Below are 121,896 nucleotides of genomic sequence, written 5' to 3' on the forward strand. Positions count from 1 at the left end.
AAAGTGCAGAAGCAATACATAGAAAAAAATAATGAGGACAAGTCATAAAGCACACGACAGTTTGTTCTGTACTTTATGAGAAAGCATCAATTACAGAAGGGAAGGCAGCTGTACAACATAGGAACAGACTGATGCTTTGCACATACCACAGTGAGCAATGCGACCAACAGCCCAGACGGGGCACAGGGAAGAGATTTCTCAGAAAAGTTCCCACTTTCATTTCAGTTGGATCTACCTTTCATCATGGCTGCTCCACACTCACCACTTAGGACAGCACATCCAATGCATTCTTACAGTGCATTGTACTATTCAGAGATGGAAAAGTGTTCACTCACATAGTTCACTATAGGCTTTGTGCTGAAACAGTCACACTACCTAGAGGTTCGTCCAAGCACATCCTACAACCTCTTGCCAATGGATGGCTGACATTTCCCTTGCAGCAGCTGTGTCAGGTGTCTTCCATTCTTCTCTACAGACCCTACACCCGTCTTCCCGTTACAATGAAAACAGTGGCTCCTTCACAGTAAATCTGAGACGAGATTTTTAACTTTAAAATAATAGCAAGTCTGCCTCCAGTTTCAACAGTACAGCTACTTGCTTACACTCTCTAACCAGCTTTAATTACTCATTTTTCCTGCCCATTTGCTTGTTTTTAGCTTTCAATGACATATCTTTCTAACCAATTCCCAGATACATTTTCTAGTTCCTACATTCTTCTCCAAAACCCTCTATTTCACAGAATCACACAGAATCACAGAATGTTAGGGATTGGAAGGGACCTCGAAAGATCATCTAGTCCAATCCCCCTGCCGGAGCAGGATTACCTAGACCATATCACACAGGAACGCGTCCAGGCGGGTTTTGAATGTCTCCAGAGAAGGAGACTCCACAACCTCTCTGGGCAGCCTGTTCCAGTGTTCAGTCACCCTCACCGTAAAGAAGTTTTTCCTCATATCTATGTGGAACCTCCTGTGTTCTAGCTTGCACCCATTGCCCCTTGTCCTGTCAATGGATGTCACTGAGAAGAGCCTGGCTCCATCCTCATGACACTTGCCCTTTACATATTTATAAACATTAATGAGGTCACCCCTCAGTCTCCTCTTCTCTAAGCTAAAGAGACCCAGCTCCCTCAGCCTCTCCTCATAAGGGAGATGTTCCACTCCCTTAATCATCTTCGTGGCTCTGCGCTGGACTCTCTCTAGCAGTTCCTTGTCCTTCTTGAACTGAGGGGCCCAGAACTGGACACAATACTCCAGATGCGGCCTCACCAGGGCAGAGTAGAGGGGGAGGAGAACCTCTCTTGACCTGCTAACCACACCCCTTCTAATACACCCCAAGATGCCATTGGCCTTCTTGGCCACAAGGGCACACTGCTGGCTCATGGTCATCCTGCTGTCCACTAGGACCCCCAGGTTCCTTTCCCCTACGCTGCTCTCCAACAGGTCTGTCCCCAACTTGTACTGGTACATAGGGTTGTTCTTGCCCAGACGCAGGACTCTACACTTGCCCTTGTTATATTTCATTAAATTTCTCCCCGCCCAACTCTCCAGCCTGTCCAGGTCTCTCTGAATGGCTGCGCAGCCTTCCGGTGTGTCAGCCACTCCTCCCAGTTTGGTGTCATCAGCGAACTTGCTGACAGTGCACTCTATTCACTCATCCAAGTCATTAATGAATATATTGAATAGAACTGGTCACAGTACCGACCCTTGAGGGACTCCGCTAGACACAGGCCTCCAACTGGACTCTGTCCCATTGATCACCACTCTCTGGCTTCTTTCCTTCAGCCAGTTCACAATCCACCTCACTACCCGATCATCCAGACCACACTTCCTCAGTTTAGCTGCAAGGATGCTGTGGGAGACCGTGTCAAACGCTTTACTGAAATCGAGATAGACCACATCCACAGCTTTACCATCATCTATCCACCGGGTAACATCCTCATAAAAGGGTATCAAGTTGGTTAAGCATGACTTCCCCTTGATGAAGCCATGCTGAGTGCCCCTAATGATCCCCCTATCCTTGATGTGCCTAGAGACAGCACCAAGGACAAGTTGTTCCATTACCTTTCGGGGGATGGAGGTGAGGCTGACCGGTCTATAGTTACCCGGGTCCTCCTTCTTGCCCTTTTTGAAGACTGGAGTGACATTTGCTTTCCTCCAGTCCTCAGGCATCTCTCCCGTTGCCCACAACTTAGCAAAGATGATGGAGAGTGGCCTAGCAATGACTTCCGCCAGCTCCCTCAGCACCCGCAGGTGCATCCCATCAGGGCCCATGGATTTATGGATGTCCAGATTGCTTAATTGGTCCCTGACCCAGCCCTTATCAACCAAGACAGATTCCTCCTCTATCCTGACTTCCTCTGGGGCCTCAGGGGTCCGGAGCTCCTCAGGACAGCCTCCAGCAGTATAGACAGAGGCAAAGAAGGCATTCAGTAACTCCGCCTTCTTTTTATCCTCTGTCTCCAGGACCCCCACCTCATTCATCAGTGGGCCTACATTGCGTCTAGTGTTGGCTTTACCTGCAATGTATTTGAAGAAGCCCTTCCTGTTGTCCTTGACCTCTCTTGCAAGGTTTAATTCCAAGGAGGCCTTAGCTTTCCTAGTTGCCTCCCTATACCCTCTGACAACAGACTTATATTCCTCCCAAGTGGCCAGCCCCTCCTTCCATGATCTGTACACTCTCTTCTTCCACTTGAGTTTGCCCAGCAGTTCCCTGTTTAACCATGCAGGTCTCCTGGTACCCTTCCTTGACTTCCTACCTGCTGGGATGCTCTGATCTTGAGCTCGGAAGAAGCAGTCCTTGAATGCTAACCAACTATCTTGGGCCCCCTTACCTTCTAGTACCCTGTCCCATGGGATTTCCCCTAGCAATTGCTTGAAAAGGCCAAAGTTGGCCCTACTGAAGTCCAGGGTTGTGATTCTGCTAGCTATTCTGTTCCTGCCACATGAGATCCTGAACTCCACAATCTCATGGTCACTACAACCAAGGCTGCCCTCAACCTTCACCGCTTCAACCAGACCCTCCTTGTTAGCGAGAATAAGATCCAGCAACGCTCCTCTCCTAGTTGGCTCATCCACCATTTGCATCAGAAAGTTATCATCAATGCACTGGAGGAACCTCCTGGACTGAGGATGGCTGGCTGAGTAGGCCTCCCAGCAAATATCAGGGTAGTTGAAATCCCCCATGACAACCAGGCCCTGTAATTGAGAGACTGCTCTCAGCTGCCTGTAGAAGGCCTCATCACCCTCCTCATCCTGATCCCGTGGCCTCTAATAGACACCCACAACAGTATCACCCCTGCCAGCCTGCCCCTTAATTCGCACCCACAAACTCTCAACTCGCTCCTGATCCGCCCCTGGACAGAACTCAATACATTCTAGCTGCTCACTCACATAAAGAGCAACTCCACCACCTCTCCTTAGTGGCCTGTCTTTCCTGAACAGGACATAGCCATCCATGACCACATTCCAGTCATGCGAGGTGTCCCACCAAGTCTCTGTAATTGCCACTAGATCACAGCCCCCCGACCGAACATGGATTTCTTACTCCTCTTGTTTATTCCCCATGCTGCGTGCATTGGTGTACAGGCACTTCAGGGAGCGAGCTGAGCACACCGATTTCACCCTAGGGGGATGGGAGGCCTCCTGGTCTACCTCAACACTAGAGCATTGCCCCAGTGGTGCAAGCCCAGCTACTACCCCATCCCCCTTCGAATCTAGTTTAAAGCTCTCTGAATGAGCCCTGCTAATTCCTGTCCCAGAACCCTTTTGCCCTTACGAAATAAACCTTTCCCATGTATTACTGTCACGCCTGGTGTCTTATAAAACCAGCCATTATCAAAGAACCCAAAGCCCTGCCTGTAGCACCAGTCTCGTAGCCAGGCATTTATAGAGAGAATCCTACTATTCCATCCCATGTCATCACCTGAAAATGGAAGGAGGGAGGAGAAAACAACTTGTGCCCCAGACTCTTTCACCAGCTGTCCTAGGGCCTTGTACTCTTTCTTCATCCCCCTCAGACTACAGGATGCAGCTTCTTCCCCACCTGTCTGGAAGATCAGGAAGGGGTTGTAGTCTGTGGCCTTCACCAGGTTGGGGAGTTTCCTGGTGATATCCCTGATTCGGGCTCCAGGCAGACTGCAGACCCCCCTGTGATGGGGGTCAGCTCTGCCTATTGGGCCCTCAATTTTATTTGTCACCAAGTCTCACAGCGCACTGGCCAGGACAGAATACTGCCATACAGAAGTGCTTACACAAGACCCACACACAAACATGTCTACATCCCTCATATATTAAATGGCAGTTTTGTACCTTAATCTCACTTTCAGATCCTCCTTGGCACGCACTCCTCATCTTCTACAGAGGAAAGCGCTAGGGATGTGCACAGGCTGGAAGAGTGGAAAGGCTGGGGCTCTTCACCCAAGAGCACCAACTGATGGCTGTAAAAAACATACTACAGAAAATATAAATGGGAAGGATCTGCTCCACTGTCAGCGCACAGCAAATACTCAATGGATCACAGCCTAGACCCTCAGAAGCTGTAAAAAGCAGATGCTTTTTTCCATCCAATCTTACCTTTTACCAAAGATAACTGAAGACAGATATAGAATCAGACACAACTCCCAGTGAGCTGAAAACCAGGAATTAGGTGCCTGCTGTTACCACAACTCCTGAATAAGTTTCTTTAAGATGCCATGTGATTCCCATTCCGTAAGCAGTTATGACTTTGGGGCTTTCTGCTTTCCTTTAAGACCAGGGCTCTAGATCCAGGATTTGTCACCCAATACTTGAATGTCTCAACTGGAAGCAATGTTTTTCCATTGGTTTGGTACAGAAATAAGATATGTCTTCTAAGCAGTCCCTTTGGCAAAAGCACCTGGCTCTCAAAATATTTCAGAAATGATCATCTGCTCTATGAAGTGCAAAGCATCTGGCTTCTAAGTCAGCAGGTTCTGTGGCAATAAACTGACAAAACAAGTCATCTCCAGGGTCAGCAGTGCTGGTGCCTTTCTGCAGAGATTAGCTGTGCATGCCTGACAGTGACATAACTGAGGACAATTAGTGAGTTTACAGCAGCCTTCAGCATGTTGGCCTGAAGATACAAGTGCATGAGTCACAAACACAGGCTCTTTTAGGAAAACATCAGTACAAACTTCTGCTCTCTATAGAAAAAGCACTACTGTTTAAAGGTTTAAGGTGATGATATGCACCTTAAGAAGTGATAAAATGCTGCATTGAGGGTGTACTGTAAGAAATAGAAGAGATACTCTGCAAACCTTTGTGCTGAAACATTAAAAAAATCAAAGGAAAATCCAACAAAAGCAGGACCGTGTCATGCTGGTTCCATAAACAAATTATTAAAGAGAATTAAGTGCTATACATGTTTGGAGAGACTTGATTTATTAGAAATCTTTGTTCCAGGTTAGTGATGTAGCCTGAAAAATTCATCTCCACTTCTCTCACAGATGGTAGGATCCAGCATGAAAGCAAACACTGTTCTTGAAGCAAACAGGTGACATGCTGAATTGCACTGAGAATAAACAGCTTCCTCCAGCCAGCAGTCAAGGGTACAGTACAGTTACTGATTCAACCGCACAGGTTTTCAGCACCTGTGCAGAAGGTAAGGTGCTGCCCAGACTGAGGCAGCATCCAGAGGCTCCTCTCAGGCTCTGGCCTTTGTTATGCCACAGAAGTTGTTCACACACGAAAACCTTCAGCAGCGATTTTTCTAAACCAGGTGAAATAAATGGGTAACAAACAATAAGTAAAGGGAGAAGAAACACTGAAAACAAGAGATATGTGATTGCAGGGTCTTACTGTGTATAAGGCAATAGCAGCTCCAGATTGGACTTAAAACACACACATTGAGCCTGTAGCTGCTGCTCAGTCTGGCCATTAGCCTAAATTCTCATGGATATCACAGAAAAATGTTACTGTAAATCTCTGCATTCAGATTCATTACAAGGACCCAAACCTCCCACTGCAATGCCCACATCAGTGCCCATACATGATCCTTTGTCATTCAAGTGACAAAAGACTTTTCCTTTCAGTTTAATTACATCAAGTATTTTCAGGCTTGTACTTGGCACTGCTATAGCCTGCAGTTGCCAAAATCACACTATGTGCACACGCAAAGTACTTACGCATCCACACAGCTCTGCAGGTGCACAGCAGTACATTCAAACACCTCGTCCTAGGCATCTCATCAGGGATCTCCCCTTTACTGGGGTGGGGGGAGAGGGACCTGCCTGTGCCAGCTGAAAGACCGTTGCCAGAAGGTCGAGGCAGATGATCCTTCCCCTCTACTCAGCACCACTGAGTCCTCTGGAGTACTTGGTCCAGTTCTGGGCTCCCCAGTACAAAAGGGACGTGGACATACTGGTGCGGCTCCAGAGAAGAGTCATGAAGATGGCTACATGGACTGGAGCATTTGCCACACGAGGAGAGGCTGAGAGCTCAGCCTGAAGACCAGGAGGCTCAGGGGTGATCTTATCAAAGTGTGTAAATACCTGATGAGAGGGTGTAAACAAAATCGAACCAGACTCTTCTCAGTGGTGTTTAATGAAAGGACAGGAAACAAAGGGCACAAACTGAAATACAGGAAATTCCATTTAAACATAAGAAAAAGCTTTTTTTTATTGTAAAGGTGGCCAAAAAATGGAACAGATTACCTGGGGAGGTTTGCTGTCTCTGTCGGTGGAGATATTGAACACCCAACTGGGCATGGTCCTGAGCAACCTGTTTTGAGCAGGAGGTTGAATGACACAATCTCCAGAGGACGCTTCCAACCTCATCCACTCTGTGATTCTGTGACATGCTGGTTCTAAGTGTCTGTTGTTAGCCTAACATTCAAACAAGCAAGCAGAGCCTAAGTCACAGAGAGTAAGCACATAAACGGATATGCAAGCTAAATCAATTTATCACAAACGTTTTTTCTTTAGCTTTTTTTTTTTTCTTTTCATAGCATGTGCACATCATACATCTGTCTAGCACACGCTTGTGACAGTTGTGAGGTCTGCTTTGGCATGCCCCGAGTTGTTCACATCATCTTGGGGAACATTAAATTAAAATGTCAGCTTTCAGATTAGATACATTTGAATGCCTTTCTGTATCTCTGTCATCAGCAGAGTTAGGAGACGAAGACCTTAGATGCAAACGGGCTTTGCCCCAACATTTACTGACTCCTGGAGAAGAGTAACTGAGTTGAGTCACAGCACAAAAAAGAAGTTAATGCAAGCACATGCACACACACACACTTGTTTTTCAATCATCATCCCCAAGAGGCTGCACTTATTTCACACAGCAATACTTTGAGAAAGTATGAGGATGCAAACCCCTCCTTCTGCAAGCAAATCAACAACTACAAACATCGTTTCCAACCCGCATTTTACACGCTTGTTATAGAAAAAATTTTAAAGGCGTCAGCATCAGGAGAAATTGAATCTCAGACAAACAGTGTAGGTGAATCATGGATCCAGGTGGCAAGCTAAAGGCCCAATGCTGTCATGAGAATGTTCTGCATCCTTTAAGTGACCTGTTAAAGAAAGTAAGGTTTGAATAGACACCTGGACACAAACAGAGAAGCCTTCTGTGCTGCTAGCTAGCATATGAAGTTATGCAGCCCTGTAAAGTTGCACTCAAAGGAAAAATACCCAAAAGACATGCAGTGGGGTCAAGGGATTCAGTGCAGAGGAAGACAAGATTAAGCAAGACAAGATGCACAAATTGCAGACTTAAAAATCAGACTGCTCCTGCATGGGGCAGAATGTTCCTTGGCATGGAAAAAACTGCACAGTTGATGTGAACTGATCCATCAACTTCATCTGATGAGGATGCTGAAACTTATCCAAAATATGTCCATGTCAGTGGTCCATTAAGTTCCACTTTCACAGAGAGCAAACTCTCAGAAATCTGCCCCAAATTAAACAGTAGCTTCGCGTTTCCTTTTTCCCTTTGATTTTACATGCATTTCTTCAAATGCTTGGCTTATCGCAAAAGATCTTTTTTCACACTGTGTAATAATGCAGACCTCCTCTCCATGCCTGATGAAAGCTGTCCTATGTCAACACATATCACATGGTAACAGTCAGATCAGTAGTAATTTTAGAGAAGGAGACTTTCAGCCCTAAACATGATGCCCTCTGTCTCCCACTCCAAACACATTTTTCTTCCTGTTTTCCATTAATGGCATATAAATTTCCATCACTGTTTCAGTTAAACTTTTTTAAAGACTATAAGAAACTTTATAAGAATAGCATTTCAGCTTTAGTTCCCATGAAGAAACACTAGATAACTAACAAAAAGCCACCAAATTTACACAACACATTACCCAGATACATCTATACTAGACCTACATCTTTCCTATATATTCAGGAGAAATTAGTTTTAATATTTTCCAGGAAACGACAAAGTCTTTCTTGTGCATATGTGATTTGGGAATTACTACAGGAGACATATGTTAATACTGTAGCCTAAAAGAAAACACACATGCGTTCATCCATACTGTTCCACTCTGGGTCAGCAACACAACACATTACCATTCCTGTGCAGAAATCAAAACACTCCCAACACCTTTATCCTCAACCAAACTTACACATCCTAGGTCACCACATTGATTTAAACAGCAGAAGAACAGAAGCTAGCTAGGCATTAGACCTCCTCATCACACAGGAGTCGCAAGGCTTTGAGTACACAGCAGGGGAAACAGTGACGCTGGTCCAAGTTCACCAAAGACAGCTGTTTCAGTCCACCTCCACTCAACAAAGCATTTAGACACAGACTTAAGCACTTTCTTGATGTAAAATCTTTCTGATGAGGTTCAGAAACAGAGAGCTGGAAGACATGAGAGGGATTAGTCTATACCTGTGGTGGACTTAGGGCAGTGGCACATACTCTTAACTAAACTCAGAACGGTTTCTAGGGTCACATCAGATGACTAAAAACTCTTCCAAGAGAAACGCTACCCTGATTGCATGGATGCAGTGAACAGAAGAATGCTCATTGTCAAGACTGTCTCAACAAGCAAACTGTGAGAGAAGGGATACTTTGGGTTCTATTTACTCAGTTTAATCAGTGCAAAGAGTGAGGTGGGTTTCTTTACCTTCTCCTGGTTCAGGATTCCCCCTTGACCTTTGACTTTCAGGCTTCCTGAGAAAGAGGCTAATAGCAAAAATTCAGTATGAGCTAATTGTCTGAAACATTCTACAAATTTGATCTCTTCTGGAACGCTTGGCACATCGCTCTGTTTAAAAAACAAGTCTGCTTGCATCATACTCTGTGTACTATTCTTTTTTTAATACTACTCCTACCAGGGACAGCTGAACAAAAGCAGGAGGTGTGTTTCTCAGCAGTTCACCTCCTTCTGATGCTTATTCCTCCACCTGAAGGCAACTGTGACAAGATCATCGTAACCACCTTTGCTACAGGTACACCAAACAAGCACAGCAGATGCGGAATCAACAGCACAAGACAACCTGCATAGAAAGAGATCCTGTTTTCATCATTAGATACCATTTGTAAAAAAAAAGAAGAGGTATAAAAACAGCAGATAGGATTTTGGTAACCCTCTCTCGAGGGACAAAGTCAGTCCCACTTTGAAGCAGATTTTTTGGGAGGCGAGGGGCTCCCATATGAATACTGATGTAAATGCAGCTTCCTGCCCAGCCCAATGACAATTTACCAGCGGGCAGTGTGGTATCTGGCAATTCTTCCCCCATGGCAGATTAGACATATAGGCAGTATACTCTAAATAGAATGTTTCCCAACAGGATGAGACATCCGTGGGTGTTTTCAGCCTTGTATCCAAACAGAGCTCAGTATCTTACTAATCATATACCCATAACATTCTGGCCACAAAACACAATTACTGCTTGCAGCAATGCATTTGACAACTAGTTAAGGACAACAGACCTCTGTATAAAATAAATTAAAATGCTTTAAAACTTATTTAGATATGTACTGAACAAGACTTTACAATTGATAAAGCCTTTGCTGAAGTCATCCTTGCAGGCAGAACCTATTACTTTCAGTGCTGCATGACTCTGCAAACGTCAAGCTGCCTTTGGTACAGAGCAAGTCACGTGTGCAGCTTCCAATGAAAAGAAGCTTCACCACTTTTTAAGCTTCCTAGGGCTGGAACTGCAGAGACACCTCGACTGCATGCAGTTAACCTAGGTCTCCTTTCCTTACCATCTGCAAAAGAGAGATTCTGACCCAGGTTTCTACCTTTTAATTTACCCAATTTGAGGTACTCCAAGTTCACATATTTTTTCTCGATGAAACCAACCTACCTAATAATGATAGCTTAAGGCAAAGTGATATATTTTTTTAAAAATTACAAAAGATAGAGCCAAGCAGTACAGAAAAAGTGTTATCCAGCCCATCTTCCACCCCATAGTAGTTATATATACCTATGTCATTCCTGCCAGGCAGTTGCCTTATCTCACTACAGTACTGGAGGCTTCAAGCCTCCCTAAGCCATACATTCCCATGCTTAACTATGCTGAATTAGAATGTTTCTTTCCCTAATATCTAACCTTAATTTCCTTTGCTGTAAAAATCAACTCATTAATCCCCAAAGGGCAGAAGTAGTAATAACTCCATTTTGTCCATCTCTGTTCTAGACTTTTACCTCTTTGAAGAATTAAAACCCACCCTTCCTTTACCCAAGTCTTTTTTCTACCTTGTAGATTCTGGTTTGTAGACCTTTGACTTTCTCATACTCCCCCCTGAACTGTCTCTGATGAGTTTTTATTCTTCCTTCATGTGTGATGTCCAAGTCTGGAAAAAGCACTTCAGCCAAGAAAAAGGGTATTCCCATTATTTTACTGAAAAGACAGATAGTAGCACTGAGGTGACTGGAGATGGTTTAAGTCTCCAAAAATCCCATCTTCTCCTATTGATTTACTCTGAAGTTGCTTGGCATTTAACTTGCTAAAGCTAGCTTATCCTGGTTTTGAGGCTACTAAGATAATCACTTCATGGTCAAATGACATGATTTCACATATTCTTTAGAAATGACCCAATCTTGCACAGCAACTTATGCAAATGAAACTGAGTTACCATGCTAAGTTTTATCAAAACAATGGAAAAAGCAAAGATACTAAACAGTGGCTGACAATTCATGGATCATTCCAGAATTAACATAGCTCTTCTAATGGCACAGTTGAACCACTTATTCACAAACCCCCTCAGAAAAGACATGAGTGAATGAAATGAAAGTTGGGAAGCAGCAGTCCTATAGGAATCTAAATGCAAACACCAGAATGCATACAGGTATGCATACACGTACAGGATAGTTTCGCCTGTCCTGAATACTGGACAGACATGTGGCAGAAGGGGAGCTTGCAAGCGTTTTATAAAAACAAGATTTGTTTCAGTGAAAAGTGCCACCTCTTAGTAGCACACTATGATTATATCGTTACTTTGTCAAGCCTGTGCCTAGAGCCAATCCCCCAGCACTTTAAGCTTACATGACATTTACCTGACCATAAGCTTGGAAGCTTAACAAGAACTGAGGATACTGATTTTATAATGAACAACCATGGGTACAAAGATGCTGGTCATATATTTATATGCCCATAACTTGTTTCTCCTCACCACGCTTGTTCCTGAAAAAGCAATAAACATTACTAGAGCAAATTCATTCTTCTGAATACTGGAAGTTCTGATTTAGTAATGTATCTCTACCCACCTATCTATCTAAAGACTGATCCTTTCTGTGGAGCTTTTCAAACTTCAAAATGAAGTTAGTAGGTGACAGGTACTACTGCTGGCATGGCACCTAAAAAGAGGGGACATTCCAAAACAAATCACACCACTTGAGGATTTTAAACTGAAAGTGAACCCACAGAGAGTAATGAAAAGATTACATTTTCTCTAATTAAATTAGAGACATCAACCATTCAAGGGCCTGACAGTACTTCTGTAGTAGCACTAACCTAACATTAAACAAAAGCTGATTGCTTCCTGCTTAAGTCAGCCCAGGATTGCTCTGATCTATGGTGGTAGGTCACCTTCAGCAAATGAAGAAATGCATTTCAGAACAATTTGAACAAAGTATAAATTCTAGGTTGAGGTAGCCATCATTTGATAATCTGAATTGCTTAATCAGCAAGTGCTCCACTGAAGCACGGGAAGTTTTTTCACACATCTAAGAGGTCAGAGGGATAGATTTACCATGTATACATAGGAACAATCAAACTTGCGTTCTCGCCTATGACTAGGGTGAGACAAGACAATTCTGTCACCTTACTATTGAGCTACTTATCTGATGACACATTAAAAAAAGAAATGAATAGACTTATGAATCATGAAATGATACTAACTGCAGCGGATGATGAAATTCATGACTCAGGCTACTAAGATTACCATGTTCCAAATTATACTACTTGCATTTCTTTTATGTATTGCTTTGCAGCTAGTATAATTCATAGTTACCATCAATTAAATGACACTCATAAATGGAACTTCTAAAAGATAAAAAATGAATCATGATTTTGAGCCAAAAAGCAAATAAAAATGTCAAAAGATTAACTTCATAAATGCCCTGAGGCATAGTATAAAGGTATTAACACAACATGCCAGTGTGTCAGTACGGTCTGACTAGAAAATGTTTTACATTTTCAATAAACCAAGTTCAGCATTTTGGCCCATCTAACAGCACTAACAGGTTGTCTCCTGCCTCTGTGTTCTTGCAAAGGACTAAAGTGGTAACTTGTTGTAGAGTTAAGACCAGCAGGAAATAATACTGCCACCTGCTCTTTGAAATAGCGTATGGGTGCTATGTATAGACACTATCAAGTACTCTTCAGATGTACTGCTTAGAACAAGTTTCAGTGCTCATTTCTTAAGCTTCCTATCAAAACTTGTCTTATTTTAGAGAGACTTTCACTGAAACAGAAATACCGAGGAAGGAAAAAGTGGTGTTCAAAAACCAAGTCATTGGCATCCAGTACCTCCCTGAGTTCCCCACACCATTTCTGTCTCCAGCAGCAGGAGCAGATGACTATAAATAAGAGTGAGGTTTTTGATTCTATCTATCTTCAAAGATTAGCTGCCTCCCTAGTAAAAGAGTGGGACAAGACGCAGCGCACATCCAGATGCCGCTGGAAGCCTATTATTAAGTTGGAGGAAAAAAGGCTGCTCCATGACAAATCACTACAGCATACCCAAATGATCAGTCTCACAGTTTATACACATTACCAGTCATGTTACTTGCAAATGGCACCATGAAGTAAATAACAGTGCCTCCAAGGAAACACCAGCACCAAGCCATTCTCGCCCTCTACAATAGCGATGTTTGTAGAGACAATATAAGGAATCAAGTACTGAAATACAAAGGCTGTTGAGTCATACTGACTGAACTATGAGGCTCTGACAGCAAAAGATGTCCCAAGAATTTAACAGCTTTGCAGATACATCACTGTAATACAACAAAATCAATCTCTGGTTAACAAAATATTTCGAAAGAGCATAAGGAAAAGTCCATTAATGTAAACATACCATCATCCAACAACAACTTTGAGATGTTTCTTTCTTTCATGTGATGTGAATGCCAATGGCATCCTGGCCTCTATTAGGAATAGTGTAGCCAGCTGGTCTAGGGAAGTGATCGTCCCTCTGTACTCAGCACTGGTGAGGCCGCATCTTGAGTACTGTGTCCAGTTCTGGGCCCCGCACTTCAAGAAAGATGTTGAGGTGTTGGAGCGAGTCCAGAGGAGGGCGACCAAGCTGGTGAAGGCTCTGGAGGGTATGACCTACGAGGAACGGCTGAGGGAGCTGGGGTTGTTTAGCCTGGAGAAGAGGAGGCTCAGAGGTCACCTTATTGCAGTCTACAACTACCTGAAGGGAGGTTGTAGTGAAGTGGGAGTTGGCCTCTTCTCCCGGGCAACTAGCAATAGGACAAGAGGGCAAAGCCTCAGGCTTCGCCAGGGAAGGTTCAGGTTGGACATTAGGAAGAATTTCTTTTCAGAAAGGGTTATTAGACATTGGAATGGGCTGCCCAGGGAGGTGGTGGAGTCACCATCTCTGGATGTGTTTAAGAAAAGACTGGACATGGCACTTAGTGTCATGGTCTAGCTGACAGGGTGGTGTAGGGGCAGCGGTTGGACTCGATGATCCCTGAGGTCTCTTCCAACCTGGCTGATTCTGTGATTCTGTGTTGGAAATTTGCAGGCACAGCTAGGGCCGCAGTCACGCATGTTTTCTGCTGCTCCTTGAGCATCCCACACAACCAGATACAAATGGCAGAGCCTGCCCAAACAAGCCTCTATTCTTCATGGCTCTCCAGTATCAAAAGAAGGAGGAGCCTCTGGGAAGGTAATGACTCTGCATGCCCTTGCCAGAGGAGAGGTTCACAGACCACCCTACTGAAAAAACTTGCGCTATGTTCTGTGTGAAAACACTGGAAAAAAAATGGTGCACAAGAACTGTTAGAGGCTTGCCTCTCCCCCACTCCCTTGACAGAAGTTCTTACTATCAAGAATACATATGCATGGATATGTATATGCAAGCATACACACGGATAACAGCTGGGAGACCTGAGCATTCCAGGGGGTACTAGTGGATGAAAGCTGGACGTGAGCCAGCAATGTGCGCTCACAGCCCAGAAAGCCAACTGTATCCTGGGCTGCATAAGCAGCATGGCCAACAGGTTGAGGGAGGTGATTCTGCCCCTCTGCTCTGCTCTGGTGAGACCCCACCTAAAGTACTGTGTTCAGCTCTGGAGTCCTCAGCACAGGAAAGACATGGAGCTGTTGGATCGGGTCCAGAGGAGGGTCACAAAAATGATAGGAGGGATGGAACACCTCTCCTTATAAGGAAAGGCTGAGAGTTGGGGTTGTTCAGCCTGGAGAAGAGAGGGCTCTGGGGAGACCTTATTGTGGCCTTTCATTACCTAAAGGGGGCCTATAAAAAAGATTGGACCATATTTTTTATAGGGCCTGTAACGATAGGAGAAGAGATAATAGTTTTAAACTAAAAGAGGGTAGATTCAGACTAGATACAAGGAAGAAATTTTTTACAATGAGGGTGGTGAAACCCTGGAACAGGCTGCCTAGAGAGGTGGTAAATACCTCCTCCCTGGAAACATTCAAGATCAGCTTGGATGGGGCTCTGAGCAACCTGATCTAGTTGAAGATGCCCCTGCTCATTGCAGGGGGGTTGGACTAGATGACCTTTAAAGGTCCCTTCCAACCCAAACCACTCTATGACTCCATGATAACTTGAAATGTATCCAGATGCTACAAAATTCAATATGCAAGTACAAGAATTGATTATTTCACCCAAAAATTTACACAAAGGTGCAGAGAAAACAGGTAGCCACAGTAGCCAATCCTTGGGCCAAGGAAGAATTTAAACACAGACAAACAAAAGGTTCCAACTACATTTAAAAAAAAAAAAAGAAAGAAAGAAACCCCCAACTTTACAGAGGAAAGGTGACAGCTGGTAGAACAAATGAACAACAGCTCCACCTCTTGCTGGCAAGTACAGAGGATAAAAATTACAGGCAGATTGATGAGCTTACGACGAGTGCACACCAGTAACATGAACATTGGCAACAACCAGACTTCAAAGAGGTTGGCATTGCTTTTGTGGAATCATCATTTTGACAGTTATCTTAAATTAGGAGAAGGAAGAAAAGTTGGTATGGAACAGAACTGCATTTCCCAACAGCAGACTTCAACTTTAAACAAAGTCCTATGAGGAAAAAAAAATGTTTTTCAAATAAAACCACTTCCAATTCCAGCAGCCTCCACCTGCATCTCCTGATATCGAGGTCAGCATGCTTTTACTTTGGAGTATTCATCCAGCTTTCATCACAGTAGCTGGGCCAGAGCATCTTCAATCTATTCGTTCCAAAGGAATTCTGGTTTTGCTCCTGAGGGAGACTGAATTGATTCTGTAAACTGAAAGTGAGATACTTGTACATGAAGAAATCCTCTGAGTTGTGCTGGCTATACACACGTACATTGTACGTGACTTACACGCTGCACAAGGCTTCCTATGTGTCTATTCAGTGTTTCAGCTGGTAGGGCTTGCACAGCTTGCAATTTACCACAGTTCATGCAAACACAGCATAAAAATGTGAAGTGTGCTAATTGCCACTTAAAATCCTTCTACTGAACCTCAAGACACTCAAAAGACCGTCTACTGGGTACATAACTCTCATATTGTCCTTCAAGAACTGCCTCTGTGTCTACTCCACTCCTATCTTAGCAGGGCAAGGTGGGGGAGCAGGCAATAACTTAACCCACCACAGGGTACATCACAGAATCATAGAACGGTTTGGGCTGGAAGGGACCTTAAAGATTATCTAGTTCCAACCCCCCTGCCACGGGCAGGGACACCCTTCCACTAGACCAGGTTGCTCAAAGCCCCATCCAACCTGGCCTTGAACACTTCCAGGGAGGGGGCATCCACAACCTCTCTGGGCAACCTGTTTCAGGGTCTCACCACCCCAGAAGGGTGCCTTACATAAGGCAACACTATTAAGAACTTGCATTTCACGGATTTTCAGGTTCCAGTAACACCACAACTGACTGTCTTTGAGAGCAACATATAAACCTTATTACCAGAGTGAGGACAGAAAAGCTCTCAAGAAGCTACAGTATGGAAGACTTGGTAAGTGATGGAGAGGACATTATAAACTTTTCCTCAGCCCTTTGAACTAACTATATGCAACCATGTACTGATTGCAAGGCCATAACATGCACTTTAACAGCACAGGAATCCTAGGCCACATCTGGGAGAACATAAATCCCAAGACACACCTGGTAAGTGCAAAACCTGTTGTTAAGTCATCTACAGGAATAATACCTTGCATCTCAAAGCCTCAAGGCTCACATGCACCATCTTCTTCCACTTCAAACAAGGACTCTTTCTCCAGAGCTGCCAAGTCTGCCAGCATCCAGTATACGAATGCCAGGCAGTACAGCTCTTGGCTTTGCTGGAACACCAGGCCACGGAGTTCAAAAAGGAGATCATAAAGAAGCCAGAGGGCTGCTAAATTGACAATTAAACTCATAATACCATACTTAGGATAATAAAAACTTCTGGTCCACACTGGTACTGTTGAGATGAGACAGAACAGATCCAGTCTGCTTGACCACGCTACCAATCATTAAGATTGCAAGAAAGTTGAATAGCTGGAAGTTTGCAAGTGAAGAAACACGTGTCAGAGTTCTGGCAAGCTTTCCCAGCTCTGCTGTACAGCAAGTAGAAGGGGGTCCCACCGTCAGGCAGCTAACTAGCTACTAGCAATGCAGGGGGGTAACAAACACAAACCAACATCATCTCTTCACACAGCAGGGCAAATCTTGTTTCTCCCCACCTACTGGTAACATACCTTGCAGCTGTTAACACTTACACAGATACCAGACAAAAAAAAAAAATGTTGAAAAAAACATTCCAATTCAAATGGTTTTAACTTATGAAGATGCTTCTACATGGTGTGATCTTGATGTATTGCAGCCCCTGAATCCAAAGCTGCCAAAACCCAATTCCAACATCCACAGCCATGTGCCCGCACCACAGTGCAGGCTGGCACTAACAGAACAGAATTCCATGTCGTAACAGCAGACCTGTCCACAACCCTAAAGGACAGGACAATTTGACAACTGTTTTCCGTCTATCTAGCCCCAGCGTGGCTGCTGTGAAAAACGCACGTTTCAAGACAACTGCTGCGGGAGCTGCAAGCAGTGTGGCATGGCGCATAATCTTAGTGCCTGTCAACACATATCCAGAAATCTGAGGAAAGTTTTCACCAGTGTTTTAAATTATATGAATGAAGATCTGGCTCTCCCAACATCCACCATGGTCTAGAAAGCCATCAATTTGCAAGTCTAATGTCTAATCTGCATCTACCCTCTTTCAGTTTCAAACCATTACTCCTCGTCCTATCACTACTTGCCCTTGTAAAAAGTCCCTCTCCAGCCTTCCTGTAGGCCCCCTCTTCAGGTACTGGAAGGCTGCTATAAGGTCTCCCCAGAGCCTTCTCTTCTCCAGGCTGAACAATCCAAACTCTCTCAGCCTGTCTTCATAGGAGAGGTGCTCCAGCCCTATGATCATCTTCATGGGCCTCCTCTGGACTCGCTCCAACAGGTCCATGTCCTTCTTCTGTTGGGGGTCCCAGAACTGGACACAGTACTCCAGGTGGGGCCTCACAAGAGCAGAGTAGAGGGGGAGAATCACCTCCCTCGACCTGCTGGTCATGCTTAGGATGAGCATGAAGATTAATAGGCAGTGAACAGAACAGTAGGAGTGTCCAGAAGTGACAGGAGGTGCAACATTCAGAAAGGAGGAGTAGTTCCCACCGCTCCGCCCAAACCATGGAGATAAATGTTGATGTTCTGCCAATCTGCTGAAAGAACGCCTCTTCCCAAAGAAAACTAGCCCTAGCCCAGGTCTGCAGGCTAGGTTAGGTAGAGCCAGAGGAAGTGGTTGTTTGCAGGTGCCTGAAGAAAGCATTTCCTCTTAGCTGACTTTGGTACCAGATCTACGGCCTAGAAGGCAATTGTAGTAGCTGACTTGGGTATGATGTCCTGAGCAAAAGCCAAGACTGATACCAACACACGACTGGTGGACACCAAGGTAAGGAGTGCAGAGGGAACACAAATCACAGAATCAATCAGGTTGGAAGAGACCTCAGGGATCATCGAGTCCAACCATTGCCCTGACACCACCCTGTCAACCAGACCATGGCACTAAGTGCCATGTCCAGGCTTTTCTTAAACACATCCAGAGATGGTGACTCCATTACCTCCCTGGGCAGCCCATTCCAATGTCTAATGACCCTTTCTGAAAAGAAATTCTTCCTCATGTCCAACCTGAACCTTCCCTGGCGAAGCTTGAGGCTGTGCCCTCTTGTCCTATTGCTAGTTGCCTGGGAGAAGAGGCCAACTCCCACTTCACTACAACCTCCCTTCAGGTAGCTGTAGACTGCAATAAGGTCACCTCTGAGCCTCCTCTTCTCCAGGCTAAACAACCCCAGCTCCCTCAGCCGTTCCTCATAGGTCAGACCCTCCAGACCCTTCACCAGCTTGGTCGCCCTCCTCTGGACTCGCTCCAACACCTCAACGTCTTTCTTGAAGTGCGGGGCCCAGAACTGGACACAGTACTCAAGATGTGGCCTCACCAGTGCCGAGTACAGAGGGACGATCACTTCCCTAGACCGGCTGGCTACATTATTCCTAATAGAGGCCAGGATGCCATTGGCCTTCTTGGCCACCTGGGCACACTGCTGGCTCATGTTTAGCCGGCTGTCGATCAGCACCCCCAGGTCTCTTTCCACCGGGCCGCTTTCTAACCACTCTTCCCCCAGCCTGTAGAGCTGCATGGGGTTGTTGTGGCCGAAGTGTAAGACCCGGCACTTGTTCTTGTTGAACCTCATGCCATTGGTCTCAGCCTGTCTATCTAACCTGTCCAGATCCCTCTGTAGGGCCTTCCTACCCTCCAGCAGATCGACACTCCCACCCAGCTTGGCGTCATCTGCAAATTTACTGAGGGTGCACTCAATCCCTATGTCTAGATCATCTATAAAGATATTGAACAGCACCGGCCCCAGAACTGAGCCCTGGGGAACACCGCTAGTGACCAGCCGCCAGCTGGACTTTGCCCCATTCACCACCACTCTCTGGGCTCGGCCATCCAGCCAGTTTTGAACCCATTTAAGAGTCCACCCACCCAAGCCCCGGGCAGCCAGTTTGTCCAGGAGGATGCTGTGGGAGACAGTGTCGAATGCCTTACTGAAGTCTAGATAGACTACATCCACAGCCCTGCCCTCATCTACTAAGCGGGTCACTTGGTCATAGAAGGAGACCACGTTGGTCGAGCAGGACCTGCCTTTCATGAATCCATGTTGGCTGGCCCCGATGCCCTGATTGTCCTGGATGTGCCGTGTAATGGCACTCAGGATGATCTGTTCCATCACCTTGCCTGGCACCAAGGTCAGGCTGACAGGCCTATAGTTCCCTGGATCATCCTTCCGACCCTTCTTGTAGATGGGTGTTACATTCGCTAACTTCCAGTCAGCTGGAACTTCTCCAGTTAACCAGGACTGCCAGCATATAATAGAGAGTGGTTTGGCAAGTTCATTTGCCAGTTCCTTCATTACTCTGGGGTGAATCCCATCCGGGCCCATAGCCTTGTGGGTGTCCAACTGGCACAGCAGGTCACTAACCGTCTCCTCCTGGATTACGGGGGGTTCACACAGCCCCCAGTCCCTAACTTCAGGCTCTGGGTGCCGAGTCTCCTGAGGACAACCAGTCCTGACATTAAAGACCGAGGCAAAGAAGGCATTGAGCACCTCTGCCTTTTCCTCATCCCCTGACACTACACTACCCTCCTCATTCAGCAAGTGGTGGAGGCTCTCCTTGACCCTCCTTTTGCTGTTGATGTATTTGTAAAAGCTTTTTTTGTTATCTTTGACCGTAGCAGCCAAATCAAGCTCTAATTGAGCTTTGGCCCTTCTAATCTTCTCCCTACACGACCTGGCCACATCCCTATAGACCTCCCAAGTTACCCGACCCTTCTTCCAGAGCAAGTAGGCTCTCTTTTTTTCCTTAAGTTCTAGCCTAAGTTCTCTGTTTAACCAGGCCAGTCTTTTTCCCCGACGGCTTGTCTTCCTACAGACTGGGACAGCCTGCTCCTGAATATTTAGCAATTCCCTTTTGAAGCATGTCCAGCCTTCCTGGACTCCTTTGCCCTTCAGGACCGACTCCCAAGGGACTCGGTCCACCAGCCTCTTAAACAGGCTAAAGTCTGCCCGCCAGAAATCTAAGGCAGGAGTTCTGCTCTTGCCCCTCCTTACTTCCCCCACTATCGAAAACTCTAACACTTCATGGTCGCTGTTCCCAAGACGGCCACCGACCCTCACATCTCCCACTAGTCCTTCTCTGTTCACAAACAACAGGTCAAGCAGGGCCCCTCCTCTAGTGGGCTCATTTACCACTTGCATGAGGAAGTTGTCCTCCACACATTCGAGGAACCTCCTAGATTGCTTCCTCTCTGCCATGTTGTATTTCCAGCACACATCCAGCAAGTTGAAGTCGCCCACGAGTACAAGGGCCGGCGACCAGGCGGCTTCTGACAGCCGCTTGTAAAACGCCTCGTCCGCCTGCTCATCCTGGTTGGGTGGTCTATAACAGACTCCCACCGTAATGTCCGCCCTGCCGACCTTCCCTCTGATCTTTACCCATAGACATTCAACCTTGTCATCCTCGCCATCTTCCTCAATTTCAACACAGTCCAAGCACTCCCTAACATACAGCGCTACCCCACCGCCTCTCCTGCTTCGCCTGTCCCTCTTAAAGAGCTTATAGCCATCCATAGCTGCACTCCAGTCACGAGAGTCATCCCACCACGTTTCTGTGATGGCAACCACATCATAACCTTCCTGCTGCACAGTGGCTTCTAGCTCTTCCTGTTTGTTGCCCATACTGCGTGCATTGGTGTAAATGCACTTCAGCTGGGCTAGCGGCCTTGCCCCTGACGCAGGCCTGTCACCCCTAGGTTCATTTGTGGCTGCCCTGGTCTTATCCCCCTCCCCCATCGAACCTAGTTTAAAGACCTCTTGATCAGCCCTGCCAACTTCTGGGCCATAACCCTTTTCCCCTTCTGATTCAGCTGTTCCCCATCCGGCATAAGCAGGCCCAGTGCCATGAAAGCTGCCCCCTGGCCAACAAACCCAAAATCCCACCTACAGCACCAGTCTCTTAGCCACATATTAATCTGTTGTACTTTCATAGTCCTTTCCCTATTTTCACCAAATACCAAAGGAATTGAAGAGAATATAACCTGTGCACCTACCCCCTTTACCAAACGCCCCAGGGCCCTGAAGTCCCTTTTGATAGCCCTGGGACTTCTCTCTTCAATCTCATCCCTACCCACCTGGAATACTAATAGTGGGTAGTAGTCAGAGGGCCTCACCAGTTCAGGAATCCTCCTGGCAACATCCCTTACCCAAGCCTCAGGGAGACAGTAGACTTCCCTGTGAGTCGGGTCTGGCCTGCATATGGGGCCCTCCGTTCCCCTTAGCAGGGAGTCGCCTATAACAATTACTTTTCTCCTTTTTGGAGCTGGTTGCAACCCTCTTACTTGGTTGCTTCTGTTTACGTAGCCCCGTAGAGGGTCTTTCACCTAGATTCCTGTCTTCCTGACGCTCAAGAAGACGCTCAGGCTCCAGCACCTCATACCTATTTTTCAGGGGGACACAGGGAGGGGAGGAAGGTCTTGATGGGATTCGCCTGCCACCCTGAGCAGGGACCTGCCTCCATTCCCCCCCATCCCCTAGGTCTCCTCCTGCTCCTTGTGGAGGACGAAGAGGATCCTCCACTACCCAGGGAGCATTAGGCCCGTCCGTTTTCCCCAGGACAGGCAGGGAACAGCACTGCCCACCAACCTCTTCCTGGGATGCTCTTGTACTCCTTAACCTTTCCACCTCCTCCTTGAGTTGGGCCACCAAGGAGATCAGGTCGTTGACCTGTTCGCACCTCACACAGGTGAGGTCTCCGTCACCCCCGAGTGCCAGGGCCAGGCTCTGGCACTCCCTGCAGCCTGCCACCTGCACCTCCGCATGCTTCTGCGGCAGGTCCGTTTGGGTTGCCATGTCTTTTCTGGCACCCGCAGAGGACTTAGGGCCCCGCCGAGTGGAAACCATACCTTCCTGCCCGCCTACTCTGCTCGCCCTGCCTGCGCGAACTGCCGCGCAAACTGCCGCGCCCGTTTGCGCGCTCCTGCTTGCGCGCTCTGGGTCGCTCGCCCTCCCCAGGGGCCCTTCAAATCTCCCACGGTGCCTCTGGCTCCGCCCCCTCCTCGCCTGATTCGTTGCCGGGAACTTCCGGGTCAGACGGGACTCGGGGCTGCTGCTCGGGGGGCCCTGAGTACGGAACCCGCCCGGTACAGCCCGATCTCACCCTCGCCCGCACTCACCTCAGTTGCTGTCGCTGCTGCCGCCGCTGCTGCCAACTGACCAAATCGGAACAAGTAACAGAGGTAACAGTCCTCCTGAAAGGAAGCTGTTGGCAGCAAGATCTGGAACTGCATGCTTACCATTAAGGATGTAAGAAGATATGTCTTGGGCCCATGACAGCAATTGAACTCCTTGCTTCCCAGTGAAGCAAAATACTCAGGCCCTGAAGGTCCCCCACCGACCTGGTCTGTGCAAGGACACTGCTGAAAGCTGCAGAATGCCGATACCAAGGAAGAGGGAAGTAAGTTCTATTTGGGCTTCTCAGAGGAAGCAGCAAGTGAGTAAAGAAACAGAATATTCCTACAGGGTCATTTCAGCCTCCCTTCTTTATCCTCCAAGTACCCATCTTCTATCCAGAAGAGATGCAGTTGAAAAAGGTGTGTCTCAAACTCAACAGCAGGCAGTCCAGTATTCAGCTTTGGCAGGAGAGCTGTGCAACATGACCCTGAACCAATCTATTTTTCTTAAGGCCTCTGGCAAGGAAGAAAGGAAAAGAAAGCCAGAGCTACAAAATTACCATAGAAAAGTTCAAAGCAGAAACAAACAGAAGTGGTGACACAGAGATTGTAACCAACATTTAATTCAAATGGAAAGGCTGTCTCATACACTCGTGACACTCCAAGAAGAGCATCAAGAGGTTTCAAAAGTTTTATTGCAGTTTAAAAAAGAAAAAAAAAAAATCTCTCTCATATGCTAGGTTCCACATGTAAAAGTCATATTACTTACAGCTGGTGAAGAGATTTTGAAGAGACTGCAATTTTTTTAATCAAGCATACACAGAGACTTCTGGTTTCAGAAAACCAAGAAGGCTGGAAATTTGGGGATTTAAGAAGTACACTTCAGATTGCATGGACTATGGAGGAAAACGGCAAAAATTTATTCTAATATACATGACACAGCATGACACAAACCATCAGGTTAGTGTTCTAACCTCTATTCAGTGTTTAACATTAATTTTAATTAAAGTTAACCTCTTATTAACAGTAAAAGACTGCAATCAGTATTTGGAAAGTATCCCATAAAATTGCTGAACTGTTTATTTTCATTGACAAAAAACAAGGCATTATTCTTCTGTGATTTCTGTAATGAAAATATTTACCACACTAACCAAAATTCTACATAAAAAATATTTTTAACAGAAGTTTTGCTATCATTGGTTATACATACATTACAGAAATTAAAAAATCATTATCATTTAATGAAAAAAGGATGAAGCATCTTACATGCTATTCTATACAAAAAACTAACTGGTTTAAGAATGGAAAACCAAGTCTAGTATCAGAGGTGGATTTGCCAAGGTGGTATCTTCTATCCACTGTGAACTGTACTATTGTACCTGAGGGCTCCCCAATTCCCCTGGTGCTGCTTCTTGCCCATTACATACTGCATTTTTACATTCTTCATCCGACAACATGCAGCTTCAACAATTCCTCTACAAAATACTAGTCTGCACTGTCCAAGAGCAACACCCAGAGGCTAAATATATTGCTACAGCAACTCTGCACGTTTTGACCTATTTCTTTCTGAGAAGGAAGGAAGACCTTCATGAAGACAAGCAACAATCTCCTGTAAAAATGAAGAGCTGACAAAACTCTTTCAACGATAACATTAACGGCAAAGCATTGTAGGCAAACCAACCCACTCATGAAAATCGCACCTTTAAAGCTATTGCAAACGTTTTCAGAACAGATTATATAGACACAGACTTATGTACAGCAAATAAGCAGTAGTTTTTGCAAATCCATGTGTATAGTATTTTGGTTGGCAGCAGCACTGCAAAGCAGCAACTAGAAGGATGCCTGCTCTCCAGAAAGCCAATTGCATTTTTCAAATGCAGAAAGACAGAAAAGAGGCAGGCTGCTCTCCATTTCCCTTACCAGATGTCAAAGTAGTACTTTTTTTTTTTCCTTAAATCTTGAAGGCAGTTGCTGCAGGAACAACTTGTCTATGTTGTTCATAGACAACATCATATCCAATAACAAAAAACCTCCAGCAAAACTGTAATAGCCTAGAGCATATTTAAGAGGAACATGTTACCTGGAATCACAGCAAGAAGAGGGATAGAAAGCTGGATACAAAAACAAGTCACTACAGCTTAATCTTAAATATCTCTGGCATCTAACAAGACTACTCTCTGTAAATCTAAAGCCTACATAATGGACAAACTAAGAACACAATCAGTAACACCACACTTAAACCCCTGAACACTTTTTTAGAATAAAATGTACTTAAAAGAAAATGCAGCGAAGATTGTGTAATCACCAAACACGACTGCACCTACCAAACCTTTTATATTTTGAGATTTCAAATCAGGACAACAATTTCAAAACCAAACAAAACCAGAAGTCTCAATCAAACACCTGATGGAAAAGTTCCTCATCTATTGAGTAGGGTTTGCTCCATTCTCCTCAGTTAACCACATTTTTTTTTCATCTGTCTCCTCAAAATCATGTTCTTCACGTGGATCATGGCCTTCACCTCGTTGTGGTAAAACTGGAATCACATCAACTACAAGGAAGCAATCATCCCTCAGCACCTGCTCAGCTGTCAGTCTGTTACAGCAGAACAAATTCAGGAGAAGAGATTTAACTTTATCATCCTACAAACAGAGGGAGAAGGATTTCATCAGTAAGCAAAACAAATAACAACCAAGTATTTGATGAACACATCTTGTCAGTGCTTAGGGCCCAAAGCCCTCACAAAAGGTTGTACCATAACATTCCCAATGGTCAGCAACACTTGATAGTCATAGTGCTCATTAACAACAAAATAAAAGCAAGCGTTCGGCACCAGCTCTGTCAACCTGGTGCCAGCAGATTTCACAGAAGAGCGTGAGTTATTATATTTTAAAATATCAATTCACTGAACTACTATAAGTTAGAGAAATACTGAAGTTGGTCTTTCTACTGAGAAGGAAGAGAACAGGTGTCACTCACCCTCCACAACTTAATCTTTTAACTTTTGTCATATTGCTTTATCTCTCTACAAGAGCACGCACAAAGAAAGAACACCAAATTAATGGGCTCTAAATCAACAGCAGCTATTTTGCTATTAACCCATCACTTATACTTAGGCTCTTTGGATTTATCAGAAGGGATATGTGCCCAAATGTTTAGCACATTAACAGTGCTAGACTCCATACACAAAACTTTAATAAAAACACAGCTGCTACACATATGCATAAGTATCAGCAGTTGAGGGAGGAAAAGCACACACTGCATTTGGACAAGAGGACTGCAAGACAGACAATCTCAAATGCTGATCTAGAGATCTAGATTAACAAAACTCAATGGGAACAGAATCTTTCCATAAGAAGGCTTGCTTGTGCACAGTCTCGAAGCCAGCAACACCTCTGACCAGGGTCAATAAAGCAGCAAAGCACAAGATACCTGTACACCTCTCACGTATCCCCATTTCACCCACACAGAAGAATCACTGTGAGGCAAAGGAATGTACACAAGTAGTCAAAAACTTGAAGACAGAAACAAGCAGACAATTTCCAACTCTTCAACTAATTATCAGAGTGACTCTGGAGAATTAGACACTCCCCAAATTATGTGAAATCTGGGTGAAAAGATGAGATCTGAAAACTGTTGATTTTACACCATAAAGGATTGTTAAATGTTTATAGAACATTTAAAATGCTCAAAGGAAAATCTCTAGTTAAGAAGATCCAAACATGCGCAATGAAATACAGGAGTGAACCATGACTACACACTTCCTCTGCAAAATTAAAAGTGAAGCAAGTCTGAGCATTTAAAGAGCTTGAAAAGCTTTGTACTTCTATATTTTCATTTCACTATACTATCAAATGTCTGTCAACAACAAATATCCCCTTCTCACCATCTTCTTGCAATAAGGAAACTGAAAATTGATTCCATAAGGAATACTGCTGTGGGACAACATTTCATAGTGTTTACACCATTTCATTGTGTTTGCTCTTACTTACTTTTTTTTTAAAAAATACGCAAAACTGGATGCAGAAACACACTGAACACTGAAGCCTGGCATGGCTCAATGAGTGGCTACAAGACCTTATCTCTAAACTTTGCTTTTCCTCAACAGTTACCTAACATTAACATCCCTGTTTTAAAGCTTAACGTTATTTTCCTGTGGCAATTTTACATTTGCTGATAACAATAAAAATTTTACTAGTTGCAAGTATGCAACTCCTCCAGGCAGGAGAGTGAGATGGAAGGGAAATTACCAGCCTGTCAAGAGCCTGCAGATGGGCATGGAGATTAATTCTGAATAAGCTGATTATAGATAAAGCACTTAAAAGCAAAACAGATTTTTCCCCAAGAACTGGGACAAGGATTAACAGCCAGAGGTCTAAAAGATTCCCCAAGAAACAGCTGAAAGATATCTATTAGTATTACATTTCTTAGTAAAACTCTCATGTGTGCTCCTGTGCGCTGCAGGCAGCACAGATTGCTTTCCAGTGGACTTTGGTGGCTGGTGCACACGCAAGTACATGCATCCAGGATGAATCCTTAAAAACTGCCAACAATGATATATTGATTAGGATTGTATCACCTTACAAGGTCAAAATCAAATGCTATTTCTTCTCATCAGGGAAAAAAGTTAAAGAAACTTGCTCTTATTAAAAGCTGTAAAATTAATTAATCCCTGCTAAGAACAATAATGGCTAAATTCACTAATTGTCCTTGAGATAAAGGCAGCTGTTTGCACTTTGGAATGTACCTGCTACAGAAGAACACAGAAGTATAAAACCCTGAAACTGGCCATTTAAACTTTGATTTGTATACTTCAGACCTTATTTGTAGAACATCACAGCAGAAATTTTATGGAAAACAGAAGCTAACCAACTCCTATTTTTAATGTCCCAAGAAATATTTTCTACTTTCTTGAACAATTAAGTTTCCCTTACGCATGAAAGAAAGTTAGGTTTTTCGGTATCTAAGGATTAATATGCATAATCCTGAATGATGCACTGAGCAGACAGTTCTGTACAAGTTTTGTGGAATACATTTTAAACCCCCTAGTTAGCCCTGATAGTGAATCATAAAGTAACGAATCTTCTTTCCTATAGTATTGTGTGTTTCATGAGATTCACTTGATTTTTAATAAGAAACCAAGCAATTAAAATGCACGATAAGAAACACTATTTACAGGATCACCTCCCTGCTCAAATGCTGCATGTTTTATTCTTTTATTTTCCATGGTAGTGTCACACTGGAAATAATTTTGCAGAGGGATTTGGTAGACAGTCCTGTGCTTTATCAGTAATGCTTTCATCACCAGAGAACACTGTTGAAATGAAGTTATTAAAAGACATACTGTACAGGATAAGAGTCATCTAATAAAACAAGATCATTTACAGTACTGTGTTATGCAGTGATACACAAGCTACCCTGCCTGGACACTGGAACCAATACAACTGTGTTAGGCTGGTACTGTATCATGACAGTTTCTTAACCTAAACACAGTAAACAGGATACACTAAGCTCATAGTGAACACAACTCGAGTAATTTAGCCCCATGCTTTAACAGTTATATCTGCAAAGCAGACAAATTATTAATACACAAGTATTACCAATAAAGAGGGATTTATTATTTGGGTTTCTTTTTCCCTTGACAAAACAACCCAAATTTAGCTGACCAACAGCAACTCCACTGCTTTGTCTTCTACTTTTCCATTTAAAGTATTTTTCTACTTTTCTGGCAAATATTGGGATTAACCTCTAACTCCTCCCTATATTCCTGAGAAAATTCTATCCCTAACCTAAGGCTTCACTTAAAGGCTGAACAGAGTCACCTGCTTGCAGGTTTTTTAGTAACAGCATAAGGTTCAATCTAAGGAGTTTCATGGCCTTCTCAAATCTAGATAAAGCAGTAAACTCTCACTTAAAGTAAGATCAACAGAATAAGGATGATATGAGAAGTAGTCCATACAGATTAAAAAACACAAGGGCAATCCACTCAAGGGAGATGGGAGGGACACAGGACAAGAGCAAAGCACCCAATAAGTCTACAGGCAGAAGTACAGCAAAAAGTATGAAGCTGAAACTAGTCTGGAAAGGCTAATGATTTGAAAAAGTTAATTTCTTTAAACTATATGTGGTGGTATGTCTTTTGTTATTCCAATTTTCATAAGGAGGAAAAGGAACTCTCTGTAGCAAAGGTAGAAGAGGTTGAAAGCAGGCAAGAAAAAGGTCTTAACAACTCCTGGCCCAAGGAAAGACAAGCACTCAGGTAACTAAGGCATACAGAGAGGCAGCCATAAGATTATCTGCTTATGATTACCATCCAAGAGACAGATAAGTTAGCAAAGGATCAGCTTCAAAGTTGGAGACCTAAGTTGGGAAACATGAAGGCATGCAGGTCTGCTTTGCATTCTCAAAGAGTCACTGAGATACTGGGCAATGATAAGTTTCAAAAAAGGGACTGAAAATAGAGTTCAAGGTGACAACAGTTGCTGGCATACAATAGACAGAGAACAACAGTTGAGAGTAGAAAGAATGAAAGCAGCAACACAAATTTGTATCATGCAGGGTCCGCTTATATCTGTACATTTGTTTCAGAGGCATAGAAAGTTTGTTTCACACAAAATCCCACAAACCAAAGAATATAGGGCACAATACACTTTTACAACTGCATTTAAGTGATTACCATGGAATTTGTCTGTTTTATTAACGCTCAAGCACTGTGCTATCATTATGGAGGAAGACAGATGAACAAAGTCAACTTCCCTGACTTCAAAAAAAGGTAGGTTCCTAATTCAAATACCTCCTTTGAGGCTGTATCTCAATGACTTATTCCCCAAGTCTGTAACTTGGTGTCATTCAATTAATAGTTACCTGTAAAGAAGCTGCTCCTCCTTAGGTCAGAGTTAAATATTAAGAAAACTCTGAGGTGTTCTACCTTCTCAGACATCATTTTATTTGTGCACGTTATTTAGAATTACCCAAATAGTCAGTTAAGAAAATTTTCTCAACCCAGCACTTACAATGAAATGTCTGGCTTTAAAAAAAAGTATCTATTAACCACTTCTAAACAAGAGCAATCTAAACTTCCTCTTCTGACAATTAACATACCATGACAACCACGTCCATCTCAGGTGTTCCATCTTCTTTTATGCCAAACTCCTGGTTTTGAACACAAAGCTGTAAATGAAAAGATACATAATGCATAACACTGGTGGTTTTTTTCCCTTTAGTTTAACAAAACCAAACATCAGTGAAGGAGACTGGAGGTTTCAAGTGAAAATGGAGTGTTATGGGAAAATGGCAGAGAAAGGCTTTTTTCCTAAGCTCGCAGTAGGGTAAAACATGCAAGGGGCTCAAGTTCCCCTTTCACAGAAACAAGGGGAAAAAAATAGTATCAGAAGAAACTTTCAGAGGTCAAAATGAAGAGACTTGTAAAAACATGACTCAAAGCCCATGCCCAAGCTTTACGTTTAGTTATACAATCTCCTTTAAGAAATGCTGAGGGGTAAGTGCACTCTAACAGACAAACGTGAACCCTGTACCCATAAACAAAGTAAAATTTCCCATCTTTACTATTGCCTAGAACCATACCTGAGCACAGCATTGTTTAAAACCCTGCCTGCAGGTTAAGCTGAAAATACCTCTATTCTGAACAACTACATAGGCAGCAAAAGGAAGTATGTGTTTAGTCAGTGCCGGGCTCTTGTGACACAGATCAGCAGAGAACTCAGAAAACCACTGTCTCAATTTTTAGAAGTGGCACTGCTGTTTAACGAGGGAAAACACAATTTCAGATGCCCAACATGAAACTGGAAACTGCTGAACATAATACTAACCCTTGAGCTAGAATTTTCCATAAAATGATCAACAGAACACCAAGTCTGAGCTGAAGATTAGTTACATGTGGATTAATCTGAAATTCAGCTGCAAACTTGGATGAGGTTTCAGAAGAATGCCGATCTTGCTGCATCCCAGATATTCTTTTCAAGCAGAGCTAGCCATTTGTGAACCCTTTTTTTTTTATCTCACTTCTACTTTTAAAAAGTAGAGTAGTGGTACTGAAAGTGTTCTAACCAAATCATACTATGTTAATAAATTATAAACATCTATGATATTAAGCTACACTTTAGTTCATCAGTTTCAGTAGAAAAACTATTTAATTTTAAGCAACTGCTTCCTAAAATGGGAATAAAACATAATGAAGAGTGCATTTTATATGAACAAGCTTCATCTTCTCAGCACAGATAACTGACAGTGGCTACCTATCAACTTGCGGTTTTTGTCCCCGTTAGGAAGTGGTTTTAAGACGCTACAGCACAGAAGGGATTACTGAGGCCATCACTGTGCAGCTGATGGAACTGCCAGTGTTTCCCAGGAAGACCCCCATGTATCTGGAGCTCCAACTGGTACTCAGTGAACCAGTTCCAATATATCAAGCGCTCGTGCAAAATCAATGCCTGGGAACATCAGCAGTTGCTGGGTAGATTGTGGCTTTTCAAGTCTGGGAGATTTGAAATTTTCCCATTCAGAACACATGGCACTGACACCCTGAGTTGGGGAGGCAGAATACAGTGCCAGAAGACAAAAAGGAGATGGAGATGCTGTGCAACATACCACCTAACAGAGGAAAGTAGATTGCTTTCTCCTCCCTGGCATAACATGCACTAAGAAACAAAACACCTATCTAAGCACTGTTGCCAGCAAAAAAGCATATGACAGTCCCATCCTTGCCTTCATCTTCCCTCTCTTTTGATTTGGGTAATCCCTCGGGGGCACGGTCACAAAAAAAAGAAGAAAAAAAGGCTCACAAGGAGTTAACAGGAAGTGCAGTAAGAACTGACAATCCACAGCACAAGGAACAAGAGCGTAATTTTTGTTCATATTACTATACCAATTCATTGTATATTTTACAGAAAAATGCAGTCTTCTGCCTATAATTGTAACTCCCATTCATTTCACATCTACCACTCAGCTGAAAATATGAACACTTATTTCACCAAAATAGCTCAAAGCATAAGTTGGAGATAATATTTATTGTTCTTTATAAGCCTGCTGCAGTTCCATAATATTACTAGAAACTCTCCTAGAAGCCATAACATACCCAGAACAGAAGGCAGCCATAAGCATACATGTCAGAGGCTGGAGAAGCTGGCTGCCCCATTTTCAGTTCAGGGGAAACTAAGCTCAGGGTACTGACAACCATAGTGTTTGCAGCAGCACGTTGCTCCTAAGGGAAAAAAAAAATTGTACCTGTGATTTCAAGCAAGACCAACAGCACATTGAAGCAGATGTATCTCCCTCTCCCTTTTAATGCGTCAGACAACTTTACCACAGAGTTCTGTGCTGACTAACATTGAAATGCAAAATCTTCCTTTATTGATCAAAGTACAGTGTAAAGGAAAAAAGAGATAATGTCACACAGCTATCATCTGTAACTGTAATAGAAGAATAAGGATGGCAGGTTTTACTCCATACTAGAACTATTAAAACTCATAAGGCAGTAAAGAATACAAATTGCAAAACTTCTCAAATTAGTAAAAAATCACAACTATTAAAAGGCATTCATCACTATTTTAGAGGACTTTAGTTCTTAAGTTCAGTTCTGCCAGCCTTCCTATTTTTTCTTCTCTGCCTTTCTGGTCTAGCTGCCTCCTCCCTCCTCTTTCCAGCATATTTTAGGACTGTCTAATGTCAAAATAAAAGCTAGCTAGACCCTGACTTTCTATCCCCCTTCAAGACAGCAGCCAGCACCAGCTACAGCCACACTGAAGAGTAGTCTCCAGATTGCCAAGAGTACTCGCTAATGCATCAGTTACCAGCTCCACTCATGCATCTGTGATCATGCAGAAAGTACAAGCACTGAGCAGTACTGACACCCCTATAGATAAGACACAAACTGGATCCAGGCTGTGAACCATGGGTGGAGCTTTCCTGTTCTATCACACATGAGCTGCTCATTTCAGCACAGCTCATACCTGCAGGAAGGAGTAAAGAGAAGGAAAGTCTTCCTCAGCTCTTGCAATTTTCACAATGATACTTTCTATACTGAGTATGACCTTTCAGAATATTCAGCTGTCAAAGATTTTTTAAAGTATCTCTCTTTAGCATATTGAAAATCGAAATTTATTACTAGGGAAGCACACCTTGATGTCCAAATATTTGACACTTTTCATGAGATTAACAGATAATGCATTTCTAAAGCTGAAATAAAAGTAAGTTTCATTGAGAACACTTATTTATATTAATTATATTAATAATACATAGTATTATAATATATATTACTATTAAAAAATGAAATAAGGATGAAGCAGACCTCTAGCACAAAAATGTTTTAGCTCAAACAACTTGAGTTTAGAAAGTCAAAAGGTGACTACAAAAGAGATACCATTATTGGAGATTTTGCTATGCAAACACAACGAACAGTAAGAAAATAGCTTGCATTCTTAAAGAATATTAGATTTTCTCCAAGAATAACTATGAAATTCTTTAGTACAGAAATTGAGGAGTAAATCAGAAGTACATATAAGTAGAGGTATATGTAGGCAATATGTAAAATCCTGTTAATTTACCAAATACCATGACAGATTAAAACACACACTAGAACCGCATTACTCATCAAACAGAACGGCAAAGACTTCAGAACAGCTTGACTAGCCCTTCTTCAAACAGGAGTTCTTACTCTCACCTCTGATGATACTGGTTACTATTAAATATACAAAACAGACAGCCAACAAACAACTACTGCAATTTCTCTTTTTTGTTCCACTGTTTTGCTTAACCAGAGCCCACATTCAGTAATTTTTTTTCCCCTCCAAGATTAGATTGGGTTTACAAAAATTTCAACAAGACTCATACTGCCCAACCCTATTCAGAATACGAAACAGAAGTCTCACTGCTAAGCATAATGTTTATCAGTAGATCTTTTAAATTGCAAACACAGTTGTCTGTTTTGATACATAATTCTGACTGAAAGTCACTAAAAGTTTTTTTTTACCCCTGATTTCGTGAAATCAAAGTCTCCAAGGATTCCTTGTTTTCAATTCACAGCAAAAATATTATTTCCATGCAGAGATCCATGTACTACATTAGCTCCACGCAATGTTTGTAGACCTTGGGCCACTCCTTTCATCACTTTTAATGCCTCCTAATTATTTAATTTGGGTGGTTATTACAAAGATAGATACAGAAAACACAAAGCACAGTTATCACGTAGGTTTCTATCCAGAACTAAGACTTTTTTTTTTTTTAACATTTTTACACATTCAAAGCTCATGCCAATTCCATTTTACAAAGTATGGATTAATTCCAAGTAAGATTATTATCACTTGCACAGCCAGGCAGAAAAAAAAAAATGCAGTCACCAATTAACAAATCACTAACATGAAAAAGTGGGGGGGGGGGGGCAGGGAGGGAACACAACAAACAAAAAAACATGCAACTTGGACCTTTACAAGTAGGTCCAAGTCAGCAAACAGAAGCTTCAAGTCATCAAACAGAACTAGAGACAAGACTGTATTGGCTTCTAGCTATTGCTTCTTTGAGAAAGGATGACTATCCAAACTGCCTATAGGCTGTATGGGGAGGAGGGAAAGGAAAAGGAGGGGGATGAGCTGAGGGAGGAGAGTACAAAAAAAAAAAATTACACACACAGGAGTCCTCTAAAACTTCAATACAGAAATGGCTGTGCCTGAACATCTAACATGTTCAACTCCAGTACTTAAAAAATGTACTAGTAATACAGCTGAGGCATTAATTTCAATAAAACAAAAAAAGTGTATCCAAGCAAAATCTCTTTTAGAAAGTTATAAACTACTGCCTGACCAGATGCTAAGAATGCCAGTCAAGCTACCCTGTGCAACTCTGTACAGTCACTATCAGCCACCAAAGGAAGTACACTGGTGAAACACCATCAGCACCATAAGATACAGCAAAACAATTAAGAGTTCAGTTCAAAAACATACAAAATAAAATACTGATAGTCTAAGCAGTTATACTTACTTCTAAAGTTAAAAGTGTATCAGCCTGTAAAGCTGTCAGACTTGCTCCTGGGTAGTACGGAACCATTAAATATACTAAAGGATCAGACTTCAACAACAACAAAAAAAAGGAAAAAAAGATTGTTTCAAATACTAGGAATATTGGGAAGTTAACATGCACTAGATGCGTGATAAATCAATTCATTATGTTTACTAAGTGGACAGTTTATCTAAACTGTCCAATTTAAAATCTGTTAAAGCTTTAAGGTCCAACGGCAAGTCTTTCATCTTAAACCAGAAATCAGGATCATCAATTTGAATCTTGCCTTGCAGAAAAGAAGGAACAACAGTTGTAACAGTCCAGATTTCTCCTTCTGCTGATCCCAAGCTCTGTGATACTTGGCAACTCTTTCTATCACTTTTACTTCTGAGCTTACACCTACAGAGTATCCCTTAAAAACAAAACAGATACCCAAGCTATTACTCCTAATGCCTGTAACATTATTGTATTATTTTTTTAATTAAAGAAATGCATACTGTTCGATGCCAAATAACTTACTCTTCTACTTAACACAAAACTCAATTCCAACTGTCAGACTGTTCCCACATTTTCTTATTAACTCTTAGAAAGTCTGTACCAACAAAACACAGAGCGAATCTCTAATCTGAGATTTAAATAAGCTAAGTCAAAAGCAAGAAGAATATTTACAACTCTGCCTCTCATAATACTACGTCCCCTGGTTTCCGAATTGTTAGCAGATTGGCAGAGAAGCAGAGCAAGGGAAAAGCAGCAGTTCCCGAAATTTCTCAGTGAAATCATCAGGAAGAAAAACCAGCATCTGCAAAGAGACAGGATTAATGAACAGGAAAAAGGTCCACCAGACACCAGAAAGGACAGACAGTAAAGAGGAAGCACTGTTCACTACAGCAGTCCTCAAAGAAGTGAAAAAAAGTAGTAAGCAACACAGAAGCAATCCAGAAGGAAAATAATGCTTCATGTTCTACAGGCCCCCCCAAAAAAATCTGCCATCATAGAAGGGCTGTTAAACACAGAGATATAAAGGAAACAGCAGAGTTCATTCAGAATCAGCACGTTAATAAGCCAAGGTCTCATCTGCAGTGCTAACTGAAAGCCAGTGCCAACATTACCTTTAAAAGAACCTTCTGGCCCTGAATTTCTGAACACACTAAAGGTCGCTTCATGCTCAGTTCCTTCATGGGCCCAGCATCCAAAAGGTCTCGCTCCAGGCTGCGTGTCAGAAGTCCACCAGAGTTCTGAAGCACATGCACATGCAGATATCCGGGGTAAGCACACAGCATTTAACAGCTGGTAAGATTCAGAAGCTTCTACTACCTCTCCTCTTCCTCAATCAACTTAGCAAAGCACAAAACCAGCTGGGACATGTTAAAAAGTTACAGCATCTGTTACCAAGGCTGGCCATGATGAGGCAGCTAATGAAATGCATTCCTTGAACATCCCCCCCCCATGAGCGGGAGAAAGAAGACCACCACACCAAACAATGCTCAGGGTATATGTCTCCCAAATGGACAGAGACTGCGTAGAGCATTGTTGGTGCAGAGCCTTGATAGTGCCCAAAACAATAAATGACAGTGCATTCAAATACAGTCTCTGCTTACCATATAGTTTAGAATTCCTGCTTCTGGATAAAGAAGTGGTAACTCAGGGAACCATTTCTGTACCAAATACGTAAGCTTTTCCTAAATGAAGGAAACAAGGCCCACAGCTTCAGGTCACTAGTTTCAGACATATATAAATATACACAGATATTTGCAATGTATACGCAGGACATTCACATGTACATTAACCATGACTGTACCTCCTTCAACATCATTCAAAGTAACACTATTTTTTTTTTAAAAAAAAAAAAAAAAAAAAAAGACAAACCAACACACACAACATGAATATAGCAGTTCAATACGGATAGATTTTTGAAAGCTCTGAGGGTGGGTAGTGTTAAGGCCCCAAACACCCCAGGCACTATCACAGAAAGCATTTCATCTTTTCTACAAGAGGTTTGAGTAGGCCCAAACAAAGGAAAACAACTTCACTACAGGTAAGTGATGGAAGATAAAAATCAAGTAGTAACAGACCAGGCCAGCATCTCATGCTTCTCCAGACCCCGCAGAGCTGTAATGTTGCAAGGTAACTGTTACACACAAATGCTACGCCTGCAGAAGTAAGTATATCCCTACCACAAATCCTGGTGCCCTTTTACTCACTCATAAGGCAATGGTTTCTGATTCTTACCTCCATATAGAGGACTTAGAGAAAGTGTGATCTTCTTCACTTCAGAGTAAAAGCCTGTTTTAACTCAGTCATAAGGAAACAGTTCTCCTTCTTGCAAGAAATACAGTCTTTCTTCAGCAACTGTGCTTACCCTTTCACCTGCAGCTCTTCTTGGTTAAGAACTACAGCTCACATTTTTTCTCACCTCACCCCCTTATGGAGGGGGGAAGGGGGGCAAGGTCTGAAGAAATTAACGTTCAAAAAGAGATAAAATTGTTCAGCCTCCATGCCTTCTCCCATAGGTTTCACCAAAAAAGGGCCATCTTAACATTCAACACTATAAAAATCACACTTCTTATTTTACCCAGAGCACACATTAAAGTAACTGAAATGCAGATGTGCCTCATACAGGTTTTAGTTGCCTAAGTAGTTTAATACTTACATATTCTTCTTGTTCCTTGTATATTTCCTGAAGAACCCTATTTCGCAGATCAGCAATTTCCTCTTTTATTCGCGTCATTTCAAACTCACTGTAGTCATCAGACTGCATTAGGAATAACAAAGTTAGTGTATAATTCTCATTCTGCTATTATACCAAACAACGGCAACCTACTATACCTGGATTAAAAAACAGCTTCCATATCACAGTTCTGGAGTTGAACATATTCTCAAATGCATATTTTACTCAGTCTCCTTCCTGGAAACCCAAGAGAATCTCTTAAAACCTAATCACTGAGAAAGTGTTCCCTTTATTTACATGACAGACCAAATGTTCTAGCCCTTTGCCTACTTGTTTCCTAAGTCAAAGAGCATTTTTTTTTAATTAGTTGATCACATATAATCGTAACAGCAACATCCTTCACCTCCCAGCAATGGCAGGTTCCGTAATTCATTCACATTTTTCTCCCATAAGGAGGTATTTTCCTCATGTCATCTCATTATTCAAGAATCCTTTTCCCAATGGGTTTCATTAGTGTGTCTCATTTTAAATCCCCCTTGGAATCTTACTGCCCCTTTACAATGCTTACGGAGAGACACACACAGGTTCTTTTTTTCCTTAAGCATCACCAGAATAATTAAGGTACGATCAAACAGCACGAAGCTGGGGTAATATTTACATCCTTTGTACTTCTCTGAGGGGTAGTGGGAACCCTGAAAACTAGAACAGACATTGACTCCCGTCACCAAAGGGAGTTACATTATTAATAAAGTAAACAACTTTATTAATAATGCATTATTAATAAAGTAAAACTTAAAAGTAATCACACAACCAGTACAGTAAAAAGAGCTGGACAAAAGTGTTCATGCTGTGAACAGCGACTGTCACCAGAGGGACTTAGTCAAAAGCACAGTGCCATAGCTATGTACTTTTTTTTTTTTCCTCAAGCCATTCAGGCTTAGTCTCAGGGGGCTGATCCTTCCACAGTTAAAGGTAAAATTAAGATCAGAAACCACAAACTATATAGTTACCACTTACTTGGAACAGACAAAATTAATGTTTCTAAACCAATTTAAAAAAAACAACAGACAAAGCCACCAACATTGTAACATTTTCATACTTCCTCAAAGTTGTTTTTTTCAACCAGCTTCCACCTTAACTGGGCCTTTAAGCTTTTCACAGTTTTCTTAATTGATAATAAGTTGTTAATATCAGGTCTTCTATTCAGCCATTCCCCAGCCTGTTCTTTGAACTAGGAGGAAAAGGGAAAAAAAAGAAAAAGAATCAGAAAGTGTTCAAGCGTTCTATTTTAATATGCTTTAGTCCAATGCATTAGAGAAACTGCCTGAAGCCTGTATGAATTCAGCTTTTGAGGGTCTTTCCCCACATAAGAGGGTTTTTATTGTGCTTCATTTTAATTACACTAACAACCTTCTGGAAAACCAACATTCTACTTAAAGCTCAATCCCCTTAAGTTACATTTGTAATGTATTTGTAATTAATCCAAAGATTCCAGCTTCCACTGCTTTATTTTTTAAAAAAGTATCTTTGTATTTAACTGAAGTATTGGCTGAGGTAATTTACAACTGCAGTTCTCAAGCTTTAACCCAACCAATCTCATCACCAATATACTCCTAGAATTTCCTTATAAAAAGATAAGAGGACATTTTTCAAAAAGAAATTATGTCAGAAAGGGTTACTAGCATACATCAGTGTGACAGAAATAAATAACACATAAACTCACCTCAACACTGGCCAAGTATCTGTTCTGTATGACAGTGATCATACTTTGCTCCTGACGAATTTTATGTATAACTTTACTGTAAGCATTCATAATTATTCCCTTCTCTACTTCATCATGCTCCTGGATTGAATTACACAGATGGAGATTAAAGACTGAGAGTCGTTCTTCATTTATACATACCAATGTTTAAGATGTAAAACCTTTACTGAGAAATTCCATTGTTAGTGGAAAAAAATCATTTATCAGATTTTTCTCCCTTTCTTAACAAGATTCTAAAAGGGAAGTTAGCAAGTCTAAGAGTTCATCCAATAGTTTCAATAGAATAAAACTGATTGGCATGTCTATGCAGAAGTCCAACTTCATATTCTACATGCTATGAAATAATTTTTTTTAAGGATAACACAGTTAAATAGATACGAAGCATTAAAGCATGCAACCATTCTTCTAAAAGAGAGTCACTGGTTCTATAACAGAGAGCAGTCATAAGCAGACTAAACTACTGGTTTGTTGTTAGAATGATGCTACATTAGAGGACAAGTTCAACGTTTGCTGACATGAACATTCTCTAGCACAGGAGGGACTGTCATTGCAGAGGCAATGCAAGTACCTCAAAGAGTTAGCAAAAGAGAACGGAGGAAATGCTTACCAGAAAAGGTAAATAACCGGGAAGAAGGCTGACACAAGCATAGAAAAAGATTACCAGTAAGGCAAGAACACTTGTTCCATAAAAATGGAAGTGATTAATAACTATTCCTTGATACACATTCACCTAGAGAGGCAATCCATTATTTTAAACAGAAACTTACTCTCCATCACCTGTATTTTCAATACAAGCACCAAAACTCAGTACAGCTCACAGCAATCTTCTCTGCACACAGAGAGGGAAGAACCAGTTTTCCCAGTATTTCTTAGTTAAGCCAGTCATACATACAGCTAAGTTCCTGTAACCCAAAGCTGTCCTTTGCCTGTTGCCTGGAAAACACATTCTCTTCTCTCTGGGGAGCAACCTGACTGACCTTCTATCACATTTCCACAAAAAAAGGTGCTGCCTTGTAGCAAATAAACTCATCTGATACATTAAGAAAAGCTTTAAACTGAAATCAAAGATGTATAAAATATATAGAAGTCATGACACAGTAGGCATGATTAGAACTTACATTTAAGCCAGTATCCAGTTCTGCACAAATAGTCGACTCAACCTTTTTGAGAATTTCATCTGCATTGCCAACCACTTCCTCTAATTCTGAAGACGCTTCTGACATCAGGTCAAAACATTTCAAAGGAAAAAAAAAGTCTGCCTTGTAATTGAAAGCAAGAAGTCAGCAAGCAGATAGCAAAACCAAGCAAGAAATACAAAGAGTTAGCACTACTGGAAACCTAATCAGGATTTGTGTCAGATCTCACCTCTAACTGCCTCACACTTAAGTGATATAACAGTTACTAGAACCACCAGAATTAAGATTCACCAGGCAAGAAGAAAGTTGATTCTTGCCTGGATCAAGTTTTATTCTCCTAATCTCATTTTGATTTTTACCAAAAATGAAACAGTAGAAGAATCCCAATCCTTCTCCTATTGAGTTTCACCTCAAAAATCACCATGTGTGCCGCCCACACAGTGATACACAAGATGCTCAATATGGCAGTTGCACTATAGAGGGGGTTTGCCATTCCTATATAGTACTACCTGAGATAAAGACCCATCCTGGGATCTATTTCACAGTTTATCAAGTGTAAAATAAGGTTAAAGATTTCAGCAGGAAACTCTTAGGTTTTCATAGGATTCAGAAATAACTTAGCTTCAAGATATAAGATACAGAAAGTGTCAGAGAAAAACCAGTAAGATCAGCTTATAGTTACACTGAATGTTGTTTTCAGCAAAGTTTTGTTACTCATATCTCCAGAAGAAGAGATATTACACTGGCAACCAGAACTAAAATGAAAATACAGTCCTGCATTTAATATGCAAGATACACAGTCATAACAGAAACCTGCAAACTCTACTTCGTTCATTTACCTATCACACATGTGTATTCCACTAAAGATTGTGAAAACACTTTATTGCCTTAACCTTAAAGAAACTAAAAATAAAAACTTGAACAGTGGAAGTTCAAACAGTACGTTGCCCCCCAAAGCCTGGAGTTGCATACTGGTAAGGAGCCGTCCAATCTCTGAAAATTTCCTTGTCTGTCATTGACTCATTTCCTATTGTAGATTCTGATCAATGCTACATGAGATTAATTTGCATTCAGAAAGAGGAAGAGGAGTATCTATTTAAAAATAAGGGAAAGGGAAACACTTCAAAGAAGTATTTTTTCTACACAATTGCTCACACTTTTTTCAAAAAAGGAGCTAGAAGTTAAATTGCAACAGAATAATTGTATATCAAAGCTGAAATGATTAAGATGGATAAATGAAAACTTCTTCCTTGGCCTACCTACCAGTGCTTTACCAACCCACACCAAAACTCAGTGCATTTCCTCTGTCTCTGAACGGTTTGTGGAAAAGTTCAGATTTTAAACAGGTAAATAGAAGTTGATCACTACACTAACAAACTTCAGTCACTTTCATATATGCAGAATAGCACTCTGAATTGCACCCAGCAATCACAGAAACCCATCTGCAGGTTTGTTTGTCCCCTCTAAGAACTGACATAATTATAAACATCTGCAAGTAATTATATTCATTAACATTATACTGCACATGACATGCACTAAGTCTACACCGCTGCTGAACAGCATTTATTGTCAGGTCAAGGAACACTGTTATTCATAACAGCATCTGTCCACAGTAAACGCTCTGGGTACAATGAAATGAAGGGCAGAAAACCTATTCGCTATGAAAAGGCACGACCCTTCTGGATTATGTACAGTTCACATGGGCAGAAAGGTTATGCTGACACAAACTGAGAACATTTACACACAAGTGCAACAAGACGGAGGTCAAGGAAGCTGGGCCTGCAAGAATGGAGGGAGAGCAGCTTACAGTCTTCCCAGGAAGTTTAAGAGTCCTAAACTGAGCAAGAACATACATATTAAGCACAGAGACTTCCCTACGTTGCACTTTCTTTACAAGCAAAACTCAATGGATGGTAACCCACTTCCACCATCCATCTCCTTTTAAGACTAATAACATGCACTCAACTTCAATGCTCCAAACCTCCTCAGACTGAGAGGGACAGAGCATCAGAATGATATTCCAGAAAATATTGCAGGATATGCAAATACGAGTGGACAATTTACTTGCATAAATTCTCCACACTCAGAATTTCAATGAGGAAAAAAATTCTATTATATATTTGTCTGCAACCTGTATCTAGATCTTGTCAAGTCAGACTGGCTGCTTCTTTGCAGTGATCTTTCATCGCCTCTTTCAGCAGCATTTATGAACTAGAACCTTTTAAAATCTGAAGTCTTTCTATCCAAAGGCCACTTGAAAGGACTAATTAAAGCATTTCAGTCACACAATGAACAGATAGAGCACACCCATACAAAAGTTATATTTGCATAAAAGTACTGATCTTTATGCAAAAGATGTCCTTTCATAAGAAAGCATAAATTCTGGCTCACCACAAAGGTACACTAAGAATAAAGGTAAATTAACACTCTCTTCCTCAACACATTACCTTTCCCTCTGTATTAGGGCACTGTCATTTAGTGCCACTACTCATACGCACAATATCCCTGCCATAGGTAGTTGTCCCTACTAATGCCTACTCCTCACAAGCTTAGACAGTGTCATACTTCATCTTTTCACCAACAGGAAAGATTGACTTTTCGTCTTACCTTTAAGATGCCTCTGAACCAGTCAGCAAGAATTTGCAGAGCTGTGTCCATATCATTTCTTATGCAAATTAATTTCTTCATTTTAACACTCTTCCACTTAAAGAACTGTTGAAATACCTCTTCAGAGTCATCTGCTTCAGAACTTTCACTATACACCATCTCCAGAGAAGCAGACAGTTCCTGTGCATCAAGTGAATCAAGCAAAAAAAACAGGTTTGCAAACCAGAAGAATTTTGTGACAGTATACTACCTACAAAAATCAAGACACTTAACACAGAAAAAGTTAGCACTACCTGCTGGCATAAAATTATTTCTACTATAAAGGTCTCTTTCTATATCCAGTGAAATATATTTTATATTCCACTTTCCTCTCAGATCTAGTGGCAGTATGCGTACCAGAAAATGCAATGCAGAAAAGGATATCACACAGAGATCATAGAGTCTGATTTTTCCCTTCAAAACATGGAAGGAAAAGACACCACAAAAAGCTTAACAGCTCATAAGAAGTAATTTGTATTCTAGTTTCTTCTTCCATATGGATTGGACTTTAAAGTCATACAAATCAGGATAAAGAGCAAAATGGTCTTTATAATGCCCTTCATAGAACCGCTCTCAAATTCAGAAAACAAAGTGAACCTGTACTAAGAAACAAGGTGAGCAGCCAGACACCCAGGGAATGCTTCTGGACTAATCCCTCCCTTTATAAGTCACTAGTCAAATCTCTTCTGATGCACCTTCATTGTCACACTGATTCCTAGGTGGAGCAGCAATTACCTACATGTCTGACACCTGAAGACCCTCTGAAACGAGTTTTACAGTCTGGAAACTTCTATTTCCATCTAAAATCCAAGTATTCTGCAAGTATATGAAGCACAGGGTCCACGTCCTTTTGACTTGTATTGGAAAACACACTGAAGTGCTACACGTAAGGGAATGGCATTGAGGCTAAAGCTCAGGGCAAACAGAAATCACTTTTAAACAAAGGGCAGTCTGCCCAAAGACCTGAAGAACAAGTGGGGTCAGGGAGGAATGTATCAGTCAGTCATCAGTGGAGACAACATCCTGACATGGAGTGTCATCTCCCTTATGAGGAGAGGCTGAGGGAGCTGGGTCTCTTTAGCTTGGAGGAGACTGAGGGGTGACCTCATTAATGTTTATAAATATGTAAAGGGCAAGTGTCATGAGGATGGAGTCAGGCTCTTCTCAGTGACATCCACTGACAGGACAAGGGGCAATGGGTGCAAGCTGGAACACAGGAGATTCCACTTAAATATGAGGAAAAACTTCTTTACGGTGAGGGTGACTGAACACTGGAACAGGCTGCCCAGAGAGGTTGTGGAGTCTCCTTCTCTGGAGACATTCAAAACCCGCCTGGACGCGTTCCTGTGTGACATGATCTACGTAATCCTGCTCCGGCAGGGGGATTGGACTAGATGATCTTTCAAGGTCCCTTCCAATCCCTAACATTCTGTGATTCTGTGACAGAAAGCAGCCTTCCTTGCACCTGGCTGGTAAGTCCCATGTTGAAAAGTATTTGAGAAGCTACATTGGTGTGTGCAGGCAATTTGCTGTAGTTTGAAAGAGAAAATTCTCCCTAAACAGTGCAATTTGACTCAATGAACCTGTGCTTTTGTAATAAATAGCATCCTTCAGCTTTCAAAATCCATCATTTTACTTACCTACATCATTTCCAACAAGGTGACTAAAGAAACCCTGAGAAAGGCTGCTGATAGTTTGCTTTTATATAGCGTTCCACATTTTTTTCTTTTCTCAGATCCCAGAACACTTGAATTATCACAGACCTTCCCAAACACCACATAGGTCATGTAGATGAAGAAAAACACCAAGACACCTCTCTCTCCTCTTGAGAGACGTTTTCATCTTTGCAGCCCTTCAGACTCAACAGCCAATACTATGAAGAAAGCAATATAACAGAACTTAAAGTCACTTGTCAGGAGCCTTTCTGACACTTGAAACACAGAGTTCATATGAGCAACCAAATATAACTTAAAGTAAAACAGACTGTCTGACACTACCACCACAGGCTAGAACGTGGCAGCAATGAACTCCTCTTGCTGAGAACTGCAGGTGCTGCGGAGGTGAGGAAGTGAGCTTGACCAGTTCTGTAGAACTACACACGATGGTGCCACAACCAGGCCTCAGCTTTACAGACACAGTAGAGCAAAAGTTCAAACTGGGGCCAAAAGCATAAGAATTTCCTCACATAACAACTAACTAAATACAGTGACCACAAAAAGAAAAAAAAAAACAACACAAAAAAAAACAACAAAACACCACCACTAAACACACAACCCAAAAAAACACCAAAACAAAAAACCACACCAAACAGTATTTTATAAAATTCTAAAACTAATTCCATAACAATAGTTACTATAATAAACAGCATCCATTTAGTACCACAGATTGTTTAAAACAGCAATCTCCAACTGAGCCAGGTGACATGAGCTTTGTACAGATATGGTTGCCTATAAACATACACAAAAAGTAGCTTTGCGTTAAATGTATGGAGGCTATTTAAATCACTCAGGTGCACAACAGGTTCTTCTCACATTCTTTTTTGAACAGCTGGATTTTAATACACCAAGATACACATGGATAGAAAACGGCACGGCAAGGGAGAAGTCAGGTTCAAATGGAACAGTCTGAAGAAGGAAGAATAAAAAATCAGCCCAGTTAGTAGCAGCCAAAAGTGGATAACAGAACGGAGTAAAGTGCTCAGTAACAGTTTCATATGCAATATCACATCCTGTTTACAAAAACAGCAGCAGTAGTTACACCAGAAGAGTATTTGCATGCATTCCATCAGACTGTCCTCAAGGAAAGAATCTGGTAAGCTGCATCCTTTTCAGTTTTTAAGTGCTGAAGTAATATGTTGTGTTCATCTTCTATAGTAGAACTCAATCCACTAATTTTTATTATCCAGCCCACTAATGTCTGTCTGAATTACATCATCTGTTCAATTGCTAATCTGAGTTTTAAAGCAGTGTATACTGCCCCTTGGGGTTTTATCTTTAGTTGGAGTTTGTATAAAATACTGTTATAGTATTTTTCATACTATAAACAGACTTTCCTGAAACATTAGCAACTTCACCAGCATATGGATACAGAGCAGGCTCCAGAAGGGCAAGAAGTTACCATATGAAGACGGCTCAGTAGTCTAGATGACTACTAGATGCTATGCATGGGGCAGAGGAAACATGCTTATAGACAGCTAACACAGAACAGCTGACAACTGTTCAGATCACACCCTACCTTGCTTTAGAGTAACTTATATGTATGCCCACACCCTCGGCCTTCCTCTTAACCAATGCAGTATTATCACTCGGAAAGCATGGAACTCACCAACTGTTTATTTCAGTCTGAGGCAGTTGGACCCAGCTGCGGCTGAAGCTGCTTGAACTTGTCTTTAGTTCAGGCCAACAACAGTTCTCAGGGGAAGGTATAAAACATAAATCAGAAGAGATGTGTGACGCAGAAGAGAGGTTTGCAATACACAGCCTCAGTGAGAGGGGCATTAGCTCCCACGCTCCTGTTCTTCTGAGAGACATTGGAAAAACAGTCGTTTCTCTAGGACAGCACAGCATGACCTCTTCAGCTCTATAAAATTGCAACCAAGGTTCTCACTGATATTTGGTAAAAACTTACTTCTGTTTCCCACGTGGGAAAACTATTTCATCTTCTAGCTCCTAATACAAGAGAGGGCCATCAACACAGTTAAGCTAAAGCACAAAGTTCACTTAACACACCTAGCAGCATTTCAGTACCCCTTCAAATATTTTCAAAAAACTAAAAAAAATTCACTACAGTACAATTACCTAGAAGATGTTTAATGCCTACCACCTAGTGGATTAGCACAGCATAACCTTTAAACATACACCGAAAAAAAAAAAAAACACAAACCAGAAAAACCTATACAACACCACGTCACAACTTTCCTCTGCCTGAAGGAGCGGGATCCACACAGGGCCTTCAGTGATAGAAAGCCATGAAATGCTACCCATCCAATATCTTTTCAGACTGGAACCAAAAAAATAAGTGTATCCAAACATTTCTTCTAATGGCATTGAAAAATAATTCCATTAGAAATCGAGTAAGTAATTCCATGAAAATGTGAATGCTTCAATTTATTAATGCTGTTCCAATCTTATACAAACTTCTGCGCAGCCTGTAATCATGGTGATTTTTCATAAAAACCTGATCTCATACATGTGTGGACAAATACATCTCTGGAATTTGTACAGACAAGCTATCAAACTATTGCCAATCTTTTTCCCTTCTCCACACACACACTTGGACAGTCAAAATAAAAGCAAGTAATATTTCTGAAGTTAAAAGGAAGAAAACAAATTATTTATAATAGCAAAGGCCAACACCAACTTGGTGTTTCTATTGGTAAAGTCCTCTTCAAAAGTTCTTACTGCCTCTACAGAGCCTATTTCCCCACCTACTTCCCCACTTTCCTTTGTTGGATTGGCTCAGAGGGAGAGAGACTCTTGGTATAAACATGTGCTGCTTTAGTGTTTAACTCTCACCTTAAAAAAATGCTTTAAACATTTTACACTTTGCTACACTAGTCCAAACTACACCAACACCTTAACAGAAAGGGCAAGGAAAGCATATAATCCAACCACAAAAAACACCACAAATTGCACGATAACTGCATTGACTTTTTAATTGTAGGTTCTCTCATTAACACCTGTCTTCTCCTAAATATTCTGTGCTTTGCCAAGTCTTGTTAGTCACCAAACACAGTACCATAAGAGAAAAGCTGTTGCTCAAATCCAGGATCTAGATAATAATCTGTCTCTAGAGAGACCAGGATCACAAGTAACAGTGAGAACTGCAGGTGTCAGATACACAACTCAGAAGTGTTATCTAAAGCTTCATCTGCTGCTGTCGAGGTCTCCAACTATAAAATGTTTAACATTTAAGAAACACCTTCCACAGGTTCTCAGCGTTTCAGAATCGATACTGATAAAAGCAACCTCCTTATCTGTAACATTCTTGAGTGCTCAGAGAGGGGTAGTTGATCCACTTCCAAAATTAATTCTTCCATTGCTGAATACAAGTTCTGCTGAACCTCACCTCTTTTGGTAATTAATTCATCTCTTTCATCCTATACAGAAAGAAAAGCAAGTCAGCAACTCACACCCAAACACCACATGCACAATGTGGAAAGTATTACAAAACAGCATCAATCCCTGCAAAGTATGAGTAGTACAATACACACCTGACCAAGAATGAGTGAACAAGCAAATTTTGTTTTTTACCTCTACTCCTATGATATGACCACCTTGCATAAATACAGCATCCTTTACAGTGTAAAAATATGACTGTGTTGTCAAACAACTAAAGAAACAGTTTCTGCGTGACTGTTGATAACAGTGGCAGTCCTAACTGCCACTGTAAACTTCAAATGTCCTAGCTGTCCTGCAGTTTTTGATTGTATTACAGAAATCAGAATTGGAATTATCCACACTTCCATACGTGCCAAATTACATCCACAAAGTTAGACTGCAAAAGATTTCTTGCTGGAGAAGAACACTCTAGAATCAAAAAAATCCTTCTACCAATTTTTTCCTTGCCTTCTAGCAGGAAACACAGGTGACCTGTAAACCCCCTGCTGATTATCTGCAGTAAGATCATTAAACTAAAGATAATTTTCTGGAAACAAAGTTTCCCTTGAATGACTGGCAGGATTACTTCTGCTAATGGGAGAGGAACCCCATATTCATATCAGACAAGGTACCTAACAGACTCACCAAAACCAAATCTTTCAAAATGGATGAAGCAAGTTACTCAGAAACATGTCTGCAGTGTTCTTTTCACAGTGATTTAACGCAACATGCCCACAGAAACATGAAAATATATATGAACATGGAAGACCAAACTACAGCTTTACAGACTTGCTGTAAAGATTCGCTATTCCCTTCTACATCCATCTCCAAAAAAAAAAAAGTAAGTAAAATGACTGAAGTAGCAACAACACACTGTCCAGACACACGTTCTCTTCCTCACCCTGAAAAAAAAATCTTGGAAATTCTAGTGTGAAAGGCAATCAGTAAAGAAACAGACAACAACAGAAGAGTTAACCATGGCACTAATACCAGTTTCACGTGGAGCCAAAGAACAGTCAAATGAACACTTCCTACTCACAAGCAATATATAATATATCTGTAATATAAAAATATGTATACACAAACACAGGTTCTCAAGAGTTTTTAGTTTATCCAGTGAAAGCTTCGAAGTTGACTTAATCAGGAGTTTGTAAGTACCCACAGAAGATAGAGACAAGAAACCTTTTGCCTATAACAGACAAGGGCAGAATGAGATCCAGTGGTTGGAAATTGAAAAATGAACAAACTCCAACTAAAAATAAAACCCCAAGGGGCAGTATACACTGCTTTAAAACTCAGATTAGCAATTGAACAGATGATGTAATTCAGACAGACATTAGTGGGCTGGATAATAAAAATTAGTGGATTGAGTTCTACTATAGAAGATGAACACAACATATTACTTCAGCACTTAAAAACGTGAAACAACAAAAAGATTTAATAGGCTCTTCTGCATTTTTCTCTGGTGACCAGAAGCACACACAACGTTTACAGATTTCCTGCTGGTTTTCCTGCGTAAGACAGGAGCTAGTTTATAAAAGAATACTGTAATGCACTGCATGAAAAGCAATAAGGAGCCCTTGTCATAAAGAACACTTTCCAAGACGAGATTTCTGCAGAATATTACTTCAAAAACTAAAGCAGTAGAGACTTTATGTAGTAGAAGATTCAACCAGGCAACCAAACTCCAATTAATACCAGTTCAAGCACTAGAATAGATTTAACAGTCTACACATGACTAAATGACAATCCAGGAACACAACAGACGGCTTGGAAGCCACAGGACAAGTCTCCTTCCAGTGTCTGCCATTTAATTGGGTACACGCAACAGTTCACGGCTCAGATAATGTCTGTTAGGTAACTTCACAGAGCATTAAGTACACAGGCAGTATTTTAATAGTCTGCTTTACAAAGACGTAAGCTCATCACAACAGCAAACAGTAGAATTAAACTCTTTTAGAACAGGCTAAAGCCTTCTCAAACTACAAAATTTAGTTTATTTTGTGTCTGGTCTATCTTATACCTCTAGGGGGGAAAAAAAAAGAACAAAAAAAACCCCAAAGCAATACAACTCCACAAACAACCCCACAAAACCACCCACCAGACTCAGTCATACCAAACTCCAAGCTAGCTTACCATCTTGTTTCTGGTAACTACAGCGATGCTTATGAAAGTCCCTAAGAGCAGGATATGTATAATGCAATCACCTCATCAACACATTCTTGCTTTAGTGTGATTTAATGACCTCATAAGCAATAGAAAGAAATTAATCCCCCTCCACAGATAAGTTCTAATCCATTTTTAGAGCCTATTTCTACTTTTGGTCACAGTTTTTGGCTCCCTTTATTGCAAGTTACTACTTTGCAGTACATGGAACAGCTAAAACTAGCTCTGGCATCAGCATCCTCATTAAACAGCGCTATTTATCTCACCCTCTCCCACTTTTTTCTTTCTTTTTAAATGAGCAACTGAATAGCTTCCCTTTTTTAAACATTGGCATGATTATTTTTTCATCCTTCCCACAAAAAAAGTTGAATATGTACACTACAGTCTCCGGTAAGTTTCTAAATCGAAATCATAAATTAAGCGACACATCCATAAAACACTACCTACAATGTCTGAAAAGTCAGAATTTATATTACACCCTATTACTATGAGTATCTGCCTACATTGCAATCAGGGGAACTCCTAATTATCTCTGTTTTTTCATCTGTAAAGCTGCCATCCTCTCAGTAATGTTTCACAGGAGAGCTGGTTAAGTGATTTACCTTCCTACTTGGACACAGAATTTACATGAAATTCTATGATTAGTTTTGAATATATTTTTAAGCATTTCCACTCCAAAAGAACCATCTTTGTTATTTTCATACATGTCACGCCCCAGTACTACCTCAGTTCACTGATTATCTTCTTATGTTTCCAAGACATACATTACATAAATATCTTATTAAGAACAAATGCTCCAGTCACCCGCCTTCATTTTTGGGACAGGATCCAGAAGAGACCCAGTTAAACCAGCATAAACCAACTAAGAAAGCACAGACAATGAAAACTGAAATAATGACATTTACTCTGCACTCAAACTTTATTGGGTTTACTCACACTCGCGATATTTGTTTAAGATGCATTAGGTTTCCCCCAAAGCGAGACAAGACATTCACTCCCAAGAGCTTACAAACAAACGAGGCTTGTGACAGTGAGAGAGGGCATCAGCACTCCAGGGAGGTTAAAGGAAGAGCACACTGCTTAGGTAACTAAGTACCAAGATTAAACTTAGTAAAACCAATTTTGACAGCTAGGTTGACAGATTAAGTGGAGTTAAACAGTCTGCTGTAGCTTAATAGTCAGCTATTTCATCCATCTGTTTGGGTTCACTGGGCTTCCTGTACACTGGATTTACACGTACCTCATCAACATACTCAGTTGCACTATCAAAAAATATTTGTTAGCGTATTTACAGTCAGTATAGTTGAAGTAGGGATGACAGGCAGAATAACAAGCACATCCTTTTACTGTGTGCATCCTGGACATTTCTTGTATTTGAAAATACAGTAGTCAAGATTCTGTGGCATGTTACAGCACATAAAATAGATCTTTAAAAATCAAAATGATTCTTGGGAAAAAAAAAAGTTAAGTCACTACACTGCGCATTAGAACAGGCCAATCTTTGTAGTACCAGAGCTCTAGCATGATGCCATCAAACTCTTGTTCTGTACCCTTCACCTACCAAAGTCTTCAAAATACTTAAGACAAATGCCACAAGAGCCTTGTGATGTTCTGCTTCCAGCTGCTACCACTTCATCTTGAAAACTAAACTAATTCTTCAGGGAGCTCTACACTTCCAAACACATTCCCACTTGTACACCCTTTGTAGCACTCAGGCACACTGAGTTTTTTTCACCATTTAAAATATTTGTGGCACTACCATGACAACATCCTCTCTTCAGATAACAGGAATTTTTTTTACAACAATGGCGTGCTCTTGAAAGTCACAAGGTTTATTGCCACCATTCATTTACACCTTAGCTCAGGCAACCAGGGAACGGGGCAGGGGGCAGGCGGACCAGGGGACTGTTGTCGATTTCTGAACAAAATGAGTTTTCAAGGGTGTGGAACATCTCCCTTATGAGGAGAGGCTGAGGGAGCTGGGTCTCTTTAGCTTGGAAAAGAGGAGACTGAGGGGTGACCTCATTAATGTTTATAAATATGTAAAGGGCAAGTGTCATGAGGATGGAGTCAGGCTCTTCTCAGTGACATCCCTTGACAGGACAAGGGGCAATGGGTGCAAGCTGGAACACAGGAGGTTCCACTTAAATATGAGGAAAAACTTCTTTACGGTGAGGGTGACCGAACACTGGAACAGGCTGCCCAGAGAGGTTGTGGAGTCTCCTTCTCTGGAGACATTCAAAACCCGCCTGGACGCGTTCCTGTGTGATATGGTCTAGGCAATCCTGCTCCGGCAGGGGGATTGGACTAGATGATCTTTCGAGGTCCCTTCCAATCCCTAACATTCTGTGATTCTGTGATTCTGTATGAGGCTACATCTTGTCAACACAAAACAGAGGGCTACACAAACACATGTGGAGCTACCAAAAACAGCACAGTGCTGTAAGCTCATTTCATCAGTGTTTCAAATATTTTGGCAGCGTAACGCACCTCAACACATCATGCAGACATGACTTCATTATTAGCCATTCACAACTGAAATGGGTGACAATGTCCACACTTTAACATATTCCAAAAAATTAGCCCATCAGCAAAACCTCAAGCACTCTTCAAGAATGAAACCTCTTCTCATGGAAGAATGCTGCCTGCTGGGGTTGGCAACTCAAAAAAAAAATAAACACCCCACACACACACTACCACCTGAATGACACCAAAGCAACCATCTCTTCTATTGAATAAACACTTTGAGACTCCCCAGCCACACCACTGTATCTGCATCTGTCCTAACTCTTGTCCACATTAAGAGTTTTCTTTCCCTCAATCCCCAGCCCAACTGAGTCAAAGCAAAACTGGATGAGGGGAATAAGTTCTAACACGGCTTTGCTTTACTCGTCTGCTGTTGTTCAACAAGGCTTATGGACCTGCTTGAGCTCAACCATCCCATGTAATCTCCAGAAAATTGCAACTTCTACTATTTCACCTGGTATCAGGAATCCACCCAAGAAAAGCTTATAGAAGTGAATCCCTAAGGAGCCCTGGCTCCTGGGTACCTCATAGCCTAACTATTCTTCCACGTTACTCTCCTACGCGAGATGCAACACTAAAATGTTATCTTCTTATTAACGCTTATCTTAATGATGTCAAGTTTAAACACTTGACTTTGTTTTTAGTAAACAAAGTAATTTCTTTTCAACTACAGCTATCAAATGTATGCCATGCTATACATGTTTTAACACTGCTCCCTGCACAACCAACAAAAACAGAACTTACTTGGGTTCTCCTTATGGCTTATTATTTTCTAGTTCATTTCATGAGCTATTAAATTCAGCATTAATACAGCAATACTTCTTAAGCAAACATCTTTAAAATGTTTTAGGTTATACTTGAAAATAGTCACAACACATTTGCTGTCATTCTCCCAGACGCACAACTAGCATCCCTTCCCTGTCTGACCACAATGCCTGCCACAGACCAGGGAACCTTCCCGTTCCCAAAAGCAGCATCGCCGCACATGACAGATGCGGTACACAACTATCCTTATCAACACGGCCATGCCTGCATACCCAGGCACGCTTCTTCAGATCTGTGGTTGCAGACAAGTTGCGCTAGATGGCAGCTTTCCCCTATAAAATTCCATCTCCCCATACAACGGTATTTGCATACCGCTCTCCCTACACCTCCCCATACGAGGGAAGCATATAGTAAGTACTGGCATGCCGCTTTTAACAAAAGGTTATAGACAAAGACTGCAGCTGCACAGCTGAAGCAGTTTCTTACTGTTACAGAACAGAAACCTTCTAGTTACCATGCTCTGATTTCCATATATTTCTTTACAAAATCAAGGGTGTCAAAAAAGTCTAGGTTTCACACAAAAAAATAACACTCCCCAAATACATCAGTTGTGGCAAAGGTAGCAAAGCCTCCGATGTTATCTAGCAAAGGGCAGATGTTTCCATGCTGTGCTCATGCTATCCAGCTACACTTACAAAGCTAAAATACTCTGTCAATACCTGTTAAATTATAGCTCTTTTTGAACCTACCACATTTCCGCATAACTGAATCCTCTCTTGAGTCAAGTCATACTCTGTCCAAATCTTCTGCAATTTTTCCAAGGAACATGGAACACTGAGACATCCTTCTGTAACCACTTTTATGGCTTGTGAGAGCTGCTCCCCAAAATGAATGTTCTTATTTGTGTCCCTACGTTGTAAGGGGGAAACAACATTTTACCAGGATTTTTTTTTCTAGAACTCAAGCAGTTTAAAAATCAATGCTATTCAGACCCCTTGAACATAAGAATTTTGAGATAGCACCTGCCATGTTAATAACCTAGTTTCTTTAAAAAGGTAGCAGCAGCAACTTGTCTCATTCAGCTGTTAGATCTTTTCTTGAGGAAGCAAGAAGGACCAAGAATACATTCATTATACCTCAGTACTGACGAGGCTGTACATGGAAATTCTCTTCTGCTTTTAATTTCCATTTTGTCCTGTTTCCTCCCTTGGTTTTTTTTTTTTCCACTCTTCTTCCATGAACACATACACCAATATACATTCCTTCTTAAAAGAGCTGATCGTCATTTCTGTCTCAAATCTTCTTCCCACTGCAGTTTTGTCCCTTCTTTTAAAACTAGAGGGGTAAATTGGGCTACCCAAAGAGATACACCTCTTACAGCAGTACAGATACCCAAGGAACTCTGACTACCCAGTTACTTTTAACAACTAGCTGCATTTACTAATTAGCATCTTCATTGAAGATGGAATTGAAAGCTCTTCTTGCAACAGCTATGGTAAAGGAGCAGAAGTGAATCTAAGTCATCTGATAAACACTGAGAAACAAGCAACATAAATTCCAGTGTGAGCTTCCAAAAAGCTCAGGTTTCAGCCTTCCTTTTGGGAAATACTCCCCTCTGTATACAACACTAGATTTTTCTCAGAAAATTAACAAAACAAAACTTCTGGGAAACAAAAAAAGCATGCATGACTTCAAGAGATAAACAGGGCAATGCTAAATAGTGATATTTTAGAAAAAAAAAAATACATACCTAACTTCTTTCAGTGTCTTCACTTTAGCAGCCAAACTTCTCATTTTAGTTCCAATGTGAGTACACAGGGTTTCCTCAAAACTTTCAGCAGTTTTTCTGGATGCTTCCTTCTCTCTCTGAATAATTTATCATTTTTGGAGCAGCGTTTCAACAAAGAGAGGTAAAGATAGATCAACAATCACGACAGTCAGCCAGGGTTACTGACATGCAGACCATAATTTAGACTTCTGAAAACTAGAGACAAACATACACATGCTCATGCACGCACACACAGAGCTGCCCCTCTTCAAAACACTAACAAAATGTCTAGCAAGACATACAAACCAATGAGAATAATTTTATTTTCTTTAATAGTTTCTTAAAGGTTAATGGTTCATTTCCTTCCTCTCATTTCAGTAGTGATGCGTTTAAGTGTATTTCTTCAATTACCCCCCATTTGCTAGCAAGTCATCAGACAATATGGAATTTTTTCTTTCCTTGCTGAAAAATTCCTACCCCTTAGTTCAGGGAAATCAAGCCCAGGACCTCATTAAACTCCTTACTCTCATGGCTACCACACCTCAAAATGGTGCAGTGAAACGAGAACTCTCGCTGTATGTACAACCATCCTGACCTTCCTACAATGAATATTCTTAAGACAAAATAAGGAATATTCTTGACCCAGAAAACCCCACATACCACATCAGGCTATATTCCTCAAGGGGCTACCTAAATTTAAAAGCTCTTGCTCTCATACCATAGAGATGCTTTTATAAACTCCACTTTAGGTAATGAAACACAATCTTTAAAAGCTGTTAACCTTTCAGACTCACTACATATTATATTACAAAAGCAAAAACACCAACAAACAAAAAAACAAACACAGGAGAATTTAAACAGTTTTGTATTTGCAGATGAGCATCCGAAGTCTCATGACTGCAGGGTGTTTTTTATAGTACCCCTCAACGTCACGACCACATATCACCCTTCTAGAACAAATCATTGCCTACCATAGTGTTTTTAGCACGGAGTAAATATTTTCTTACTTAAAAGAATATCCACATTTTCTTTTAAAGCAGTTTACATGCATTCAACATTTGAAAGTAATTAAAATTTGTAGAAAATAGTCTAAAAAAAATCAGAGTATAGATACGAAATGCTTCTAAGAATTCCTTGCATTCAAGTATTTTTTCTTAGCTGCGAATATGTATTCTGTTGCTTGTTAATTTAGTTTGCATAGAAGTGCACAAACATCGTATCTTCAGTTGATGGAGAATCTGTGCAATGACAGGTTAGTATATGTAGAAACACAGGTGTTCTAGGTAGAGGTAACTGAGGAGCAAAGCTGGTTATGAGTAGTTTTATTCTGCAAGAAAGAATAAGGGAAACAGCTGCATGCAAGGTCATGTTTGGGGGTGTCAAAGGGTTTTACATAGTGGCAGATTTTCCTTTTGTATCTGTAGAGATAAGAGTTTGCACAACACTCTTCTGAATCCATGCAACACAATGTCCTTTCACACAATTTCTTCTTACCACCACTGTTTATCACACTCAAAACCATTCACAGCATTTTTAAGCCTATCAGTAACTATTACTGAGTACAGTACTATTACTCAGACAGTGCTAGGAACTTCCTGTGGAAAGGAACGTAAGCATCTTTTCTATTAAGCAGCAACTAAGGAAATAATTTTATCCAGTTCTAAAATCCCACAGCTGCTATTGATGCTGTGATGCTTAGGAATTTTCAGCCCAACACACAGAAAGCTGTTTTTCCCTCCAAGTGAGAGAAAAAAGGCAAGGATTACAACATTACACACAAAGCATGTTTTTAATCATAAAGTGCAAAACTCCACGTTCAAACTGAACGATTACATCCAAACCAGCAGTTGCACGAAGTGCAGTGGTAAGCCAGTACGTACACCAAGTAGAGCTAGGGTCCAACCTTGACTGCAAAACATGATTGACAGCATCTCCCTGCACCAGGGCAAGACAAGTCTTCACTCAACCAGTTTAATCCGTGTTCCAAACAACAGTGCACAGCTGAACTGCAGTATGATGAAATCGTAAGATAGAAGTGTTGTCAGAAACACTTGCAACGAGGAGAGAAGCATCCTCTCCGCATTTCCACATACCTGAAGTTCATGTTTCAGCTGCTGAACGTTTAGTCCTAGTTTCTTCTCCTCTGCAAGAGCTTTACATTCTCCTTTCTGAGAACTGCTTTCTCTTCGAACAGCTTCTGATCTGCTTTTATTTGTGCCAAGTTGGTGTCTGGCCCTGAGGTAGAAGCTAGCATTTTTTCCCTTTTAAAAATGAATTAATAGGAATTAATTAAAAAAAAAAAACCACAATGTGCATTCTTTCATGCTATTTTAATTTCAGTAATGACTACAGAACGCCACATCAAAAAAGACTACAGAAGCATCTACGCAATCATGCTTTGCTTCTTCAGAATTTGCATCCCTCTCTGCACTAGTCTTTACAAAGACTGCTACACAACACCAAGGAAAAAAATGCATCATTTGAAGACAACTCTTTATGTGTTTTCACAGTTACTAACTCAAAAGTCTTTCCCATCCATACAACATCTTACGATACCACACCGCAGACCCAGAAAAGTCAAGGTCCATTGTAATTCAAATCTTCTATCTACTAAATAAGCCAAAGCACTTTAAGGTTACTGTTTTGGATATATACTCTTAAAGTTATTTTTATAATGAAGAAGAGTGATGTGAAGCCATCTGTCTCAGAGTACTGTGACAGTACTGTACAGTACCAAAGCTCCACTAGACCCCCACATCAACTTCATCCCCATCTGCATGGCTTTGGTTACATCCTAGCGTCTTTCTTTCTCAATTTCCTTCAAAGCATACCACCCCAAAAATGTGCAAAAAGTTAAAGGACACCAGAACATACAGAAATGGAATAAATAATCTGCTGGCTGCCAGCTGCTCAGGCCAGTCAGGATAGCTTCATACACAAAAGTATCTCAACACTGTGCACCATGAAAAAAAAAAAAAAAAAGGCTACTTCTTTTTTAAAATCGGATTCAGAACATATCTGTAATTCAGAAAACAGGGCAGATCAGAGTACCAAAATAATTCAGGATGAGGCACTATACTATAAATTTAGACTTTTTTTGAAAGCACTTCATTTCATATTAGTATTTCTTAACAGCATAGACTTGCCTAAATGATCTAACTGTAAAACAGATTTGGATACCATGCTGGTATGCGGAAGGGCGTGCCCTCAGGTGATTCATTAAAATGTTCAAGAAGCTCAAATCAGGGAACATTAGCAAATTCTGAACAAGTTTTTTTGGAGAACATTACTTCTTACACCATCTCAACTTTCTGAATGCCAAGTACCATCTCTCCCGCCCACAAACATTTTTCTCAGCACTCTGTTGCCATGGCAATCTTAGCAACTGTAGGACAAGTCTCTTTAAAAAGATTTCTGACAACAACTGTAACTGCCAACCTACCACCACCTCTTGTCAATGTAATTACAAGTTGCAGAGACACCATTATCCCCTAAAGCTTACTTCAAACTGTGACTGCTGGCTTTATTTCTTATGAGCACACATTGTTACATTCCTACACAATAAGTCACTAAAATATGTTTGTCCTGCTAGGTAAGTGTACTTTTACATTCCACATTTGTGTCCACTGAGTTTTTAATAGAGGTAAATAAACAGAGGATAGCTGCAAGAAGTCTCAAGGATAAGCCTATGGAAATTACACAGATGCCAAACCGAACACCACTGCATTGCCTATCACTGCAAAACCTGCTACAGGCCTGATGTCCTGCAACCTTCACTTTCAACTAAGCTTTCCAGTATCTTCTCTTCTGCTTACTAGCTGCTACCCCTTCCTTCTTTTTCAAAATCTTGCATTAAGATACATAAGAACAGTGTCTCTGGAAATCAAATGAGGAAGAACAAGCTATCCAACCAGCAACACCATTAATTAAGTTTTCTACAGATTAATGTCCTAATTCCCATCACCACAGCATGCACACACACACACACACACAGACTCACATATACTTCCCTTCTGTTAAGTACCTGTATTACTTGATGCTGGAAAGACAGAAATTGAACTTTGTGTTTTGAATACTCCCTTCCCCCTCCATCTTCTCATACACCCATATCCCAACAACTAAGCTAATCAGGTCACTCATACAAAGTTTTCTATGACATCCCACTGCCTTACTTTGGGGCAAACACACGGTTTCCAGTAAAATTCTGGTTCCTTGCGTTGGCAGCTATTTGGTCAGTGCGCCCTCTTCGGATGCTGTACAACGCATGATCAGACCTGGTTACCCACAGTGGAAGGGGAACTTTCATCTTCCAATGTTGGTTTTTCATGACATCCACTTTTCTCTCTTCCACATCTTTAGCGTTTCGGGGAGATGTGAATTTTTGAGCAAACCCTGCCTTGGCCACCTCTTCTCCAATATCTATTTTTTCATATTCTGCCTGGGCAAGAATGGTACCATCTTCATGCTTGGCTTTGTGGCGTATTTTTATTTCTTTTTCAAAAACTAGGCTGCTCAAGAACTTCTTTCCCTGTATATAAAAATACACTGAAGTTGTGTACTGGACACCAAATACTTTTACCTGAAATCAGCCATCTTTCTTCTAAGAAAAAGAGGACATGTTTAAGACCAAAACCCAAAGAGCTGCACAGTTAAAGCTTACGTTTAACACATTTATTCTGAAACAGTGCTGTATCTGTACAACTACAACTGTACCTGATGTAATCACTGTCAATACCAGACTGGAATTCAACACCAACAGCTCTCTCTCAATGTTCAGCTTTGAATAATTCAGTATCATTTGTAAATGACAGAAGTCCAAAGTTCCATCAACTCTCAACAGAAGTTGGCAACCGGGTTTAACCAAGTCTTTTAGACCAACTATTTAACAGTATTATACAAAATAATACTAAAAAAAATTTGAATTATTACATTAACAGCCTTTCAGTAAGTGGTCTAAAAGTTGAAATAGAACATAGTGACAAATTAATTATGTGTATCAACCTTATGGAAATCTACCTTACTGAAACTGCTCATTTAGAAACTGGGAAATGCCAGAATTGGCAGCTATCAGTTTCATCAGTAATATCAAAGAAAAACAGCTTTGAAAGACTGGGGAATGCACTCAAGACCTTCACAAGACATCTGGGAGAAAGTTAGCTTTTATTAACAGGTTTTTTTTTCTTTTTGCCCCACCAGTTCTGAAAACAAGATGATTTTGCTGAAAATTAAGAATGGAAGGGGTGCGGGCAGGAAAGCTACACAGAGCAAGGAAATAAAGCTTTACCTCAAGCAACAAGAACTGTTTAAAAAAAAAAAACCACTACACAAACAAAACAAAACCCCAAGGAACTGAGAACAGAGATTTTCACCTGCCTTAAGTAACCACATTAAGTAATGTCAATAGAACCACAGGGACAAGACCATACATAAGGGGTCTCAGGATCTCCTCTAAATGATAGAGGGCTGTAACAAGGCAAGCAGGACAGTCAATTCCTGCCTCCTCCTCCAGCAACTGCTGCTCCCAAGCCACCCGCTGGTGAAGCACGGGCAGTGCCAGTGACAAGCCTTGAAAAAGCATACCATTAAGACTGTAAGAGGTGTCCCAGAAAGGGAGACCGCCACTAGTACTGCTCGACACACGGTCACCAGTGCCACTCAAGAGGGCTCAAAGTTCTTACCAGTGCTGCTGGCATCAGCTCCTGAGCCTTTCACGTTCTTGCTGGCCAGGGACGACAGGGTTCCTACCATCCTGCACTTTCACCTGCTATTCTGTCTCCTGACCGAAAGTTTGTACAGTACCCAGGCACACGGCATTCAAGCAGCTCACAGACCTAAGTGAATTTGTCGCAGGTTCTGTGACCAAGGGAGGTGTTTTTCCCTCTGAAGGGAAAGAAATAGGGGTACATTTTTCCTCAGCACCAGAAAGAACTCACATCAGTCAGAAATAAGACTTGAGGATCTGAAGATGGCAAAAGCATACTCTAAAAATCACCTCTCAGCACAACCTGAACCGCTTTTGACAAAATCATTTTAGTTTCTAGAATACATTCAGGGCAACAGATAGAGAGTCCTTCCCAGCATGCCCTGCCTTCACAGTTAAACATCCAGCTCTTAGAATACTCCTCCTGGTAACACTCTGCTGATATTTGGCAGCACCTCTTACAGATCCCATCATCTAAATGCTTCAATAACTCTTACTCACCTGGTCAAACATGTTTAAATTCTGATCAGCTGGTATCTGCAGTCCCCAGAGCCTGTACTTCTTGGCAACACTCGGACATTGCAAGTTTGATGGTATTTCAACTATGTCTGATCTACTCAGAATCTCAGAATTTCCATAGTCAATGTACAATACCTGACACTGCAACGATAATATAAAGTATAGATCAGCAGAGGTTACACAAGCCTCCTACAGAAATACGCACTGACAATTACTAGGATATAAGTGTTTTAACACACATGCATGTTGCAGAGATCAGAATCTTCCGTACTAAGTCTAGACGCCCTTCAGAGGAAGGAACCAAGTTAGAGAAACCTCTTACGTTGGCACCTGTCTGAAAGCTTAGCGACAAAACTTTAAGTCACAAAACAGATCTTTGCTGGCATTTTTTTTTTTCCTCTAAGGGCTACAATTAAGAAGCAATATAGAAGACTTTCTTCAATGGACAGATATGCAATCTAATGTTTCCATGCCAACCAGCCTGCCTAGAAATTATAATTTTAAATAGGAACTACTAGCCTTCTGTATCAGTTACCTAACGCTGATTAACAACTCTTTCAGGTCATCTGCATCAGTGCTAACATGTCACACGAAGGCACCACTCAGAAGTTTTGAAATTAAATTACATTGCTTAACAACATTAACTACCACTCGTGAATCTATCAAGAGATACAAACAGCACTTTGCAAGTATGTCATGTTTTGCCAGTCTTTTCATCAGCATTTTTCAAAATTACAAGTCACTTGAATTTGTGTCCCACATGTATATTCACTATTTTTAAGTGCATTCACAACGCAAGTTTCAAAAAGAGGAGTTGCATTTATTCCGATCATTCTGCATGTAGAACTGATATACAATTGAAGACACTTAAAAAATGGTTCCTGCCTTTTCATTGCTGATCACTTGCTGTACCATACATCTGTACCAACATCCATCTTCAGAAAAACAGCCACCATAAATCTGTAAATTAGGAATAAAGGATCAAGAATAGCATTCTGAAAATATAAGCATACCTCAAAATGCTATTTGTTGTACATTACAAATCTTATTTTCACACTCTTCTATCATTATCCCAACAGCAGTATGAAAACAAAGTAATGCATTTGATATCCTATCTCTCATAACAATATATGCTAATACTTCAAAAACATAATCCTCTACTCCAAAGAGAGCAGCTCAAAGAAAATTTTGCATCTAGAAAACCACCAACACATCAGACTCCCATGGCTTTTCTGTTAATGTGTTGCTACAATGTTTTATTGACATTGGCAGCTTAGTAAACCTGACAAAGGAACAGGCCAGTCACACCACAAACATGCTGGGTTTGCTGTTGGTGAGTTTGCTTCCTTTTTAAGAGGAATGTAGGTCACTTACCTACACACACAAACAGTTCAGACAAATAGTTTTATTTAAACCTCACTCTGCAATAAGTCATCAGTAGTTCACACACAAAACCAAAAGTTGCCATCACTCTTTGTATGCTTGTCATAGAACTGCTATTAAATACGTCCTTGCTACCTTCTTAAGAGTACTTTATCCAGTACATTTAACATTACAGGTTTTTGTAAGATCTTCCATACTTCTGGAGATGTAGCAAAGAATCACTTCTCTGAAAAAGCATTGCTCTCTTGTTAAAGATAACCCATAACATATACTGGATAATGAAAGTGAATTCAGCGTTCTGCATATTACCTTGTTGTAGTGTTTCCTGAGTGTTAAACAAAACCTATGGTTGCATAATTTAACTGAAGTCTGAAGTGCAGAAAGATTTAAACTTGCTCACACAAAATAAGCATTTTCTTTAGGAGAGCCGGTGGTTCTTAAAGAGATCTTAAGAGAATAGAACCCACAGCATAATCAATGATCAAGAAAAAACCTAAGAAAATGGTTGCATAGAATTAAGGCTTTTACATCCAGGCAAAAAGGAAACTCCACACATACACAACCTACTTACCTTACTAAAATCAGGTTCGCCAAAAACTGCACTAGCCCGAGGACAAGCTTCTGCCAGCGCACAACTTAATTTCAAGACATCATCACATCTCCACACGTTCTAAGAAGTGTGGAGAGAGGGTACAAGTTATTAACTGTCACTTTTAATAGATGCTTGATGGCTTGTAACAGCCAAAAATTAAATCAAAACAGTTGCACTGCTGTTGAGACAAGTAATGCCCCACCTTAAGCTTTCAATCTTCATGATTTTAGTTGCATTTGTAAGCCTGCTCTCATTTTCTTCCAAAAATTAATGAAACAGATCAAGGGCAGGTAACACACCCCAGAGAAATAGTCTGCAAGAACATTTTTAACAGTTTAATTACCAGATTCTGTGAGCAGTATGCAGATCTTAATTATCAATCCTTCCTCACAAATTTTAGTATGTATTTGGTGTTCTTTTTCTTTCCTTAATACAAGGAGACAACAGCTCTGGCATACCCCTTTTCCCCTTTACAAGCAAGACTTGCGTTTTGGTTTGGCTGAGAGAACTGGAGTCTTTCCAGTTACAACTTGATATCTGAACCACTGTAAAACTGGGACAATTCCAGTAACGTGACATTTATTAGACAACATTCTACTCGTAATTCAAAGGAAAGCATTCAGAGCTCAGAGCAGGAAAAAAAAAACACTAGTGCAACTAAACATTTTGTTAACCTTGGAAGTACACTCCTAACTTTTGTACTTTACGATATCGAAAACACTGTGACTGAGTTTCAGAATGCCAGGGTAAGAACCTAAAGGAGAACTACCTATGACTATTACATCTAAAAATCCCTTTATTAGAAGCACCAATTCCATAAACAGAATGACTAAAGTTTGGTCCCTCTCCCCAAATTCCTATTAGGGACATGACAAGCAGCATTACCTTCTTCAACTGTCTCAAAGCTACATAGGTGTTGACTAAATATGCACACATTAGCCAGCAGGCCAAATAGAAAACGCAAGCTTTGGTACTTCTGGATTTTCCCCTCTCCCTGCTGCAACCCCCACATTAATGAAAACTCCTCATTGTTTTGGGTTTTTTACTTTTCCTCTCTCCCCCATCCAACAACCTTCTGCCCATCTACGCAAAACTTGAAAGGACCTTGCATCTTTGAACCATCTCCATGTCAAGCTTCATTGAAACTGCCCCACACACTCAGCTGTTAGAGGGCAGGGGATCCACCCCCAGCTCCCACTGCCTCCTACAGTATTCTTCAGTCAACAGCAAATACTTTAACCTTCGACTTATTTCTTTGGCGTGGGGTCTACCAAATATTCCAGAAAACCCAGCTACAATTCAAATGGATGGACAAACAATTCTTTTTGACATTTCAGAAAAGAGTAACTGATTTCAGTTTGAAAGGGCATAATAATACTTGCAATTCTGAAATCTAAAGTAACTTTTTTTTTCCAACATCAAATGCAATCGTTTATTCTCATTTCTACAGAAGATGGCTGGGGGGGTGGGAGGATAAGATTAAACACCTCAGTTAAAAACCAAGTAATTCTCTGAATTCACCTGTGCCCAAAACGTTACAGCATCTTCAACGTGGCAGCCCACAACATCTTCAACTTGAGGGGGGGGGGGGGGAAAGAAAATTAAATTACTCCCAAGTGTAAGATCACGTGCTTGTTTTAAGAACCACCCCACATTACCTTTGTCATACTCTGTGTCTTCATCCATGACAACAGATTCTGAAACACTGCAAGATACTATAGTTATAAGAGAAATTAAGGTATTCTTCCACCTCGCAGGCCCACGCTGCTCGTCCCTGCCCTGGACACCTCACGGGTTCACTACTCAGTGGGCTCCTGTCGCCTCACACCCACGTTCCTCCTCAGCCCTTCTCCCCGCCAAGGCAGAGGCACCCATTTCTTTAGTGAAAAACGCTTTTTTCACGCGAGGAAGCGCCCTCAGGCTGCCGCGGCCGTGATACCCCGCCAGAGCAGGGCCCCCTCCTCACCGCGCAGCCCCGCGCACCTGGGAACCCCCGGGAGCGAGGGCCGGGTGCCGGCCTCCCCGCGACGGAGCGGACCCGGCGCTACCTGACGCGGCCGGGCCAGCTCCGGACGACAGGCCCCGCCGCCACCGCCGCACGTGCTCCCGCCGCCACCGCCCCCTCCCCCACAGCTCGCCGCCCGCCCTGCGGATGCGCCCTTCGGCCCAGGCCCGGCGGGTCCTTCCGCGCTGCCGCCGCGCCCCAGGCAGTGGCTGCCCGCCCGGGCGGTGTCTCCCCTCCCCTGCCTCTCTCCCTCCGTGGGGGACGTGAGACGGGGCCACTGGGGAGATGCGCCTTCCCTGTGCCTGCGCAGTGCCGAGAGGTGCTGCTGCCGCATGCGGCAACTCCTCACCGCAGCCGGAGCAACCCTGCCCGGCGCAGGGGCAGGGGGTGCTCTGGAAAGCTTGCAGGCACCAGGCTTTTCCTACAAATCCATAAATGTGTGCCCAGATGCGTCCTTCACCGCGCAAAAGGGTGGCGATCAGCGCATGCCGATGCTGGTTTTGAAGCATAAACACAGCAGTAGCAGGAAGGCTCCTGCGCTGATGATATCCCCTCCGCCAGCCTCGACATACCCTTAGGACGTGCTCATCCAGTTCCCCTCGTGCGATATGTCAGTGCTCATCTTTTGGTTTCACGTAGAGTGATTTGCAATTTTCTTGTCTTATTTAATATGAGAATGAAAATTGATGAAGCCATTAGCGAGGTGGGGTGCCGGTGTTTTTATGGTTGAGCCTGGGCCTTGCCCTAGGGAGGCAGCTGAAGGAGTACGTGGGGCTTAATGCCCAGCCAGGGCAGACCGGCACAGGTACAGTGAATGTGAAATTAGAGCTAAAACCACTGTAAAGCAAACAACAATTTACTCTACCAGAAGACAAACGCAGGGCTCCAAAGCAAGAGTAGGCTTCTAGACAAAAGTAGTATCTTTTGTTACAAGAAAAAAACCCGAACAAGTATACCTGTGCCAGGTCTTTTAGACTGGAAAACCTTTGTGGTTGTTCTATATTTGTGCTAAGAAAAAAATACTATCACTACCTGCAAAGCTGTCTCTTACCTTAGGCCAACAAAACTACTGCTAGCGACAGCAGGGACATACCTGCAAACTATTTAATATGCGCAACATGCACTGACAACTTGACATAGAGTACTTCTGCACGGATGCCGTTACTGGCTGTGAATTCACACACTACATTCCCCTTCCTCCCAAACGTGAGACAGATGCGTGTTTTATGTTTGGTATCAGAGAAGCACAGAACAGGAAGGAGCCCCTTCCCCTCCACAAAGGATCACTGACCAGTCTCTACTATCATAAATAACCAAGGTACATCTAAGCCCTTTCATAGGATAATCGAAACTAGTGAAAAAAATGCTGTTCTACACTCTAGGAGTGTTACAATAATGGCAAAATATTGATTTGAAAGCCAGCTATTTAAAAAATGAGAAGTGCTTAAGCATTGCCTAAGACCTACGCAATTAGGCTTTACCAGCTCAGAGCACTCTGTGCATGACAACAAACCATTTCTCCCGTGCCAGATGAGAGTCAGGAATGGTTAATGTGTCTAGCTGAATGACAGATACACACCCACAAATAAATCATACAGATGAACTGATAACTTATCTGTCCCACGATATTATGTTCAAAGTTCACGACTGCTCTCCGGAAAACAAACCACCAACAAGTACATGTTAAACTGAGCTATTTAATGATCACTGGTAATGGCAAACATACTAGCATTTGGTCTCTGTTTTTGCCTTTACAAAAATTTTCTATACAAAATAGAAGTATAAAGAGATTTTTCAACAGAATTGGAGGTTGCAATTTTGATCCTACAAAATGATGATTTTTTTTAGGATAAAAATAAAAGTCATTCCAGTTAAGTGCAAATTTCATTTAAGACATGACATCAGTGTCCAGGTTTCAGAGCCAGCAACATTATGAGATATATTGTACCAGGTTTTTCATGCATAGATATGAATAAAAATTCTGCAAAAAAGTACTACATGAGTACCAAGAAGTCAAAAGCACGCCTTCTAGTAAGGAAAGTGAGTTTCTTTTACTTGGACGTCATCAACATGGGTGAAAACTGGTCAGAACTCCTAAGCAATATTTGAAACAGTTGATATTTTTATGATCCCACCTGTTTTCCAACTAAAAAGAAACACAATGAAATAAATGTAATAACTTTTTAGTATAATTTCAGTGGAAATTTTAACTAAGCTTAAGCACAGAACAAAATTTTTAAAAAATTACTTTGATGAAACCAGTTCATGATGATCAAAGCACAATTTAGTAAGACTGAATTTGGCAGAGCAAATATTTAAAAGTTACAGGTATTTTTAAATCAAAATGTCAATAAAAGCACAATACATTATTTCCTAAAAGTTATCAGTATAAAAAGAAACACAAAATACAAGTTTTTTGTAACTATTAAAAACTCTGTCTATAACAATATTTTGCTGTGAGAAACCTCATCTCTGAAATGCACACATAACATTTCTGGAACTGCATTCCCTAATGGGTATAGCCACAGGGCTAACTAGGAAAGTAGAATAAACTTCCACTATTAAGCTTGTAATAATCTCTCTGAAGACTGAAATAAAAAGATTTTTTCTATATTTTTATTTACCCTTTTTTTATCAATGTTATTTAGATTTTTGTTTGTTTCTTGTAATTCTATTGTGAAATCCCCATTTACTTATGAGACTGAGTATCTGTAGAAATGATTGCTTATTAGGACCAGAAGAGGGAGCTCAAATTAATATTTTTAAGTGAAAGCAGTATGTTACAGTGTAGAATTTAAAGGTAAAGGTACTTCTAAAACATTCACTAGACACTTTGATATATTATGCATTTAAATTAAAGTAACAGATTAACGTCTCTGATTGGCACCTGTAGTAATGGCAGTATAGCTCGGAGTTAAGGTAAATGGCCTTTTTTAATCTTTGAATTTGGGCAATTGAGCCTTCCATTCCCTTCTTGGATTCCAGCCCCCTCCATCAGTCACTATACGACCTGCATGCACTCCCAAGGGCTCTCCTTCCCTCTCACAGCTGATACCTGAACAAAAAAGCAAGACACCTTGCACCAAATGCATTCAACATCACCTCTTCCTCTGCTGATGCGGCACATAAAGGCATCAGGCACATAGAGGCAGTCTCTCTGATGGGAATCAGAGCTTGTAACCTTCTCCCAACTCTTGCTATAAAGTCTCAGTACACACATACCACCTGAAAAGTCTTCAGTCCAAGAGACATCTTCAAGTATTTTTAAGGAGAAACTGACTTACACGTCTGTATTTTCAAAGGAGACTAACGAAGTTAGCTCAGGCTCTGCTTTTGCCTCCTAAACTGCAGCCTCTGCCAGTTATTCTGTACCAAGTTCTTGTTGTAATGCTTCGCAGACTTAAACCACAACACAAAGTTACCAAATGTAAAATTTCCCTGTCCCCTACCTTTAACACAACATATGCTGCCGCAGGTGTGAATAGGGACAAAGAATACAAAAGCCTATCTCCCTTCTTGAGGGACTCAGTCTGTGTTGCATTAGACATGATGAAAGAGTATCTGGTGGATAAATAAGTTTCTACCAAACACTATATAATTATTTGTTTACATGCAATAAACAGCATATCCATTTCCACTTAATGTTTTCAGAAGTTTAGTGTAATAGAACCACTGTTATGGACAGTATCAGACAAACAGAATCGGGAGAATGGTACTGCGAGAGACATTTGGGATCAAGTATACAAGCAGGATCCCTTCAAGTAGCTAGTAAGTATGTGTGGAAATGGGTTTACATGCGTGCAGAACTTCACATGTAAAAAACATTTATACATTGGCAACAACAGAGCCTAGATAAGTGTGAGAGAAGAAGGGTGCGTTTGAATTTTATGTAAAGGAGATAAAACCAACAGAAAGAAAAAAAGATTTAAAAAAAAGATTTAAAGAAAAGAGGAAAACATCAATATTAACAGAACAAACCCCACCAAGTTAAAATGCACAAACAAGATGAGTTCTAAGGACTCTACAAATAAAGAAAGTGTGTCATGAAAGTCAAAGAATAGGACATGTATTTTCTTTGCCTTACTACAATGCAATACTTATGTACATGCTTATTCTCTCAGATCTTAAATAACATTTCTGTAGATTTCTAAATATGATTTTCCATTCTCAAAGGAATATCTATGTAACAATTCTGGAGATTAGAAACACATTGATTAAAGTACCAATTTTATTACAAGAAGATAATGAAAAATTAATTTCAGCAATAGACCAAAACAGCAAAATAAAGAAATGAAGAAATAGAAGTATGCAGGTGGGCACATCAAAAAATACTCTTAAATACAACAATTAACACTGTGCCATACAATAAATACTGCTGTCATGGGTTCTTTGATGGCACTGGACTTTTCTCTTTCCGTTTAGCAGCCTTCTCCTTTTTCAGCTGTAACAAGGAAAGACACCAACAGTGGTTCAAACATTAATTTTCAAGTCAGCTAGTAATGCAATATTAAATCTCTACATCCAGTCATAAATTTACCAGAGTGATATATGCAATGGAGAGAGCTAGAGATCATCATTAGCCCAACCTAGCACTTCCATAGCTCTGCAGCTCCTCCCCTAATCAAACCAGGGCTGCCTTTATCTCTGATAATAGTCTAGGTATTTATGTACCCCTCAAGGCCAAAGTGCCTCACAAATGTTCACGGTTTTATCTTTATGTCAATGAAAGGTAAAGAAGTTTTATTACAGATGTGTAACAGACACAGACTAATCAGCATGCACAAAATCACTAAGGAAGTCTGTTGGTGAGGTAGATGCTAAACCTCCATCTCAGTGTCTCCTCACTGACCCACAAGGTCATGTCTTCCTCTCGTAAGATCTTTCTACACCGTAGGCTCTTATAGCATCGTATGATTTACCAACACACATACGTTAACTCTGCCATTTTGTAGTAAGACTATTAATCCAAACAAATAAAGCTGCTGTTTTTAGAAGCAACAGTTGTTCACAAGTCTTGTTACACTGGTGAATGAAATTCTATTTAGAGCAATTATAAAAAAGGGATGCAGGGACTTTTGCATCTCATCTAACATAAGTATCATGTTTCTATCAAAAATGCAAGGAAAAATAAAATTTTTAACATGCTTTTTTTCCCCATAAAATAGTGTGAAAAGGAAGCCAGGCCCCAATCCTAATTTGGATGTCTACAAATGAACTCACTGCTAAGCAATCCTATTGTCTACACGGGAACTCATTTTAAAACATTTTTCCATATTTGGAGGCTTGAAGTTTGTATCTTAAATTCCTACTACCTTTTGCAAAGAAAAGAAAATCTTAGGGGGAAAAAGAAACAGCAATTTGGATTTGATAGTAACACGTTTTCTCCTATAAACTGATACTATATTTGTAACATCTTACCATTTTTTGTGATGATTTCCAAAATAAAGAGAATTATTTAAAATTTCACAAAGCCAAAACAGCTTTCTCATTAACAAACACCTTGTGGCAAGCAGCGAGCATAACAGTAGTTAAGATTTTACAAGTTAATTACGCAACGTTTCCCTACAAAAGAATTCGTAAACAGTCGAGACATACTTCCAGCAGAGATGGTGGAGCTAAGGAGCTAACGTGAGGAAAGAATAAGTATTTAAGCATCTAAGTAACCTACACCACAGGGCATTTAAATTTACGATACAGTCAGCAGGGTGGAGAAGGCACCTCTAAGGGAGAGATTCAGATCATCTAAGAAAGACACACCAGATTTAGCCCAAGTACACAGACATTCATAAGGAAAAGAACATCATAAAGTTTTATAAATGAGGTAGCAACCACACATTCCTAAATGTCACAGGTGACTTTCTGTGACTCTGCTTTGTTGTTTCTTTTTGTCACATAGTAAAATATTTTGGTTTTCTGCAATGGAGAGTTACCTCAATAAAAATCTGCCTGGTTAAGGTATATACCATCCCAGCCATGACTGACCTCTGAAACCCTGCAATAGCTCATAACTGTATTTAAAACTTTATTTTAAGAAGCTAGTGTTTTCTCAGGAAGAGAACAAATTATATAATGCATTTATATGGCACTTAAATCATACATTTATCTTTTTTAGACATCCTCTTGGGAAAATATATTTGAATTAAGCAATAAATGTAGTAACTTGCCCGTTCTTGATAACGTTTTTCAAAGAGCGCCAAGTTGTCATCTTCTGAATGTTTTCCATGAAAAACTTGCCTTGTGGCACTAGAACAACCTGAAGAATAAAAAAAAACACAACTTTTTTCATTAATGATACTTGCTGTTCCATTAGTTATGTTTTACATTTGGCAAAACATTTAAAATGAGAACTCACCTTTATAGGCAAGTAACAAACCCCAGCAACTGGGACCAAAGAATAATCTCTTTAGTCTAGGCTAGCAGCTATTATAAATAGTCTTGGAGGAGTTCAATAGTTACATTAATTGCTAAATTCTTATACTAAATAAAGGACATAAAATAAGCATAATCGATCCATAATTCCACGCAGAAAAGACTTTCTGGTGGAATGCAGCTTCACAGGATTGCACTGAATATGTACGATGCATTCAGACGTGATGAGCGTGTAGTAGGAATTAAAAATTCAAAAAACTGATCCAATGAATAAGTTACACCATTAATGGAGAAGATACCAAATGCTAGAAAAAGATCACTGAAGTTAAAAAGCACATGATGACCAAAAATAAGCAGCAACAAAACAGTTATTCTAAGCACTTCAAGTACATGAATTTTGTACTAACTTTTCACATAAAAGGAGTATTGAGGCCTTGTTAATGTTTAACTTTGATTTTTAGCCTTAAGCATCCTTGAACTCATAAAGAAAACCAATTAATTTTATATTAAGTACTTCTGTAAAACAGTATTATCCTACTAATACAGCACCTGCTATCTGTGAGATGGTTTGAGCAGAACTAGAAGGTCCCTGAAATGCTTTTAGAAATGGATGATCCATGCTGGTAACAGGGGATTCTAAAAGTTCAGCAGAAGGAGCCCCTGTTAGAAAATAAGTTGAATGAAAAAAAAATTAACTTCACAAGATACATTAAGAACATACATGATAGGGTCAAAACAAGGCTACAGATTCATATCTACAACACTCAGTGCAGATCCCATAAACTCGAGTTTACAAAAGCAAAAAACGCTTCCAAATAAAAGAAAAGCTTTGTTTCTTTAATTACTATGGCTATGCTATAGTTTCTAAATGCCGACAAATCCAGGAAACAGATCAGAACTTAAAAAATAAATCATGAGTACATGATAATAATAAATAAAACAGTATTTCAGGACAAAATATGTCCATTACTAAATGACACAAAGTCACAGAGCAGCAGAGGTATCAAGGCCAACTAATATGCCTGTCAAAAATAAAGTTCTACAAATGACCTCTTTTTTTTATGCTGAACAGCTATTAACTTTTGAGTTTGGAAAAAAAATGCTGTAACTGTATAACCAAGAAATACTTTGTCAGTATTAGGCTAAAGGATTAACGTAAATATAACATGGAAGTATTAAGAGAAAAACAGAAGTTACAGAGTTCTTTCTAAAAGATATGCACTACTTCAACCAGAAGCTACTGGGCTGAACACCAGAATTATTGATAAAGAGATTTTTTATCAATTCACTACAGGAAGTTGGACAAGATGGTCATAGTGGACTCTTCACACCTAAGGACTGCTGGAAAAAAACATCTGTCTTAAGTCCTACTCTTATTGATCCAGTTTGCCTTTGAACTTTGAAAGTCTATGTTGAATTACTACCTTTCAAAACTACTTAGTTGGAGCATTAAAATTTCATCTCAGGTCAGCTGCACTTACCTACTCCACTGTCATCGAGTCGCATGTAGCCTTCTGTTAGTGAACTGAAACCAGTCAGTCCTCCCATAGCAGCATAGGGAACATCCTGCCCCACAGGCTTGCCTTGGGCTAAGCGCTCTTGTTTAGTTTCCACGACTGTTTCATGAGCGTATGTTGGCTGACCACATGCACAGGTAAAGCAACTATGAAAGCCCGAACACTTGGAACCTAATTAACAAATAAATAAGTGTAATGTGAGTGAGATGATAATGGAATTTATATTTCATTGCAAACAAAAGTGTTTCCCTAAACTGATCTTGTCAAAAACTAGAGTTCCTTCACTGCAAAAGCATCCAGTTATGCTTTCTATTTGGAAGCACATAAGCGATTTGGGGCAAAGCAATCAGCTATCTTTGCTGAAACCTTTTACAGCCTCTTTTCATCATGGTATGAAAATGCTGTATAAAAGAGGAGAAAGGATGAATGTGGGGATTAGATCATAGGGGTCATCCAGTCTTGGGGTCTCATTCAGTCAAGTTTTGAGTACCTCCGAGGATAGAGATTCCACCTCTCGGAGAAGCCTGGACCAATGTTGGTCCTCCCTTGCAGCAGGCATTTCTTTCCTAATATCTAATTGGATTTCCTATGTTGCAACTTGTGTCCATTGCTATTAGTAACACCCTTCTCTTTCCCTCCCCTGACAAAAAATAAAAAGCGAAAAAATTCTGTCACTGGGTAAAGAAGACAGCCTGCCAGCATTTTGGCAGTATTATCTCCAAAGGTGTACAGCATGTGTCGATGTTGCATGGCCACAAAACTTCAAATTGCAATTTATGATACAAATCACAATTTAAATGTCTTTTAAAATTAGCAAAATTATCTGGGTGGTAAACAGAGGCTGTGGCAACAGCAAAACAGGTTCTATGTCATAGCACCATTAGACTGACTTCAGGGGTTTTTTAAGGTTACATAGCCACAGGATGCAACTGAAATAGTTACACAAATGACATGTGACATTCAGAAACAGAGAGTGAAGTGAAGTGATATATCTGCCCTAGCTACAGCTAAGACTGTCATCAAAGCCCTGCTGGAGCAATTATGTGAACAAGAAATTGAGGAACTGATTTTGCAAATATTTCATTATACAAATTACCCTGCTTCCAACTCCCTGTTACAGTTCATTCTGCAGAGCACCAAGAGAGATTTTTTATTATGTCTTCTGTAATATGTTCAAGGATCACATTGTTGGAAATGTTAAAGGCTTTTTCATATAATTTTGGGCACGCCTCAGTAATAGAGCTCTTACTCTGTGTTTGGATACAGAATAAAGTACATACAATACATAAAATGCAACAGCAATATTTTTTCAATTATAAAGAGAGTACATCCCTAATTTATCTATCGCGTTAGATTTATACAGCACTGGGCTAGACTAATACCAGTACATTAAAACAACAACAGTCCAAAATAGAAGCAAGTCTTAGCACTTCTCTGTGTAATCTTTGAAGCCCTCAGAAGTGTCAGGTATTTTTGAGAAACACTAGAAAAAGTACACAATGTAAATGACTATTAAAAACACTGTGTTCTAAGGATTCCATCTGAATCATCCAATTGCACATTTAAGATTTTTCACATTCCTTAGAGCACATTCTTGAAAGGCTGTCATATAAATATTTTGTTTTATTCTGTGGGATATGATTCTCATCCAGCAAAAGCTGTTTATGATTTTTCGTCTACAAATTAGACAGACTTCATGAAAGAAATCTAACAGGACAGAATTCTAACAAAAAAATCTTCAGCTTACATAATTTGAGGTTTCAAATGAAAACATCTTTATGCATTATTTAGTTTCTATGGTCAATAATTACTGCTGTTTCGTTACAATAACCTCGAACAACTACAGAAAAAAGCTTCCTCTTAATGACTTCTCAAACCTTTTGCTTGAAACTCCATTCCCATTTGCATTTCTGGACCCACAATCTGTATGCTTGGGAACTGCTTTGTTAGAGTGCTAACAATAGTACTACTTGGGAACAAAGCGCTACTCCCTGTTGAGTTGAGAAAAGATATAAAAATACATTAACTTTATATTCAACCACACAATAGAGGAGCGGAGATCAACACTTCTCCCTCTCAAACTACCAAGTTCAAGTACAAAAGTCATGTGCATGCAGCAGTGGAAACGACAAACCGCAAATGGGGTGCTTTCATACTGCCTGATTTTAGGTGGCTGTCACCGTATGTACCTAATCGAATCATTCAGAAACTTATGCTCCTTCACAGAACTTGGGGAAGCTAAGGATGTTGTTCTAAGCCCTCCTGTGCAAAAGGCGGTGTCTTCCTTCCCATTTCCCATCCTTCTGCAAGGACCAAAATACACATCAGTGACAAGTGCAGCACATACCTAATACTCTGTGCAGAATACCGATCCCTATCATGCTGTTCCTGTTAAGTTTCCTAGCAAAGAATGCTGCAAGCCCATCAGTAACTTACAAGAGTTGCATGAAAATCCAGGTGCCGCACTGTGCTGATCAGCAAAGTGTTTGCATCGACAACGGATGGGCTGTGTGCCGTTTAGAGGGACATAGTGATAGGACTGGCATGGACAACGGCTCACTCTACAAGGCACACAAATAGGACGGTCTTTGGGAATCACTTCATAGTCCGTTTTGTGTTGTTTATACCTAAAACAGGCAGAAATAATAACTTTTATAACTTTGTTAGTATTCATCAGAAAACTAACTGGAAGGCTTATAATTTATCTTACAACTTCGGTTTTGAAGTATCTTTATATTAATTACTGTAAATTGTTAGTTTTCCATTAAATGTGTAATATCAGGTGCTTTTACATCCATTCATTACATAAATATCACAAATCCTTATGTTTCATTTTTACAGCACTAGTTCTTATTATTTAAAACCTAATTTTCTCAACCCTTAGACCTTAATCAACTTGCCTATACTGTACTGTAAAGTATCTGGAACCATGTTACATTTTCCTGATTTTAAAAAATACAACAGTTCAAAAAAATGAAAAGATTCCTACCGGTGAGTACAAAAGCACAGCGTCTCTGGTCCCACAAGCTTACAGTCCATGCCAGTTGGTGATCTCCAGCTCACATACAACCTGTTCTGTAACCGAATTGGCAACACTTTTCTTTTGTACTCCTCATATTCTTCAGGAGTAAAGAGCTTTCCTCCATCATCATCACCTACAATTCTGTAAGCATGTCATAAAAAAACACACAAGAAAATGAAGACAATAAAAGTAGGTTTCTCAAGATATTTTTTCAAATAATATATAACAACACTTTTGTTGTAAATGCAAAAAAAATCTTATCTTTCATAATACTGTTCTAGTGATATACATTTAACAGAACTATAGCTGAATTTTACAGAAATTTTGTTAATAATGCTCTTCTAAAAAATTTGCTCTGACAGACTGAAAACCAGAGAGAAGAGGAAGAGAGAAGGAAAAAATTAATAAAGCAAACTGCCAAGCTTCTTTTCATACAGCAGAAAAAGCAATGGGCATCAAGGGTTGTGTAACCAGCCAGCTCTGCCTCAGACTTCTTGAATGACCTCTGGCAAGTCACTTCACCCCTCTACACCTAACTGTACTGCAGACTTGTATCAGGTTATCTAATCTTAGTCTAGTCTGAGTACGATTATTCAGGTGCAAGCAGGTAACCACACTGCCATCAAAGTAACGAACAATACATCCAAGCTGTCTTCATACAAGCCTATGCTGGTTTCTGTACATAAAGTTGATAGCAGCTGTATCCCACACCTCGGAAAAGCCCATTTGTTTAAGCTATCCCTACGTTCAAATTCAAGGTCACCAAATAGCTGGAACTGTGGAGCAGCATGCAAATTCTACATTTATGGAGACTTTTGACAACAGTAAGTAAAATTTGTAAAATACAATTTATACTTAATTGCAGCACTTAACTATGCTGAAGCTTAGTTTATTAATGTCTGTAAATATTTCAGTTATTATTTGTTGGGTGCGCTAAAACATACTGAATGAGTGATTCTTTGCCAAATATTCTGTGGATTTGTACATTGCCAGTACTGTACAGCACCAGGATTATGTGTCAACACATCACTGTCATTTGCATGTCAGTCCAGCTGACACTCACTGAAACTGTGCCTAACTACTTATGTAAGAAATACCACTGTGCCTACTACCTCTGATGTTTTACTTGAGGTTCTCCTAAGCTAAACTGAGACTGCATTTCAGTACAATGAGTTTGTTTATTTTGCTCAACATCAACTCTTCAAGAGGAGCGAGGACGAGATTAGCAAAGACATGTAGGAGTATAAGGGCACGCGTTTATACACCGCAAATCTTAGTTGGCGATGCACAAAAGGCCGCGCTGCCTGCAGAGCGGCAGTACCGCTGGCAGATCGCCCTCTGACACTCCCATCACAGACGCGCTGCCAGGCAGGCCGGGACAGGAGAAACGATGCGTTACTTCACTCGTGGACAGTCAACGTTTACTACACGCCTTCGCACCGGCGAGGCACACAGGGGTCGTGCCCCTGCCGCCTGCCTCTTCATCGCAGTTGCTTCGGGCCAGGGAGAGGCTCCTTCTCCGCGGAGAGCCGCGCCCGGGCACCTTCACCGAGTTAGTCGGGCACCGCCGATTTCGCCGATAAATGGCGGCGGCGGGGGGCGGGATGTGACATAACGAAGCCGCCGCAGACCCCTCAAAGGCGCCTTCAGGACGACGGGAGGCGACCGGCGCAGCGCCCGGACCGCCCGTATCACCTCAGGGGAAGCCGCTCCGTGCGCGGCGGCAGCGCGGGACAGAGCAGGTCGCCACCCGCCGCCTGCCCCCACGGCCGGGCTGAACCCACCCCACCGCGCCGCCCCTCTGCCCACCGCAGCCACGGCGGGCGAGGCCCGGGCCGGCCCTCCCCTCACCGCCGGTACTCCGCGTACTCCTCCAGGGCGGCCGCCTCCGCCTGCAGCCGCTCCATGCCCTGGGCCCCCCGGCGGCAGGGCGCCTGCACCGCTGGGCGCCGAAAGGGGACGGGGAGCGGCAGGCAGGCGCCGGGCGGGGCGGCTGCGCGGCGCAGCGGGAGGAGTGCGCGTCGCAACGCGTACCGTCTCCGTGCCGCGGGCGGGCGGCTGCGAAACGTGTGTGTTTCGGGTGGGTAGGCGAGGGATTTTTTGTCTGGCCACTGATTCCCTGGCAGATGTAAGGGAGGGAAACCTCAGGAACGCTCAAGCTGGAGACAGAGCTGAGGGTCTCCGCTCGCAAGGGGAACCTGCCTTAGATCCCTTTGCACACCCCTTGGAACCACAGCCTCGCTGCCCTGCCCGTGCGTGCCAAGTGCGGAGCAGGCAGAAAGGCCGAATCTGCCTGCAACATCCCTCTTGTGTAGAGTAGTAATGCTTCAACAACATCCTGGCAAAGTATAAAGTACAGTTGTATTCTTCACCTACAAAAATTTCTTCCAGCCTGCCTGAACTAAAAAAAGAGCCTTCCTGCATTCACTCAAGCAGCAGATCTGTGATGATCGCTAATTGCTCTTAGTGACACCACTGCACTGAGGAAAGACTGTTGTATGGACACTGTGTAATGATGTGCCGGTGCTTCCACGTGGTACAGTCTACATGAGCCTTGTGTTCCTCGGCAGTGCAAGGCAGCGTATATTTGTTCTGCTACTACATGTTAGCTCAGAGGCACAAATTTTCAACAACAGTACCATTAACCATGTTAAGACTATGATTCTAGTAGTAGTAGTAGGGTGAACTTCCTCGTTTTAGTTACTCCTTTTTCCTGTACATAAACAGCAAGCCTATCCTACAGTACCACGGCCATCTTCCTAGAAGGTAAGTGGACTGCCCTCACTTCATGCCCATTAGGAATAACTAGTGTGTGTGTTAGTAAGGCTTACTTAGGCTCCAGTTGCTGCCGTAGTCTTGTTTAACCTTTAAATTTCCACTCAAGCTAAATAAACAAACCATGCAAGTTACTAATTTTCACGAGTTCCATGCACTAGCCAATACACATCTCCATTTGCTTCCCAATTCTGCTGTTGTGCACTGTAAACAAATAAAAGGTCCTGGGAATGTACTATGTAAAAGAAATGCTAACAAAATCATGTATGACTTGGCTTTCATTCCTTATTCAAGCAATATAATGACAGTCAACACTCCAGTTTATTAGGGGTAAAAGGACAGAGTGTGGTTTGTAACTATGTTGATGAGCTATAACCAAGTTGACTATTGCCAGGTAACAAGTCTTCCCTTTGTTGTGGATTGCATGTTTAGTTTTGCAAGGTTTATGGAGAAGAGGTAACCAGCTGATACAATGGGAAAAACAGACAAGCTTTATGGCAAACAAGCCTTACTTCAGTTTTAACTTTGACAGACAAGGTCTTCCTGCAGAAGAAAGGTTCTTTGGTTTTTACAGATTAAGTTGATTGCAAAGCTGCTAGCAAAAAAGAAAAGCACTAATTCAAATGTTAAATTATTTTCCTGTCTTAAAATTCTAGTGTTCAGTTTAACTAGAGAAAAATTATACACCAAAGAGAAGTTACAGCCTTTGTATAATGCTTACTTGAAAAGACATGTCTGAAAACAGAGTTTTGGCATAAGCATGACTGTTTCTCCATGTTTTTTCCCTATTCCAAATGTTTTTAATTTCTAGTTTGAGTAAAATGAGGTGACTGTAAAGAAATCCATTCCAAATACTTACCTTACAACAAACAGCTCAAATATTTAATATTTTGAGGCAGGTCAAAAGAACACAAACAGCGTAAGATGCAATGTACATTTAATTATTGATATTTACCATAATGCATTATATGACTTGTCCCATAATGTATACAATTAACAAAGAAACCAACTCCCCTGGATTTCCCACGACCACCTGCCAACCCTTTACTTGTAGATCTTGAATCTCTAAGTTTACACCTATGGAGAGTTTCATTCTTAGCGATGAAGGAATCTACAGAGAATGTGAAAACCATGATCCAGTTACAGCATCAAGGAACTCAGCTGTAAACTCTTCAGAGCGGAGACAGTCCCTATCTTTGTGTTTCAGAGGGAATTCAGAGCTGTTGATCCTAAAAAAAAAAATAATTTAAAAAGGCTGTTTCCATTTATCTAGAATAGCTTGAAAGATTTATTTGATCTAGAACATGAAAGCTGCCTCTCAATATCGTAAATCTTACCTCAAACTCACTGATGTTCTTTGAAATCTCTTCCATTATAAAATATAATGTATGTTTTGTTCATAGTTCAAGAGAAAAGGAGGCCAACTTTGGGAAACACTTGTAACCAAAGATGGTTCTTAGACTGGCAACCTGCAGTTCCCAATTCCTCTCCACGTGCCACAAACAATGCCACCGCGTTGAAACAACTCCTCCCATGTGTTTGAAGGCTGTAGTAAATAGACCACAGGCTGCTGCTATTTCTGATACCACACTGTCTGTGTAAATTGACTGCATCCTCTTGATACAAACATATTGGTCTCATAGTGACTGAATACGTGAGCAAAAGATGTAGTATGTTTTTCTTAACTGAGCTTTAGGAAAATTATATTTAAATTGTGCTCCGCATGTTAGCATAAGCTACGAGCCCTCAGACTGTCAAAATGAGACCGAAGAGCGTAGGCTTTTTCCATACACTAAAATGACAAGTGCCTGTCAAAAAAGGTACAGCAATTCAAGGAAATCTCCAGATTGTTTTGCACTGGGCAAGCCACCAGCAACAAAGCAGAAGGTGAAGAGAGATGTTACAAGGACCAAGGCAGTGTTTTGCCAAAACATCCCCCAGAGAGAGATGAAACAACAGGGAGACTCTCAAGTTTCCAGCAGTATCTAATTAAGGTGACAGGGCATATGGTCTGGGCATTTGTCCTGTGCTATGCCACATGTATAAGAAATTTCAGCAGAGCAGCCAGCACTACAATCACAGAATCACAGAATCAACCAGGTTGGAAGAGACCTCAGGGATCATCGAGTCCAACAGTTTCCCTGACACCACCCTGTCAACTAGACCATGGCACTAAGTGCCATGTCCAGGCTTTTCTTAAACCCATCCAGAGATGGTGACTCCACCACCTCCCTGGGCAGCCCATTCCAATGTCTAATGACCCTTTCTGAAAAGAAATTCTTCCTGATGTCCAACCTGAACCTCCCCTGGCAAAGCCTGAGGCTGTGTCCTCTTGTCCTATCGCTAGTTGCCCGGGAGAAGAGGCCAACTCCCACTTCACTACAACCTCCCTTCAGGTAGTTGTAGACTGCAATAAGGTCACATCTGAGCCTCCTCTTCTCCAGGCTAAACAACCCCAGCTCCCTCAGCCATTCCTCATAGGTCAGACCTTCCAGACCCTTCACCAGCTTGGTCGCCCTCCTCTGGACTCGCTCCAACACCTCAACATCTTTCTTGAAGTGCGGGGCCCAGAACTGGACACAGGATTCAAGGTGCGGCCTCACCAGTGCCGAGTACAGAGGGACGATCACTTCCCTAGACCGGCTGGCTACACTGTTCCTAATAGAGGCCAGGATGCCATTGGCCTTCTTGGCCACCTGGGCACACTGCTGGCTCATGTTTAGCCGGCTGTCGATCAGCACCCCCAGGTCTCTTTCCACCGGGCCGCTTTCTAACCACTCCTCCCCCAGCCTGTAGAGCTGCATGGGGTTGTTGTGGCCGAAGTGTAAGACCCGGCACTTGTTCTTGTTGAACCTCATGCTGTTGGTCTCGGCCTGTCTATCTAACCTGTCCAGATCCCTCTGTAGGGCCTTCCTACCCTCCAGCAGATCGACACTCCCACCCAGCTTGGTGTCATCTGCAAATTTGCTGAGGGTGCACTCAATCCCTACGTCTAGATCATCTATAAAGATATTGAACAGCACCAGCCCCAGAACTGAGCCCTGGGGAACACTGCTAGTGACCGGCCGCCAGTTGGACTTTGCCCCATTCACCACCACTCTCTGGGCTCGGCCATCCAGCCAGTTTTGAACCCATTTAAGAGTCCACCCATCCAAGCCCCGGGCAGCCAGTTTGTCCAGGAGGATGCTGTGGGAGACAGTGTCGAATGCCTTACTGAAGTCTAGATAGACTACATCCACAGCCCTGCCCTCATCTACTAAGCGGGTCACTTGGTCATAGAAGGAGACCAGGTTGGTCGAGCAGGACCTGCCTTTCATGAATCCATGTTGGCTGGCCCCGATGCCCTGATTGTCCTGGATGTGCCGTGTAATGGCACTCAGGATGATCTGTTCCATCACCTTGCCTGGCACCAAGGTCAGGCTGACAGGCCTATAGTTCCCTGGATCATCCTTCCGACCCTTCTGGTAGATGGGCGTTACATTTGCTAATTTCCAGTCAGCTGGAACTTCTCCAGTTAACCAGGACTGCCAGTAGATAATCGAGAGTGGTTTGGCAAGTTCATTTGCCAGTTCCTTCATTACTCTGGGGTGAATCCCATCCGGGCCCATAGCCTTGTGGGTGTCCAACTGGCACAGCAGGTCACTAACCGTCTCCTCCTGGATTACGGGGGGTTCACACAGCCCCCAGTCCCTAACTTCAGGCTCTGGGCGCCGAGTCTCCTGAGGACAACCAGTCCTGATATTAAAGACCGAGGCAAAGAAGGCATTGAGCACCTCTGCCTTTTCCTCATCCCCTGACAGTACACTACCCTCCTCATTCAGCAAGTGGTGGAGGCTCTCCTTGACCCTCCTTTTGCTGTTAATGTATTTGTAGAAGCTTTTGTGTTATCTTTGACCGTAGCAGCCAAATCAAGCTCTAATTGAGCTTTGGCCCTTCTAATCTTCTCCCTACACGACCTGGCCACGTCCCTATAGACCTCCCAAGTTACCCGACCCTTCTTCCAGAGCAAGTAGGCTCTCTTTTTTTCCTTAAGTCCTAGCCTAGGTTCTCTGTTTAACCAGGCCGGTCTTTTTCCCCGACGGCTTGTCTTCCTACAGACTGGGACAGCCTGCTCCTGAATATTTAGCAATTCCCTTTTGAAGCATGTCCAGCCTTCCTGGACTCCTTTGCCCTTCAGGACCGACTCCCAAGGGACTCGGTCCACCAGCCTCTTAAACAGGCTAAAGTCTGCCCGCCGGAAATCTAAGGCAGAAGTTCTGCTCTTGCCCCTCCTTACTTCCCCCACTATCGAAAAACTCTAACACTTCATGGTCGCTGTTCCCAAGACGGCCACCGACCCTCACATCTCCCACTAGTCCTTCTCTGTTCACAAACAACAGGTCAAGCAGGGCCCCTCCTCTAGTGGGCTCATTTACCACTTGCATGAGGAAGTTGTCCTCCACACATTCGAGGAACCTCCTAGATTGCTTCCTCTCTGCCATGTTTTATTTCCAGCACACATCCAGCAAGTTGAAGTCGCCCACGAGTACAAGGGCCGGCGACCAGGCGGCTTCTGACAGCCGCTTGTAAAAACGCCTCGTCCGCCTGCTCATCCTGGTTGGGTGGTCTATAACAGACTCCCACCGTAATGTCCGCCCTACCGACCTTCCCTCTGATCTTTACCCATAGACATTCAACCTTGTTATCCTCACCATCTTCCTCAATTTCAGCACAGTCTAAGCACTCCCTAACATACAGCGCTACCCCACCGCCTCTCCTGCTTCGCCTGTCCCTCTTAAAGAGCTTATAGCCATCCATAGCTGCACTCCAGTCATGAGAGTCATCCCACCACGTTTCTGTGATGGCAACCACATCATAACCTTCCTGCTGTACAGTGGCTTCTAGCTCTTCCTGTTTGTTGCCCATACTGCGTGCATTGGTGTAAACGCACTTCAGCTGGGCTAGCGGCCTTGCCCCTGACGCAGGCCTGTCACCCCTAGGTTCATTTGTGGCTGCCCTGGTCTTATCCCCCTCCCCCATCGAACCTAGTTTAAAGACCTCTTGATCAGCCCTGCCAACTTCTGGGCCATAACCCTTTTCCCCTTCTGATTCAGCTGTTCCCCATCCGGCATAAGCAGGCCCAGTGCCATGAAAGCCGCCCCCGGTCAACAAACCCAAAATCCCACCTACAGCACCAGTCTCTTAGCCACATATTAATCTGTTGTACTTTCATAGTCCTTTCCCTATTTTCACCAAATACCAAAGGAATTGAAGAGAATATCACCTGCGCACCTACCCCCTTTACCAAACGCCCCAGGGCCCTGAAGTCCCTTTTGATAGCCCTGGGACTTCTCTCTTCAATCTCATCCCTACCCACCTGGAATACTAATAGTGGGTAGTAGTCAGAGGGCCTCACCAGTTCAGGAATCCTCCTGGCAACATCCCTTACCCAAGCCTCAGGGAGACAGTAGACTTCCCTGTGAGTCGGGTCTGGCCTGCATATGGGGCCCTCCGTTCCCCTTAGCAGGGAGTCGCCTATAACAATTACTTTTCTCCTTTTTGGAGCTGGTTGCAACCCTCTTACTTGGTTGCTTCTGTTTACGTAGCCCCGTAGAGGGTCTTTCACCTAGATTCCTGTCTTCCTGACGCTCAGGAAGACGCTCAGGCTCCAGCACCTCATACCTATTCTGCAGGGGGACGTGGGGAGGGGAGGAAGGTCGGGATGGGATTCGCCTGCCACCCTAAGCAGGGACCTGCCTCCATTCCCCCCCGTCCCCGAGGTCTCCTCCTGCTCCTTGTGGAGGACGAAGAGGATCCTCCACTACCCGGGGAGCATTAGGCCCGTCCGTTTTCCCCAGGACAGGCAGGGAACAGCACTGCCCACCAACCTCTTCCTGGGATGCTCTTGTACTCCTTAACCTTTCCACCTCCTCCTTGAGTTGGGCCACCAAGGAGATCAGGTCGTCAACCTGTTCGCACCTCACACAGGTGAGGTCTCCGTCACCCCCGAGTGCCAGGGCCAGGCTCTGGCACTCCCTGCAGCCTGCCACCTGCACCTCCGCATGCTTCTGCGGCAGGTCCGTTTGGGTTGCCATGTCTTTTCTGGCACCCGCAGAGGACTTAGGGCCCCGCCGAGTGGAAACCATACCTTCCTGCCCGCCTACTCTGCTCGCCCTGCCTGCGCGAACTGCCGCGCAAACTGCCGCGCAAACTGCCGCGCCCCTGTTTGCGCGCTCCGGGTCGCTCGCCCTCCCCAGGGGCCCTTCAAATCTCCCACGGTGCCTCCTGCTACGCCCCCTCCTCTCCTGGGATGGGACTCGGGGGCTGCTGCTCGGTGGGGGGGGGGGGGGCCCTGAGTACAGAACCCGCCCGGTACAGCCCGATCTCACCCTCGCCCACACTCACCTCAGTCGCTATCGCTGCCGCCGCTGCTGCTGACTGACAGCAGAAGATTCACAGCTCCTTGGTGCCTTCCTCGCCTTGTGCACTGGGAGAGAGTCAGGGCCCTCCCCAACGAGCTGCAAACGGCTGTGGCCTCCCCCGCCCTGGGACACACACAGTCACTGCTTACTCCCCCTCTCCCAGACACTTTTTATCACCCGATCACAGGAGGTGGTGCTACACCCCTCCTCTCCTGATTCGTGACAATACAACATGCATGTTCTGTCCCACTGAGATCTGAACACAAACAGGTCCCTCTTAAAGGCAGAAAAGATGTGGGAGCAAATCATCACTGCAGTCAATACATCTTCAAGTAAGCTAGTGGAGGAAAATAAAACCACACAAAAAAAAGTCAGGATTGTTTCTCCAGGGAAAAGAAAATTCCTCCTGTGACCAAAACTTCAAAAGATAAACAGATGGGGAAAGGGGACATTGAAAGCAGGACAAGCAGCTCCGCAGACAGGTAATTCGAACGTACTGAGGAACACACTACTGCACAGGAGGTGCACAAAACTGAAGATCTTTGAGATAACTTATGTGTATGCACATTTCACTGGTGCCAGAGATCCCAGCACTGCCAATAAAATCAGGAAGAGCTCTGGCAAGCCTGGTTCACACAGAATGAGCAGACCTCCTATGTCATGGGTTGATGTACCTCATCTGTGCATCTTTGTTAAAAACAGTGCCCTGAAATACAATTTGGGTTTGGAGAGCAGAGCCACATTTCTCAATTAGGCAGCTTTTGGTGAGGGCTGCAAATGTTAGTCTATATTGTACTTTAGTGTCAGATTACCTGTGAAACAGTGTGAAGGTGTTGGGAGTAGGAAATCAAAAGTAATTTTTTGTGGGGCACCTGTCCTATGAACTACCTTCTGTCTTAAAAATTGAGGATTATTCTCTGCAATAAAGAGACAGTACTCAGCTTCTTAGCAACCCAGCATCTGCTTGGATCCAAATTTATGCTCATAGACTTACTTGGGAATAGATCTAAAAGGTGAAAGACTTTATAATTAATAAACTGAGTTCTTAGCTAATAAAGATACTTCAAGCACCCACTGTTTTACTGTCATAGCGTGAGTATTGGAATATATTTTTGGATTCAGAAAACCCTCTGCTGTCTCCAATCCTTTCTAAGAGATTGTTAATGGACATCCAAAATAAAATTCATTAAAGACCGAGTCAAACCAGATTTTCCATGGTAAACTATTGAATAATTTTGAATAGCAGGGGGGAAAAAAAAAAAAAAAAAAAGCTTTCTGCTACTTACGAGGCCGTGCCACAAGCTAAGTAAAAGGAACAGAAATCCAGATGGCATATTTTATGTCCTATGGCTGTGATGTAGCATAAGGATGCTGCTGGCCCAAGATCTCTGAATACATCAAAGTGGGTTGAACATATGGACACTCACTACAGTACAGCTCTGTGAGACCTAAGGTGCTGCCTACACATCAAAGGCAACAGCCTAATGCTGCGTAGGGTGTTGACAGTCTCTCTCAACACCCTCTGTTAACAATAAAATGTGTGACCCTTTAAATTTTTTTAAATACTTACAAGTTTGACAAGTGCTTTAAAATTCATCTCAGTGAAATACCTATGTAAATTGAAGATAGCCACTTTATTAATCCAAGAATAAATAATTTAGAAATAACTGTTTTAATATTTTAGACCTCAAGTCATTATTTTGAAGAAGCAGTTCGTAATTCTATTTCTATGCATTTGGTCAATGACTATCTCTAATTAGCTATTCTGAACATGAGAAGAATTGAAATGGCATAAATAACAGAAAGAGTTCCCATCACATTATTTCCTTCCTCCACATTTGTTATCAATATTCTGATACACTTAAAAGCAAATGCAAGAAGTACTCACTTAATATAAACTTCTAACCATGACCATACATTACACTACAATAAAAATTAGTTTGCCTATTATTAACCCTAGTTTACAGGCATTTAAAAATGTCATTTAAAAATGTCAACATGTTTCTCTTCAGTTTTGCTATCAGAGAAACAGAACACGATTAGACATCTACTGAACAGAGTAAGTTCATGAATGCCACAGGGAATATGCAAGCTCATATGCAAGCAAGGATCAATTAATAATGAAAGGTTTTTGCTGGAGGTACTGACAAACATAGTTGGGAAATTTGTAATAATTAAGATCACTTACACATAAGATAATTGAGTAGCGTGTGATGCCAGCTGTGCTTAAGAGATGAGATTTCATGTATGTATGTAATGGGAAGCTTTTTTCTTTAACTTGGGCCTCCTTTTAATAACCTAAATGATATTTTTAAACAGATAAAAATGCACATGTGCATCATCCCAGACAAACTGAGATTTAGTGAAATATCAATTCAGTAAGTCTGTTCCACATGAGAAACACTGCACAAGTCTAATTCACCTTCTTAGCTGCTATAAAAAGAAGTCTCCTATTTCACTTGTGCCTTTGAAAAAGTATTTTACATACTATCAAATACATTGAATCGAACCCCACAGACAGCAGATGGCATTGGTTTGTGAAGCACAAAGTAATGAAAGGACACAATCCCAGGTAAAGAGGTTATATTTGGATTAATTGTTAAAGATGTGAATAGACACTCTACATGACATTAAAAAAAACACACCAATTAAGTAAATATGTTTTAGAGATTTAGTCATTCCATTAATTTGAGTATTTTAAGGAAGTATTTTCTAAAAGGTTTTTAAGAAAACATAATAAACTGGGAACTTAAATTTTATGTAGTCATTTTTCTAAATAAACTTAGAATCATAGAATGGTTTGGGTTGGAAGGGACCTTAAAGATCATCTAGTTCCAACCCCCCTGCCACAGGCAGGGACACCTTTCCACTAGACCAGGTTGCTCAAAGCCCCATCCAATCTAGCCTTACACTGCCAGGGAGGGGGCAGCCACAACTTCTCTGGGCAACCTGGGCCAGTGTCTCACTACCCTCACAGTAAAGAATTTCTTGCTAATATCTCATCTAAATCTACCCTCTTTGAGTTTAAAACTGTTACCCCTTGTCCTATCACTTCATGCACTTTTAAAAAGTCCCTCTCCAGCTTTCCTGTACACCCCCTTCAGGTACCGGAAGGCTGCTATAAGGTCTCCCCTGACCCACACGCAAGGTCCTGCATGTGGGTCAGGGCAATCCCAAGCACAAATACAGGCTGGGCAGAGAATGGATTGAGAGCAGCCCTGAGGAGAAGGACTTGGGGGTGATGGTTTACGAGAAGCTCAACGTGAGCCGGCAACATGCACTTGCAGCCCAGAAGGCCAACCGTATCCTGGGCTGCATCAAAAGCGGCATGGCCAGCAGAGGAGGGCCGCGAAGATGATCAGAGGGCTGGAGCACCTCTCCTATGAAAACAGGCTGAGAGAGTTGGGGCTCTTCAGCCTGGAGAAGAGAAGGCTCCGGGGAGACCTTATAGCAGCCTTCCAGTACCTGAAGGGGGCCTACAGGAAAGCTGGAGAGGGACTTTTTAAAAGTGCATGAAGTGATAGGACAAGGGGTAACAGTTTTAAACTGAAAGAGGGTAGATTTAGATGAGATATTAGCAAGAAATTCTTTACTGTGAGGTAGTGAGACACTGGAACAGGTTGCCCAGAGAAGTTGTGGATGCCCCCTCCCTGGAAGTGTTCAAGGCCAGGTTGGATGGGGCTTTGAGCAACCTGGTCTAGTGGAAGGTGTCCCTGCCTATGGCAGGGGGTTTGGAACTAGATTATCTTTAAGGTCCCTTCCAACCCAAACCATTCTATGATTCTATGTTTTCCTGCTACTGTTGTTGATAGAAAAGGCAGCCGAGACCTGCCCCTTATCCCTTCCTTACCCTCTTTTCCTTAGTCCACACACCTGAAGTTTAGTTTTGCCACTGAAAAGTGCTGTCATCTCAGCAGAAAGGATGAAGCTCAGCTTCCACCCTCTGCCCTGCTGGAGCATGGAAATCATAGCAGTAGTTGGTGAAGAGAAAATAGCTAGATAGTTGGTGAAGAGAAAACATAAGTCAGGGGCATGGCATGGCAATACAGCACAGAACAAGACTGGGCATGAAAAGAGATCTATCATGAACACTGATACATTGCTGTATCAACCCCTAATTTTACATGAAACCAGCATTTTTAGATGTAGGATGCTACTAGAGTATTTTTAACTTGCTTCTTTATAAACAGTTGTTTCAACTGTATTCATGAATGGAATATTTATGCCATAAGATACAGGTACTTCACAATTCTGTGTATTTGTCAAGTACAAGCTAATTCCAATGAGCCATTGTACTACTGAAGCCTAAGAGAAAAACAACTATTTGCTAATTGCACCATTAGTTACTATGAGGAGTACATAACTGCACGTAAGTTAGTGTATCAGTCTCCAAAATCCCTGCATAAAATAAGCTGTGTGTGCATGCAGTGACAAATATTCACCTTGCAACTTCTGTTACGCTTGTTTAACAATCCTCAATGACTTTAAGACTTCACATACCCTTACAAGAAAAGGAAAAAAAAGTCATTTAGCATATACACACAAAAACTATTCATATTATGGTTTATAGCACAAAAGGACATGACCTACCAAGGTTTTGGTTGGTATGAATCAAGTACTCAGGGAATAAAAAGCATAGATAGATATAAAAAAAAAAACAAAACCACACCTATCTTTACACACAGAATCACAGAATCACAGAATCACAGAATGTTAGGGATTGGAAGGGACCTCGAAAGATCATCTAGTCCAATCCCCCTGCCGGGGCAGGATTGCTTAGACCATATCACACAGGAACGCGTCCAGGCAGGTTTTGAATGTCTCCAGAGAAGGAGACTCCACAACCTCTCTGGGCAGCCTGTTCCAGTGTTCAGTCACCCTTACAGTAAAGAAGTTTTTCCTCAAATTTAAGTGGAACCTCCTGTGCTCCAGCTTGCATCCATTGCCCCTTGTCCTGTCAAGGGATGTCACTGAGAAGAGCCTGGCTCCATCCTCATGACACTTGCCCTTTACATATTTATAAACATTAATGAGGTCACCCCTCAGTCTCCTCTTCTCTAAGCTAAAGAGACCCAGCTCCCTCAGCCTCTCCTCATAAGGGAGATGTTCCACTCCCTTAATCATCTTCATGGCCCTGCGCTGGACTCTCTCTAGCAGTTCCCTGTCCTTCTTGAACCGAGGGGCCCAGAACTGGACACAATACTCCAGATGCGGCCTCACCAGGGCAGAGTAGAGGGGGAGGAGAACCTCTCTTGACCTGCTGACCACACCCCTTCTAATACACCCCAGGATGCCATTGGCCTTCTTGGCCACAAGGGCACACTGCTGGCTCATGGTCATCCTGTTGTTCACTAGGACCCCCAGGTCCCTTTCCCCTACGCTGGTCTCCAACAGCTCTGTCCCCAACTTGTACTGGTACATGGGGTTGTTCTTGCCCAGATGCAGGACTCTACACTTGCCCTTGTTATATTTCATTAAATTTCTCCCCGCCCAACTCTCCAGCCTGTCCAGGTCCCTCTGAATGGCTGCGCAGCCTTCCGGCATCTCAGCCACTCCTCCCAGTTTTGTGTCATCAGCGAACTTGCTGACAGCGCACTCTAATCCCTCATCCAAGTCATTAATGAATATATTGAATAGAACTGGTCCCAGAACCGACCCTTGCGGAACTCCGCTAGACACAGACCTCCAACTGGACTCTGTCCCGCTGACCACTACTCTCTGGCTTCTTTCCTTCAGCCAGTTCACAATCAACCTCACTACCCAATCATCCAGACCACACTTCCCCAGTTTAGCTGCGAGGATGCTGTGGGAGACCGTGTCAAACGCTTTACTGAAATCGAGATAGACCACATCCACAGCTTTACCATCATCTATCCACCAGGTAACATCCTCATAAAAGGCTATCAAGTTGGTTGAGCAAGACTTCCCGTTGGTGAAGCCATGCTGAGTGCCCCTAATGATCCCCCTATCCTTGATGTGCCTAGAGACAGCACCAAGAACAAGTTGCTCCATCACCTTTCCAGGGATGGAGGTGAGGCTGACTGGTCTATAGTTACCCGGGTCCTCCTTCCTGCCCTTTTTGAAGACTGGAGTGACATTCGCTTTCCTCCAGTCCTCAGGCACCTCTCCCGTTGCCCACGACTTAGCAAAGATGATGGAGAGTGGCCTAGCAATGACTTCCGCCAGCTCCCTCAGCACCCGCGGGTGCATCCCATCAGGGCCCATGGATTTATGGACATCCAGATTGCTTAATTGGTCCCTGAGCCAGCCCTCATCAACCAAGACAGATTCCTCCTCTATCCTGACGACTTCTGAGGCCGCAGGGGTCCAGGGCTCCTCAGGACAGCCTCCAACAGTATAGACAGAGGCAAAGGCGGCATTCAGTAACTCCGCCTTCTTTTTATCCTCTGTCTCCAGGACCCCCACCTCATTCATCAGTGGGCCTACATTGCCTCTAGTGTTGGCTTTACCTGCAATGTATTTGAAGAAGCCCTTTCTGTTGTCCTTGACCTCTCTTGCAAGGTTTAATTCCAAGGAGGCCTTAGCTTTCCTAGTTGCCTCCCTACATCCTCTGACAACAGACTTATATTCCTCCCAAGTGGCCAGCCCCTCCTTCCACGATCTGTACACCTTCTTCTTCCACTTGAGTTTGCCCAGCAGTTCCCTGTTCAACCATGCAGGTCTCCTGGTACCCTTCCTTGACTTCCTACCTGTTGGGATGCTCTGATCTTGAGCTCGGAAGAAGCAGTCCTTGAACGCTAACCAACTATCTTGGGCCCCCTTACCTTCTAGTACCCTGTCCCATGGGATTTCCCCTAGCAATTGCTTGAAAAGGCCAAAGTTGGCCCTCCTGAAGTTCAGGGTTGTGATTCTGCTAGCTATTCTGTTCCTGCCACATGAGATCCTGAACTCTACCATCTCATGGTCGCTACAACCAAGGCTGCCCTCAACCTTCACCTCTTCAACCAGACCCTCCTTGTTAGTGAGGATCAGATCCAGCAGCGCTCCTCTCCTAGTTGGCTCATCCACCATTTGCATCAGAAAGTTATCATCAATGCACTGGAGGAACCTCCTGGACTGGGGATGGCTGGCTGAGTAGGCCTCCCAGCAAATATCAGGGTAGTTGAAATCCCCCATGACAACCAGGCCCTGTAATTGCGAGACTGCTCTCAGCTGCCTGTAGAAGGCCTCATCACCCTCCTCATCCTGATCCGGTGGCCTCTAATAGACACCCACAACAGTATCACCCCTGCCAGCCTGCCCCTTAATTCGCACCCACAAACTCTCAACTCGCTCCTGATCTGCCTCTGGACAGAACTCAATACATTCTAGCTGCTCACTCACATAAAGAGCAACTCCACCACCTCTCCTTAGCGGCCTGTCTTTCCTGAACAGGACATAGCCATCCATGACCACATTCCAGTCATGCGAGGCGTCCCACCAAGTCTCTGTAATTGCCACTAGATCATAGCCCCCCAACCGAACACGGATTTCCAACTCCTCCTGCTTATTCCCCATGCTGCGTGCATTGGTGTACAGGCATTTCAGGGAGCGAGCTGGGCACACCGATTTCATCCCAGATTCACCCCCTGATTTCACCCCAGGGGGATGGGGGGCCTCCTGGTCTACCTCAACACTAGAGCATTGCCCCAGTGGTGCAAGCCCAGCTACTACCCCATCCCCCTTTGAATCTAGTTTAAAGCTCTCCGAATGAGCCCTGCTAATTCCTGTCCCAGAACCCTTTTGCCCCTACGACATAAACCTTTCCCATGTATTACGGTCACGCCTGGTGTCTTATAAAACCAGCCATTATCAAAGAACCCAAAGCCCTGCCTGTAGCACCAGTCTCGTAGCCAGGCGTTAATAGAGAGAATCCTACTATTCCATCCCACGTCATCACCTGAAAATGGAAGGAGGGAGGAGAAAACAACTTGTGCCCCAGACTCTTTCACCAACCGTCCTAGGGCCTTGTAGTCTTTCTTCATCCCCCTCAGACTACGGGATGCAGCTTCTTCCCCACCTGTCTGGAAGATCAGCAGGGGGTAGTAGTCTGTGGCCTTCACCAGGTTGGGGAGTTGCCTGGTGATATCCCTGATTCGGGCTCCAGGCAGGCTGCAGACCTCCCTGTGATGGGGGTCAGCTCTGCATATTGGGCCCTCAGATCCCTTTAGAAAGGAGTCTCCAACCACTAAAACTCTTCTCTTCTTCCTTGTGGAGGAGGTAGCTATATGCCTGTCAGGTTTTTCTGACTGTGGTGGGACCTCTGATATAGGTTGCCTCTCCACCACATCCCCATTGGACCGGCTGTATTCCACTAGGGCTTCATATCTATTGCTCAGAGGCACCTGTGGAGGCCAGGTAGGCAAGGAGGGCACTCGCCTTTTGCCACAGCCATAGACTTGCCTCCACTCACTCTTCTCCTCTAGGTTATTGTTTTCCACCTGAGAGGGGCAGAGTACAGGGGTCCCTCGATCCTGGGAGCTCTCCGGCAGGTGCTCCCATTTTTGTTGCAGGGAGGGCAGAGCCTGGCTCCACCAGTCTATCTCCATTTCAGCCTCCCGAATGCTCCTAAGCCTTTCTACTTCGGCTTGAAGCCTTTCAACCTGGCTTTGCAGCTGTGCCGCTCGGCCAAGCAGATCATCTACTTGCTCACAGCGCACACAGCCCCCTGATACCACAGAGACGCTGTAGCATTCCCTGCAGCCTGCGACCTGCACCATCGCCTCCTTCCGTGGGAGCTCTGTCTGGGTTCCCACATCCATTTTGGTCTTCTTCCACCGGGTAGAGAGACTTGCGGATTCAAAATAAGTTATGCACCTGTCTTCTTCACTCTTAGATTAGAGAGTGAAATCTTCACCATTAAAGATCTAAACCAGTCATTTTTATTTCTTTTAGTTTCCTTCTCCCCTCACCTCTAACCTGAGGAAAGTTTCAGGGCATTAGAATTTCTAGAGCAAAATAACTCAGTGATTGATCAGGAAGAATATCAGATAGACTACTACTAAACTTCAGAGACGTACAGTTTTCCAATCCAGAAACACCTAGAGGACATGTAGCAAGAATGACAAGACTTTTAAAAAAATAAATAACAGGAGCCTTCACAAGTACAACTAAAAATTTATTTTTCTCTTTCTGCATTGAAGTGAGTACATGTTTACACACAATGTGACAGAAAAAAAAATCATCTGGATACTAACTAAGGTTGTAAGTGTATTTTTCCTTTATAATAGTCCAGAACATCAGCAGGGACACAGAACAAAAGAAAAAAACATGTAACTTCGGATGGTATATCATCCAGCACCTCCGGTTTTACGGGTGGGATTTTTTCCTTAATATAGGAATAGGCCACCCCCACCCACGCCCAAAAGCCCACTCACAGCACACTTTTGGCAAAAGTCCCTGAACATGAGTCCTCCCTCCCCCCCTAAACATTCAGTACATTTTAAAATACAGGCTCAGTGGCACTTTCATATGACTTCAGTAACTTTTTGAAATACAGTGCATCCACACTGCAATTCATTTTGCTCTAAGACTAACTTAGACATAAGGCAAACATTACCTTAGCTCTCAAATACTCCATGATAAGACACCCTTAGTACATACATCTCTGTTAAATGCAGAGATGCCTTGTTTCCCTTCATTGCTTTTCCTCCTGATCAAAAAAGCAATTCAGGGAGATGGTGTGCTATACTCATCACAAATTGCAAGGAACTAAAAAGTTAAAAAGAGACAGCAATGAATAAAAATAAACAGTATTCACATATCCAAAACTTATTTCCATCACTTAAATAATTTTTTCTGCAATTACAAAATACATACACTTAAATATCTTTGTAAGAAATAATAATCTAAGATATCACAGCCTATGATTTGCTTTTGATAACTAACTGCCCTAACTCCGGCGCAGAGATATGCCTCGACAGTGTTACTACCTGGGATGTTTTCCCGTTAATTTTCTTAAATATACAGTAAATTCTCTCTAGCTATTCTGATACATAGTGCAAATAAAGACATTCTTTGGGTCACAATTTTAAAATATTACCGCCAATGCTATCCTCAATATTGTTTTAGTAAATGAGTAACAAAATTGTACGTATACACATTTTCTAACATCTGTTTTAACAATGCATCTTCCTCAGTTACCTCAGCTTAACACAGATCACAAAAAACGAATAAGCTACAATGCTGCTCACCTATCCAAAAGATATGTTATATTTATACTTAAATAAATATATTTAGAAACCTACCTGTAAGTTCCCCATTGCTTTCCATTTATTGTTATTATCCAATGGCATACTACATCAAATCATGATATCAAAATAGCTTTAAAGACAACAAAGATCACTTCAGAAGTACTGCTCAAAGGCAATGAAATAATGCTTTGATAACCTATGCACATAAGTTAGGCCTATGTAGATCCAGCACATGTATAATAGAATAGTTTATGCTTCTTTTAGCATCAGCTACTGCTTTGCCCTAGCCAGAGATAAAAAGCTTATCTTAAATATTACTTATCATAGATGTAGCAATACAAAGTGGGCCTGTTTGCTATCTAATGTTGCTTGCTGGTTTTACACGTTTATTTGAAGTTACTGGCACCTGATTGCTAGTTCCATTTGTGGTATTTGTTGCTGAGCCATTCACAATGATGTAATCAACTTTGCTTTCCAATTTCACAAGGCGTTGTAAGATGTCATCCAGAAGAACAGCAATTGTTCTCTTAAGATCAGCTGAAGATAATGAAAAAAAACCCAAATTAGATCCTATTATTTACTATGTGTGGAAAAGAACTGCTATTTCAACATATTCACATCTTTAGACTTGCTGTCCTTCCTATTATATTTTTTGGGAAAGAGCGCAGATTAGTATAGAAGTATAGAATTAAATAGCTGCTTGATTTTTCTTTAATACCATTTCTTTGTTATTTTAGGCAAGGAAGATACCACTACAACAGTGAGCTGTGAATTAAGCCAATTAAATATTTGTGTGTAAGAGCAAAACCACTAGTTGGAGCATTAGACCAGTGACTATCCAAAGGCAATATTTCAAATTTCATCCAGACAACCGCACTAGAATACCCAGCTCTGACGCCTTTTAGCCTTGGACAGCAACAGAACATATTTAAATACTTTGCAACATAAAAAAGGTAGTTCTTAATAGTTTTCCTCTAAATAACAGATCTATCCTGCAGAAAAATTGCTATGAGAAAGTATCTTATCACTTCTTACATCACCTATAAAGCAGGAAAAAAAACCCCACATATATTTAGGCCTATATAAAAAATTCCTGTATTCTGGAACACAAGAACAGTAACAGACCTTTCAACAAAAGCTAATTATGCTGTTGTCAATGTTCATATCACTGTCTTCTCAGATTTGGAAAAAATGAACAAACTTACCAGGTTTTACAAGGTGTTAAGATCCCTTCAACACACACAGACTCTCCCTCTCCTCCCCTCCCACCCTCTAATCAGTTGTTAACTAACCAGAAAACTGGGGAGGAAAAACACAGGTATGAAAGTGAAAAAAAGAGGAGTAACCCAGATAAAATTAAAACACTAGTAGTAAAAAAAAAAAAAAAAAAAAAATCTCAGGTCAGTCCCTCCCTCTAAAATTTAGTTCATGGTTAGTAATGTCATCTTTGAAAAAAATAAAAATTAAAAAAAAATTGCTTTACAATTCGAGCCAGAGCAGGGACTGCTGTCAACGACACGCTGTAGGTCATGTATTCTGTGCGCAACAGTTTGAGGGAAGGAATTGTCTACTCAAGTTTTAAGTCTGATGATCAGCATGTAAATCAAGAATTGACTTAATTTTTTTACTAAACTTCAGAAAAACCTCAGAAGGCAAATCTCATTTGGAAATACCCTGTAAGACACATACAGCCGTAGAAAGTTGCAGTACACAAGGGTTTTTTAAAACAAATTACACAGAAAAGTAATTACACAGTAAAGGCAGGAAATCCTTGAAGATTTTAAAAAAAAAGCAGGGGGGAGAAAAGGGGGAAGAAAAGAAAAAGTAGTCTCTTACTGTGGTAAAATGTTAACTTAATGAATGAAAGAATTAAAGGCTAAGACATTTTGATACTGTCCTCCTCCTCTTGGGTTGCTTTCTGCTCATCTTGCCATCACAGACTTGCCTCCTTGGTCCTGAGCAGCAGTGAAAAGAGTTCAGACACATTTTTGCTGTTTGTACTCTTACCAGAGTGCCTATAAAGGGCATCCTACAACTGGTAAAGCCCACCCTTTTAAGGATTCCTTAAGAAGGGGATCAAATTACATTAATATAAATGTTCATATATTTTTTGTAAATATTTCTTTTTAAGCCTTGTACTACCCTTATTTTCACAGATACATGTTTTCCTTTACGACAGAACACAGATAGTTTCTTCAAACCTAGTCCCTAAGGGATTAACTAGAGCTCGTTACAGCCTTCCCTCAAGAGAAGGTATGAGGGAACAAAGAGTTAAAATTAAGACATTTTTATAGCTTTGCTGAAAAGATCTCAAAACTATAGTCTCAAAACTATCTTTTCTGTATTTCAGAAGACAGGCACAGACTCTAGTAATATATTACCAGTGAATACTGGAAACATATTCATCAAGTTAATGGTCAAATCAGCCAGAGAGATACGATGCAGCAAGTATCAAAGCTCTAAAGACAAGGGACCTTATCTCTAATGGCTATTTCTAAAGCTAGGGGAGATTCTGCTAAATTCATAACTGCCTTGCAGTCTCAAGACTGCAAACTCAACTAGTATATTGCTACTTTTTTACTACTAAAAGAGAAGAAAATTAAAGAAATCAAAGCAGAAAGTTAGCCATGAGGCACAAGAATCTGGAATGTTGAAGTGACTCAATCTAAAACTTTGGCCTCGTATCAAGCATGTGCTTATTCCTCAATTGCTTAAGATTCAGAAGAAGCACAATGTTGCTGTTAATCCTGTAAGTAACAGTAATCATATACCTGGAGATATATAAAAAATTCCTGAAAAACAAATATCTCATGTCTTAAGCTTGATTTTGCACCACATCTTAATCTTAAACTTCAGTGAATAAACTAAAATCAAATCAGTTAATACAGAGAGTTTTTTCTCTTAAAGAGCAGTATATATTACTTTAAAAAAGAAAAAAAGTGTAACTTTACAGTTTTCAGGAAAAAAAAGACATTTTAATAACTAGTATGTTTTTTTTCCTCTTACCATATCCTGTCATAGAGGCTGCACCGCCACCATTCATTAAATTTTTATTTTCTTCTGCCAGTGCTTTGACATATCTTCTACTTAGATCTAATATCTGTCCACGCAACTCGGCACTGCTTTGTCGTCTCGGATACTGAAAAGTGTAGCGCAGCAACATCAAACCCCAAATGATTCCAAAAACTAGTAAAAACATACTCAGTTTCTGGGACATATTTTTTCTTGAAAATGTTAGAAACATTTCTGATGAAGGCCACAGGTGTGTCTTAATTTCAGGATAAGTAACTGAATTTGGCTTTGTCAAATTATATTACATAGTAAACAAAAATAAGATTTCTGTGAAGTGAAAAATCTTCTGGCTGGATCATCTTGAATATATCTTCTCATGTTTTAGTTAGTCTTGATTCCTGAAATTTGTAAAATAACACCTGGTTATTCAAAACTGCTACAGCTGTTGAGATCAAGGACAAATATCAGTTTCCAAATGCAGTTATTATTACATTATCTAGCAAACAGTTGTGGGTTTGTATCTGTTTAGAGGTGCAGTCATCTTTCTGGCTCACCTGTTGTTTACAAGGTTTCCTCTTCTTATTTTTATCAAATTTTATTCTCCAAAAATCAAAACTGCCATGCTTCTACGAATCACCTTAAGTATTTTAAATACTGTAATTTGAACTGATATTAAACCCAAATGCATTTAAAACAAAATGCAGTATCTAGAAGAGACTTGTAAAACATTTATACACAACATTTCAATGAATTATACACATAATCTACACACAAGAAAAAGATGCTGTGAAATTATTAATTTGATTCTTATTCCTCACTTAGAAGCATAGGGCACGTATAAACAGATCAAATGCAGAACAAAGTATCTTGGTTGGTTAGTTAGTTCAAGTTGGGCACCATCCTCTTCTGGTTTTGTAGAGCATTAAGATTTTTTTTTGTTTGTTTTGGTGTTTTGCTAATAAATAAATAAAACAAAAATGAACTGGCACATTGCACCCACTTCTAACATTTTACTACCACTTCAAAAAAGTCTTACCATAGCAGCCAATTCTGATCCCTCAACAGATTAAGGCTTCAGGAGAAAAATAAATGGTAGGAAAGCTTCAGCAGTTAAACAGCAAACGTCCAGACAGTTTGAAGCAATATGAGCCAGACATCTTCAGGGAGCTCTGTATTGGAGGGGAAAAAAAAAATAGTTAAACAAAACAGAGTGCAGGACTAAAGAGACCTTAATTTTCATGTGGAGTGGTTTAAGTTGAGAGTTTCAAGCCACATGCTTTTAAAACAGAAATACATTTTTAAACCTAACTTGAAGTAGTTGTTAGGGAAAAACATATAATCGATTTCCATTTTATTACACTGAAATGTGTTCCTCTTCTTGTGTTATAAGACAGAGATAGCAGATGTTCCAGATTCATCATATATGTATATACACGTATATTTACATATGTATCATTCTCTTCTTCATTTTTCCCCCTTCAAATGAATTCGATCTTTTTAGTCTCTTTATATGTGTATACCTTGTATTTCTAATTTTTCAGCCACCTCTGAAACCTCTCCAATTATTCAATACTTTTTTGAAAAGGAGTTTCTATTATTTAACAAAGTCTGGATAAAGCTACTTAGTTTACATAATAGTTATGTTTTCCTTGTTATTCTCCATTCTTCCCACATATTACCTGACACACGCGCTTTTCAGACTGAAGTTACACATTTAATAAAGTTCCCCACCAGACTTTCTATAGTGGTACTTAGGTCTCTGTTTTTATTAGAATATTAAGACCGAATTTCTTATCCTGCTAAGCACTCATCTAAACCTAACTCCACCTCCACAGTATTTTTCACTACCTCTGCTGACCAGTTCAACTGGCCTTATGCCGACACACCAGACTACTGCAAACATAAGCGTCACTACCAGTGGGGTTCTGAGTTGTGCTTGTCGTTTACCCTTCACCTTCACTCTTCAGATAATCCTCTCAATAGGCAGGCCAACACGACTGATTCAAGTGGCAAATTTTCGAAGCGCTCTAAAAATCAACATGCATATCTAAATCATTCTGAAAATGATCAGCCCAAAGCAGGGGCAATATTAGGACTTGTAACCAAAGTTGCTGTAAAGTAACAAGTTACTGTATGTAAAATGCCCTATAGTAACTGCTTGTACATAAAATATTACTTTTACTGTTGGGTGTACTAATGTAAGTGGCAATTACAAGTCACTGAATGAGGAATAGCTTACTTCACCTTAACTGTGGGATGTGACTGTGGACATGGACAGATAGCCAACAGGCAACAATTTGAAATCCCACTGTAAACTCAGTGGGATGTACTTTGTTCAAAGAATGTGCTTATCCCCCCAAAAAATGTTTTTAAGCTACAAATTTGGCTTAAGCACATAAGAGAGAAAACAATAAAAACTTATATTCTGCAGTATCAGCATGAATATTTGGAATTGTGCGGTTAAAGATTTCCTGAAACAGATCCTCCCTAAACATGAGCTAACTAAAACCTCTTTTCCCTAGGTCTTTGCCAAATCCATGGCTCTGCACTCAGACTTTAAAGCATAAAGCATCATTATGAATCTACATAATCCCTGAATAGCATCAAATATGATGGAAAACATTTACATATGAAGTCCAGGAGTAGGGTATTCACATGATGGCTCAGAAGACCAAACAGTATCTCTCAAGGAGAGACCACAAGTTTCAGGCCCTGTTCCCAAAAGTCTACATTTTATATTATTAAAAAAAAATTGTCTGAAAATAACAGATTGCAGAATTTAAATTAAGTTCAGCTCTCCGCAGATCTCCAGCCACATCTCTCCCTGAAGCATTTAGACAATATCACTACAGAGCTTTGGAGTGGAAATAACTCTGCCATCACGCTGTAAATAAGACCACAAGCCAGGATAACAGTCCCAGCCAAGAGGAACAGATTGAATAAACTCCCGCCAAGGAGCAGCAGGAATTGCAGACTGGGACTTTGCCATGTATATTTGATTCACAGTGCACATGCTGACTACTGAAATAAATGGAAATCAAGGACTTAACCTGCTGGGCAAATGGCATAACACCCAAATACTGACACTGGGCAAAGGAACTGGGAATAAGGTGTACCAAAATGAAAGGAACTATTTGTACTTGTCACTTTTCCTATGCATTTTGAGACGCCATTCCCCCTTAAATGAATTCCAATGTAATTTCAAAGTTCTGGAGATTTGGTCTCCTCTTTCTTCCTGAAGCATGCACTTCCAGTGACACCTAACACACTCCCTGCAAGACCCTTCCACGATTATACAGTGTGGAGTAACAAAAAAAAAAAAAAAGCAAGCTTATACCCATGTGATTTGCAAGTAGGAAGAAAGGGTACCGGAGCAGCAGGTGTACATACTAGGAAGAAAATAGCACAATAAGTAAGATGGATGGATTGGAATATTCTTTTACCTCTTGTTGCCCTGAAGGGTCAGCACTTCTCTACATAAACATTATAGTTTAAACAAAACTTGTCCTCAGAATGGACCTTTGTTTTCGGTAATTCAGAGGTAACATCCCATGAGATAACAGCGTACAGGTAAGAAGGGACATGGTCTCTTGTGATCTTTCTTCTCCCTCATTCTCTCAACTCCTCCTTACCCACCACTCCCTGAGCAGGGGAAAAAGGAAGCTGAGACTTCCTTCTTCACACTGAATTAGCCTGGGTAGGAACCCAGGCTTACCACTTCCCAGCCACAGCTGAAGGGCTTTTATGGCAAAGGAGGTCAAAGCACTGCAGAGAGCAACAGGAAAAAAGGACACATCAGAGCTACACCTTGTTGGAATTCCTGCCATCCCTAACCTGAGACAAAAGAAAGATGACCATGAAGATGAAAGAGTACAGCCAGGACAAAATCTGAAAATCTGAGGAGGGAAAGGAAAAAACAAAAACCAACAACAACAAAAAACCCGAACAAACAAACAAAACCAAAAAAGCCCAATCCAAATCAAACAAAACCCCTGACCTGACTGTGCAGGAAAAATGGCAATCCAAGAATCCATGAAGAAGAGAGTATCTTCCAGAAAATCCTTTCAATATGCAGCCTGAAGTGAATGACTCAAGTGGCAATTTTTCAAAGTTCTTTAAAATCAACATGCATATCTAAATTATTCTGAAAATGACAAGCCCAAGCCAGGGGCAACATTGGAACTTGGAACTACAAGCAATTCCCGAACAGAGGATCTGAGACTAGGTTTGCCTTTCACAGACATATAGAGTTTGGTTTTCTTCACTGTTGCCACTGCGGGTTGTCTAAGAAATGTATTGCCAAAGCCTGCCAATGTGGATTTAACATTGTCCAGCAGTATCACAACAAACACTGACATGCATCTGGCAATGAAAGCAATGAACTAAGGCATTCATTGTCTCCAAAATAAAATCATGTCTCTATCCCCTGAGCTGTGTTCCAACATCAGTCATATATAAATTATATTATTGAGTGCATGAAACGAAAGGAACAAGCGCTAAAGAAAAAGCGACAGAAAATCCATTATAGGTTCTAATAATGCAAAGTTCTAGTATCTCTGATGCTACTTAACTAAATAGTAGCATCACACTTTGGTTTGAATACTGACCCTTCTCCATGGAAACCAGCCCATACTTACAAAACATCATACTTGAATTTTGTTGCAAAGCCTTCCTCAGATTCTGCTTTACTTATTCCCAGCAAAATCCAGAGATCATATTAATGTACAACACAAAAAATGGAACGGTCTGTAAGGCAAAGGAATGCTTCATACATCCTCTGAAACAATCTCAGCGTATCATGAAAACAAGGCATAGCCGAATCCTTAAAAAGTTAAAACACATCTTAGAGCACTGTCAGTTCTGCTAGCCAGTCAGCTCATGAAAGACCGGTACGTATTCATCATCATTTTTCTAGTCTGTCTGAGAGATCCCAGCCTTCCTAAACCACTAGAAGTGGTTATTGGCATCAGCAGGGCAAATTTAAAACAGTGCTGCAGAGATGGCACGCACCTTCTAGTTCTGAAAAATGTACAGGACAGAGGAAGATGATTATTTATAGAAGAAAAAGAAAGCAACAGGCTCACCAGGTATTTTTGGTAGTTATTAGTAAGCAGCTTGAGCAAAAAAACTAACAAAACAGAGTCAACAAAAGGTGAAGAATAGAGAAAACTGAAGCCTGAGAATCCCTTTCCACTCAAGGATCAAAAAGACTTTAAGGATAAAGCCAAGAAAAATGCACTGAAAATAGTACTGTTAACAGACAGTCCAATAAAGTCACCTCTTTGGTTATATATTTTGAAAGACAGAATGCCAAATACTGAGGCAGTAGTTCCTCAGTGATACCCTAGAGGCCCATATAGGTCTCTAATGAACTAATATATTAAGAAAGTAACCTTGATAAATGGGAATTTTACTCAATCTGTTACTTACTACCATAATACTTATCTGTTCCTCACTGCCAAATTATGGTCTACAACAACATGACACAGTGAATTCAAAAGCAAGTTTGGCTTTGCAACCAATTGTTATTATTAACTGTATAAACACAAGAAGTGATTTATCAAGACAGAGGTTAAAAAAAATAAAATGCCAGATATAGTCACAGGAGACGGCATCCAACTACAGACTGAGGAAGGGGAAAAAAATCTTGTAACAGAACAGACAGCAGACAGAAATTAGGACAGTACAAATAAAAGCTGACAATAATTACTATAAAATAATTGTACACTACAAAATTAGAACTTACTACAATCTCAGTGGGAGTGTAACAAGTTCAGGAAATTATTAAGGATTTAAAATTAACATACTAAAATCATGTCTATACAGGAAATTTCTATTACATTCATGGCAGCAAACATTTCAGTACAGTGAGGGTACTGTATGAGTAAACAATAAGCTGTGTTGTAAACAGGCATGATGATACCTCACTGCAAGAGCCAACGAATGTTTCAGGAAGACAAAAATCACAGGGCATTACAGAATACCAGGAAATATTTCCACAGTTCTATCAGCTCTATCCTTAGCTTTCTTTTTTGTATCTATTTAGAGTGTACTCCCCCCAGCCCATTTACCTGTGTGACCTCCAAAATCTTTTGTTTTCTGATTTTCCAACAGAAAGCTTTGAGCATCGCGCTCACTCAGCTGACTGACATCGCGCTGACCATTCTGAGAGCAGACAGGCTGGTTCTATGTTATATGGAAACTTATCGGCACAGTCACTGTGCAGCAATGAAAATGGGAAGTCTAAAGAATGACTGACACACACAAAAAAAGCATAGAACATATTCACTGACCAGTTAATCTTTGAAGACAGGGACAATGAAATAAGCACCTAGAAACCCAGAAGCTACATGCTGGGACTTTTTGTAAGACCAAAAATGATATTTGCATTTTGGTAATTTGCAGTCTTAGATGGCTATCGGTTTGGCAGTGGGAGAAAATCTGCATGAGGTGCTGCTGTCAAACAGGTGCCCAAAGATGTTAGGTATATCCTGTTACACAGGACCATGATTCCTGACAATACACACAAACTTTGGTTCTCTGCTCCTACACATAACAAACTCCCTTTAACAAATCATCTTACCCAAATCATTCATATTTAAAACCGGTGCCCAAGAAAGAATCACATTCATCGTATTTTTAAGAGCACAGTTCTTGAATAGATGCCAATAAAACCATTTTCCTGTACTGGCACATTCATACTGGTGACTTCTGCAGACCACCATTGCCCTTTGGCTCCCAGGTTCATCAATCAGGTTCACTCAGAAGCTGCACAGTGCCATAAAAGATCAGAATATTCTACTCAGAAGCAAATAATTAACAACATTTGTCCTCAGACAAGTAAAACCATGTTTGAGCTGTCTTTTGACAAGATCAACTCTCAGCATGTTAAGTATTCCTATTATTGTTACTGTAAAATTTGGTCAATAGAAAAACGTCACCAGCAGAGAGGGAAAAGAGAAGGATACCCTATTGTCAAAACCCCAGCAATGCCTGGCACAACAGAGCCCATCAAAATGCTATAACTGTGGGCAGATGAGACTTGAGGGTCTTTCAAGACTGCATCACAGATCAGTCGATAGACAATTTATATTAATACCTGCTAGGCTCAAGTGAAAAGAACAGCACTATACAACATACTGCCATCTTAAGAATAGGTAAAAAAGCATGTTTGTGGAAAAAAAAACAATGCTGCTCTATCAGTATGATGTCTGCTGGACTGCAGGTTTTAGCAGTTCTGTACCACTTCTGCAATGCACTGCCAAAGGAGTCTGTCTAGTGCTTAGTCTCTTTGCCAGGACATCTATCTTTATACCTTCTCCCACAACATATGTTCCTTCATTCCCTGCCTCTGCATGCCCTAGATGTGCAATTACCAAGGAACACTGAAAAAAAAAAAAATTATCCCTTTCACAGAATCACAGAATCACAGAATGTTAGGGATTGGAAGGGACCTCGAAAGATCATCTAGTCCAATCCCCCTGCCGGGGCAGGATTGCCTAGACCATATCACACAGGAACGCGTCCAGGCGGGTTTTGAATGTCTCCAGAGAAGGAGACTCCACAACCTCTCTGGGCAGCCTGTTCCAGTGTTCAGTCACCCTTACAGTAAAGAAGTTTTTCCTCAAATTTAAGTGGAACCTCCTGTGCTCCAGCTTGCACCCATTGCCCCTTGTCCTGTCAAGGGATGTCACTGAGAAGAGCCTGGCTCCATCCTCATGACACTTGCCCTTTACATATTTATAAACATTAATGAGGTCACCCCTCAGTCTCCTCTTCTCCAAGCTAAAGAGACCCAGCTCCCTCAGCCTCTCCTCATAAGGGAGATGTTCCACTCCCTTAATCATCTTCGTGGCTCTGCGCTGGACTCTCTCTAGCAGTTCCCTGTCCTTCTTGAACTGAGGGGCCCAGAACTGGACACAATACTCCAGATGCGGCCTCACCAGGGCAGAGTAGAGGGGGAGGAGAACCTCTCTTGACCTGCTGACCACACCCCTTCTAATACACCCCAGGATGCCATTGGCCTTCTTGGCCACAAGGGCACACTGCTGGCTCATGGTCATCCTGTTGTCCACTAGGACCCCCAGGTCCCTTTCCCCTACGCTGGTCTCCAACAGCTCTGTCCCCAACTTGTACTGGTACATGGGGTTGTTCTTGCCCAGATGCAGGACTCTACACTTGCCCTTGTTATATTTCATTAAATTTCTCCCCGCCCAACTCTCCAGCCTGTCCAGGTCTCTCTGAATGGCTGCGCAGCCTTCCGGCATCTCAGCCACTCCTCCCAGTTTTGTGTCATCAGCGAACTTGCTGACAGCGCACTCTAATCCCTCATCCAAGTCATTAATGAATATATTGAATAGAACTGGTCCCAGAACCGACCCTTGCGGAACTCCGCTAGACACAGACCTCCAACTGGACTCTGTCCCGCTGACCACTACTCTCTGGCTTCTTTCCTTCAGCCAGTTTACAATCCACCTCACTACCCGATCATCCAGACCACACTTCCTCAGTTTAGCTGCGAGGATGCTGTGGGAGACCGTGTCAAACGCTTTACTGAAATCGAGATAGACCACATCCACAGCTTTACCATCATCTATCCACCGGGTAACATCCTCATAAAAGGCTATCAAGTTGGTTGAGCAAGACTTCCCTTTGCCTTATTGCTACCTGTCTTTCAGGGAATACCTTTAATGGATATTCCAAGTGAAATTATAGAAAGGCATTAGGTTTAAGGGAATAGCAAAAATAGGTAACTACCAAGAATACCTATTCTTCTACAGTGCTGCAACAAAGAAAGAAGAAAATCTTGTGTACTCCTGCCAGTCCCTGTCTCTGAATGCAGCCAAAGGACATCTGGGCCAACAAAAGTCACAGCTCACCAAGCAGGCACATACTGTCACTGCTGACAAGCTGCTGGGACTACCTCAAACATATCTTAAACCAGGAACAGTTTTACCTCCTACAGGCTTCTAAGAACAGCACACAGCCAATTTGTTTTGTAGCTGGACTTTTGAGTTGAAAGCAAAACATACTGCTTTAGACTTGAAAACCCACACATCAAGTTTACAGTGGCTCTGGTATAAAATCATCTGAGTGCCCAAACACTAGATGACCTTCTGTATTTCAGTAGTTTAGAAATACTGGTGACTTGTTTCTATTTTGAATGCATGTAGTCCTATCTGCACTGGTTTTATTTTATACTTTCTGCCAACAATTGGTTTTGTTTTGCTTTATGTCTAAGGAGTCGTCTTAAGTACTTTTTGGTACCTTAACATAACACAACTTTTTTTCAGCAACCCCCTCCCCCTTTATTTTGCCTACTACTGTTAGTGAATGCTTTTAAAATAAAACAACTATTTAAAAACAGAAACTCTTTGTTCCTTGCCTGTGGGCAGTCAGCCAAGTTCAAGATTTTGAGAGGGGAAATGACTTGGCAAGGGTTGTGAAGAAAATTAAAGAAAGCAGATATCAATGGGAACAGTATATTATACTTGCTGAAGTTCCCCTTCTCCCACTGGGTCCATATGGGCCTCAAAATGTTTCTACATCTCTGTATCAGCTTCTTAAAAAAAAAATAAATCTCAACTTCATTCTGTCTGGGATACTTCATTTTTTTTTCTTTATGCTTTATCACTGCCATTCACATCACAGTAGGACTCTTGCTCATAAGAACCACAGTTATGACAGAGCACGATGTACCTTCTTACCTTCTCATTTCCTGGTAAGATTGACACAATTTTTTCATTGCAGTTGAACACTAGGCTATGTCAAGTACTGCCCTGCAAAGTCCTAACTAGTACCTCTACTCCCTTGTGAATTTTCACAGCTGTGTTTGCACCACTCTTTCTAAAGCCCCTGTGATTACAAAACTTCCTTCTGAGATAATGTTTAGCTAATTTTAGCTAGTTTTACAGAGAGCCATACCTGCAAGATCATCAATGTAGGCTACTGAGAAGAGAGGGATTTTCACTGATCATTTTGAAGAGAACTAAAAGGAAGGGGGGTGTCATTAAAGAGAGCTAAAAGGGGAGGGGAGAGTCAACTAACAAAGGGGTGGCTGCAATGGTGGAGAGATTGCCACTGCAGAACTGGTCACAGATGTACATACAATGCAGCCTCCACACAAACACTATTCCTGTAGGACAGTAATAAAAATGGGCAGGAAGAATTTAACTTGCCTGGTTTTACTTCAAGAAACCTGCAGAATTCAAACAGAGTATGGATGTGTGCAAGGCGTCCACCAAAAGTACGTTTCAGTGCTAAAACTACAATACAGACCAGGCCTCAGATTCACACTCCCTCCCAGGAGGCATATCCAGTTGAAGATTTTAGAAAAATAACACTGGAGGCAATGTTAAAGACAGGTAATTTCTTTTCTTCTACGTCTTTTATTATTTCTAGATTGACTTGTCAGTTTATCTTAACATAGGAAGGGTTACGACAGACAGTAGTTAACCACAGCACCACAGTGGTGTGCACTGCAAAATATTTTATTGTTAAAATTAAGCAGAAGGTGCCCAGAAATTTAACTGGATTAATGGTAGCTTATTTCTTTGTTATTACTGAAGAGACCAATTTCCATGAAATAAGTTTTAAGTCCTCCTGTCTAGGCCTCTAGTCTAGGGCCTGTTTTACGTAGGCAAAGTACCCATTTAAATCTAAGCAATCCGAAATTAATCTTTGCAATTACATAGGCAAATGGTAATATAAATAATTTTTTGTAAAGTTGACAATCATAAAAAAAAAATTTAGGAGTCTATTAATAATGCTCAGTTGAGGAAACCCAGCCCACCTAATGGTACAAGTTTTCAATCACAGGTAAAAGAGCTTGCCAAATAACAAATATCATATAAAGTACATTTTAGCAGTAAACTTGTACCAGCACAAAACACATTTATTTGAATGACTGAGTTCCACAGACTTCTGACAGCTACTGGAAACAATTTAATGGCTATTTTTGACACTTATTATAGTGTCTTCAGATATGTTGACTACATGGCTGACAATTCAAGCTGACAGCATGCATTTATCCTACTTACAGCTTGGTCAAGATGCAAGAACTAGTGCCCGTAACTATTCTTGGAAAAGGTACAAGTGCTCACGAACTCCAAGGGAAACATTTTACTTTTAGCAGTTAAATGACATCCAATCTCCAAGCTAAATCACAATATGTGATCAGCTAATACCAATGCCTCCTTCAAGAAGCTAAAAGCCAAAAGGAGTCTCTAAAAGCAGTGACTACAAAAGCTTTTTTTTTCTTTTAAAAAAAGGCAGTAGCTTTATTTCCAAATGTAAATGCTTTAGGAAAAAGGCCTATTTACTAGACCAAAGGAATTCCAGCATAATTGCTTAATCCTCTGGAGTTCTCCAGTACCTGAAATGAATTATTAAACAATTATATATCGTAACACATAAAATAACAAAAAGAGGCCAGAATAATTTAGGCTTCATACACATGGGTATCTCCAGCAGTCAAAACAGGAACAAAGGTAGCAATAAATTTCCACGTTTGATCTAAAAACTGCAATCGCTCCTCTTCGGACACTAGAACAAAATGCTACTTATATTATCATCTTAATATTGTCTCCTTTAATATTCTCATGAGAGCGAAACAGCAATTCATAATATTTTGTCCAAAATAAACACTACATTACAATTAGAACAAATCACATTCATGCTTAGCTATTACGTTCAGCATGTTCATATTCTGAAGGTTCTGTTAAAAAGAAAAGTCACAATTGCTACAAAGCTCACTTTTCACAGTGAAAAACTGCCCCCTGCCAATTCACCCACTGAGGGGACAAAACAACAAAAAATACAAAACAACAACCAAAAAACCCCAGTTGATAACCTGATCTAAGCTGCATTGAAGAAACTCCACATCATGTTATAGAACAAAAATTCTCCCTGCTTTGCTTTGTGGCACACAAACACAGCAATTACACACCATTCCAGCTGTCTATCTTTTAGATTACAAGATAGATAAAAGAGAATTTACAGGATGCTACCATGTTAGATTAGGAAACTGAAAAGAAAGTTTATTAATAATGAATGATTAACGGAGCTACAGAAATAAGGTAGAGATAATAGTATGTTACAAATATTTACAGAAATAAATATAATGGAAGATTAAAAGTGTAGTTAAAATATCATCAGATGTTACATAGAAAAGCAATTTTATTATATCGTTAGATAGAAGTATTATTCCACAACTCTTGCTGTCAGGAAGTTTCATATTTTATACTCTCCTAAAATTAAAACAATGTTTTGCCCGTTGTTTTTTTTATGTGAACTTGTTAGTGCTCGAAGATCACTTAACCTAACATTATTAAGGATCCTGCCTTTGCTTGAATATGGATTAAAGAAACATTTTTTTTCTTCCTTCTAAGTTCCATCACATCATTGTAAGCATGCTTTGCCTCTTTGAAAATTAGGTCCTCACAGTACAAGAAAGACATCAATCTCGCAGAGTCACCGCAGTCATAGTTTATGACAGGAAGGCCACTGCAAATGAGGAAGGAAACCAGAAAACCCGTTTCCTTCACGGCTTCCTCACCATCCAAGGACATTGCATCACAGCCCTGGAATACAGTTATCCAGCCGAAGGGAGCACTTAGCCACGGCGGGCAGCAGAACACACTCACCGTACCCGAGCACCTACGAGAGGGGCCTGCAGTAACACCGCCACGCGCCAGAAAGACCCGCGCTGGTACCGACAACCACAGCTGGCGGAGCAGGGAGGAGGCGGGCCGGCCGGCAGGCAGCCCCGAGCGTTCGCTCAGGCAGCCCAGCAGCAGGACCCGCTGCGGAAGGAGGGAAAGCTAACGGCTGCACAAACGCCGGCGGGGGGGCAGAAGCATGGCCGAAGCCAGAAGAAAGATAAACCTGTCCCGAAGCATGGGGCAAGCCTGAGGGGGAGAACAAAGCGGGGCGCTCATGCGAGGTGAAAACTTGGAATTGCCTGGCAGCCGCGACGAGGCTGCGCCCACCCGGCTCCCCCCTCCGCCATCCCCGGCCGAGCCTGGCGCCGCCCCGTCTCCCCACACGGACTGCCAGGCCTCGGCCACCCTCACGCCGCCCCCATTCAGCTGGAGGCCTTTCCTCGCCCCTTCCCCAGCCAAGCGGCGCAGCTCTACCACATCCCGCTCCGATGTGCCGCCCGGCACAGCACCTCAGGAGGACGGAGCAGCCCCTCGGCGGGGCAGCCCCTCGCCGCAGCCCCGCGTTACCTCCGCTCCCGGCCCACAGGCGTCTGACAGGCTCTACTCACTCCGCTTCCGGCCGCCTCGCGACGCGACGCACCACCTGAGACCCCGCCCCTTCTCCCCCTCGAGGGGGCTGCCGCAACGCCCCCCCCCCCCTCCCCCGCACTGCTTGGGGCGCATGCGCGGCCGGGCCCCTGCCCTCTTCCCGCCTCCTCGGCCGTCGCGGGCGGTGCGCGGGAGAGGCGGGGGCGTGAGGAGCGCGGGCCGTGGCCGGTAACCGCCGCTGCCTCCTCGGGGCGAGGAGGCCTGGCCGCAGGGCCCTCGCCCGCAGGACCGCCGCCAGGCCGGCGGGGAGAGCCGCGGCGCGTTGCCAGGGAGCGAGGCAGGGTGCGAGGGAGCCGGGCGGGCGATACCTAACTGCGGGCCTAGTAGTCCTTTATGGAAACGCTCACCGTCGGGCTCCAGATAGGAGCTCCCGGGGAAGCTGGAAAGCTGCGTGGCCGTGGCTGTCAATTCCCATTGGCGTCCGTAGGTAAAGATTATCTTAAGCAGGACAAACCGGGAAAGGTATCGCTTCTGCCCTCTAACGGCGTCGGTGAATTTTGACAGTGGCCTCAGCAGTGAGTGCTGTCCCTCAGGGCTGGTGCGGGGACCGTTTGCCCTCATCCATACTCTGTTCGTGTAAGCCACAGCCGCACAAGCTGGACTGTTCGTGGCTTGGACAGTACGTAAACTCCCACCGAGATAGTCACGTAAATAAAATCCATTGTGGCCGCATCAAAAGAAGCGTGGCCAGCAGGTCGAGGTAGGTGATTCTCCCCCTTTTCTCTCATGAGACCCCACCTGGACTACTGCGTTCAGCTCTGGGGTCTCCAACATAAGAAGGACATGGAGCTGTTGGAGTGAGTCCAGAGGAGGCCCACGAAGATGATCAGAGGGCTGGAGCACCTCTCCTATGAAGATGGGCTGAGAGAGTTGGGGCTGTTCAGCCTGGAGAAGAGAAGGCTCCGGGAAGACCTCATAGCAGACCTCCAGTATCTGAAGAGGGCCTACAGGAAAGCGGAATAGGGGCTTTTTACAAGGGCAAGTAGTGACAGGACGAGGGGGAACGGTTTTAAACTAAAAGAGGGTAGATTTAGATTAGACATTAGGAAGAAATTCCTTCCTGTGAGGGTGGTGAGACACTGGCCCAGGTTGCCCAGAGAAGCTGTGGCTGCCCCCTCCCTGGCAGTGTTTAAGGCCAGGTTGGATGGGGCTTTGAGCAACCTGGTCTAGTGGAAAGGTGTCCCTGCCTGTGGCAGGGGGGTTGGAACTAGATGATCTTTAAGGTCCCTTCCAACCCAAACCATTCTATGATTCTATTACTGTGCTAACAAGTTGTGTTAGGCTTTTCCTGCAAGATGGTGTTTAAAGGAAATTGGTATCAGTTGACTAAAGGTGAACATAGGGGCACGTTCAACAGCTGCAGTGGTGCTAGTATTCAGGAGTAGCTGTTCACCCCAGCTCGATCTCTTCAGGATTATTACTACCTAGACAAGCTGAGGTACCAATTGCAGGCCAGATGGTGCAGGTGGATGTAGGGGAAGGTTCTGCTTGCAACATTGCATCCTTTTTAAACTGTTAAAATAAACACAGTTACAACAAGTATTGTCCTGGCAGCTTGCTATTCCCACCGCCACTCCGCCTCGCCACTGGTACCCCAACACCTGCACTGCACTGCAGCTTTCCCCCTCTTCCAGCGCATGTCAGAGGCTACCCGTCTCCTTTCTGGTTTTCAACCTTTTTTTCCGCACAGATTAGATGCAGGCAAATTCAGCATTTAAATCTGTTGCTCTAATAGAAATAGGGATATTGATACATCAGAGAGGTTAGTGGCCTAGACCGAAGCAGAGGGATGAAACTGTTGGCAGGTGGTATGTCAGCTTGTGAATCAGTTGCGTGTAAGACTTTTCTAATGTCAACTAGTTTACAGTCCCTTATTTCAGAGTCTTGTGAAACATCTTTTGCAAAACTTGGGTTTTTTTTTCCCCTTGTTGGTCTGGAAAATACTGGTGTTCACCTTAGAGTTAATTTAAATTTGAGAAAATTAGGCAGTTGGTGAACTGAATAGAAGGCTTTATTCCTAGAGAATTCAGAAGAAGCTGCATTAAAGGAATGATATATTTATTTATGCAATACATTCCATGGACAAAAGTCTTTTGCTAAATTATACAACGTTAATGAGGACAGGCAAAAAAATAAAAACAAATATTTGGTAATATTTTTGAGTGAACAGATTGACTGTATATTGTGCAGCACCAATAAAACTGTTGCTAGAAGTATTTTCTAAAGCAGAATCACCTCATCAGTTTCTGTGGGTATTTCTTTGTGAAGATTTTCTCTTGAAAAGATCAAAAACAGATGGTCTGAAACGGACTTCACATAGCAAATGTACTGCAGCTATTTACTGGCATTTATTACTGTACTATTTGCTCAGTGATTAATCCTTTATTTTCACAGACATGCAGTGAACATCTGTAATGTCTTTGCAAATATAATTTATATGGTATTTAGAGTTTACTAGGGAGAGAAAGGGAAATCTGTCAATGGTGTAATCACAGGAAGATTTGCTTGCAGAGGTCACAAAATTGTATTCAGAAATCTGTCTCCATTATAAACGTACCCTCTGTTGACAGGAACTCTCAAATATTAGTAACATTCTTAATTCCTATTGCCTGAAGGCCTCATGTATTTGGTCATCTTTCATGAATGTGCATCTCACAATATTATGTGATACTTTTTCCCCTTATCCAAGATGTTTGGTAAAAACTATATGACAAAATAATATCAAGCACCTTGTTTCTCCTCAGTGACATAAGAAAATCAAATCTTAACAGTGTTTTCATGGTCTTCTTATTTGTGGGTAATAATATTCTCAGGATCATTTCAAGGGATAGATAAAAGCCCAGGACTGCAGGAGTAAGAACTTGCTATATTGCAGTGTTCTGTAGTATTTTTCAAAATAAAAAAAATCAAAATAGGTTGCTGCTGCAATGTTGTCTTTGTTCCTTTCCCGTGCCATTCACTATCTGTAGACTGTCCTTCTGACTTTAATTTGCACAGCTATTGCTCTGTCCTTTTCAAATATGTATTAAGAATTTCCTCTCATGACATGTTTAAACTGCTTAATGGTAATGGCTAGAGAACGGCAGTCTGATTAATATGCTTTGTGATCAGTGTTCCTGCTGCCTTCTTGCTTAACCAATTAATCCTCGAATCTGTACATGTAGGTAAGAATATACGTAACCTTATACTTTCTTTACTGCCACTCCTATTTTTCTCTCTTCCTGATCCCTTACCAGTAGTTTATACCCTTTCACTTTAGAGAATGGGCCTGATTTGGGCCTGTCTTTCCTCCCAAAGTGTGTTTCTTTCCCCAAATTGTGAATACTGTATACTCTCTACTGCATTAAAGCTAACAGTATATTACGACAGTATATTAATATTGTCTGGAAAAAAACTCCATAAGGCATGCTTGAAGTACATATAATTAAGTCATGTTAGTGAATCCTTTAGGCCATCTCTAGCTGTTTTCTGTGTTTGAACCATCTTCCATTTAGCAGAGGCTCCCAAAGACGCAGATCAACTTTGCAGTCTTACCAACTAATCAATAGTGAAAGTTGACATGTAATATAAAATAATTATTGTCTTTATACTCCAAGAAACTACGGTGAAGTTATTGTAGAGAACAACGAAGGCAATGAAAAAATCCTGCTGGAATAATGCAAGCATCTTGAATGTGTGCATTAATACTAGTGTAACTCTCAGGAGTTGCAATAACAATGTGGGCTATTGCTAGATCCTATATATGTACATGTTAACAAAAAGTATATTCCTGTCCTATGTTCTCCTGACCTTTTCCCTCCCTCCCCAGCTTGATTTTTTTTTTTGAGTGTAACCATTATATGTAGAGGGGTTTTTGGAGCAGAATGGTCATGTAATGAGCCAGAAGTATGAGAGTATGGAGTGAAGGCCTAGCTGCGTGACAAGATTCATGTAGCTAGTGTCAACAAGCCGACCTTGGAGAGAAGAGATGAGGAAAAACAGCAGTTGAGCAAACAAGAATTGAGGGAGTAGCCGGTGGGAGCCGAACACGGAGGAGAAGAGACAAGAACTGATGGAGCCAATTAAGAAAGGACCAGTGGCAGAGCAGTGACCAATCAACACATCAAAGAAGAGTATGTTTCGTAATATTAACCAGTAGCAATGCACATGCTTACAGCCAGGGAAAGTACAAAATGTATAAAAGGGAGAGCTTATGCTTAATAAAGCGTCTTCACTTTGATTCACATTGGATTGTGTGGAGGCGTGTTCCTTCTCCTCAGATGGTGACCCTGATGAGACGCTGATCGACGGCAAGTTCGGGGAATAGCCCAGAAGGAGGTACACCGGCCGGAGTACGGCTCAGCGGGACTGAAGACCGGGGCGAGCCGGAGGACGACTCGCAAGAAAAGAATAGTACGTTGCAACGGGACACCCAGTGAGCTGAGCAGCCGGGGAAAAGGAGATGGGCCAAAATATTTCTAAAGAAGAAAGTGTGATAGTAAGGCTTCTCCGACATATCCTCTCTAAGAGAGGGGTAAAATACAATGAGCATTTGCTCCGGAGACTATTGATGTAAATAATTGGTGTAAATAATTGTAAATAATGGTGTAAAAAGAATAATTTGTCAGCTACGGCGCAGACTGCTTTCGAAGTTAGTACGTGGCAAAGCGCTGGAACTTCCTGTTTGAGGCTGCCTCAAGGGAGGACAAGATCGCCACTGTGTCGTTTGACGACGTGGAGATTAGTTATAGACTCACTGGAGCAACTGAAGGAGGACAGAGAGGCAAAGGCGGCGGCTGAGGCGGCTACAGCTCCTTTCACAGTGACTTCGCCCTCCGCGCCGCCAGACTTCCCCTGCACCGCGCCGCCAGAGCTCCCCCCCCCCACCACCCTCCGCGTCGCCAGAGCCCCCCCCCACCGCCCAGGGAACAGCAGCGGAACATTGATCCTTCTACCGTCCTGTTACCCGAATCTGAGACTGAGCCACCCTTAATAGACCTTTCTGAAGAGGTGGAAGCGGGACATAATTGCTGCAGAGCCCGAGGGTCGGGAAAGTCGGGCGGTGGCGTGGAGGAGTTGTTCACGCTGCAGCCAGTCCAGGTTGCTGTGTCTGGCCCGGACCCGGCCAGGTTCTGGAGAAAATTAAGAGAGCACGCGCTTGCGAACGGTGATTTCGGGGCCGCGGCTGCTGTGGGTGGCGGGGTATTGGCTTGCTTGGTATATCGAGGGGACGGAAGCGGCCCACCAGAATGGGAGCCATTCAGTTGGGGAGTGATTTGCCTTAGACAAACAAATACAAAACGGGGCTGCTAAAGAAGTGTTGTTACAGTTAGCGAAGGACAACGCAAACGAGGACTGCAGGAAAGTTATTGCAGGGATGGCAAATCGTAACCCCACGTTAACCGAGCTAATGGATGCTTGCGGGAAAGTAGGAACCACCATATTTCAGATGGAGCATTTAGCAAAACTTTTGCGGCAGCAGTTAAGGTAGTTCATCGTTGTTATACATGCGGGCAAGAAGGTCACTTTAAGAAAAACTGCCTTAAGAAGTCGAAGCTGAGTGGGAGAGATAACTCTGTTTTGATGTGTCATTGCTGTGGGAAGCTGGGGCATTTTGTGAAGCAGTGCAGGTCTAAGTATAATGCTCAAGGTCAGCTGATAACAAGCAGCTGCAGAGTGCAGGGAAACTGGAGAAAGAACGCGGGGAGGAACCGTGTGCTGACACAAATGAATCTTCCCAACCAGTTCCAGGCCTAAGCAGTCAACTCGCAGCCCGAACCGCAGGGAGCGCCGGGCTGGATGTTACCACAGCAACCGCAATCACAACAGAGAATAGCAGAGTGCATAAGGTGCCACTGAATGCCGTGGGACCCACTGGAAATGGGCTAAGTGCACTATTACTCGGACGTCCTAGTGTAACCTTGCAAGGTCTATTTGTTTTACCAGGAGTTATTGATGCAGACTATACGTTTTGGTTATTGATCTGAAAGATTGTTTTTTCACCATCCCTTTACATGAAATTGACAAATGCTAATTTGCTTTTTCAATACCTAGTAGGAACAACATGGTGCCTTGTCAACGATATCAGTGGACGGTATTGCCGCAGGGCATGAGGGGCAGTCCCACAATATGTCAATGGTATGCAGCAGAAAAAGGTACATCGTGTGGATTTAGAGACACCAGTAAGTTTATATGTAGCCATTGCCAACTGTCATCCCATGGGATTACTGGGCCAGTGGAAGGAGCGCTGGCAGGATCCGCTACACGTTATAGAGTGGCTGTTTTTATCCGTTCAATACAAAAAACAAAACAAAACAAAACAAAACAAAAGCGTGCTGGGTATGAATGCAATTATATACTACTGTAAGACAAGGACCCAAGGAGCTCTTTTTATCCTTTGTTGAGAGGCTACAAGAAGCAGTTGAAAAGCAAGTTTTTGATGTTGGTTTACAAGATACTCTAGTTACACAATTAGGTAGGGATAATGCTAATGCTGATTGTCAAAAGATCATTGAAGCTTTACCTGGAAAACCAGATTTGAATGCTATGATAAAGGCATGTACAAAAGTGGGTACTGTGGAACATAAGGCTCAAGTTATGGCTGCGGCCGTACTCGGGGCTTACGTCGTCACAATTGCAGTCTCTATTCCAATTGTTAGCAGGGGACACAAATTTAACAGCACCACGACACACTAAAGCGCAGAGGTTCTGATTACAGAAGTAGAAAAGCAGGCTACATTCCAAATTTGTACATCGTATTGACATCGTATTGATAAATGTCTTCACTTTGATTCACATTGGATTGTGTGGAGGCGTGTTCCTTCTCCTCAGGTGGTGACGTGGCTGACTTCAGGGGAGCTCAGTCTTGGTTTTGTATATATATTTGTATATATTTGATTATTTCTATTATTATTATTATACTCTTTTATTATTATTATTATTATTATTATTATACTCTTTTCCATTATTATAGTTTATTAAAACTGTTTTAACTTTCCAACCCGGAAGTCTCTCTCCCTTTTCCCTTTCCCTTTGGGGGGAGGGGGGGGGATAACAGAGAGCATCTGCCACAGGTTTAATAGCCGGCCCAGCTTTAAACTGTGACACCTGGCCTTATGTAGGTTAGTATGGTTAGTATGACTTTTCACATAGGCATTAGTAGACTTAATTTGCTTATCGTACATGAACCTCCCACCTTCTTACTGGGCAACTCTGGCCAAGTCCTATCCCCACAAATTAGGAATAGACCCTTTCATAATTTTTGCTTTCAGATCCCTTTAAGGGGACCCCCACTAGAAATGTATGAAAGGGTTGTTCAGGCTGAGCTAAGGAGGCACAAAACTGCGTCTGGTTCAAGCTCCGCATCAGAGTCACCCAAACGTTGTGACTCCCCTTCCATGGTGTCGGTGGAAGGACTATCGGTTGATGACCTTTTGTCAGGTCCAGGATCCAAAGCAGGCTTAACACAGAAAAAACAACCCCTTGCTTCATCATGACTGCGCCTTTTGCTCCCTTTTCTATACCTCCCACGCAAACCTTTTTTCACACTTCCCGCAGTCAGGGCACTGGATCTCTCGAGAGGTCAGTGTTCCGAGGCAGATCCTGAGTTGGCTCATGTAGTTCGGGTTGTTTTTGTAGCCACGGCTTCACCCACTTAGCTGGTACCCATTTGGCTCCTGTATCTGTAACGACACATGCATACCCTCGACCCAACGTTATTAATTTCATTGGACCTTCCCACACACCAGTCACCCCATTTTTTACCATCACTTTGGCTTGTTCCTGTTCTTTCTGAAAAGCCTCCACACCTCCCTTTAACCCTGCACCATGTTTTACCGCTGGAGGTACAGAGTAGTCCTGTGGCAAGCATAAAAAGTTTAGTACATAAAGCGCTTTACACAACCTGTCAGGAGGAGATAGCCCTGGCTCTCCCCCTTTTTGTTTTTGTAAAAGGTGTTTCAGAGTTTGATTCATGCGCTCCACAATAGCTTGTCCCGTTGATGAATGTGGGACACCTGTTACATGTGTTATACCCCACAGTTGGAAAAAGTCCTGTGTGGCGCGTGCCACATAGCCTGGGCCATTGTCCGTTTTAATCGTCTGTGGAATGCCCAGGGCCGCAATAGCAGAACGCCTGTGTCGTTGAACGTGTTTGCTGGATTCGCCTGTTTGTGCTGTAGCCCAGGTAGCAAGGGAGAAACAGTCAACACTCACGTGGACATATTTCAGCCGTCCAAATTCGGGGATGTGTGTTACATCCATTTGCCATATCTCCAACGGTCCAGTACCGCAGGGGTTGACACCAGCTGCTAAACCACCCCCAAGATGTTGACAGTCTGGACAGGACTGGACTATCCCACGTGCATCTGCACTGCGTAGCCCAAACTGACGCCGCAGTACCTTAGCAGATTGATGGAAAAAGGCATGGGATCGTTGTGCTTGAGCGAAGCGATCAATTGAAGGCGCAGCCCAGGCAGGTGCGACAAGTTTGCCTGAGCATTGCCTTCAGCTAAGCCTTCCAGGAGTCCTGTGTGACTACGGATATGTGTGATGAAATATGGATGCAGTCGCTCTGGATGCAGTCGCTCTGTCAGCAAAAGCCATAATTCATGAAAAAGTTGGTATAGTTGTTCATTAGCTATCTCTTTGAGCAGAGCACGCTCCATCCTCTGGACAATCCCTACGACTTATAAAGAGTCACATACCACATTAACAGGTGCTGTGTTCCATCGCCTGAAGACCTCCACCACAGCTCGCAATTCTAATTGTTGTGTAGACCCTTGAATGTCAGATAAAATTACATCATGCCACTTCCCATTGTCTAACCATGTTAGTGCTGCTTTTTGAGCTTTGCCTCCAGCATCTGTAAAAACGGTGACACCACTGACCGGACGTTCTGACCTTTTTGGTAATTCTTCCCATTGACCCAATTGCAGCACAGAGAAGTATTTGTGAGGGGGTAGATGTACCTTCAACTCGCCCCTATAATCCAATAACGCAACTTGTAATGGTATGGAATTTTGTAATGCCCATTGTAGATACTCTGCAACCAGTGGAATAACCAAAAAAGCAGGTTCGACGCCTGCTATCTCTACAACCCTCTGCCTTCCTTTCATTACAAGTTGTGCTATGGCCTCTGCTTTCGTAGTGATGGTACGTTTTGGTTGCATAGGAAAAAAGATCCATTCCAGCACATGTAGAGGATCCTTGTCAGTCACCCACTGCATAATTAATGCCAGGGGGTGGCGATCGTGATTGATAACCAATACTCCAATACTGTAATCTGGGTCCCAACGGTGAGTGTATGCCATAGCTATTTTGGTACTCAGGTGTTTCAATGCCTGCTCAGCTTCCTGTGTCAATGTGCGGGGGGCATCTGCACCGCCTCCTCCCTTTAGCAATTGCATCAAAGGTGCCAATTCAGCATTGGTGAGACCACACAGGGTTCGCACCCAATTGAGGTCTCCCAACAGTTTTTGTACATCATTTAAAGTACTGATATTCACACGAATTTCTAGTTTTTGGGGTCTAACAGTTGTTTTGGTAATTTCCCACCCAAGGTACTTCCAGTTTTCCTCCTGTTGTACCTTTTCTGGGGCTATTTGCAATCCACCTTTTGCTAGTTCATTCTGCAGTGTATTAATCAAT

The 121,896-nt window shown here is 42.1% G+C and overlaps 3 protein-coding genes and 1 long non-coding RNA gene across 8 annotated transcripts; all 4 read right to left on the reverse strand.

Moving 5' to 3' along the window:
* Positions 1-25,348: 25,348 nt before the first annotated feature.
* On the reverse strand, positions 25,349-65,351 carry STK31 (serine/threonine kinase 31). The gene is given in 24 exon segments (XM_068405249.1): positions 25,349-25,567; positions 30,027-30,095; positions 32,020-32,145; positions 33,913-34,062; positions 34,917-35,003; positions 35,221-35,346; positions 36,044-36,169; positions 36,533-36,613; positions 37,585-37,686; positions 38,702-38,833; positions 39,326-39,445; positions 40,483-40,623; positions 43,108-43,287; positions 48,101-48,244; positions 54,452-54,611; positions 55,453-55,568; positions 57,552-57,610; positions 57,613-57,731; positions 59,643-59,998; positions 61,673-61,831; positions 62,576-62,650; positions 63,645-63,743; positions 65,187-65,239; positions 65,324-65,351. Coding segments are annotated over 24 exon segments (3,027 nt in total).
* A 4,697-nt stretch (positions 65,352-70,048) lies between these two features.
* Positions 70,049-78,513, reverse strand: FAM221A (family with sequence similarity 221 member A). 2 transcript variants are annotated; one of them, XM_068405436.1, is made up of 7 exons: positions 78,430-78,513; positions 76,546-76,719; positions 75,993-76,183; positions 73,521-73,727; positions 72,589-72,699; positions 71,835-71,923; positions 70,049-70,111 (listed from the first exon to the last, which is right to left on the reverse strand). In XM_068405436.1, the coding sequence occupies exons 1-7, from the start codon at positions 78,483-78,485 to the stop codon at positions 70,049-70,051; spliced, it is 891 nt and encodes a 296-aa protein (XP_068261537.1). In that variant the 5' UTR covers positions 78,486-78,513. The 2 variants fall into 2 exon arrangements, with proteins under 2 accessions (XP_068261537.1, XP_068261538.1); XM_068405437.1 differs by lacking the exon at positions 72,589-72,699 and having other exon boundaries at positions 71,835-71,913; positions 73,517-73,727.
* A 16,338-nt stretch (positions 78,514-94,851) lies between these two features.
* CCDC126 (coiled-coil domain containing 126) lies at positions 94,852-112,707 on the reverse strand. 4 transcript variants are annotated; one of them, XM_068405121.1, is made up of 4 exons: positions 112,617-112,707; positions 99,996-100,128; positions 98,954-99,357; positions 94,852-96,484 (listed from the first exon to the last, which is right to left on the reverse strand). In XM_068405121.1, exons 3-4 carry the CDS (start codon positions 99,189-99,191, stop codon positions 96,303-96,305), a joined length of 420 nt encoding a protein of 139 aa, XP_068261222.1. In that variant the 5' UTR covers positions 99,192-99,357; positions 99,996-100,128; positions 112,617-112,707; the 3' UTR covers positions 94,852-96,302. The 4 variants fall into 4 exon arrangements, with proteins under 4 accessions (XP_068261222.1, XP_068261221.1, XP_068261219.1 ...); XM_068405120.1 differs by lacking the exon at positions 112,617-112,707 and adding an exon at positions 112,230-112,316; XM_068405118.1 differs by lacking the exon at positions 112,617-112,707 and adding an exon at positions 112,189-112,295.
* A 4,534-nt stretch (positions 112,708-117,241) lies between these two features.
* LOC137665869 (uncharacterized) lies at positions 117,242-121,689 on the reverse strand. The gene is made up of 3 exons (XR_011048552.1): positions 120,954-121,689; positions 119,785-119,930; positions 117,242-117,380 (listed from the first exon to the last, which is right to left on the reverse strand). It is a non-coding gene; the product is annotated as an uncharacterized lncRNA (long non-coding RNA).
* Between the last annotated feature and the right edge of the window lie 207 nt (positions 121,690-121,896).

This window comes from Nyctibius grandis, chromosome 7, assembly GCF_013368605.1.
Source record: "Nyctibius grandis isolate bNycGra1 chromosome 7, bNycGra1.pri, whole genome shotgun sequence".
Taxonomy (NCBI): Eukaryota; Metazoa; Chordata; class Aves; order Nyctibiiformes; family Nyctibiidae; genus Nyctibius; species Nyctibius grandis.

What these genes read in the sequence shown, in the direction of transcription:
- FAM221A (XM_068405436.1), bottom strand. Translation starts at nt 78,485, where the DNA reads ATGGAGCGGCTGCAGGCGGAGGCGGCCGCCCTGGAGGAGTACGCGGAG. An exon ending in CTGTGCTTTTGTACTCACCG is followed by an intron (nt 76,184 to 76,545) that starts GTAGGAATCTTT and finishes TGCCTGTTTTAG; the next exon opens with GTATAAACAACACAAAACGG. An exon ending in TGGATTTTCATGCAACTCTT is followed by an intron (nt 73,728 to 75,992) that starts GTAAGTTACTGA and finishes TTTGTTAATTAG; the next exon opens with GTTCCAAGTGTTCGGGCTTT.
- CCDC126 (XM_068405121.1), bottom strand. Translation starts at nt 99,191, where the DNA reads ATGTTTCTAACATTTTCAAGAAAAAATATGTCCCAGAAACTGAGTATG. An exon ending in AGCCTCTATGACAGGATATG is followed by an intron (nt 96,485 to 98,953) that starts GTAAGAGGAAAA and finishes CATTATCTTCAG; the next exon opens with CTGATCTTAAGAGAACAATT.